This window comes from Alosa pseudoharengus, unplaced genomic scaffold, assembly GCF_046254945.1.
Source record: "Alosa pseudoharengus isolate Yale_2024_CS ecotype anadromous, Long Island Sound unplaced genomic scaffold, YU_APseudo_1.1 YU_APseudo_1.1_scf_7, whole genome shotgun sequence".
NCBI classification, from domain to species: Eukaryota; Metazoa; Chordata; class Actinopteri; order Clupeiformes; family Clupeidae; genus Alosa; species Alosa pseudoharengus.
In genome coordinates this window covers 20,539,105-20,645,360 of record NW_027468859.1, presented here as the reverse complement: position 1 = coordinate 20,645,360, position 106,256 = coordinate 20,539,105, and the positions used below count along the sequence as shown (strand labels likewise).

The 106,256-nt window shown below is 43.8% G+C and overlaps 5 protein-coding genes and 1 non-coding gene across 15 annotated transcripts in view; 3 read left to right on the top strand and 3 right to left on the bottom strand.

The window, feature by feature from the left end:
* Positions 1 to 6,491: 6,491 nt before the first annotated feature.
* LOC143109247 (uncharacterized) lies at positions 6,492 to 8,211 on the bottom strand. Its single transcript, XM_076271903.1, has 5 exons — positions 8,052 to 8,211; positions 7,813 to 7,934; positions 7,423 to 7,651; positions 7,065 to 7,208; positions 6,492 to 6,748 (listed from the first exon to the last, which is right to left on the bottom strand). Exons 1-5 carry the CDS (start codon positions 8,209 to 8,211, stop codon positions 6,492 to 6,494), a joined length of 912 nt encoding a protein of 303 aa, XP_076128018.1.
* Positions 8,212 to 26,971: 18,760 nt separating this feature from the next.
* LOC143109937 (cholesterol 24-hydroxylase-like) lies at positions 26,972 to 35,293 on the top strand. Its single transcript, XM_076272736.1, has 15 exons — positions 26,972 to 27,199; positions 27,325 to 27,405; positions 28,161 to 28,242; positions 28,315 to 28,388; positions 29,869 to 29,955; positions 30,201 to 30,339; positions 30,656 to 30,769; positions 31,683 to 31,839; positions 32,085 to 32,150; positions 32,245 to 32,317; positions 32,412 to 32,496; positions 33,092 to 33,202; positions 33,495 to 33,583; positions 33,678 to 33,744; positions 34,042 to 35,293. The coding sequence occupies exons 1-15, from the start codon at positions 27,051 to 27,053 to the stop codon at positions 34,186 to 34,188; spliced, it is 1,521 nt and encodes a 506-aa protein (XP_076128851.1). The 5' UTR covers positions 26,972 to 27,050; the 3' UTR covers positions 34,189 to 35,293.
* A 331-nt stretch (positions 35,294 to 35,624) lies between these two features.
* Positions 35,625 to 35,697, bottom strand: trnat-ugu (transfer RNA threonine (anticodon UGU)). Its single transcript has one exon. It is a non-coding gene; the product is annotated as a tRNA-Thr (tRNA).
* Positions 35,698 to 36,852: 1,155 nt separating this feature from the next.
* ccdc85cb (coiled-coil domain containing 85C, b) lies at positions 36,853 to 73,791 on the top strand. Of its 9 annotated transcripts, none has more exons than XM_076272738.1 (8): positions 36,857 to 38,415; positions 62,177 to 62,256; positions 63,794 to 63,832; positions 64,106 to 64,144; positions 67,596 to 67,700; positions 71,817 to 71,909; positions 72,126 to 72,224; positions 73,036 to 73,791. In XM_076272738.1, the coding sequence occupies exons 1-8, from the start codon at positions 37,707 to 37,709 to the stop codon at positions 73,123 to 73,125; spliced, it is 1,254 nt and encodes a 417-aa protein (XP_076128853.1). In that variant the 5' UTR covers positions 36,857 to 37,706; the 3' UTR covers positions 73,126 to 73,791. The 9 variants fall into 9 exon arrangements, with proteins under 9 accessions (XP_076128861.1, XP_076128853.1, XP_076128852.1 ...); XM_076272737.1 differs by having other exon boundaries at positions 67,593 to 67,700; XM_076272742.1 differs by lacking the exon at positions 63,794 to 63,832.
* Positions 73,792 to 76,175: 2,384 nt separating this feature from the next.
* ccnk (cyclin K) lies at positions 76,176 to 90,185 on the bottom strand. The gene is made up of 11 exons (XM_076272622.1): positions 90,103 to 90,185; positions 88,235 to 88,488; positions 87,938 to 88,019; positions 87,715 to 87,846; positions 86,874 to 86,979; positions 86,709 to 86,766; positions 86,012 to 86,181; positions 84,139 to 84,344; positions 83,074 to 83,104; positions 81,943 to 82,014; positions 76,176 to 77,691 (listed from the first exon to the last, which is right to left on the bottom strand). Exons 2-11 carry the CDS (start codon positions 88,426 to 88,428, stop codon positions 77,108 to 77,110), a joined length of 1,635 nt encoding a protein of 544 aa, XP_076128737.1. The 5' UTR covers positions 88,429 to 88,488; positions 90,103 to 90,185; the 3' UTR covers positions 76,176 to 77,107.
* Positions 90,186 to 98,712: 8,527 nt separating this feature from the next.
* bcl11bb (BCL11 transcription factor B b) overlaps positions 98,713 to 106,256 on the top strand; it is a 31,244-nt gene continuing 23,700 nt past the window's right edge. For both annotated transcript variants that reach the window (XM_076271747.1, XM_076271746.1), the window contains exon 1: positions 98,713 to 99,624. In XM_076271747.1, coding sequence (XP_076127862.1) covers positions 99,561 to 99,624 — 64 coding nt within the window. In that variant the 5' untranslated portion in view covers positions 98,713 to 99,560. The remainder of the gene's footprint in view (positions 99,625 to 106,256) is intronic.

Here is a 106,256-nt window from a genome sequence, read left to right as displayed (position 1 = left end):
CTTCCGCCGCTGATCCCATGGCCGACCCAGAAGAGCACGGGCGGCCTCCGAGGAAACACAGAGCCAAGGCCAGACACGTTGCCCCGGCGCCGCGTGGGAGGGCACCTGCCACTCAGCCCCCCGCCCCAACCACCCCTGCCCCGGTCGCTCCGGCCACACCTCAACCAATCCTGGATGCTGTTCTCTCCATCGCCGCATCGGTGAAGGCCATCGGTTCCAGGATTCGATCGCTGGAGAACCGGCGTCCGGCTCTTTCGTCTTCCCCGCCTCCCACGGCGCCTCCGGCTCTCGCCTCCCTCCTGGCCCCGAGCTGCAGCACGGCTATTCCACCAAAATTCCAAAAATAATTCTGTGGAAATGCATGGATTACAGTTTCTTCCAGTAGCAGCAACTGGAATCCATGCATTTCCACGGAATTATTTTTGGAATCTGATCCCTTATCATACCTGTTCATTCTTACTCGTCGCTCGACTTATCGTGACTAAATTCAAGATGGCTGCAAACGCTAAACTTCGTGAAGATACTATCTGTATAAATCGTCTTGTAAGTAAACTACCAGTGCTTTTTCAAAGTTCTCAATGTCTCGTTTTAAATGTCAGGGCCCTCGGAAGTCTACCAATGAAGTGTGGAGATACATTGAGCCTCGTAAATGGTGTAAAACAGTGATTTATTTGCATGGCTATGCCGATGCCGAGGCACCACCATTGACCGCCTTGTTGGTAGCATCGGCTAACTAGCGCCAGATTTCGGAGTGCAGGGGACAAGCCGAGATGGGCTTTGAGACATACGTTCACACTCGGTATCATGTTTCAAAACACTTTAGGTCAAAATCACACCGGAATTCTCCTTTAATAAAGGCTATATTCTCAGTAGTATATAGTAGTATAGTATACTCTTTTGATCCCGTGAGGGAAATTTGGTCTCTGCATTTATCCCAATCCGTGAATTAGTGAAACACACTCAGCACACAGTGAACACACAGGTGAGGTGAAGCACACACTAATCCCGGCGCAGTGAGCTGCCTGCATCAACAGCAGCGCTCGGAGCAGTGCGGGGTTAGGTGCCTTGCTCAAGGGCACTTCAGCCGCTTCCTACTTGTCGGGGTTCGAACCGGCAACCCTCCAGTTCCAAGTCCGAAGCGCTAACCAGTAGGCCACGGCTGCCCCTAACCCTAATCTGCCTCTCTCGAGCTGTTCACGGATGCTGCTCCATCTCTCGGTTTTGGGGGGTTGTATGAAGACGCGTGGTTCGCAGAAAAATGGTCTGATGAATTTCTGGCATTCGCCTCCAAGGCCGCTTCGTCCGCCCTCTTCGAACTGTATCCCACCGTGGTAGCCTGTGTACTCTGGGGTACTCATTGGTCAAGAAAGCGCATCATATTCTTCTGTGACAACGAGGCAGTAGTGGCCATTGTAAACAAAGGTCGCTCTCGCTGCCCTAAAATAATGTCCCTTTACAGGAGGCTCACCTGGCAGTCTGTTACTCACAATTTCATCGCAAATGCCATTCATGTCCCCGGATGTATTAATGTCCAAGCTGACGCCCTCTCTCGTCTCCGTTTGCAGGAATTCCACCGGCTCTGCCCTTCAGCCAGCAAAGTGTCTACTCCGTGCCCTCGTTTCGCCGAGCTGATCCTGGATTGAATCCTCTTTCCCTCAGTTCACTATTAGGGAAAGCCAAATCCTATATGTTAAAAGGCGTCGCTAAGTCCACCATCAAAGCTTACAATTCTGCCTGTTCCTGGTTCTCTATATTTTGTCAGCACCATCACACGCCCATCCTCCCAGTTCTCATTTCTACCGTCTGCGCTTTTCTGGTTTATTGCTTTGATCATCGCGGTCTCAAACTTGCGTCAATTCGCAAAACAGTCGCCGGCTTACAATTCCACGCTAGGCTCCATGACCCCGGTTTCCCTAGTCTGTTCTCGAACCCACAAATACGCCTCCTCCTCAAAGGCATCTAAAATTCTTGCCCGGGCTCCACTGACACTCGCCTCCCTATTACGGCGGATATTTTAAACCTCATGGTGGCTGTGCTTAAATGCGGCTACCACTCGGTGTACGTCGATAGCCTGCTGGAGGCTGTCTTCCTGTCGGCTTTCTATGGCTTCATGCGATGCGGAGAATTCCCTACTAATTCTCTGTACGACCCCACGCATAATCTCTCTCTTTCCTTCTATCCCACTTACTTCACCATTTTTCTTAAATATTCTAAAACTGATACTTCTGGTTGTGGTACTACTATTTCTATTGCAAAAATAAACAATGTATTGTGCCCGTTCGCTTCTATGGTTCATTACCTTAAATTACGGCCACACACTTCACCTGAGTTTCCCCTATTTATCACGCCAGACGGTCAGGCAATGACACGTCGCTGGTTCAGCAGCCATCTAGCTAACATGCTGCTTAAATGTAACCTCTCTCCAAAGAGGTTCACTTCAAACTCATTCCGCATTGGTGCAGCCACGACTGCCGCCCAAAAAGGGCTATCCATGACATCCATCAAAACGCTAGGAAGGTGGTCTTCTGATGCCTATACTTCATACATCAGACTAACTCCTCATGATGTTTTCGATGCACAGAAGTTGCTCTCCCATGTTGTTACAACCCTGTGGTCGTATATATGTATATAAAATATCTGTTCCTTGTGGCTCCCATGTTCATTCTTGTGTTGCAGATTGCCTCTTTGCCAGTTTGCTGATTGCCGGTGCAGCTTAATTGACCAATTGCAGTCGTTGGATGTTTCAGGCTGCTGGCCTTTTAAAAGTTCAGCAATGACGTCAGCAGGGGGCGCACTCTTCCGACTTTGAGACGCCTGCCACTCCACTTCTCACCACCTTTGGGCCCAGCCTCGGGCCAGAGTTGTTTTTTCGTATTGCCGCTTCAGCCACTCCTGGGGTGAGAGGCCGGGAAGTGAACTGCGGCCTGTTCAGGCCTACTTTGGAGGCCTGGTGATTTTTCCTGTGTTTGCCGTACTTTTTCGTTAACCTTAAAATTGAGCCTTAGTTTCCTAAGTTATGCTATTTTTGTTATTAATAATTATAATACATTTTATATCTTTTGTCTGCCCGTTATTGCTCTTTGTTATTTCCCTAAGCCCTAGACAAGGGACATAACACTCAGGTACCTCATTTTACCTTCACAAATCCTGGTGGCGGTGGTTAAATTCTGGCATTCGCATGCACTAATCGCTAAAATGTATCGAGGCCCAGCACGCTGGTAGCTCGTGGGGATTTAGTCTCAGCCATGGGCATGTTGCCCTTTTCACTGGTTGCCCAGCCCGTTCGACGCTCATGGTTCAGGTCACTCCTTGCCGGTTGCCCGGCTCGTGATGCTCGTCTAGGTTGCCATAGACACTGGTTGCCCAATTTGGTCCAGGTTGCCCTGGATGCCGGTCGCCCGGCCATCACATCGGTCTAGGTTGCCCCAGACGCTGGTTGCCCAGCTAATTGTCCAGGTTGCCGTGGACGCCGGTTGCCCGGCTCGTGACGCTCATCTAGGTTGCCCAGTTCGGTCCAGGTTGTCCTGGATGCCAGTCGCCATGGTTCAGGTCGCGCCGTACGCCGGTTGCCCGGCTCGTGACGCTCGTCTAGGTTGCCCTAGTCGCTGGTTGCCTAGTTCGGTCCAGGTTGTATCTAACTCATACATTCTTCTTCTAACATAGAATGTGACTGCACAAGCATACATTCTGTAACAGTGCCTCCTAGTGGTGGAATAATAAAGCTGTAAAGTATTACAGAACACAACAGACTACATGAAAAGGGTTTAATGAGCTTTATGAGATCTTTACTTGCATAGAAGTGGTAAAACAAGGTCTGGCTCATAAGCCAGGGTCCTGGGTCTCTCATTCACACACAGACACACACTCACACGCAGATGCAAATGTACACCTGGGATCAGGTTAGTTCAACTCCGGTTGCACACTATATATAGCTGTACTGTACATCATTCAGACCTGTCTTGGATCTGTTGTTCAGGAGTATGGGCTGTTCTTCTGCGGACAGTGTGGATTGTCGCATGACAACAACCCAGTGCTTGGGTTGTTGTGCTGCATTGTTGTCGGTTGTAAACAAAATCTCTCTCTCTCTGCTGACCAGGGGCGGAGTGGCAATCGGGACGATCGGGAGTTTTCCCGGTGGGCCGGCCGAGGAATGTGCGCGGTGCGGGACGGCCCATAGAGTCTCTGTCGCGGCCGTGTGGCGTACGCGGCCAGCGAAATGATAGATTCATTATGAATTTTTTACAACCCTAGGTTAAATGGTTAACACCTAGCCACTTTAAAATTCTGTCGGTGTCCTGGCACAACCTCATCACCCCTGCCCAGACATGCCGTTTAAAATCTTGCATGTATACTAATGTCTTTGCTCCTCTCAGAACCAGGTTACTGAATCACCGCCCTGGTGGGCATCACTCATCCTTTTGGGGGTAGGCTCTCCGCCCCTGTCTTCATCCATCGGCAGGAGACGAGATCCGCTCATCGTTGGACGGGTCCGAGACGGGGCCTACGCCAAAGACTGTTACCTATTCAGGACTCTTTATCTTGCTTGTATCCAAGCCGTTCCTTTACTAAGTAAATGGTTAAGTGATTCTATTCTGTCTACTGAGTCTTTCTGGTAGAATAGCAGTGCTGGGTTTCAAGAGATGCTGAACATATGTACTGACGGAGTATGGTGTCAAATTTGATGTTTGATGACACCAATAACCACTCGGTGAGTTGCACAGTTTTGAAACTGAACGTTAAAGGAGAATTCCGGTGTGAAATTGACCTTAGCTGTACTGAAATATGTTGCCGAGTACTTACATGTGTCCAATAGCCACCTTCGGTCACCCCCCTAGTATTCCGAATTGCGCCGTTTTTCGCCGAGCTTGCATTAGGTTTTCAGTTAGCTGTGGGGGCATTGCGTAGCCTATGCAGCTAAATCGCTATTTTTACACCATTAAAAATGTTCCAAGTAACTCCACACTGCATTGGTAGACTTCTGAGGGTCCTGACATTTAAAACGAGATACTGAGAACTTTGGAAGTGCACAGGAAGTTTGTTAAAAAAGACTGTTTATACAAGCAGTACCTTCAGAGAATCTCTCCGCTGGCCGCCATCTTGTAATGAAGTCGCGATCAGTCGATTGCCGAGCACGAACGAACAGGAAGGACAGGGGAACAGATTGCAAAAGTAATTACAAAATTACTAATTACTAATTACAAAAGTAAATAGGAAATATATAGTTACTGTCTACATGAGCATGATGAGTACACGGTATCAACGAAGCTCAAAAGGTTTTACATCAGTGATGGGAACCTCGAGTAATGTTGTTGACGGAAGACGTGCTGCACACGTGAAGGAAACAGCTGATCAGTTACTTGATTAGTTACATTACTTGTGGACTGGACTTGGAAGTTTGCAAATCTTGAGAAGATGGCAGAATACGAAGAAGACACAGAGTTAAACGAGGAATTTGACGACGACACATTTGAATTTGATGGGCGTCCTTATTTATTTGAGCCCGAATACACGGAAGAAGAGCTGCGGGAGCGCCGTGAAAGGAGAGAGAGAGAAAGACGGCTTGCTGAGGATGCCGCCGCCGCAGCCACCGACCAAGCCACACAGCCTCGACCCTCGGGGAATTGGTGGTGTACCTGTCAGTGCTGTGAGGCTATGCCTACCGATGTTGAGTGTTTTTGCTGCAAGGAGTGGGACCTCTTGCAAAATCGCACTCCGGACACACGCTGTGTGACATTAGATGAAGGGTTTACTTCTCTCCTACACCTGTGGGTACTGGAAGCTTTTTTCCATGTTCCAAAGGTGAACTGGACACGGAGACCCACACCGGAGGGACCAGATGGACATTTGTCTACTGAGTAAGTAGCCTGCACACTTACAACATTAGGTCTGGCTTTTAGTCGAACAAATATTTAGTGTGAGCCAGTTGTAGTTTGAGTTGACAGCTAACTTGTTTAACTGTGTTGATGACCATGGTAATGACGGACATTTTGTTTACCTTTCCCTGCGTCCCCCTCCCCCACAGACAATGCAGACTTGTGGCGTACCGAGTTTTCCTCGAGTGGGTGCTTCAAGGAGAAAAACTCGGACGTGGTGAAAGACGAGTGCTCCCAAGCTGTGTGGTATTGGCCATTAGGAAGAAATTCCCATCTCCTAGTGGTATATACCATGGGTTCCAGGAAGCAGAAAATGCTTCCAGGATCATTTAGTCTTCCAAAAATATTTACCTTTTTGAGTGTTTGTAATTATAATGTAAAGAATTGTACAGTAAGTTGATCATTTGCAAATTTTGTTCTTATATAAAATAAGAATATCAAACCAACACAGATCTGTCTGTTTTCATTCCAAACAACTATCAGCTTTATTTGCCAGACTGAGGGTCTGAAACAATAAACAAACAGAAGAAAGAAAGTAATAAAAAATATTTACAAATATTTACAATGTCAATAAATGACGAGACTATATACAAAAATGGTTTATTGCAGTATGTGATTTTAAAGTTGCTTGAAACGTGACAGTCTTTGGGCCACCAACTCGGATGGGTCCGGTCTTGGTACTGGTGCTATATTTGAAAGCAATCTCCTGGGACGAGGAGGAGGACGGGGCAAAGGTTCCAGACTTCTCTCCTCCCTCATCTTCAACACACCCTCCATAAGGTCGTGGCGAAATAGCTGGGAGGTGGCTTCATAAACTGGCTTGGCCACCCACTGTTGTGTGGTTTTGGTGTACATATATTTGTACTGAGGTTTACCTAAAAAAAATTATTATGTAGGCTACCATAAATACTTTATATTTTATGTTTAAATACATTAACATGAGTGTCATGGTGAAATAAGAGGTGGGCAAACTACACATTTTGTGGAGTTCAAAGATGTCCTAGGTAGATAAACAATACGCTATTTCAGAAGAGTTTAAATTGTGCTTTCTTGTGTTTAGCTTCCACTACAGCCTTGGATTTACTGAAATAAATATATATAGATATCTGAATCCAAAATTAAGCTCATAATTCTACTGACCATAGTACTGTTCTGAGCACACAGAATTTGGAGGCAAAGACCTGTCCTTACCTTCGAGTGTTTTATGTTGCCTGCCAACATTCACGTTGTAATCCATGATGGCCAACTCGGTGCGGGCTCTCATGGAATCGTACGTGAAGTGGAGTCTCTTTGGTGCATACTTCAAAGTCACATTGTGGAATGCTTCAAGAGATCCTGCAAAATAGGTCCAATAGAAACATATATCAATATGCGAAAGAGATGTAAATTGATAATAGTTTGTTTTTTTAAAGTCCTGTGCAGTTTGAACTTAGGAACAATGTCATGATATAACAAACTGCTGTATACTTCCTTTTTATATCTATATATTTTTAAATACTGAAGATAATAAAATACTAAGAAAAACAATTCAATAACTGTGAAGGCATACCTGTATGTTTGAAAAGCGCCATCTGCCTCAGATCACGCAGGAGAGTCTTTTCAAGCACCAACTCTTTCAAGGCACGGAAAGCAGCAGAGTCATGTTCGAGCCACCTTTTCTTTTCTTGATCCTCCTCTGTGAGGGGTGGATGAGCACATTTGTACTCTCGCCCATTGTCCTCCCATCGATGGATCCCACGAATATGGTGAAGAACAGATTTCCACCGCCGAACACACTCCTAAAAATGTTTTAAATATAAAAAGAATAATTTACCGTTACAAGTTGTAGAGATACTTTTGTGAAAGTGCATGTATAAATCATGTCTTAGGCTTGACATTCTGTGGATGTGAACTTCCAGATGTAGGTCATGAAACTAATGAAACATGGCTTCATAGTTACCTCTTCGTCACCATGGCTGGAACTGCACGACCAGTACAAGTGGTTGTTGATCGACCTCACCCATGGCAGCAGCTCTCGGTGATCTTTCTTTTTTGATACAGTTACCAGCTTCTTCTTGAGACCTAGACATTGAAAACATCAAACTCAGTACATCAACAACATGAGATAAGAAGCTTCCACTTCTCCAGACACTAACAGAGATATGTGTGGATATGTGTTCATCTGTTTATGATACATACTTTTATTCACATGCCATGGGTCGTACTCATGGCGGATGTTGGCATAGCTTTCCCTCATGAACTTTCGAATAGATGGAGATCTGTCGGTCACCATCACTCCAATATCCACTCCAAGATACAAAAGGTGATTCAAGCCTCTCTGGAAGCCCACTGCCTCCATTGCCACAGAACTTGATGCTTCTGTAACCTAGTAACATAGAAAGAGTATAATTATAGTTATTTTACAGATGATATATATATATATATATATATATATATATATATATATATATAAGTATATAAGTATATATACTTTTTTGATCCCGTGAGGGAAATTTGGTCTCTGCATTTAACCCAATCGGTGAATTAGTGAAACACAAACAGTACATGTACAGATGATGTACATGGTTCCAACTCCTTGACAGTAATAGTAGGCTTATATCACATGATAATGACATCCATCTATGCACAATTACCTGGACTAGTTCGAAATGAACTATTTCTTTAGTTGCATCATCTTGGAAGGAATATGTTGAGTACTTGCTGCTGTAGCCTTTTGGAGAAACATAAAATAAGTGTAAAAAACACAGCAAAACTCTAAGTTTCAAAGTCAACCAAACTCAGAGGAATAACAATCCTTACCAGGGCTATCACATCTCGCATCACCACACAGTTCCAGTTTAGTTCCGGCAGTGGAAAGTTGGGATATCCGATCCTGAATTTTTTGCTGTTGTCCCTTGTATGCGTGATTAACCACAGGGATCAAGTATTTGGTCTGGATGGCGTAAAACTGTGTTTTGTTTGGTACCTGCAAGTTAATCAGTTCCGCCCACTCTTTGATGTCGGTGAATGTGGCTCCCGTGAAGAATGTGGCGGCACATACCAGAAGGTTGTTGCAGGCCATCTGTCTTTGGTCTATGCACGATGACCATTCTCCAGTATGCCCTTTCAGACAGGTCCAGTGTAATCTTATCTGGCTGGCCCGAGTGGCTATTCTCTTCTCCTCAATGGCCACGCCACACTGAGAGCATGTTCTGAAAAGCTCCATCAGCTTCGCCTCGTCAACTATCCACTTTCTTCCTGCCCATCCATTGCCCCTGCCAGAGCCAGAGCCAGAGCCTGAACCAGAGCCAGATCCCGGGCTGGATGGAGTGGTGTCACTCAGTGGCACAAAATCGATGTCCGCGGGGTCCTCCAACTCTATCTCCCCAAAACTCATGTCTTGCACTGAAGTATCTGCAGCACCTGAAGCACCTGCAGTAATTGTCTCTACAGCTTCCTGTTGATTACATAACAGATGAATCATGTCATTGTGGAAAAGATTGTAGCATTTACCAGAGTGTAACATTTTTATCAAAACCCTATTTGAAATGCAAAATACAACTCACTGATGGTGTGACACCACTGGCTTCCCTCAAGGGAGTCCCCGATGAGAGTGATGTTTCACCCATTACCTTATAATTGGGGAAAAAAAAAAATAAAAATAAAAAAATAAAAATAAAAATATATATATATATATATATATATATATATATATATATATATATATATATATATATATATAATCACTGGTGTTGCAGACATTACAGTGAAATGTGAATGTTGGCTGAAAGTCAACACAATTTGTAGCTTACCTCTGTGGCTTGCCATGTTGCTGAACGTGCAAGGTACAATCCAGATGATGATGGCCTAGTTCGTGGCCTTACTGCAGGCTGTATGGGGCTTGACAGTGTAAACCTGAGGCCAGAGGACAGATCAGATCTCCTGTGTTGCTGTCGATGGCTCTTTTTCGGTGTGGACTGGGGGGCAGCAGCCATTCCTGTGGCACACATTGCCAAGTCTTCAGAGGTACTTGCCTAAAGAATCCATAAACACAAATACACCTAGTTATGAATTATCTTCAACATAAGCCAACAAACGCTGTGACAAAGTTATTATCACTCAAACTGCACTCCTGTTTTTGCCATCTTCCTAATAGGTGTCTAAGATAAAATTGTGTTGTAGTTAGCACACTTCTTTTTGTAAACACAATCACAAACCTATTGGGAAATAATGAAATCATCGGATCTGCAAAATATAAATCACTACGCTATTCAAAATTTCCGGATACTAGTGACTGGCTTGGACGCCATTCCCAATGAAATGGGTGCAACCATCCCCCACTCACCTCGGCGGACCCCAAATCACGTTCGGCCAGGTTAGGTTACCTGGAAAGCGTTTGGTCCCCCACGCATGCATCCATTCCATTTATCAAAATACACACTGAAACAACGCCCACCTTCCTCCCTCCCAAACTACATTTCTTTCTATTTCTGATGGTGGCTAGGAAAAGTAACGTTAGCATAAACTACTCTCCGGAATACAAAGCTAAGTGGCTTGTTAGCAAGCAAAGTTTGGTCATGTAACGTTACAAGATTCCAAAACGGTGTGATTTACATGCAAATAGTCAAACAATTTCATACATACCTCCGGAGCAATTACCGTCGCTTTCGGGATGGCATTTTTCTTCAGATGTACCCGTCTTGGGGGGTTTGATCCTCTTGTAGGGATAGCAAACTCGTCTGCATCAAAATGTCGACTACAGACACGGTAATCCTTCTGTTTCAGAATATTTACAGGTGTCTCGACATCAAGTTGCAAAACAACCAGCCACTGTTTCAAAGTGGGCTCCTGGAAAGGTAGCCTGTGAAACGTTTCTGGATTGTAGCTCCTCATTCTCTTGCCACAACCTGGTATTGCACATACGCGAACCATCCTTCCTGCTCTTCGCCTCTTCTTCCTCCGTAATGGTCAGGTAGACCTGTAGCCTGCACACATGCCGGCCGGTCACTCCTCCTCAGCTGTTTCCTTCACGTGTGCAGCACGTCTTCCGTCAACAACATTACTCGAGGTTCCCATCACTGATGTAAAACCTTTTGAGCTTCGTTGATACCGTGTACTCATCATGCTCATGTAGACAGTAACTATATATTTCCTATTTACTTTTGTAATTAGTAATTAGTAATTTTGTAATTACTTTTGCAATCTGTTCCCCTGTCCTTCCTGTTCGTTCATGCTCGGCAATCGACTGATCGCGACTTCATTACAAGATGGCGGCCAGCGGAGAGATTCTCTGAAGGTACTGCTTGTATAAACAGTCTTTTTTAACAAACTTCCTGTGCACTTCCAAAGTTCTCAGTATCTCGTTTTAAATGTCAGGACCCTCAGAAGTCTACCAATGCAGTGTGGAGTTACTTGGAACATTTTTAATGGTGTAAAAATAGCGATTTAGCTGCATAGGCTACGCAATGCCCCCACAGCTAACTGAAAACCTAATGCAAGCTCGGCGAAAAACGGCGCAATTCGGAATACTAGGGGGGTGACCGAAGGTGGCTATTGGACACATGTAAGTACTCGGCAACATATTTCAGTACAGCTAAGGTCAATTTCACACCGGAATTCTCCTTTAAGGGTTGTTTTAGGACATGTTCAAGCATGCCTGTAGGCAGCCACTCTGAGTAGTCAAAGGCGATTCAAAACAAGTCAGAAAATTCGAGACAGGACCAATCGTCAAAATGTCGGTGTCCACCACTCTAGTTCATTCAAAACAAACCAGAAAAGGGACTCAAAGTGTGAAATACCGGAATTTTCCTTTAACTTCAGTTCACTCAAAGCATGTAATACTTTCAACTGCTTGACCTTTAACTCATCAGCAACGCATACGGTGCCTGCATGCTTCTCTCTCGTTCACTCACGTTATAGCAGCTCAATAGAGGTTTCAAAATAAAAGTCTCTCTGTCTTACCAGATAAATCAACGTAAAAATTACAAGATAAAACCTAAACAAATTGTCTTACAAACCCAACATAATGGCAAGTTACAGTTGTGGAATGTTCCGGGGATGTTCACGGAACGTACTTTCAACCATGTTTAAAACTCGAGCAGAGAAAATTTGAAGCCTTCTTAGCGGACACTGAGTATGATTTGACTTAGGACATATCAGCTCACAATAGAACAGAGTTCAAGTGCATGTATCAAATCTGATAGTCATTCATTGATCATATACATTCATCATGCCTTCTGCGTGTAATCATTGGTACTTACCTCATGCCTGTGACAGCGATAGCTATATCCTCCTTCATGTCACTGCTAAGAATCGGCTGTAGCCTATATCTACTGTATACCGGGTTATACCTAGTACTTTCACGTTTACGGTGAAGGTTACACAAAACAATAGAGAACGTCTCCTCCTTTAGAGAACGTTCCCAGAATGTAATTTAGTTGCACAAAACTATACCTTTGATGAACGTTTTTACAGAATAAAAAAATGTATATCCAATCATAACTTACATCAGGGAACATTCCCAAAAGGTTCTCTGACAGTTGCACAAAACTATACCTTTAGGGAATGTTCCCTAATGGTTATATTGAGGATACATTTTTTATTCATTAAGGAATGTTCCCTAAAGGTAGTTTTGTGCAACTATTAGGGAACCTTTAGGGAACGTTCCCCTTGGGTCCCAAAAGTATGGGAACACCCTACCCCTACACGTGATTCTGCAAACAGATGGGAAGGGTGAAGTAGAATGGTCAGGGCCCAGGTCTGGAGTGCAGTAAGAACCTTAGGTGGCGGCTGCACAGTGTGGTGAATTTCTGGAGACGAATGTATGGCCAGGCAGGCACCAAGGGAGGATGTCATGCATGAGCCAAGACAGGAAACAGGCCTTCTGTATGTAATCTAATAGACTCGTCTGGTACCAAATAATTGGTGCACATTATTTTTATGGACAATACGGTAAACTTATCCACCAATATGAATAATTGGGTAAACACTGATTGGCTAAAGAGGTGTCTGCCATTTGCATATGGGGCAGACACCTGGTCAAGGATTGGCCAAAATTACTGAGAAGGTGGTGTTCTAACACCAGCTTTAGCAAGTATAAAAGTTGGCTCCCAAGGGAGTGAACTTCAGAATTTGCGCATCTTCTCACCTGAGGCCTGGTTCCTGGATTCCACCCATTCACATCTCCTGCCTGGCTGTACTTAGTCTCTGCGTGTTCGGAGCTGTATGCTGGAGGATTTGTGAATAAAGGCCTTTAGCGGCGACTTCTCATCTCAGACTGTTCTCCGTGGATTACATTGTTTCAGAGTGTTTTAATTGGAGGTTCTGGTAGAGGCTTTTTTCCACCACAACAGCAAGGGAGGCATCTTGTAGCAGAGAGGCCGCACAGGTGTTGTATCGGGTAAAGCAAGTTAGTTTCACTGCAGTTGAGGCGCCAGGTACAGCGAACTCAGGGGGTGGCCCCAGTGTTGCATCAGGGGAGACAAACACAGGGGGTGGCTTTCAGTGATGCCAGTAACGCCAGTTACTCTAACCTGACCACAACGAGTAAACGCAATGCCAGTTTTTGTAACAAAGCCTTACGGTACAGATCCACTAGCACTTCATTTTGTCACGTCGCATTCCACTCTAGTCCTATGGGTGACGTAAAGCGACTTTAACGCGCCCGCAAAGTATTCCGGGAAGGCAGCGCTGCATTTGAAAATATGTTGCACGTCAAAAAGCTGGGCGAAGCCCATCTTTATGCAATTGAATCCGTTGAACACGAGGCGACTCTCCAATGAAAGGATGAGGTTGTAGGTCCTTTGGTTTACCACAACGGTGTCTGTGAAACTTTGGTTCCGCTTACAAGACAAATAATGTTTTAACGATCTCTTCCACGACCACCTAGTAGTCCATAAAACAAACGAAACTAGGATTTGGATGAATATATTGACTGTTGGTGTTTCTGGTGAGGATTTGAGATTGCATTGAGTAGTTTAAATAAAACAAGATTTCGAAATGGCTTGTTTAGGCTATTAATGTGTTGTATACTGTTAAGTACATGCCTAAAATTGTGGTCCATTTGTGGAAAAACACTTAAGATATGTTAAAAAGAACTGAAAATTAGCTGGTAACTGACATTTTAAACGAAACGCCCACACACGACTGAACGAGGGGAGGCAGCGCGACCCCATGTGTATGTAGTGTCGTGCAAGTGGATCGGTACCGTTACACAGTATTTTACACAAACAAACGTCATAGCAACATATAGTGACAGATAGAGGTTGGACATTATTATTTCTACGACTGATTTAATGTGACATAAATCGGACAGAACTGCTAATAAACAGAGCATAATATCTAGCTCGCATTTACTGTTAATGGGTAGCCTGGGTGGCAGCCGAACTTAGCCCCGCCCACATGATTTGAGGTCGGGAAGTTCGGTCTGGACTTGTTCCGTTGTGGAGCAACTATGCCCGAACCAGAGCTGTTTAGACCAATCAAATTGGGCTTTTTACGATGATGGACAGATGAGCAACAGTGCCTCGTCTAACACGTCATTTGAGCACACTTCAGTTGATTTTGTTTGCAACACAAACCTGTGGCCAGAAGTTAGACAGATGGCTTCTAAGACCCCGTTTACACGTAGGAGAAAATGCATATATTTCCATGCAGTTTGGCCTTTCATTTACACAAAAACGGAGGTTGAATCACTGAAAACAATTAGTTCTGAAGACAAAGTGGATATGTGGGAAAACTTCGGTTTCACTTTCATCAAGGGAAAACAGTGTTTTTGCATTGTGACATGTTCAGGCAGCAGGCAGCTAGCGGATTGTGAGGTGATGTTTGTTGTATGTGACAAAAAATGGTTTAGCTTGAAACCGATTAACATTAGCCTAGAAATCTAGACGCACCCAGGGTAGTCTAGCAACTCTCCGTTGGCTTGCGAGCTGGAAAAATTAAACTTCAATAAGGCCAATCACATGGTGTATAGAGTCGGTAGGTGGTTCAGCGTGAATTCCCTGCTAGCTTTCTTGATAACAAAGAAGATGCCGTTGCTGTTGGCGAACAGCTTGACATGAGTTAAGCTTTTGTTAAGTTGGCAAAAGTTTGAACTAGCCAACTAGCTCCGCTGGTGGGAAAACGCATGGGACTCATGAGTTGTAGCGCTATCCTATTGCGTGGAGAGGGAATTTGAAAGACAACCTTATTTCAAATTCCCCAGACCCTATATCTTGGGCTACGTTTATACAAGGCCGGCTATTTTCATAAACGGACATTTCACCCTCTGCGTTTTCAAAAATAACATTGTGCACACCTGCCAGTTTTCAGAGAAGTTTCCCCGTGTATATATGTCGTCAAGATCATGCCAAACCTGTCAGTGACAGTGTAAGAAGCTCAATCCCACGAAAGCCAATCAGAATCCCGAAAACAGCAACAAATCACTTCCTATTTATCTTTTGAACTGTATTTGCAAAGGCAAAAAGGCCAAAAGCATTTGCACAAACGTAAAAATGAGTACCACCTAATAGCATCCATGATCAGTAGCCAAACAAACTGTAAACATATGGCGATCACATGACGTTAAGCATTTTCTGGCGCGTAATGTGACGTTTAAGAACCTAAAACCCTGTTTCTCCCAGTTGACACGACATCACATAACCGGCGTTATCAGTAATCCGGAGTTTTTAGAAATAATCGTTTTCTCTGATAAAAACAGTTTTCGTGTAAATGAGAGGCCAAACCGCAGGGAAATATCTGCGTCTTCCCTTCGTGTAAACGGGGCCTCGATGTGGGTCTGGCTCGTCAGGCTAACCTTCTGGTAGAAAAGTCTCAAAGTTAGCCTATTTATGAGCGGAGCTATGTAAGCTACAGCTTCAGAAAAGATGTTGGGTATGAAGAAGATAGGCTACATTTTTTGGGCGAGGAAAAAAGAAACACATGTAAGACAGCATATAGCGACATAAGTGGCAGTATAGCTTAGGTAGTGATAAGGTTAACGTTACTATGGAAACATTCACGGAAGGAACGTTTGGAACTATGATAAAGTCGTTATTAATCAGAATATGCTGCGTGAGATAAACAGGAATATGAACAGAATATTTGATTAACAACTCATGTAAACACTATATTCACAATATTGTCTTATTTTGAAAACGGTCAATGCTCTGCAAGTCCTGCACAAAACGCACCCAAGCATTGTATTGATTGAAAACCATGTCACCTAGCTGATCAATCATATCTGAGGAGAGTTCTTTGAAAAAACGTGTTTCCTGGGAATGGGAAAAATCCACTTCAGTGAGATAATGTATCTGGTCCACCAGTAGAAGGCACAATGAGGTCTTTCTTATTTGCCATAGTAACTGGGACAAGGATATGGACAAACCTTGCCACTACACCACATATAACATTTTCAAGATGAGGGCAAGGTGGCTTCTCAAAAAGTCGTGTATTCATGCAGTTTCCTATTTTGGCAGCCCATCTGAAGATAGTATGGTCTCTGGAGACCATCCAGTTTATGTAGGATAATGTCTCCATGAGGGATTCCATCTCTTTCGTGTTAAAGTAACAGTTGACTTAGCTCTTCTTGGAAACTTTCACACTGGAGATGGCCAGTCTTTTTACCACATGATCCACAAGATGCCAATTATGGGGTTGGAATATAAATTCAGTGTCTTCTGCTAGCTGCAGCAACACAAGTGCTACAATATGGACATTAGCAAGCATGAACAGTTTTAAGATGGATGGTGGTTCTGAAGACTGAGGCAGTTGCTGAAAAAGCTTGCCAACTTTCACTGACAGGTGTTCAGTGATGACAGCCATAAGAGTCTCATTCCTCGTGCTTAGGAAGTGCTTCAAGTCATCAAGAGTAATACACCACATCAGCATATCTAATCTATTTGTATATTACACATACACACACTCTTGCTTACCTGGCCTCAGATTCAAAAACACACACACCAGTCTTTTCTTGCGTGGTTTCTTAATACATAAAGCCTATTGTAACGTTTCAGCCACTCTTGGTTCAGACACACTTTAATAAGCAAGTTCGGGAGCAGACTGAGGTTTCAGGCCATCAGCTTACCGATCTTCGGCGTCCCTCCTCTGCTGCCTTGTCGCGGAGCTGTCCTCCGCTGCTCCTGGCTGCTCCACTCCGCCACGGTCGCGACGAAGGCTCGACCCCCTCCTTAGTTCTTGCTACCGGCTTCCAAACAACAAACTTATTTTTTTTTTTAGGGCACCGGCCAACCTGAACAGGCGCCCGCACATCATGGTGATGGGCAAGCTACTTGATATGTGTAGTGAGCTAAGCTACCAGCTACTCTACAATAAATTCAGCTTCACTACACAGAAGCTACCACCCATAAAAATGTAGCAAGCTAAGTTACAAACTGTCAAAAGTAGCTTGATAGGCTACATTAGTAGCTACTTTCATCTTACTGTTTTATCTAACTGTTTGAACTTCATCAATTATTCCATTCTCACACCTTTTTCCTACTTAATTCGTTTCATTAGCTGATTTAAGATTAATTTCATTCACTGACGTAAAATGGAAAAACGGTAGTTCAATGAAATTCAATCACCTGAACGTGTGTTCGTATGTTTGTGTTGGATGTCGTTGAAGTCGACAGGAACTTTTTCTTTGGATTGCACAGAAGGCATCTGAAAATATATTTTCGCTGGTCTCGACTAAAGTGACGTACTTTTGAAGGTATGGCCATGGTGTAACATGTTCATGCTCATCAACGGATCTTGGGCTCTCTGCCATTCTGTCTTTTCCCTCGTGTCTGTATGTGTGTGTCGCTTACTGTCTATGGTGTGTCGTCACCGTGAACATTAGTCTGTAGGCCTACGCATGCGCTTGTACCCGGCGTGTTGTCATCGACACAGAAACATCCTGTTTTCCTAATTTATGTGTTTGATGGCTGCAGGGAAATGCTGTAATGATGTTAGGACGCTACTGCGCTACTTGATCAATAAAAGAGCTTAGCTACTGAAAAGTTACTTGTTTTTGTAAATAGCGACTTTACTGCCAAGCTACTGACAAATGTAGTTAAGGTAGTAGCGCTACTGCCCATCACTGCCTCCCACACGCACCCAAAGGTCACAACAACAGTCATTCAGAGGACGCCCACCCTCTTCCCCACCCCGAAGTCCCCACACGCCACCGGGTCCCAGAGGGGGCGGAACTAAGCTCTTCTCCCCGAGCTGCCAGTCGGCAAAGCCGTCCTCAAGTCAAGAAAGGGCCCCGTCTCGGAGCCGCCACCAGCCTCGCTGATATCGCGACCCCACTGCTGCGCCTTGACATCGGCAGGGAGGCCCTCTGCCAGCAGCCGCGTGTACTCTCCTGGTGGGGGCAGGGGCTCTGGAACTTCCCTGCCCTGTAACAGCAACCCAGCCAGCGAGTCCTCTCCAGGGCCGGTCTTCTCCTCTTCGGTAAGGCCACTTCCGGGTCAGCTGCCACCCCGCCATCCTTCAAGTTGTCCTCTTCCATGGAGCCCTCCGCCGGAATGCAGTCTTCTCCCGGGCATTCCCTTGCGGTGCGGAGCCAAGCCCCAATGACGGCAGACCTCCAGCGGGGAGCGGACCTAGACAGCTTTTCAGTAGCCCTTACAAGAGCTCCCAAGCCCTCTTCCAGGGACAGACAGAGATCATAGCACACGCTAGGGAGGTCAAGAACACACGTAGATCACACACACACGGTGGGATGCAGCCACACCAACATGAAGGGTCACACACGAGGTAGAACTAAAAGGGGAATCACGCTTCACTAAAACACGTACATAAACAGTAAATAACGGCATAAACACACACAAAAACAAACCCAACAGTCCTCCCAGAATCCCCAGCGTGCAACATCGTGGGAGCAGTAGCACACAGTCTCTTACGCCGATGCTACACTATTTATCTGAAGCATATGAATAGTATTATCAAGGCATATACCAATCAGATGCGCACACACACACACATAACCAGTACACACACCTCAGCAATCACACACACACACACACACACAGGTGTCCTCTGTGATCTCGTTGTCATTGGAGTCTGAGGAGGAGATTATTATTTTGTATCGACGCTTAAGTTTGGCCTGGGGACACACGCGTGCCCGCACACACACACACACACACACACACACACACACACACACTTCAAAGGTGTCTGATAAATGTAATGGTTGATATCCACGGCCAGTTCTGTAAGATGCATGGAGGATGTACGGAGTACCACTGGGGTCTGTCTTCATGATGAACAGGAGTCTGGTGACAGTGTCTGCCACTACCTCTGACCGGGTGTACAGATGGGAGCACTGATAGTATTGTAGGCCAAGTTCAATGTCACTCAGGATTCTCTTCACAAGGGGAATCTGAGGTCATCTGAATGTCAGCAACTGCACTGCCTGGTGACTTTCTGTTAGGGAGGAAATAAATGGCTAAATGAATCATTATAAAGACACTATTTTTTGTCAAGATAAAAATGAACTAATATTAGGTTTTTAAAATTTCAAAATAAAATAAATACTGTACACACAACACTCACAACTTAACTGTACACACCGTACCCCAGCACACTTATTTTAAAGGTGCTCTAAGCAATTTTATGCGGTTTCCAAGCTAAAACATTTTTTGACACATACTGCAAACATCATCTCACCATCCGCTAGCTACTTGTGCCCTGTACACTGTAAAAACAAAATGTGGTCTCTGTGGACAGCCCAGGTTCCAAAAATGGCAACAAAAACAACTTGGTCCTACCGTGGTCATTTCTTGCTTTCCAACCGCGGTAAGAAAACATCCATACCGTCCCAGCCCTAATCAAAACTGCAGAGGAACAAACAAGTTATAGGACGGTCTCTATCTGCAGAAGTGAGTGTGGCATCTGGCTCAATATTCTGTACAAGGGACTGTTGTGGTAGGTGATATTTCACAGGGAAATAATGACTGGTCAACTTTGCAGAAAAGTTGCGGTGCTTGGACAAAAATTGCAAGGTCGCCCAGAATTTGCGGGGATTGGTTAAATTTGCGTTAATTGTTGCGATCGCAACACTGCAAATTCCTGGAAGGACTGGTGAATGTGTGGGTGGGTGTATGCATGCATGGATGTGATCATTTCAGAAAATAACAATTATAACAAATACTGTCCATGTGCTTCCTTGTTTTCTGGTGAACATTAGTGATGATCAGATTTTCATTTCCAGAATTCAGTTAATTTTACTTGACTTCCATGCATTTCAGGTTCATGTTTTCTCTTCATTCTGAAAGTGCAGTACCATGTCCATAGGGCAGCATGAAGCAGGCTATTACTGAATTTTAACATGTAAATCTATGAATACACGATAGATTGTACAAATGGAAATTGAGGTGAGAAGATGGAGCTGGTAGGCCATAGGGGTGCACTCTAAAAAATGTTGGGTTAAAAATAACCCAAATATAACCCAGCCGCTGGTTAACTATTGGACCAACACCACATTGAGTTATCCTAACCCAATGGTCTGGGTACATTATTAAACCCAGCACATTGGGTATGATTCTAACCCAAAACGCTGGGTTATATCCACACAACATTAGTTATATTGGCACAATAGACTGGGTAAAAGTAACCAATGTGCTGGGTTATAACTATATACATGTTGAGTAAAATTCACACACTATGTTTTTAAGAGTCTGTCTTTGTGTAGATTTAACATTAACATGAGCAGTAATTGTAAGTTAATGTTAGCTAACGTTAGCTGGCTTGAATGACACAATTCTTAACCTGCTTGAGGCAAAACGAAATTGGCAGGCAGAATATCGATTCATATCACGAAGGGTATCTCTGGGTGGACTTTTAAAATCCTTCTGAATAATAATAATTAAAAAAGTTAAAAGCAGATAGATACCTTCCGAAATCGCTTGATTTCCACTGCATGTTGACAGCTGCTGGACTGCATGGACGGTTGAAAGAATAACGATTTCCCCCGAACTCTCAAATAACTATGCTGTGTTAAAGTTACCCTGGTGCTGGGTAGCTGCTAGTGTACTCACGTCAGGTGGGGGAGAGGAGGGGCGCTGTCCTAAATTATCAACCTAACAAGCTGGGTTACAGAAAATAACCCAACATGAGTAAAAACAACCCCACACAACCCAGTGTTTGGGTTGAGAAAATAACCCAGCATTTTTTAGAGTGTGGGGTGTATGAAATGTTGAGGAGTTTGTACAACATCCTCTCAACCAAACTCCAGAGATCAAGAGAAATCTTTTTCTAAGAAGAGCCTGTCAACTTGATTGGAGCTACATCGATTTTAGAGCTATATCCCCAGGTGTCTTGCATAAGTCGCTGAGTGGAATGGTGACAGTAGTACAAGGTCAGTGTACATTACTGTAGGCTATTGTAGAATTCTGGGGTATTCTTACTGTATTCTGATGTGTTCATATGTTACTTCTATGTGTAGTATACAACGGGGAGAGGTCCATACTATTGTACATAACATAACTGTGCCTTAGGCCTGTGCACCAGCAGGAAGTTCAGACAGGCCGATGTTTGGGAACATCCAAGGAACATCAGACATAACATGGGCCATTCGGGCTGGTATCCATCCGGCCAGAGCCTGTGGGCATCTGCCACGTTGGCATGATTCGTTTGTATGTTTTAGTATAACAGGCTTTGTCTTAGGTTTTGACTCTGAGACGGATCGAGGAAGCGACCAAGGAGCATCTTCTGTCGGAAGGCTCAGCCGCCGCTTCTAATAACAACCACAACTGTTAGACTCTGCACAGTTTTACTGTTCGAGACTTAGCCTGTGTTCTGTTATTCATTATTGTACCATCTTCAATAAATCATCATCTAATCGCCGATCCTGATTCCGCCGTCAAGCTTTATTGACCATCTTCAATACAACCATTAGAACTAAAACACAACGCAACAACCAGAGAATCCTACACTATCCTGGCAGATACAAAATTAATGTTTTTTTTTTGTTGTTATTTATTTATGTATTTATTTATTTTTGCCTCTATCTACCGTCTTGCATCAATGAATACTAGTTTTATGTTCCACAGATGTAAATAGATAGACTAGTGAACATCAAAAAATGGAATTTAAGTCTTAAAGCAGCAGCCACAGGTTAATGATTAGTATTAGAATTATACTATTCACAAAAGAATGTCTGGCATAGCGCCCCCATCTGGCAATGGAAAGAATCGCTATTTCAGTGGTCATAGTTTCACGATTCCTAGATGTTTCATTAGATTCACTTCAAGCTTGATGTAGTTGAACCATAGACAGTAAAAGAAATGGACGAACAGACTCGGAGGGCACAGAGTCAAATAGAACGATTTTTCAGTTGGTCCCCCCCCCAGTACTGCGCAGACTCACACTTAACTTTGTCACGTTAGCCATCGAACTGAATCTTGTAACTCATATAATTGATACACAGAAATTCTTCTCACACTTCCTTCGCCTTCAAAGTCATCAAAGTTAAACATTTATTTATGTATTATTATTAATATCATCCTCACAAGTGATACCAAGTCGTGTTAATGTTGAAGCTACCACACATGATCATCTTCAAAAACAGTCATGCTAAAACAAAACAAAAAAGTTATAGCCTTGAAGCTAATCTTCTTTCCACTTTTCCGACCTATAGGTAAATCCATCGAAAACCTCTGAAATGATTATCGTTAGTGCCGTTTTTCATTAGGTTTACTTGCCTCTATGCAATGCTTTACTTTAACATACAATTCTATAGTCTACATAGCTTTGTTCATGAGTTTCCGTGCTGGCTGGACGTATGGAATACCAAGTCGTGTTAATGTTGAAGCTACCACACATGATCATCTTCAAAAACAGTCATGCTAAAACAAAACAAAAAAGTTATAGCCTTGAAGCTAATCTTCTTTCCACTTTTCCGACCTATAGGTCAATCCATCGAAAACCTCTGACATGATTATCGTTAGTGCCGTTTTTCATTAGGTTTACTTGCCTCTATGCAATGCTTTACTTTAACATACAATTCTATAGTCTATATAGCTTTGTTCATGAGTTTCCGTGCTGGCTGGACTGAGCTTCTTATCCAAACAATAGGGTTATCCCCCTACGGTGCGTTAGCTTCACTACAACCGGACATGCTAAACATTCTTCTTACGGGAACCTAACGTTACGTACGAGGTAGTCGAGTCTTGTTTTGCCTTTTATTGTTTATGTAGATTACACAGAAGCTACAATATCAGCACAGGATATATGTTATATGAAGTTATGGTATTTCAAAAAAATCGGGAATTCGCCTGCCCCCTTGAGTTGAATTCAAAGGGGACCTGATTTTATATGTAGTGTCTCTCTCTCTCTCTCTCTCTCTCTGTGTGTGTGTGTTTGTTGTAGGCCTGTCAAACTCGATTCCTTTTAAGGATCCGGGTTATTCTGAGTCACTCACTAAACTGATCCGGGTTGAACGAGTCACTTGAGTCACTTGAGTCAGTATTGCTAAATCGCAAAGAAATTCAGTCCTACGTTCAAGCAGTGCAGTGGGGTGCTTCATTTCGTTAAGTGCCTTCTCATGTTGGATGTGGATCCTCCATGATTTGAAACCAGGTTTTTGCAGTACTTGCATTTAGCATAAGAGTTTTGCTCTCCTGGTCAAAGTGCATCCACACATTGTTCATCTTTTTGGTGCTCATGTTCAGAAACTTTGATCTTATTGACAGAGAGGGTAGCCTATATTATAATAATTAATTATTTGTTGTTGTTTTGTTAACAATAGAAAATTTGCCTAGGTCTAATGCTACTCTGCTACAATGTTTATTACCACTACTATATACTAATAGTAGGCTACTAGGAATCTATTCTAATAGGTATTATATGCAGCTAATACTAGGCAACTAATATTATTAGCCTATTAATCATAGCTATATATATATATATATATCATGTTAGGTAGCCTAATATAATATCAAATAATATTATATAAAATAGCCTAATATAGCATCAAAACCTCCACCCACTCACGGGAAAGAAAGCAGTTTGAGCCAGACTGTTTATTTATTGTCTTAACCTAGCCTAAGCAATTGCCTTTCAATGTAGACATAGAAACAGGAACGTAGAAATGCCCTGCAGTGAATACATTATTATTATTGTTATTATTATTATTATTATTATTACTACTACTACTAGCCTACTATTCTCATTAGGCCTATATTATTATCACCTTGACATGAGTAGAAACTAGGCTACTTGCTCGTCTACAGATCCACTCATGACAATGTAGCCGGCTGATTCGACTGACTCGCACTCATAACAACATAATGCCAACTATTAGGCTAGCCTTCTCAAGCAACTCTATACAGAGCTTGCAATGTTTCGGACTGTCTTCGCGACCTAATTGCATTTTAAAGTAGGCTATGCGTGCAGAATATATGTTATTTCAGAAGTGAAAGCATGGCTTTTGTTGTGGATTTTCTTTTAACCTTGACGAGGAGTTACTCGCTCCTCTAAAGATCCACTCATGACAACGTAGCCGGCTGATTCGGCTGACTCGCACTCATAACAACAACGTAACCGGCCCGCTTGGCTGATCCGACTGGCTAGCCTACTCTCCATACAGAGCTTGCAATGTTTCGGACTGTCTTCGCGACCTAATTGCATTTTAAAGTAGGCTATGCATGCAGAACATATGTTATTTCAGAAGTGAAAGCATGGCTTTTGTTGTGGATTTGTTTTTCACCTTGACGAGGAGTTACTCTAAAGATCACTCATGACAACGTAGCCGGCTGATTCGGCTGACTCGCACTCATAACAACCTAACCGGCCCGCCCAGCTGATTAGACTGACCCGGGTAGATAGGCTACTCAAGCAGCTCCATGAGCGTGCAGTGCACGACCTAATTGCATTTTAATATACTACATCTATACACCAAATCGAATTATGTCTAGGCTACATGCAGAACATTGAATGTTATTTCAGAAGTGAAAGAAATGGCTTTTGTTGTGGAATTGCTTTTCACCTCGAGGAGGAGCTACTCGCTCTCGCAGATCCACTCATGACAACGTAGCCGGCTGATTCGACTGACTCGTACTCAACATAGCCTAACCGGCCGGCTGATCCGACTAACCCGGATTGCTACTCAGCCGCTCCAATCTGAGTCCCATGGTCTGTGAGTCTGCAATGTTTCCGGCTCTGCGGGAAGTTAACCAGTTATCTCGGACTGCCTGCTCACTCAGTTGCAGTTGATTTGTGGAGTTGCGGTTGCCTACGAAATTGTTACATTTTTGGCAGATGATGACTAGGGCTAGGAGGCTAGCTAATGTTGCAAGAGGTTTGTGTGGCCCTGTTTATCGTTTTAGATTGAATTGTAGTAGGACTCAACTGATCCGAGTTAATGATACTAGAGACTCGCGACTCATGGGTTAATTTAAAGACATGGGTGAAAGATCCGAGTGAGTCACGACTCGAACACCTTTAGTTTGTTGGGGGGTGGGGGCAGGGACTCCACAGCGCACCCTTATGTCATTGAGTCTTGTGCTGAGCAAGTAGTCAGTGTTGCCAACTCAGGGGCTTTGTCGCCATATCTAGCAAGATTTCAGACCCCCCCAGCGACTTTTTAAAAAGCGACTAGCGACAAATCTAGCTACTTTTTCTGGCGTTCTTGGAGACTTTGGAGACTCTGATGTGATGTACCGTCCCTTTTTACTCTTCTGAGTGAGCAGTGAGTTCGGCTGTGCTGTGAGTCTCATGCCTGTTTCGTTTGTGAATTGCATCGCGTTCGCCCAAAGCGTTGCCCCATGATTATAAAAGTAATGACTGGCCTATGTAGTAGCCTATCAGCCCATGTTATTACACGGAAGTAGATGTTCTATAGATCTAACAGCTCAGACAACGTTATTGGAAGGTGCAGCAACTTCGGGTGAGATTACAACCAGAGCCAACGAGACGAGAGCAATGACATGATTACAGGGAAAAAGGGGCACGCTTGCCAGTTGCCAGCATCGTTCAACAACCACATTGAACAAAGGAAATAGCCTAGGCTACAACTGCATTCACAAGCAAATCAGATAGTTCAAAATCGACAATACAAGTTAGAGAAACCTATAGCATTCGTTGATGTAGGCTCATTGTCAATGCAGGACAGACTGTCGGCTGAGGGGGAAAAACGATGTGATGACGTAATTTATATGCAAATTATTGCATGATGTCATCTAGCGACTTTTGGAGCTGGCTTTAGCTACTTTCCATTGGAAATAGTTGGCAACACTGCAAGTAGTTTCATTCACACAAGTTAGTAGGCATGTGGACAACGAATGGGTTGGGGGGTCATGTTCGTCTTCTCCTGGTCCCTAAAATGACGCCAGGATATTTCTAAAAGTTTGTGCTTTTGACCGTTCGTGCCCTGAAAGGCAAGTCTTTCACATTCATATTCGATTACATCTGCCAAGAATGATATAGAGCTGACACATTGAGTAACGAGTAAATGAGTAGCCTAATGAGTAAATTTGCTCTACCTTATTCCCTACCAAATAAAACCTTATAGTGGCGTGGACAGGGAATGACTGCTAATGTGTTGAATCTTCACCTAAATAAAGTAAGGGTTTAACAGTCAAAACAAATGTTTATCCGTGAAATTTGTTCACAATATGAAAGTGTAGACTGTATACTGTCGAATTATGCGAAAACATGAAATTCGACATTTTAAGCTGTACGTTTGTTTATTGTGGATTTTCTCAAAATAGCTACGTGCGCAAAACAACTGGTTTCGCCTTGCAGGGTCACATTATAAGTTAGATTCCGAAATGTCACGGGGTTGCGGAATCGCAGGTGCTCGGGCCCGCCATCGCCTCTTGCGGCTATATTAAAACTGTATTTCAAATAGCAACATTAACAGTTAGTCAACACAAACACCAGTAGGCTATTTTAATTTTGTTGGTTTTCCTAAAATGCACTACAGAACTTTCTGAAACTCCTACAATGTTAGTGCATTACTGTTTTTGTTTTGCTACATCAACTTAGTCGCTTATGAAGGTTTTTGTCTGATGCATAATTCACCTTTTTCATCTTTTTAATACTCTTTCACGTGGTTGTAGCCCTACATACGTGGAATTTCATTCACAGTCTTTGTCTAAGTAGGCCTACCTTTGGTATAGATATCTATCTGTTGTTACACAACTGACAGAATGGTTTTAGTCTACAGTATCTGTAGGCTATGACTGGTTGGCTCACTAGGGTAGAGGCTGCACTACACGTCAAGAGAAAATGACTCTTATTCTCAAACTTACCGGATGGGTTGGAAATGTGTTATTACTACTACTTGCAGTTCTTTTTATAGCATTTGTTTGCTACTTACTTTACATAAAACATGTTCATCGAAAGTACGATCATATCCCAGGACCACCAAGAGATAAGTAAGTGACGCATTTCACATTTAGCCTACAAAGAAGTAGAGCCTAATAGCCTAACATTACATCTATTTACGTGGAAGACCGCAGTTCTAGGTTCTTGTGTTGATATGTTTCTGATTTCTTTACAGCTTCCTACTTGGACATTTGCCAACTATATTGGCAGAGACCAGAACCCCTGGCCGTCATATCAATCAAAGATTTTTAGAATGGTAAGCGCAAATGTAATGGTCAAACTTGCACATTCGGCTTTTGTGTGTGTGTACGTCTTATTCTTTTTTTCTTGACGTGTTAACTGCTAAGCTACCCGCTTACAACATTTCGTCAGACTTTGGCATTGTTTTAAAGTGCAATGAGGACAGTTCCGACGCTGGTATCTATTGCCTACTGCAGGTCTACAACGTTGTAGGCTAAATGTCAAACGTTGTAGGCCTACTGTCAAACGTTTAGACCTATAGTTGTGCACTATTTCAACCTTTTTGCCCCTAACACCTTCCTGTGTCCAAGGAAATATCCCAAGGTGACGTAATAATCTGTCTGCATGTCATCATGTGCCATGTAACCTAACTCTCATGTCCAGTGCAATTAGTCAAGCTCTATAAGATCTCTTAAAAACACATCATTTCCATTTCTGCATTCCCTTACATCCATAGACAGTCCAATGGGCATAGTCGTTCAATGTGAACCTAATTGTATTAGGCAATGCACGCTACTTGACCAATTATTCAGGGTATTGTGACATTCTGTAAGCATTCAACCATTCTGGAATGAGTCTCATTTATTAATACTTCTGTTTATAACAGAGTTTGAAAACTGAAAGGTGCCACAATTCCTTAAAATTATTGTCAAATATTGCCTAACTCATTAATTCTAAATAGACATGTGGGTAGTCTGAACGGAATCTGAATGGAAATGGCATCTAGCTGTCTAACCCTAATCATGTGTTCTACTTATCTTAATGTTGTAGGACTGACAAGTATGGCCCTGTTTGCAGAGTGAACAGCCTGCATAGTGTATTTTTCATTGTTTCTTGTCCTGAGGCAACCAAGGTAACAAACATTTTCTCATAGCACATGTCTCCAGAAAACAGACTTTAACTGTTAAACTTTCTATGCTCACAGGAATTCTTAATGTCACCGAAGTATCCCAAAGACCCTTTTGTGTACAAACGCCTTTTCTCCTTATTTGGTAGAAGGTAATGTATTGAAAAGTCTCATCATACTGTGCATATTCAAATACAGCCTGAAAAGCTAGTTCTTCACCTAAGGCCTGCCCACCTCACATTAGCCAGCTTCAGACCGTCGAGTCAGGCCAGGCTGACACAGGCTAAGGTCATTTGAAGGCCACCTGGGGGGTATTCCAAGTACGTGGTTTGGTGACAAACCTTGGTAAGTGAACTCAGAGTAAGTGGTTAACCTCCTAATAGAAGAGCTGTATGGCATTCTCCTAACAAAACAATGCCATAGGGCTCTTGTTATAGGAGGTTTACCACTACTCTGAGTTAACTTACCCAGGTTTGTCACTAAACCACGTACTTGAAATACCCCCTGGTCTACAAGCCTCATATCCCTGAGACCATTGCGTTCAGACAGTCAGGCTATTACACCTCAACACATCCCCGCTTTTGGTCGCCAATACCGCCCATTTTCAAACAGGATAAGCACATTAGCAGAAAGTCGCCTATCCCATGCATAGTTCTCAAAAGTATTCCACACTATTGATATAGCAGTTGACATCATAAAGCACACTGGCAGGAATAATTTAGCGGGACGCTTGCCTATGTTAGTTAGCTCATACTGTAAGTTCACTTTTTACTGCTACATGGCGACCTCTGGACATCTTTAACACGGACGTAACCGTTACCGCTATCCCTAAAAACTCCACACACAAGTTTTGTTTGACTCCCTAAACTACATTGACAATCCTCACCCACATTCACCATAAAGACTATTCACAGCCCATTGTTTTCAGTTCACGGCTTGCTCAAATGATATGCCACCACCATCTACGATTAACCATGTTAACACATGAGATTGATTTAATTAGGGCCTTATTTTAAACCTTTGGCTTGTTTAGTAGACTCTGACTCATACCGAAGGAAAAGGTTGTCATTTTTATTCAACCGTGTGGCCGTGGGTAGGCCCGCGAAAGGGCAGGCAGCGATGTAATCACTTAAACTACCTACGCATTTCTCTGCTTGACAAACCAATTGAGGCTATTTTCACATGGAGAGAGGAATCGACTTAGCCCAGCAACATACATAGCGAGATTGAACTCCACTGATATAACTCGATTTCAAGGCCAACTGCAGCAGAGTTCATTATACTCTAACAGTGTGGTGTAAACATGGGCAATGAGTTCATGCTATTTATTTGCATTACTCTATATATCTGCATAACTGACTGTCAGTACTCTCTTTCTGTGTCAATCTTGTTTAGTGTCATCCTCTGTTTGATGAAATGAAACAGTAAGATGTGTAGGAGACATTTCGGGCCTGTTTTCCAGAAGCCTAGTACAGACTAGAGGCTCTTTTTCAGTGGAGATCTTCAATGGAGTTCTCTTTTAGTTTTGGACTATTCCTAATCCATGTCTAGGAAACCATCCTTTACAGTTATTTCAACTGCTGTGGACCCTTTAGAATGCAATGGTAAACAATCTTAACTGCTCTCTGTTAGATTCCTTGGAAATGGCCTGGTGACCGCCATGAACCATGATATGTGGTACAAGCAGCGCAGAATCATGGATCCTGCATTTAGTAGTGTGTAAGTAGTACAATGTGAATCATTCACCCACTCGTTTAAAACAAATATCTACTGCAACTTGTGGTACAGCTAGTTCTGACAAATATTATGCCTATTGCTTGGGTATTGAACCCATCATGTTGATGACCATGGTGTCTAACAAGTTATTTTTCCAATCGACTGCATTGTAAGATTGCTTTATTTAGTGTAAATGATTCTGAACGGTTTGTTGAGCACTCTAAAATCTATGATGCCATGATATTTAGATACTTACGGGGTCTGATGTCTACGTTCAACGAGAGAGCGGAGCGCCTGATGACCAAACTGGATGAGTATGCTGAGAGCCAGCAGGCTGCACACATGCACAAGCTTGTCAACTCCTTCACCCTGGATGTGATCACAAAGGTCACTTACTGCCTCTTTTAGCCCTATGTGGAAAAAAATCTGTCCGACAGTTTGATATTTGATTAGTTAATATTTTACCTCTTGATTTAGTCCAATATCTTGATGTCAAGGAGTTTGAAATGATGGAGCACATTTACTCCAAACTAGTGTGCAGAATATCATCCAAAAATAACAGTGTTATTTACTAAATTAACAGTAAATTTACAAAATCTTACTTTGCTAACCTTCTTAGGTATGTAAACTAGATCAGGGTCTTTCACAGATTTTTCAGTACCATGTTTCAAACGTGTTATTGATTGTCATGATATCCATGAAGGTCGCTTTTGGAGTTGACTTAGACTTGCTCAACGTCATGGACTCCAAATTCCCCCAAGCCATCGAGTTATGTCTGAAGGGCATGGTGTATTACATCCGAGATCCAATCTTTCAGGTAAGATATCACAGTTGCATGGGAGAAACCAAGCAAGTAATATTTCCTGGCATTGCACAGCAAATTACATAGCTGTTGAAGACTTATGAAATTGCATTGTCACAAATAAATAAGTAAAGCAAATTCTGGACTATCGTTCTGGACCACCTGTACACGTGTTAGTAGGGACATGAAGAGCCCTTGGTAAAGGGAATTACAATAATCTGTGATGTAATAAAGGTGTGAATAACTTCCAAAATACATATCTTGTTATGGCAGAAAATCAAGCCCCGAGAGGCTGTAGGTTACACTGATTTTAGAACAGCTAGGGGGCATTGTGAGGCACAACGTGTTAGAGGTGATATTAATTTCAACAACATAAGACATTTGTTTGTCAAGGCAAAGCTCAGAATCAAGTATAACACCCAGGTATCTTCGCATGTGGCTTAATATAAGGGCTGAGGAGACCTAAAGTGTCTGCAAAAGACATTCTGGATTTGGAGGAAACAGTGGATAGATTGGTTTTTGTCATCTTTATTACAGCATCAAAGTAACAGTATTCAGTGTGGATCACTGTCTAGACCAGGGTTATTATAGTAAATGAAAACTAAGTATATAAGTATATATACTCCTCTTTTGATCCTGTGAAATTTGGTCTCTACATTTATCCCAATCCATGAATTAGTGAAACGCACTCAGCACACAGTGAACACACAGGGAGGTGAAGCACACTCTAATCTCGGCGCAGTGAGCTGTCTGCAACAACAGCGGCGCTCAGGGAGCAGTGAGGGGTTAGATGCCTTGCACAAGGGCACTTCAGCCGTTCCTACTGGTCGGGGCTCGAACCGCCAACCCTCCGGTTTCAAGTCTGAAGCACTAACCAGTAGGCCACGGCTGCCCCTAAAACTAAAACTTCTTTCAAATCTTCTTTCAGTATTGGTACAAGAACAGGCAGGTGGTGCGGGAGATCAGGGAAGCTGCACAGCTTCTCCGTGATACAGGAGCTGCCTGGATAAACGAGAGAAGAAGGGCTATACAGGCTGGAGACGATGTGCCTATGGACATTCTAACACAGATTCTCAAATCCGCAGGTAATTACAATTTGTGTACGTGTCACTATTAATATACTTTGTGTACGTGTCAGTATTAATATACTTTGTGTACATGTCAGTATTAATATACTTTGTGTACATATCAGTGTTCATATACTGAGTATGCTGCAACTTCAACTGGCCCAGCACATTCGTATTAGTGTGTGAGAATTTAAAAAGATAAAATGTTGTTTTTAAGGGCTGGCTATGCAACAACCTGTCTTAACTTTGTTTTATTTTCACAGAGGAAAACAAAGATGATGATGATGAAGAAATCATGCTCGACAACTTTGTCACATTTTTCATAGCAGGTGACTATCGTGTTACATTGAAAATAAATTTAATTGAGCAATATAATCACCCATGTTTCTATGCATCAATCAGCTGATTATTGTGTATATTAAGGCCAAGAAACAACGGCTAATCAGCTGTCATTTGCCATCATGGAACTTGGAAGACATCCTGAGATATTACAGAGGTATGAAGGTGTTATAAGTAAGCTCATACATAATACAAAGGTAACTAATGGTTTTAAAAGTGTTAAAGACACTAATAAATGTGCTCCCCACCAGGCTGAAGGAGGAAGTGGATGAAGTCCTTGGGATGAAACAGGAAATCAGCTATGAGGACCTAGGAAATCTCACCTATTTAACCCAGGTCATTTACACTATACCTGTTGGGATGACATAATACATTATATTTTAGCTGGGATGACAGTATACAGATTCCAAGAAACAGTTGTCAACTAAGAATTAAATAGGTCTATCTAACATGACCACAAATGTGTAATTGCACAAAATTATATAAAATCATGATTTGTTGCAAAATATTAATATTATTTTAAAAGAGTATTCTGTTAATTCTATTTAGTGTGTTAAATTTATTGCTATTTCTTACATTTTTAAGTAATTTGCCTTCACTATAAACTGTTAATTTTAATGCTTAATATAATGTTTATTGATATCATTGTATTACACTTTGGACGAAAGCGTATGTTAGAACCAGAAACATAAACATAATTATCATAAATTATTATTCATAGATTATTATTTGAGTCTGGATTATCATGAACTTGGACCTTGTTGGCTAGCTGCTAAATTCTCAACTCTTTTGTCTAATCACACTGTTTTAATTCACTCTACTTCTTGGTCTACTGATCATAATACTGCTAAGACTCTTGCCACCTTTTGTCATTTTTGCTTGGAGATGTCTAAATGATAAGTTCTGAAGATATGTCTGTAAATGTCCATAGGTCCTGAAAGAGACTCTGAGGTTATACCCAACTGCTCCTGGCACCTCTCGCTGGCTGGTAGAGGACACGGTCATTAATGGCATTAAGGTCCCAGCAGGATGTAGTGTTATAGTGAGTGTCAAGTTCTTATTGCCATCTTGAAACATTCTTTGGCATGGATTCAGCTTCAGTCTTAGACTGAGAGACCATTGAAAGTTTCATTGAAAGTCACAAATTAGAAATTCATTGAATGCCTCGATGGAAACCTCTTTGAAAATTCTCACAAAGGTTTTATTGAAAGTCTTAAATGGAAGTCTCAGTGAAAGTCAGAGTTGATAGTCCAATTACACCATCCTGAATGATTTTATATGACAGACTTGTTTTGTAACCGATGTTTTGTAACATTTTCATCTTGTTTTTGTAGTTAAGTTCGTATGTGAGTTCAAGGTTGGACAAATTCTTCAAAGATCCAGAGAGATTCGATCCAGAGAGATTTAACTTGAATGCTCCCAAGTAAGAACTCGGTGTAGTTTATAATTGAATACACAATAAACTTTGAAGCAAACTTTAGAAACTAAACAAATTATTTTGTACTTTATTCTCCAAGGCCTTATTTTTGCTACTATCCCTTTGCTTTGGGTCCACGGTCCTGCCTCGGGCAAAATTTTTCCCAGGTGAAACACACACACACTTCAAAGTCACGTTACATAATAAATATCAACAGTCAATCAGTGTACACAGTTGTATACAAGTGTATACTACTGTCTACAATGCACTATATATCCTGTCCTGTCTGTGCACCACCTGTCTATACTTTGTATATCACATCACACTTTTCTGATTTTTTGCACTTCTGGTTAGACACAAACTGCATGTTGTTGTCTTTGTACTTGTACTCTGCACAATGACAATAAAGGTACCGGTGGTAACCTAATATAATCTAATCTAATAAATTCCATGTTTGTGTACAGATGGAGGCAAAGGTCGCATTGGCTAAACTGCTGCAGAGATTTGACTTCAGCCTGGTGCCCGGGCAGTCTTTTGCCATTCTGGACACTGGGACACTGCGACCGGAGGGCGGGGTGATATGCACCATCAAACACTGCGGCAGTGCATGACCCTCCAAGCCTGGACAAACACTGTCTTGACAGACTGGCAGGCTGTTGTGGAATTATTATATATATATAGATAGATAGATAGATACTTTATTAATAGATAGATAGATAGATAGATAGATAGATAGATAGATAGATAGATACTTTATTAATCCCCAAGGGGAAATTCAAGATACATATAATTTTATATGTATTCAAGATATATATAATTTTTAATAGATTGACACATACAATGATATATTTAATTATTGAAATATTTATTAACCAATAAATTGACACATAATATGAAAGCTAGATTGATGATATGTGTAATTAAAGATGTAGAAATGTAATATACAATGTAAAATAAATGTAGGCCTAATTAAAGATGGCTATGTCACAAACTCCTCCATATGTGATACACTAACACTTCTGAATATAACTCTTATTAATCAACCATCTTTCTATGCATTTTTATGTGGGGGGTACTTTTATCTAGTTTAGAGATTTTTTTTAATGGCATTTGATCATTGAGAGTTGATTTGATTATTGATCATTAAGAGTTACCAGCCAAGTCTTCATGTTTTCATTTCCTGTATTGGGCACTTAGTTCTTGAATGTTTTATGCCTGAATTAATTTATGAGACTGAACAATTTAACTGAATTACCCAATTAAACTTAAAAGTACACTATGCAAGATTTTCACCTTTATGAAGCCAATTTGATGGTTAACAAACGTGTAATAGGCGAATCGTTCACCTAGCATAGCTATACAGCATAGAGGTAGCGATTCGCTACCGAGAAAACCAGTCATGCAACTTCAAGAAAGGCAGCCCGACAAATCTCGTGAGAATCTTGAAACATTACCTTGTCAGTAGATAGCTCTTTGGAGATCTGCTCTGTTGGTAATCCTTCACCTCCACAGCAAAAGCATTTTCATTGTGTACAGGGGGGATAAGTCACAAGAAGTTTGCTTTTTACAACAGCAGAGTAAAATATAAATATATACAGACTCTAGAGGGAGCTCTACAGTCGCCAAAAATACCTAAACCTGCATAGTGTACCTTTAATAATATGTCTACAGTATGTCTATATTTAAAATCGTAATAAAATATATTTACAAAAAACATTTCAGATTGATTTTCTTGTTTTCGTATAGCTGTATTCTTAACTGTGTTCCTATTACAGCTGTGATTGTCTTTGGATATATAATAGACAATGTCAAATCCACAAGTGAATGGGCCTAACACTGAAACTTCACCAGTGTCATTATGTTTCAAATCAGATAAGGCGAGCAACAGCGATTCATATCCTCCCTGCTCCTTGCCCTGATGTCAGTTTGCCTATGGGTTACCAGCTAGCCACTATCTGAAATCAGTCTGTCGCTGCTGCACATTCACTGTGCAGTCATACCACTGTAAGTTTATAGTTCAATTTTCACTAGTGAAAAAGCTGTAAACAGGCCCCAGCGAGGATCGAACTCGCGACCCCTGGTTTACAAGACCAGTGCTCTAACCACTGAGCTATGGAGCCAGTCAGTCCGCCCTAGTGGTATGTTTTGGAATTAAAACTGTAACTAATACTGCTAATTTATGACATTCTTACGAGTCTTAGTTTCATTTTCAAGTGTGTATAAATTACTATTAGTAAAATGCAATGATAAATCGGGATGTTTAAATTTCTGATCGAGATTGTGAAAATCCGTAGCCTAATGTAAAAAGAACTGTCAGCTGTTTCAGAAGACCGATTCAACAACAATGTAAATCTCACCAATGCCCACTAGATGGGGGTGTTCTCAAGGGGTTTTTAATTTCATCAACACCTCGAAATAGGCCTACAGCAAAAAAACAAAAACAAATTGAGAGTTTGTTGATATCTTCATACCTAAGGATAAATTCATGCAGAGTTTACTGAATTTAGCTTTTAACCAGCAAAATGTTGTATGATATATATATTTAGGATATTCTTAACTGACGAGTCGTGGGGGGAACTTACGTGGTGGACATAGTTAAGCCCATCATTATTTATGCTAAATTTGGGCTTGACCAAGAAAAAACAGAAATACATTTTCTTTTTTTATTATTTATATCTTGAATTGTCTTTTGTCTCATGCATATGCCAATTTGGCATGGCTAATAATAATATTGGCTGAACTGTACCATATCGTAGACTTTTATACATGGAAGTCATTAATTGCATTATCGTTATGTCTTGATGAAATGTTCCAGTTAGGATTTCATAGTTTTAATGTTTTTTTCTTCTAGTTACCAGGTTAGTTTGTAGGCCTACATGGAAACAAATTTCAGTTCAGTGAATGTATACTGTGAATCTTCCCTCAGTTGGCTTTATCATTAAAACACCTAAGATCTACTTCTTAAGCCAGCCGTCCACAGTTTTCATGGAACACCATGCCTATATCTCCAAATTCTAAGATCACTACAATCTCTCAGAAGAGGAAGGAAAGGATTCAGTTGTCAGTGCATACTACCTAATCCACATATAGGCTATATCCCAGTAAAGATTAAACATGGTTATATACTGTTCTATAAAGATAACTGTTAAGACATAACCTACCTGTTGGAACACATTATTATATTCATTACTTCTGCACTAATTGGTTAGAGAGCAGGTGTACTTTTCAGTCACTTTTTGCCTACTGGCCCTTTAAGAAAGCAGCGCCAAGCGAAGGATAGGCTTGACCATACTTTTCATCTGAGTACCTGCTCAGACTCTTTTCCCTTCGTCTTGATTGGCCGTCTTGGCCAAAATCCTCTTGAATGATTTCAAACCAATCCTTTGGAAGCGGGGGAGGACTGCGCTAATTCCTAACCGGGAAAGGATTCAATCCCCCTACGTTTACCCCTCACGGAGGAGAAGCCTGAAGGCTGCTTGAGCGTGTATCGTCTTCGGAGCGTTCCCTTCTTGCCTGGAATGAACATGGCATTTTCAAAAGTGCAATCACATTGCGCCTTCGTGATTTAACGTTTACAGTGGGATACTCCAACGTGGATTTTACAAAAAAATATTTGCTGATTTCATGTCTGGTAAGCCTAGATATTTTAGAGCTACTGGCATCCTAGAATTATCTGCACATGCTACAGAGAATATCTCCACCACACAGTGACATTTGCTAACGTTGACGTTAGGGCTCTTACAATGATGGAGCCAACGTTATGACTCGAAAACCCTTATTTTTACGTTAAGATCTCGAGCGTTTTAACTAGTTATTGTTTTATGATATAATCATAAAATATCGCAATATAGACCAACAAACTGTAGAGTGTTTTAAATTAGTTAACACAAGCAACATTCGACACGGCTGGCTGGACGTGGGTGGGAGGGAACGGTTGATACGGGTGAAAGTCGTCAATCAAGATCATAGATTCCGTGGAGTTGTAACTTGGTTAGTGTGATCTGATGATTTTGAGTGAAACTGTGCAACAGATTAGCATGTATTTGCATTCCATTACAATGACTCAGTTGAGGCTCGGATAACTGTTCTAACGCGGACCGTGGAAATAAATATTAGCCTACCCGAGGATATGGCGAAAAATTGCACTGACGGACTGAGGGATGACCTTAGTAAGGTTTCAGACGAGGAACTATTAAGATGCAGCAAGGAGGATCTGGTCAAAAGACTGAGAAAGGTGGACAGCGAGAAAATGAACTTAATGATAGAACACGGCAACATGATGAAAGATGTCAATCGTCGGCTGCAGGTGCATTTGCACGAGATTCGAAATCTGAAAGAGATCAACCAGAAACTTCAGGATGACAACCACGAGCTCCGGGAGCTCTGCTGTTTCTTGGACGATGACAGGCAGAAGGGCAAGAAACTGTCACGGGAGTGGCAGCGCTTTGGCAGGTACACGGCGAGCGCCATGTGGAAAGAGGTGGGCCTGTACCAGCAAAAGCTCAAGGAGCTCGAGGTCAGCCAAGAGAGCATGGTGCGTGAGAATTCGGACTTGAAAGAAATCATCCTCATGCTGGACGAGGAGAGGAATGGAGCGGGGTCACGAAGCTCCATCGACAGCCAGTCGAGCTTGACCAACCTGAATGGGGGGACGAACAACGTTCGAGACGTGGGAGACGGGAGCAGCACCTCCAGCACGGGAAGTGCAGGCAGTCCGGACCACCACCACAATCACGCACACAAAACTGGGGAGACCAAAGTGGGGACGACCATAAGGAGGTCTATGGATGACCTCTCGGCTCCACATCACCACAGAAGTATTCCTAATGGTCTCAATGGTAAGTAACACACCAAATCACTCTCATTGCCTTCTCCTCAAACTTGTAAGCATCTTGAGGTCACTGATGCCAAACAATGTTACTCACGTTAACAAGTGGTATTATCTGGCCTACCTTCTTGAAACGCCCCCTCACCGAAACCTACATTTTAGCTGGTTCCTAGGCCATCCGGTTTTGCCCTTCCCATAAAGTTGGTCTCTTTAGCTTTTGGTTTACATCCATGCAATTCCTTCAGGTCAGAGTCTTTGTCAGCGTTCTAACCACATTTCTGAATTTATAATTTATCAGTTGTGCCATTAGAAATGTGATGGTGTAAAAATGCCCACCAAGATTTTCTCCATTTTCATCATGTGCACCATGCAGAGATAAAAGCAGAATGTGAGCAAACGGGTTCAATCGACCCGGCCTCCTGCTGTTCTAAGAACACTAGTTCAGTAGTGCCGTCTTGCAGACAAATGTAGTGCACTTTACTCTAACTATAAACCCAGTAGGCTATTGTTCTCCTAATTTGGTTGTTAATATTGGCTGTTTCATTGTCTATGAGGTGTCCCATGAGACAGCTTGTGTTTAAGTTCAATTAGTTACAATTCAGCTGTCTTCTTATTAGGATTACAGATTACACCAAACGTGCATACATTTCAGTGACACATAAAACCTATACAGGCCGACGCATGGATTTAGGTCACTTAGTATCATGCAACATTAAAGAGGGGCTTATCTTAATTGTATTTGGAGGGGATTGTGCAAATTGTTTTTTTTTGTTGCGCTGATGCTCATTGCAGTGCACCCTCTATCCATGTAGTGGTTTAGATGGTGATGGCCTGTTTGAGGACCACAGTATGGTCCGTCTGGGCAGAGAGTTTGCTAAAACTTTGTAATGAAATGGAGGGATGCTAAGCCCGGCTTTAGGTTCTCTCTGGACTGCAATCACACTGCTGTCCATCCACGATGGATAAAAAAGAAATCTCTTTTTCTCGTGCAGCCTGCTCCCAAAAATCCCCCTTTTTTCCGGGAATGTGGCATGTACATCCAAGAGAGGAGATAAGTGAAGGCAACCCTGGTATGATTGTGTGTGTGTGTGTGTGTGTGTGTGTGTGGGTGGACTATGGAGGCAGCCCTTTGTCTCACATCTGTCATTAGCCGAGATTCCAAGAATCTTTGACATCTTAAACCCTTTCCCACCCTGTCCTTTTCCACCTCAGACAGATCTTATTATGTCATAGCACCACCAGCAGCTAAAAACTTCTGTGCCTGCACTGGCAGCAGCGCACTCACGCTCCCCCCCCCCCCCCCCCCCCCCCGGCCGGCCGGCCTGCCTCTTAGGAGGGGATTGTGGGTCACCCAGGCCCATCCTCGGCCATCTTAGAGCCGCTTTGATTCCTTTTGTTTTTTCCCTCTCGGTCTGGGCTCGCGTGTCTCTTCAGAAGCTCTACACACTGGCCTGGAAACCCACTTTCCACGATGGGTGGGAGACCAGCCCCCAGCTAGACCAATCAATGAGAGAGAGAGAGAGAGAGAGAGAGAGAGACTAATGGATAAGCCCAAGAGGGATACGATAGGTGTGTGTGTGTGTGGCCAGGGTCTGATGTGTGGTCTGTGTGTGGAGCCGGTTAACATTTTTACGGTCAGCGCGTGCAGATGTGGGGGCAGCTGGGTCGGGCAGCGGACGACCAGTCTCCCCTCAGCAGATACATGGGAAGAGCAACACTGCGGCGCTAAGTGCGTAGAGGCAGCCTGACACCAGTTTGGTGAATCGATGCTGTGTTGGATGGAAGACTCACAAGCTGTTGGTGTGTGGTTTAGAGAGAGAGAGAGAGAGAGAGATAAGAGAGAGAGAGAGAGAGAGAGATAAAGTAGTATGGTGTGGTGGGAAGCGAGGAAAAATAACTTGCAGACGCTCATCAGGTCCTCTGTTGGACCCCATAGCTAGAGTATGCAAGTCAGCTAAAATACACAGCTGTTCTCTTAGTATCCAGATGGTGTGCTTGTAATTACCACAAAGAGAGCATATTCCATCACTGGTTTAGCATCGCAGATATGTAAAAAAAAATAATAATATGAATATCTGATATGCATTTATTAATAATGTATTATATTATTTCTGATATTGCAGGGTCTTATCGGTGTTGCTGATATGACAACTTTAATCAACTGTCTCATTGCTTAAATGAAAAGGCCCTAAATGGACTCTTGGCAGCCAACCTCTGAAATGTCTAGCTTATGTTTTCTTCCTTTGCTGTCTGTATTTTTTGACTAACAGCTCATAAATGTTTACTGGGCAACGGAGCATATAAATTAAGCTTATGTAAGTTCACTGAAAATCCTGTCCGTCACTGTGAAAACTGCAGTCATATATTCCAGAGGCGCATCAGCCAAGTTGGGTTTTAATGTTTTGACCAGGCTGCATAATAACACGCACAGCATGTGTGCACTTGGGCCAGGGCTGATAATCATGCATGGGTTCAGACACACAGACAGTGGAGTGCCCCTCCACCCTCATCTTACCCCCTTACATCACCCACCAACTGCCCCCCCCCCCCCCCCCCCCCCCCCTTCAAGACATATACACACACACACACACACACACGTACAAACACACTCACACGCACCCCACTCCTTGCATAACCCCATTGTACAAGTTCCCAGCAATAAAGGGAGGTGAATCAGGGACCCAAACAAAAGAGCTGAAAGGGGGTCTGTTGGCTGGGGTTGAGTTTCCAGGCCATGGGGGGTGGAGTGGGATGGAGGGGAACTGGGGTGGAGGAGGGTGGGGGTGCAGGGGGACTGGGGTGCAGCGTTACGGGTGGGGGTTTTGATTGCTGGAGCCCTGATGCGGCCTGCTGGTGGGGTAATTGGATTTCTTTGAGTGGGGATGTGGGAGTCCGGTGCAGAGTCATCACTGAGGGATAATACTGGGTGAGTGGACTGGGGAAGGCTGACCGGCTTCTTCTGTCATGAGAAGAGTCCAGCAATGGTGAGGAGAGGGGGGAGTTGCAGGAGATGGGGGTGGGGGGGAAGGGGGGTGCGGGTGCTCGTGTTGGTTTTATTCCAGAGGATCTGCTCTCAGCGCCTGTGTTCACTTACGGTTTGTTCGGGAGTCCGATTTCATGGCAGCGTCTTGCTTTAATGTAACACAGTCCCGGCCGCTCGCTCCCAACCCTGCAGAGAATCACTTCAACCGAATGTGAGGCCTGCAGTTTTGAACTGCACATGTGTGGACCTCATACCAGAGACAAAGGGAGTGTCTTTTTTTCCTCCTTTCCTTTGACCAGACATAGTGCTTTTGAACCTAACCCGCTCCCCAAATTAAACAAACTCCCTGACCTTATGTAGGATCCCCCCCCCCCCCCTTCATCTCTCACTCATTTACATGCTGATCATGGCCATGATGAATGAACGAGACCATCTCCTTCCCCTTTTTTTTGCCTGGAATATTGATTACATTATCCTTTCATCCCAGTTCACAGGCACAGGCCTATGCCTTCCCCAAAGTAAACATTTGCCTTTTAGCGCGGGGGCCCTATCTGTTCCTGCTGCCGCCGTGCTCAGAATGGGTCATTATGCTTAAGCTGGCCACAGATATGCTAATTGGAGGTGGTGCTGCTCTCTTGGCAGCTGGGTGACCCTGGGAGGGTTAATCCTACTCGCAGGGGTGAGAGACGGACTGACCTCTGTGACGGACGGTGTTTTGGAATGGGAGGAGGAGGAGGAGAAGGAGGAGGGGGGGCCTCATCATGGCTGTTGTGGTGTGGAGGATGATATGATACAGCGGGTGGAATCTGAGGTGTGTGTGCGTGTGTGTATGTGTGTGTAGGTTACACGTGAGAATGGTGGGTTGCAATGCAGTTGCTGGAAGATGTGGGGAGTTGTTTCAGAGTTGCCGGTAGGAGGAGCACATTTCTGGACAGGCAAGAACGTGTGAGCAATAAACTGCTTAGGAGGCCTATAGTGTAAAGTGTATGTGTGTGTGTAGTCTGTGGCCATCCATCTCAGTCCTTATTTCTCCCCTTGAAGAGAGACATTGACCAGTCTGGCAGGTCAATGAGACGGTCCAACCTGCTCTTCTGGTCCAACTGAGTGTCCTCAATGACTCACACGTTGTGAGCCGATGATTGATGTACATTCCAGAGACTAGGCCAAGTGTCAGTCACTGTTCTACCCCCTTAGCCTTAGTGAAGTTGCATACTTACATACAGACTTACTAACCCTTCCTCCATGGCCTCACCTTCTCCTCTGTTAGTGGGTTAACAGGGATGCACAACTGATACTGATATGCCTTCAGGGCACTAAGAACAACAACTATAATGGCAAAAAATATTGCTCCAGCTAATATGAATGATTGTTGTTATAGTTACAGTTTAGTTACACTTTATTGTTCCTGGTGTGAACAGATCTTTCCCCTTATTCTGTTCTGTTGAATCTCTGTGTGTGTGTGTGTGTGTGTGTGTGTGTGTGTGTGTGTGTGTGTGTCTGTGTGTGTGTGTGTGTGTGTGTGTGTGTGTGTGTGTGTGTGTGTGAGAGAGAGAGAGTTCCATCAGGGGGACTACTTTAGTGAGCGGGCATCCTCCCTAGGGAGCTTGGGATCTGATAACCGGTTTGTGACTCTGTGTAGCCAAGAGGAAAGCTCTGTGTTACCTATCAAGGCATTAGGATTCCCCAGGGCCCCCCAACCCTCCTCTTTCCCTTCCACTTGTTTTCAGTAGTGAATTCAATAATACTAGCATTCATCAATATATTACAAATGATTGTATTGATTTAAAACCATAGAGGTTAAACCTTCAACAATAATGAAAAAATATAAAAAGAATGAAAATAATGGTTATACATTAAAGTTCTCCATTCTATATAGTGAAATTGATATTCATATCATTCCCATGGTGGCCTATTAGATTGAATACCGACTGCAGACAAATGATTGAATGATTTTATTCAGTAGTATAAGTTTGATTTTCAGCATCAGAGGCAATTTGATACAGTAGTTTCCTACAAAATCATGACACTTGACTAAATCATGACACTTGACTAAAATCACTGATTTTCATCACAAATCCCTGATTTGTTTCTTGTGTATTGTTTGTCAGAAAGCCGGCAGGTCAGGAATTCCCACATTCCAGAACAGACTGGAGGAAGTGGAACTCATTGCGTATGAATAGGTGCTGAGGGAGAGAAAGAGAAAGAAAGGCGATGGGGGTGGGGCAGTTTTGACGGGAGTTTTCTGTCACTTTGAAACCTGCGGTTGGATCCTGTGCCCAGAGCCATCAGAGGCGCGTCTCCGACAGAATGAGGTTAAAGTCCCCATCAGCTGTGGGAGACGCAGTGGAGAGCGCAGTATGACACACAACCCAGCCCAACCTTAGACACAACATAGCTGACGGGGCTGCTCACAAGTGATGTGAAGCACAGCCTTTGTGTGAGTGTGTCTGTGTGTGTATGCATGTATGTGTGTGTGTATATGAGTGTGTGAAGTCCTTGGTCTCTGTGTAGGATATAAAGCGTCACATTGGTTCATTTGGCAGCAAAGTGTAGTGTTCTTTGAACACTCCTATTCAGCTTCTTATTGCCCCTACGCAATAAAAACTAAATCTGAGAAGAAGGAACTCTTGGAATGGCGATAATCTGCAGTGAATGAGGGTTAGGTTTGGAGAGAGAGAGAGAGAGATGTGGCGAAGTTTGGGGTGTCACGCTGGTCGCCACGGTAACAGCAGTGATGAGCCCTGGCAGTCTGGACTGCCCACTGGCTCCCCGGCTGGCTTGGGGAGCGTAGAGAGAGGTGGGGTCAGGCGGAGGGTGGAACTATGGGGAAAGGGAGTGTATGGTGGGGGTGGGGGTTGGCGTTACCCACCGAGCATGACATCACGTTAAAAGGGGTCACCAGTTTGCCTGTGACAGTTTCTGCTCGGACCACATGCTGGGAGCAGTGGAGTGGAGGGGAGGGAGGGAGACCCACCACCCCCACCCCACCCCCACTTTAGTGCTCGCGACCTCCGCTCTGTGACTTCCAGGACCAAGGGGAGTTTGAGCTGAATGGGTGTGGCTGCAGCCCTGCTGCTACAGCAACATTGTCCACTGATGCACTTTATCATGGCAACTCTCGAGAGCACTTTCTCATCTCATGCATGATGTCTTTATAAATGTGTAACTACAGCAGTGTAGTATTGTCAAGTGCTATTTCTTGACATATTCATTTGTTGTGCATGTGCTGTATACGAGGTAGAACTTCCAATGGAGTTAAAATGGTCTCTTGAAATCAGGGACATTTTATTTATGTATCTTTGGCTTAGTAAGACAAAAAAGTCAGATCGAGTCATATCCGTGCCATAATCCAGGGCTTGTTTGGCTATTATACTAATTTGATGAGCTGCACGGAACATTCTGGTAAAGCAGCATCGATTGTTGCAGTTCAATGCAACGCGGCATGCTGGAGCTTTTTGATGAGGTGGCCAAGGTGATGGTGGTACCCTGGCAGGGGTCTGGCCACGCGAGCATACCACCCTGTCAGCAATCCAATTCTGTTTACGCAAACTGTAGCCTGGGTCACCTTCAGGAAGCCCCAAAAAACACACACACAGCCAAAAGTCAAATGCGCTGTGTGTGCCCTTGATGCCCTCCCTGGCCAATAAAGATGTGACTCTGTGCCTGTCAGCTTTTTTCTCCTACTTCTCGCTTGCCGTCTTAAGCTGAAGTGCAAACGCTTCATTTTCTCCCATGGGGCTTGAGGCAACTTATCTCCATCAGGGCTTGTTCTCCCATCTCACGTCAGTGGATCCCTGCATTTGCTCTGTCCCCATCCATTCTACATGATACACTGGGTTGGCGGCTATGTGGGTAAACTATGCATGTAAGTATGTATGTAAAATATGTACCGGTACATGAAATATTAAAGGCATAATCTAGAGCTCTGGCGAAGAGGTTTGCGATCAACAGAACCATATGACGTGCTCCTTTTCATGCTCCTGACGTAATGTGTTGGTTGGCTGGGACAGCATTGTATGGCGCAGTCTGAGCCTCTTGGTGTTCCATTTCATTCAAGTTAAAGTTGGCTGATATTTATCAGATGCTTTATTCCAAAGCGACATGGACTTGCAGCAGCGGGACTCAAACCCGGGTCAGCTGACTGCCAGTCTGTGGCCTCCACCACACCGATGTTTACAGGGCTGCCACGGCACACACTCCGCACAAACAGTTTTCTAGGGGGCCTGACATGGGGTTTGACAAGGTCTGACCCAGCTTAAAGGGATGTCAGGAAAATGTTGCTGAATTTGACGAAAAGCTGTCTATAATGGATGTTAATCAAAGTCTGCGCCTTTTAAGCAAATGTTGCCAATGTCGTGCTGTGCTGTGCTTTTTAAAAATTTCTTTCAGCTGGATTCACAGGGAGAGCTGAATTGGGCATATTTGGGCACATTTCCAGCTAAGTGCTGTTCTCTCTTGCGTGCCAGGGCCCCCTGTTTGGAGCTCTGCATGACACCTGGTACCTCAGATGGGAACGGGCCACACTAGTGTCATCAGGTTCAGGCTCAGTGAGACACGAAATGTAGCTGTTTGTTGCGGAAAAAAAAACATCCAGCGTTCCGCTCCAAAAACCGCTGTCGCACGGAAAAAAGTGAAACATTTTCGAAACAAATCTAAGTGGGTCAGTTGAGGCAGTCATCTGGCATTGATTGTCCGTAACTTAAAAAGTGTTGCCTCACATTCAGGAAATGTTTTATTTTATTTATTTATTTTAGTTTCGTGTTCGGGTGGTTCGGTCACCTTAACTGGAATTTCCTCTCTCGCTCGCTCTCTCTCTCTCTCTTCTTTCCCCTCTGGGTGTGTTTTAGTTTGGCCTCACTTTTTGGGTGGTGTCAGGAAAGAGCTCGGCTCTCCGTTATTGATAACACATTTGCTGGGAGTTTGCTCTGGTCTTCACTTCTCCCATCTAGTGCTCTGTAAAGTGAGATTTCCTTGGCTGGAGTCCCTCTCTCTTTCTTCCTTTTTCTCTCTCTCTCATCCCCTCTTTCACTCTCACATACCCACAGTCTCTTTTCCTCTCTCTTAAATGTACACCATCTCCCCCTCTCTCTCTCTTTCTCTCTTTCACCCCCCCCCCCCCAGCCTGTCTGTGGGACAAGTTGGGGTGGAGGCCGTGCTCAGCCAGTGAACAGCAGACCATCTGTCCGACGCCATTGTTCCCAGGGACAAAGCTAAGGAGGGCTCTTTTTAAAAAAAAAAAAGCCAACCAGAAAATGCTCTGAAAGAAGCCTTCATTGGCCCTCAATACCAGGCCCCCCAATCTCAACCAGCCAACCAAGCCCGGGAAACTGTGCACTGGTCACTGAAATAAGCACGAGTGAAGACCACAGGGGTGAAAGAACATTTAAAAAGGGTTGTTGTTGGGGTCGCATGCTGGGGGGGGCGGGGGTGTTCTCTGCCATCTCACACTCACAACAGGAGACTGCTCTGCTGCCGGGCAGGGCTCGAGAGAAGATTAGGGGATGACTAGCAGTGGCCTCCCCACCGCTCAAACGGCCTGACCTCCGATATATCAATCCGCTATCTCTTTATCCCCCCCGCTTTACAGTTTTACAGGACATTTGGACCGGAGTGGGAGAGCACTATGAGCTCCAGTAAGTCATAAAACACAAATGAGAGCCATGGAAATGTCGGATCAAAGCGATAATCTCTGTGCATGGGACTGTCTGTGTGTGTGTGTGTGTGTGTGTGTGTGTGTTTTTGTGTTTGTGTGTGTGAGCGTCTTTGTGTATCCAGTCAAATTATATCTCTATCTTCTCAGCGAACAAACAACCATTGTGCCAATGGGGGAGTTCCCCTATAGCGCTCCTGTGTGCCATGCTAGTTGGCTGATAGTGCTTTTGTGTATGTTTAAATCAACCACCTTACACCATAAAGTGAAGCATGTTTTGTGGCTTCCATCATATACAATAGACCAGGGGTGGGCAACTACTTTCCCCAAGGGGCCACATGACAAACTGGGACTGTTGAGGAGGGCCGGACCCAAAATACCAAACTCAAGTCTGAACTCAATTCTGTTTAATTCTATTCTGTTCTTGTATAACATTAAGTAAATCATATGGTTTTGTTTACTAGTCGTAAGAACAGATGAATATGTGAGGGAGACAAAGGAAAAACAGCAATATTTAATCTATGTCCAGTATTTAATCCTCATTCTCGAAAAAGATTTTTTGACGTTGACATTTTTTTCAGTTTTCAAAGACTGATATAAAAAAAGTACTACAATATCTATATAATTAGGCTAGGTCATGAAAATGTGAAGGAGTCGGTACAACCGATAGGCCTGTGCCACCATTTCATCAACACTCAGCAATATTTCATCATTAAATCATTACCATCATTAAATTAACTCTATGCAGAATTAGACTATGAAAATGTGGAGCAGACAATAGTCATTAGTTAATCAACATGCACAAAGAAAACTATTTAAAAAATGTAGGCTATGTTTTTGCTTTAACTTTATGCACATAACTGTGATTGGTCAACTCCAGGCTTGGAATTTCACCATTCTGGGGGCAAGGCCACTTGGCCTTCAGTTGGGCATATTTGGTGGGGGGCAAAAGCCACATGTCAGGGCACCAAGGCCAAAGTTAACTATACAGTAGTAGGCTATAAAAATGATCAAAGTTGTATTTCGCCTATTCACTGCAGTAGACCTGCATCACTGTATGAAACATTACAAAAACATGAAACATGACACATTACATAGAACTGTAAATCATCTGATCATCTATTTACAGATCTAGGCTATATATAACATTTATTTTATATTTGGCCTGTTATGAAATCATGTATTGAACAATTTAAGCACAGCTCAACTTTAAGAAACTCAAATAGCCTAGATGCATGCTTAGCATTTTGTGATCATTAAGGCTACTTTCACAAACTCTTAGTCAGCTGTCCTCTGATTTACCAATATCTAGGCGATATCTGTAACATTTATTTTGTATTTGGCCCGTTATGAATTCATGTGGAATAATTTAAACACATTGTAAAACTGAAAGCCCAAATTTGGAGACATCCATGTATGTCGAACTTTACTGCAAATTCGAAACTGGATTACTCTGGAAGGCTAACTGTACAGGGGACTGCTTTACACCTTTGTGTTCGGTAAGGTCTCCTGTTTATTCTGATATATGGTTTGTCATGTGTTAAAAGAAGGGTTCGTAAAGTATTCCACCGAGATGAATGGGTAGGGAGATCATGGGACGCAAAACCTTCATTAGAATGTATGATTAAGTTGAATTATATTATTTACTTTTCTCGCGAACCGTTCAACACAGCAATTATCGGCTAACATCGTTTAAAAGCTGAGAAAAAGCTCTTTCATGTGATATTTGTGATGTCTGTGTGATGAATAGGCTACTTCGTGAGTAGTTCAACTGAGAATGGGTGAATTTGGACGCACTTTCTTTCTTGCGCGGTCACTTTCTCCACTGCGTAAAAGACTAAATTAATTTGCGCTGTGAATGCTAAGATTATTTTGACAGGCCACAGGCTAAATAAAAATCGCTATTAGTAGGACGCAAAGCAGAATATTGAAAAAAGGGGGCACCAAGGCCACCGTGGCCTGTAAACCTCTGATTTTCAAAGGGGCCTCACGGCCAACGCAAGGGGCTACGACGGCCATGGCCGTCGTGGCCGCCGTGAAATTCCTACCCTGGTCAACTCGCTCTGTGTGTTGAGCCGGCTGCTTCAAGCAACCTGTGGGTAGTAGCATCATACTAGTTCGCTAACATAAGCTTTGCAAATAAACTCAGACATATTTTGGTTACAATTACGGGCTTATCCGATTGTAAACTGTCTATCTGCCAGTAACGTTTTGAAATGAACACTTCGTATCGCCAACGAGCAGCAGTAGGAGTTCGTTCTAACAACCTTTGCGGTGGTGAGCGACGCAGACATAAGAGACACAAAACTTTGAAAGGTTTACGCCGACGTAAAGGCAACTGCATTGTGTCGACGCAGAAGCATAAATTCTATTCACCAGCACATCAGTGAGGGTGTTTACGTCGTATGCATCCACGCACAAATGTATGGGCGTACAAATAGCAGTCGCTTTCAAAATAAAAACAACGATATTGATTCGCATGCATTATCTCTATGCTAAGCTCTTGACTATTGTTCTTTCACGGACCTTACCGGTCAGGGAAGCCCACGGGCCGGATGTGGTCCGCGGGCCGTATGTTGCCCATGTATGCAATAGACCATCACTGCTTTGCCACTGTGCTGTCAAGTTACAAGCTTTAAAGCTATGAAAGTTCTGCTGGTAATAAAAAAAGAGAAAGAGAGAGAGAGAACCTTGGCTGTCTCTCCAGAAGGGAGCCTGTTGAGTGTTCATTGCAAATAAAGTGGTTTTAGTCTGTCATAGATGTTTACTGCAAAACCAGTTTGCCACACATTCACCTATTATAAATTGGTCAATTGATTCATTAATTTATTTATTTTGTGTTTTAGTTTTGTTTTTTAACCACAGATTAGTGATTTTAGAATTTCATAATGTAGATGTAGAAAGGCCGTTAAAAAATCCCCACCCACGCCTGCATGTCCCATGTCCCCCACCCTATCTCATTCTTAGAATTTTAGTCTCCATGAACATCATAAAGAGCTTTATCTAAAAGCCTGTGATAATACAAAATGCAGGACTCGTGCAGAGGGGGGGGGGGGGGGGCGGAAGGCAGTTCTGAATGATTACTGCTCTAATCTAGCTTATACAGGTGAGTTATCCTCTCACAGAGAGCTCCACAGCTATGGCTCACTGATGCATTTGCCTCACCAACTGTTGCATGACACAGTTGTCTGCCAGTTATGTCAAATCAGTTATGGAGGTTGGGTCGGGTGGGGGAGCGGATAATGTAATGGTAAAATTGACATACAACATAAACCGGTCTGCAAATCACCTCATTGATCCAGCTAGTTTCAGATCCTCTTTTGTCCGAAGAGATTCATCAGAGGTCTTTATTAAAAGTGCACATCATATATCATATATCCAAGGTTCTGCGATTTGTGTGCAACACATATTTGCGTGTGATTAGATCAAATCAGAATGTTCCCGGGTTAAGTTGGCCAGCCTACAAAATTCACTCAGTCAGCCATGGAGAGATAAAAGAGCAGTCCAAAATGCACTGGCTCTGCTTAAGAGAACGAGACAAACCAGCTACTATTGCATATGTCTTGGTCATTCTCTTCATATTGCTATTTTTAGTATTGCGATATATTTTTTTTTGTTGCTCCAGGCATGTCAGTGTGGACATACCTTATCTACCACCTTATTATTTGCTTATTATAGAGTTCCTGTTTTGTAGTGCCTCCATTTTGTTTCATCTCTTTCATCCATTTCATTAAGTCTGCGAATGGTGGCTCTGAAGATGGCTTTTGGCTTTAAGCCATTAAGGCCCCGTTTTATACAGCACTCCAACACATAGCATGCATGCTGGTCTATATCTATGTGTTTGTTTCTGGTGTGTACCTGTTTGCTTTTCAAGTGAACCTGTGACAAAGCATCCCAGCCTTTGGAATCAATGTCTTTATTTTCCTCCAGTTTCTTTTCCTGTCTGCTCTATATCCCTTCTGTGCTGATGTTTTTCATAGATATAACAACATGGGACTGATGAGCCATGAAAAAGATCAACCACTTCTTCTAAGTTGCCCTCCTGAGTTAGGTTGCTTAAGCATCCATTCAGACCAGCTGTTTAGTTGAATTGGTCTTTCCCGGCGACTAGGATTTCCTCGCAAAATCCATCCATCGGGTTTTATCTTCTTTGTCCTCAAGTGGAAAGGCCCCACACTCGTGGTTGTGATGTTTCAAACCGAACAGAGAGAAAAAAAAAAGAAAGAGGGGAAAAAAAACATGCACAACCCACACAGAAATGCATTTGGGCAGCATTCGTTAAGTAGCTTACAGATAACGAAAGGAGATTATAAGTGTAATATTCTAGCCTTTTTTTCCCAAATGATGTGGAACGTGGCTTTTTTGCTCTCAGGGAGCATGATTAGAATTTAGACCCTCTTGTCTTCTCCCTCCCTCTCTCTGATTTAAGCTGCTCCAGGAGATAGGCCAGCTGGGGGTGAGTAGGAATGTGAAAATGTGCCATCAAAATATATGCGTTAAGGGAATGGTCCTACAGGGGGCAGCGTCTCCAGCGATGGCATGGCGGGGCTGTGGAGAAAGGTAAGATGAAAGTGGCCCTCGAGGGCTAAGAGTGCTCTTGGCAGGGGGCTCAAGGTTCAGAGTCTTAGAATGTGGATGTTGTGGCAGAAGAAGGCTCTTCAGCCGCTTGTTGCTAGGATACCCTCTCTCTTTTTTGTGCAACGTTGAGTAGTGTGCACTGCCTCCTCCACCCCCCCCACCACCACCAAAGTATGTTCTTCCTGTCACTTTCCTACTGTATTTGTTTAACTTCAAAGCAAGTTCAGACTTGTGTATGGGGGGAAATGCTAGCATACTCATTTGGTGTAATGTGTGCTAGCAAACACAGTTGTTTTTGAAACGTCCCTTTTGAACGTTTTTTTGTTTTGTTTTTAATAGCGGAGACCTATTTGGGCTTTACTGGCATATTATTTTCATTACTTCTTAACCACTCAAATTGAAATAAAGTGGCATCAGACAGTCCAGTGGAAAATAAAGTTTTGCAAAGCTGTCCATTTACCAGGCTTTTATATCTTCCTCTTGAAAGCATTCTTTTTTTATGGGCTTTTTTCCCCTCCCATGTCCTCACAAAGTGGGCAATGCAGTTGTGAGTGAGAAAAAGAGAAAAAAGTAGGGGGAAGGGATTATGTAACGCACCCTCATCTGGACCTGGAAGAGAAAGTTGTGGGGAGCCGATGTGAGGCTCAGGTCATTTCTCACCACACAGCTGCGTCAGAGAGAGGGAGAGAGAGAGAGAGGAAGAAAAAGGACAGAGGGAGTAAAAATGAGTGTGAGGGGAAAAAAAGAGCAGAAAAGTAATGAAGAGTTTGAAAACCAGCGTGTAGTTTTCTATGTGCGGTGACAAGGAAACAGGACCCCATCATCATCGAGTGTGCCTGGGGTCCCAGCCCTGCAGTCCCGGCAGAGAAGAAATCTGTCCAATCATAGCAAAGCTCCCAGGGCGTGCGTTGTGGGGTGTGGGTGGTGAAAGCTCACCGCTGTCCTGTCACAGCTAACCCGAGACAGTGGCCTCGGTCGAGCCTTTACGAGTCCCTTTTTCTACCCTTCAATGGGTGCCATGCATTCCTGAGCTGAATGGGTATAGAAGGCCACCGAGGGAGCACTACAGCAGGCCTAGGCAGCCAGACCTTCCCCTTGAGGGTCATCGATATGAAAAGCTAGCGTAGCGTAAGGAATGGACAGAGAGGTGCCCAGCCATGTGTGAAACATCTCCCTTCACATCCAGCATTTCATGGAGAGACACATGCATGCACACACACATATACACACACACACACACACACACACATTGATACACACTCATGCTGCAACTGGGTAGAGCTGACAGGCTTATAACTATAGACAAACACACACCAAACAGCAAGGCTACATGCAGAGACATGCATGCAGTCACAGATCATTACCCAGTGACAGAAAGATGTCTGAGCTAGCTCTCCCATATACAGTGCAACAGTTTAAGCCTCCATGGAAAGTGCTTTTGTGCACAAAGAGGGAATGACATGCCTGTGGTCTTGGAATACTTCTTTTTCTTGCCCTCCCCCCAACCTCAACCCCCTTGTCAGTGTTACATAATAGGATGCTGGGATAATGATGTGACCTGATCAAAATGTGAAGGCGTTTGGATGACCGCTTTGGTCAAAAAGACCTCAAGAAGCAAACAGGCAATTTAGATGAAATGGGGAAAACACACAAGTCTTTGGTTGTGTTTTTGATGGAGCGGAGCGGAGTGGAATGTGCCCTGACTAATAAAGGGTTAGGCCTGAACTGGGGATCACCCAGGCTCCTCAGGGTCCTGAACACGCTGACAGAAACTTGAACCGAGGTGCTACAAATGTCATGACACATGCCGATTTAGCCTACAGTATGTAGGAATCATTCATGAGTGAAATCATTTTGATTTCAGCACCTGCGGTTAAACGGTCTGCTTTAAGAACAGGGGGAAGAGTCTTAACATTCTGAAGAACGTTCTGTGACCAGATGCAACAGTGTGAGTGACGGCACACTGCAAAGCAGTAGTTGCCGACATCTCTGTTAACAGTCTAGTTAGCGTCATCACACTCACACACACACACACACACATTGTATAAAGGAGAGAGAGATTGACTGCTGAATTTGGAAAAAGAACATATGCCCCCCTTTAGGTAATCTACAGATTTCAGCTGTAAGATGATTACGGCTTGGATGGGTTGTATTAAAAAACAGAGGCAGATAAAATGGCTTAAGCTTATTGCAAGCCAGTTACTATCAACCTATTGGTCAAATACCATGGCCTAAATGTTTTGTCTGTGAACAGATTTGTTGTGGTAAGAGTTCAGATGAAAGTCATTACTGGGTAGAACGTATGCTATTAATCATCTTTGTTTGAAATTATTTTGGTTAAATGGCCTCTTGGACACAAAATGGTCATGCAGCATTCCAACCAATATTTCATGTCGATTCCACTTTCCAGTAGTTTGATACACTCATTTTCAGACATTAGGATGAAATGGGGAATCTGCATGTATTCGATCCAGATAGTTAGGCGCCAGGCAGTTTTCCTTCACTTTGTTTCTTCACACTCTTGATACACAATGCATAATAATGTCCAACTCCTGGAATGCCTGGGCTGCAGTGATGGGCCAGAACATGCATCACAGAATGTTTGCCTGCTCCGTGTGATCCAGAGTCATCCGTCTTGGCTGCTGAAAGGTGGGATCGCTCTCCGTGCTCTCCAATGGATGAGAGTTTGGGGGTGTGAATTAGGCATTCTGTAATGAGTAGGGGGATTGATAGGGCTTCATTAAGTTTTATGGGGCCCTTGGGTAGCATGGAGTGGGTCTATGTCAGATTGATATGGCCAAGGTTAACCATCTGGCCATAAAGCTCTCATCTCTGTCACTAATGGAATTTGTCCACCGATCTCCTCTGTCCAAGGCCCGCTAATATGTTTAATGGCCTTCCGACGCGGAAGTTGAAGGTGTCCACTTTATAAATGCCGCATTCGTAGACCATTTGTGAAATGACAGTGCAAAGGGATGGTCTGACTTACTGAGTCACGTGTCGCGGAGTAGGACGTGGAAGGACATTCTGTACCGCATAACAGTGGCGGTAGGCTACTGTGCCATGTGTGTGTTGAGCATTTGTTACACTCTACACGAGATTAAAGGACATTAGTCTTGCATTTGTGTCAGGGCTCTTTGTGTTGCAAGTGCATTGAGAGACACAGTTTCAGCCCAGCTTTAGCTCGATAAGAAGAGCGGCCTCTGTTTGTTTGTGTGGGATTGTGTGTGTGTGTGTGTGCGCGTGTGTGTGTGTGTATAGCCTCTAGCTACATGACCTACAAATCCATCCAACACTCAGCCAACCTATTAAACTCACTAGGAAAAGAGTCAATAGCTCCAGCCACTCCAGTGATAAAGTCACAGCTAACATGGGTCGACACCCAGTCATCGTAGGGCTTCCAAACAGTTTTCGGTTTTACATGGAAAACAGCAACCCTTGCACTAATGTCAAAACTGCAACTCTCTCGCTCCGAAAAAACCTGTGCTGTTAGTTGAGCTGTTAAACAGCATGGGGCAGCTAGATGTGACTCAGCATGCTAAATTTGTATGAATGAGAAACGCCCCCTAAGGACTGAGGCTGTCAGCCTCTGTAAGTGGCAGTCAGATGGCTTGATGTGCAGCGCCTATTTTGGCGAGTTGTTTTGGTTACATTGCGCTGCACACTTGCTTGTTTATTTATATATTTTGTACGTCTTTGCAATGTTTTCTGCAAGACAGCAACTTGAGAGTTGACGGAGGCTTTTTCTCTCGGTGAGACATCTTCTCTGTTGTCGGTACTTGCGGTGTAGGCGTCTGCCAGAGCCAGAGAAATGAATGGAGAAAAAGAGTGTCACCACTTTAGAAGGCTTGAAATCAGCGTGCCGTCTGCTCCTACAAGGAGATCTCATGTCTGTTCTGAAATAGATTAGGTGTAGCTCTCAGCAGGTCCCTCCTTTCTCTTGACTTCAAACAAGCAGGTGGGAGGGAAGCAACTCCCTGAACTCCCTCCCTCCACTCGCTACCTTTCATCATGTGGAATACTCTGGGCCAGGGAGAGCGCTCCCCACCAGCAAACATCTCACGCACTCTTCTGCCCTATCAGTGCATCAGTTGACCATTCAGGGAGTGGAACCGGGCTAGTATTGTTAGACAATCTCTAGCCCAGCCCTTTACAACAGTGCTCTCTCAGCTTGGTGTTTGTTTTCAGGTTATTAAGATTGGATAGACTGGTAATGTTCACCTAGTTTTTTTTTTTGTGGTGGTTCTGTGGCACCCTCTCAAGAATTGACTTGATTGAAAATGGCCCTATGCCAAAACTACTCTGGACCAGAACGCAGCCATTTTGAATTCACCATGGAGATGTTGCCTCTATCCACATCATGGAGGATGAAGCAACGTCTCCTCCACAAAGCTGTTGTGTCAAACATACTTTAGATTGGTTCGCCAGACCGAACTGAAAGCGTGGCGAGTTGCGAGTTTATTTTGAGGTTACTTTCTTTTCACAGAGAGCAGAAGAGCTCTTACATCCCCTCTTTCGAGCTGCATTTTTTTGCGTTCACTCTCCAGAGCTTGAGCTTTGTGGGTTTTTAATGGAAGCCAAAGTTGTACATGTCCTCAGAATGCCATACATATTTAGCGTTTACTGCTTCCAGATAAACACATTTAGGTTCAGGGTTATATAAGCACAACACTCAGCCAATTGAGAGACAGACTCCCTTGCTCCTAGTGTGCTGATTTATTCAAATGAAATTGCCCCGAGAGGCTTGCATTGCATTGCATGGCTTAGACGTCTGAATGTGTTTTGCCCTGGCACAGAGGCGACTGTGCCCATGATGAGGCCCCAGTCACAGCACGCCCGACCATTGTCAACCAACCCATCCCTCTTGCTCTCTGAATGGCTTGATGACATGTTCAAGGGGAAAAGGATCGGCACCTCAGGGTGTTGCTCAGTGAGTGGCTCGCCCCAAATATCAGGTTTGGTTAGGGAGTGGTTTCTGTTGCAGCAAGAGTTGGACTTGCATAGGGAAGGTACAGATCAAATCCACTAGTTTGTGTCTAGATGTTGAGACTGATCACTTGAGTTAGACTGCGAGTCATATGCCAAGAACTCGCACAATGCCAATGCCAACAAAGACTGTTTAGCTCCTGTTATAGATGCCTACAGAGATTAGCCTAGAAATGTTTACTGAGTCTGAGCTCTATTCAAAAATTCCTGTCCACATACTTGAGAGCCTGCCACTAGACAGTGAGTCTAGATTATCCCTGGTATCAAGGTGTGGCGGTGGCTCTTTAAAGAGACTGAGGGTGGGGGTGGGGTGGTGGCACGCTCACCGCTAGTTGACTTCAGTGGCACATCCGTGCTGAGAGAGGGATGATGCCAAGGTGACACGTCTTGGCACGTAGGTACCACCTACTCACGTACAGTGAGTCAGTGACGCACAGGGGAAACTGTTGTGTGTGTATTTGCACTTGGAGTGGGCAAGTGCTCAGAGAGCTGGTGTGTTTAACTTGTTTAATCGGAGTTATTTCCCTTTGTTCGTCACAACGGTTGAAGAGTCCCATGTGCATTTCAATGTTGCCTTCAAAAAAGTGTCTTTACTCTTTTTGGAAGTAAGAAAATAGATTCACAGCGATGTGGGAGAATTCCTCCTCTGAGGAGGATTCATTCCTGAAAGATAACGTTTCTTTTTCAAGCTTTTTTGTTTGTGAAGTTGTTTTTGGTTTTCCTTATTGCTGTCCTCTCAAAAGCACAAAAACTCTTGTAGTGTTTGTTTTGGAGAGGAAAAGAAGAGATTGCAGCATGGCCCTTATACTCCCAGTGAATGGGAGCTTTAAGAGCTTTGCACATACCACCCCCCCCCCCCCTCCCCCAGAGACTAAGTCCTGATACACCTGTTCAAGTTAGATGGACCACTCTCCTTTCACTGACACTACAGGGTCAATAGAAACAGCCTTAGACCAGCGAGGTCGAGGAGGTTAGTTAAGTTTTGACCTGAGCTCTGTTATGTATGTGTAAACCTGGCCACGATCCCCAAGTCCAAGGTCCAATTTGGTGGCCCTCGCATTTGTAAAGCAAGTCAATGATTAAAAGCCTGAATGAGTGAAGGAAGTGTGTGAGTGGGTTGTGTAAGAGTGAGTTCTACCAGGCAATCACCCGCACACACACACACACACACACACACAGACACACACAGACTGACACTGAGTGTATCAGACTTTCACCAGTTCCTTTGTGACTAATGAGCAGCATGTTGAAAAGGTGGCGACAGGAAAGTGGAGGGGCCTGGCTCACTCCTCCGCGTGCCTCCTGATCAATAGAAGTGGCCGGTGCTCACTCCTCCGCGTGCCTCCTGATCAATAGAAGTGGCAGGCGCTCACTCCTCCGCGTGCCTCCTGATCAATAGAAGTGGCAGGCGTCCAGGGCTACTGCTGACGTCCAGGGCAATCACACCCACATTGATTGTGGAAGTATCACCTTTAATTTACCTGCGTGCCTATTGCAGCTTCAGACAGACAGTCGATACAGGCACATCAACTCTGTGTGTGTGTGTGCGTTTGTCTGTCTGTATGCCTTTATGCCACTGTGCTGAAAGGAGAGGCACTTACCTGTGTGTGTGTGTGTTAATGCTTACAAGTTTCACTTTAAATTTATTAAAGTGAAAGTGATTGATAATGACTGACTGACTATTATTGTGTTACATGCTTCAAATGTAAAGCACTTTGAGCTGCATTCTGTGTATGAAAGGTGCTATACAAATAAAGCTTATTATTATATTATATTATTATATGTGTGTGCACGGGTGCACCCCTGCATTAAAAGGAGAGGCCCTCACCCTCTTGACTGAGCGCATTCACATCCTGGCCTTTCCCACAGTGCCAGCCCAGTCACATCGTGTTAGCTTGATGCCCCCAAGAATGCCAGTCGTGCCTTTGATGGCACGTTGATGATGCCAGAGCCCGCTGTTATTTAGCCCCCGTGCCAAGTCCGTCTCACTAATGTTTCGTTAATGCCCGGTTTGCCCATTTCCCAGGAAGTTTTGGCTATGGCTGGTCCCATTGACCGTTCCCCGTACACTTGAGGGCATTTCAGATGCCACTGAAAAATCCCGTCCTGTGCTGCTGTCAGATGCACCGCTGAGTTCTAGCCTGCCCTGTGCCAACATGCAAAACAACAGCCACCCCTGTTGTCTTTGGAGGCCTCCCTCTTCTCTCCTTTTGTCTGTCTCTCACATACACACACACACACACACACACACTCTTTCCCACAAATGACACACAAACATACACACTCATCCGCTTACTTATGAACTTAAAGTCAGAACAGTCCTTTCCCTCTCTCTGGGTTTGTGTTGGCAGTTACAGTCAGTCTAAGACGGTATTATTCCCATTCTTATCAACAAGGAACTGATATTCTAGATTTTTTGTTTGCACGTTATCTGCCTCACTTTGGTCTGACCTTGAGTTTACATTTTCAACATGTTTGTCCACCGGAATGTTCTCGTTCGCTCTTCTTTGCTTTCTTCTTTCCCCCTGTAATGAAGTGCTCCTTGTCTGATGGATGATATTTTTTTTAAAAGAATGAGGTCAGAGTGGATGGAATTTAATTATGCGGAGACTGTAGTTTCTTCGCTTTCTTCCACATCTTGCAGTAATTGACGCAGCCCCCGTCTTGACTCACACATACAGAGAGGCAAGTACACACACACACACACACAAACACACACACACACTCCACCCACTTGTACAGCCTACAGGATTACTCAAACACACACACACACACACACACACACACACCCTCACATGCACACCATATGCATATACATAGCATCATATTTCTTCACAGCCCTCAGTAAAGCTGAGCTGAACGCATACAGTATTGCAAAACTCCCAGACAGTTCAAATAACAGGCAGACAAAACCCTAGAGAAAGGGCCTGGCAGGCAGAAAAAGTCTGGATAATCCCATTTTAAAAGACACACAGACACAGAGGAGAAACTACGCCTAGTGGCAGAAGTATGACCAGTTGTAGTTTGATTTTACTCCACCAACCCCCACCCGTGAGGGCATACCTCTTGTGCCATAGTGTATGTGGGGAGGAGGTGGGGGGGGGGGGGGGGTTGCTGGGGGGGCTTGCCTGACTCTGAGCTTAGTTCCTCTGAGCCCATCTGGCCCCTTCTCAAGGCTGTGGCAGTCGGCAGTGCTGGTGACCCTGGTGGTGGTGGTGGATGTGGTGGTTGTGGTGGTGACTGTGGAGGAAGCCCCAGCCGCCCCTGGAAGTGGGTCACGGCGCCGCTGACGGGATTGAAAGCGACAAACCGAGAGAGGGACAGACTCGTGGACTCGTGCACTGCCTCAGTTGCACTCCCACAACCCCCAGCCCAACCCCCACCCCACTCCCACCCAGCGCCTCCACCCCCTCTCCCTCTGACACCAAACCACAACCAACCACGGCTTGCGGCAGCCCATGTGAAGCCTCGCACGAGCCCAATGAAAACTCACTCATTGTGGGGTGGGGGGGTTAGACGTCCAGCACACACATGTAAACATTACATCCATCTCACTTCAAGGTGACAAAGTTCATTTCACAGCAGGCCTTCACAATGAGAGCAAGCTAAGGTTAGCTACAGGTTAGCTTCATGCCACTTTAATGAAATAAGTCCCAACATTACCCATGTAATCAGCCAGACTGACTCTCGTTCTTTAACTGTTATCCCCGCATCTCGCTTGGTGAACATTTAATGGATCATTGTTAAGCTCCGTACTCGACAGACCTTCGAGCTTCTTTGGTGATTGTTTTGAATGTGCTGCGTGGCGCCGCGTGCAATCCTAAACTTGGCTGTTTGCCGCTGTAAGGCACTGAGAAGAGAAGAGCTGGGTCACTGTTAGCAGCGTGCCGCAAGCCACACCACGCAGGTTCTTGCTTCCACTCCAGCAGTATTAATGTGAAGAGGCCTTCCCCTGTGACTCCCAAGTCTACAGCCTCAAGCTCTGTCTACTGCTCAACACGCTTGGTGTGTATATGCCAGTGTGTGTGTGTGTGTGTTTATGGATATTTTTTAATTTCTGCCAGAGTGGCACCTTGTTCGAAAGGTGGGTGGGAGGGGCTGGGGTGGGTGTTCAGTTAGGAGTAACGTTGTGTCTGTTTGGGTTTTGGGACCTTCCCCAGAATCTTGTTTTGGGAGCATCTTGAGAATGTTGGTTTGTTTGATTCTAGGCGTGTCTGAATGTGAGGTTGGTTTGATGGTGTGGCGTGCCTGTGTTGATATTTTGTTATTATTTTGGGGGGTGGGTTATGGTGGTGTGGGGTCCTGCTGGACCTGACCCGGCTGCAGAACCTGGTCCCTAATCGGCTTGAGCCACTGGCCACAGGTCAGCCGACCAGATGAAGTTAGATTAGAGGGTCACAAGGGAGCCAAAGAGGATTATCAGCACGCTAACGTTGCCTCCCTCTCTTTCTCCCTCTCTCTCTCTTTCCCCCCTCTACCTCCACCTACAAAGTTTCCTCTGCTGTTGACAGACTGTTGTTTGTTCAGACCTGAACCTGTATAACCAATGTTGCCATTATAGCACCTCCAATAAAAACATCAAGTAATTCAGTCATCTCTTATAATCTGTAAAAACAACCATTTCAGTCCCTACTCCACAGGGCAGCACCACCTGGTGGTAGCAGTGGGTGGTTCAGCTTTAGTCACATTCTGTTGGCTGTGTTTTGATCTGGAAAGGGGCCACAAATAGAGCATGTATGTTTGGACCGTTTAGTGATGCACATCAGAGTGACTCATACCTGCATGCGATGAAAGGCCCAGGGGGGTACCCTGTCACCTCCCTTGCCCTGACCTCTAAATCCTCTTTCAGTGGCCTATTTCAGTGCCCCCACCACCACCAATTTCCCTCCAATCCTCTGACCTCCATCTCAGCACGGACGAGAAGAGATTGCATCCATTAAGAGGAACTTCTCCATAGCATCAAAAGGAATGTTCTGAATCCAGGGATATTCTCCTATAGGGTGTGTCTTGGCCCGTGGTGGTTAGCCTAAGGATTTCTGATGAGGTGACGGGGAGGCCTCAGCTTCCAAGGGCTTTCCCTTTTGATGTCTTTTTTTCATGTCACAGTTAAAAATAAGAGTGTGAGAAAGTCCTGGTGTCCTCGATATGAACCCGAGTAAAACTGTCAGGGAAAAAAGTAGCGGATTTAAGAGGCGTAGAGAACGTTGACAGGTGTGTTGTATGCTGGGTAATGGTGTGGAGTGAGTCATCTGTGGTTCTGCAAACAAAGGCTAATTTTAGACGGAAGGCACAGAAAGGCAGCAAATCACTACGGGGAAAAAATTAATGATCCATGGAAGCAAGAGTGAGGGTACCTTCAAAACAGGAACATGAACAGGAATATTTTTATGACACCTGGGTTGTATCCGTCATGACTTAATGGTTAGGACCACTGTAATAACTGCTCTATACTGTTCAACTATAATCACTGTCCATGTTTTTTTTTTATTATTATTATTTGTATGAATGAGTTCTGCACTATGTATGAAATGATACCTAAGTCCTGATTTCCTGTTCTTCTTTGTGTCACCACAGAGTCATCTTCAAATTACATCCGACAACTGGAGACCAAGGTGCGCATTCTCGAGGACGACAAGAACAAGCTCCTCTCTCAGGTACAGTTGCCCTGTAAAATGCTCATCTTAAGTTCTTCCTGTTTTACTTTTAAGAAGAAAGGGAAAAAATACAGTAGGGTGCCATTCAGTAGGGTATTCCGTTTGATGTTTACCATGCCCCCTTTAATAGTAGGCCCAGAGTATGCATTCCACTGATGTTTAATTGATTCTGGAGAAATCAAAGCCTGATACACTGGCATGCTTCTCTCCCAGAGGGATCCCTAAGCGGCACAGCACTGCTCGAGACAGTGACAACGTTGGCGTCCTTTTGTTCCGCTGACCACGACTTCACATCCACTAGCCTAGCGCCCCCGCCACCCGCCGGGGGGTTGTTATGTACAGCCTTCGGGCAAAATCTTCCCCCAGTTCAGCGAGAGTTCACTGGTTACCTGCCAGATCGAGTGGGAGGGGATCCCTATGACAATCTCAGAAACATGGCAAACCCCACTCAGATTCCCTGAGCTTCTTTTTTCTCAAGGCTGATACGGCAGAGCGCATGCAGATTTAGCATTTAGCATTTAGCTATAGATACAATATATAGTTCAACGGGTTTAAAATTTAATTAACCCATCGTTTCATTGCCCACTGGTAATTTACCTAAGCCTCTTCTGCTGTACCATAGTCTGCAATGAAGCCTTTATTATCAGATCATGATCCTAAAAGTGAGATATAATTAGAGCCTTGCTCAGGGGTGAAAAGCCACCCAGTATTACATTTACTCAAACACTCTTAGTTATTAAGGCGCCTGAAGAAGAGAAAAGGCCAATTGTTAGCTAGAGACGTGTTAGGTGCCAGATGAGAACGGGCAAAGCCTGTGTAAAATGAAGTATTAATCGCCCATTGTGGTTGGTGAGACTGACGGAGACAGTGTGAGGAGCGTTGGCGAGGCTATTGCTATGAAAGACACCTCGTAGGATCAGCACAATGATTCTCCCCAAACACAACCCCATTGTGTTCATCAAGGCTGTTGGGCCTTTTTAACGCAGAGGCGCGTGGGCGAATAGTCTTCATCAGACCAACACGCCTCTGTGCCAAGCGAGCTATTGAATATACATTCCTTTCCCAAGAGCAGGCCTCAAATTGGGGATTTGTCTTTGTCTCCAGAATATTCGGCTGCTGTGCTGTCATATTCATATCCATATTCATATCCATAGGCGACTTCTGTGGTGGTGACTCCTTTGTTGCCACACATGGTGAACAACACGTGGGCCTTATTCTCTATTGCAATGCTGGACCCACGCATCTTGGAAAAACAACTCTCCTCACAGAAAAATAAAACTCCTCCTCATATGACGGACTCGGATGAGAAGTCGATCCATCTGAAGCGGCATCCAGAGAGTATTAGATTGGCTCCACTGAGCTTTGCTTAGATGCCTTTGTCCGTATGTCTATGCTATAGGCTCTCAGAAGCAACTCCTGTTTTATATGCTTGCCCACTCAACCAAGCATATGTATGGTACATGTGGCCTGCTATATGTGTGTCACATGTTGTCTTCCCTATATCCTGATCTCCGGTGTGTGTGTTTTGTCCCTTCAGCCCGGAGGCCGATATAGCTTGTCAAAGATACAAACCAAGGTAACGAAACCCAACATTTTCAGCCCGAACTATTTTTGCTGGGATAAGCTGGTTTTAGAGGCAGCTTGAAATCTCTTCTTTCCTATCGCCACCCTCTTTCTCTCTCTGAATGTGGACATACACCCAAACTCCCAACCGACGAAGCTCATCCGATGTTTTATATGCTTACCTTCTCAACCAAGCATATGTATGGTACATGTGGCCTGCTATATGTGTGTCACATGTTGTCTTCCCTATATCCTGATCTCCGGTGTGTGTGTTTTGTCCCTTCAGCCCGGAGGCCGATATAGCTTGTCAAAGATACAAACAAAGGTAACCATTTTCAGCCCGAACTGTTTTTGCTGGGATAAGCTGGTTTAGAGGCAGCTTGAAATCTCTTCTTTCCTATCGCCACCCTCTTTCTCTCCCTGGTGGTGGTGCTCATGCTCTCTTGCGTGTTTCGGCTGCTTGACTTTCTAATAAACTCTTCGCACTTCCTGGCTGCGTTTTGGGCATTGCCCAGCATCCCATCTGCTTTTCAGGAACAGCATGCTAGGCTACGCTGAACGTGTGTGCATGTGTGTACCACCACCCTCCCAATTGGCAGAGCAGTGGCTTCAGCGAACAGGCCTTGGGGGTGGGTGGGTGGGGGGGGTTGTTATTGTGAGAGAGATGAGAGAGATGCGATGTACTGCGAAGGGGGGTTGTCGCAGCACGACATGGATGCATGAGCCAAGATGTTTGTCCCCCTCTCTCGCAGGGGCGCCTGGACGCGCTGAATAATTGAGCAGCCCCAACGCAGGTGGATGAGAGGCTTCCATAATGCATGGGTCTTGTAAATTGATGTGTGTAAGGAAGAAAATGAATTCTTGTGAATTTTTCATGACCTGTGTCTTGCTTGTTGCGGTTGTCTCGGCATCCGTCTTGTCCATATGCAGACGTTTGGGGAGAAAAAGTTCAGTCTTTATAAATTGATGATGTGGCTACTATCGTCTGTTTTACTGCAGATTTTAGAGACCACTCCGTATGGCAATACTTAGGCTACACATGAATTTGAGTGGCACATCACAGTAGTCATAATAACTAGTAATCCCACAAGGAGGCCTGCACTGGTGCAGCAAGTTTTCAAAGGGTCAGATTGTAATCTCACTTAATAGTGCACAAGGACCTGACATTTCTTCCTTTCAACAAAGGTATTGCCCAACCTACAGACAAAGCCTTACTAAACAGAGGGTTTCATTCAAAAAAAGTGTAACTACAATAACCTCCCCCTTTGTTCTGTGGAAACAATATGACCAAAGGAATGGAATGTTGACCCTCCAAACTGGTTAGGTAAGAGCTGAACCTGAGCCCGTCAGAAAGACTGGACACTTGTGCTTAGAATGAGAAATGGGCGTGAGAAAAATGGCGTGGGCTTGTTTACATAGTCTGAAACCCGCTGCCCTGTCTATACCAAGGGGACCTTTATCAACATTGTCAACTTCAAATCTACTTTGACAAAGTTTGATGTTGTCATTATGGTCAGTCAGAGGTAAAGACTGATTGATTGATTGATTTAATTTAATGACCACACAGCCAGGCTGGTGGAATTTGTTTTCAGTACAGCTCTTTGGTACCGGTTCCAACATTACATTAAACATTAAACATATAGTATAACATACATATGTACAGACAGACACATGAAGATATGATTCATAAGGGTCATAATTAATGCACAATCCTCAGCATTCAGAGTTCAGAATGTTTATTGCCATGGGAATGAGACTGTTTTTGAAGCGGGGTGTTCTGGAGGTGATTGTCCTGTAACGCCTCCCAGAGGGCAGTAGCTGGAAGGTGTAGTGTGCAGGGTGGGCAGAGATTACCTGTGGGCTCTGCGTATTGTTTGTTTGTGGTAGAGGGATGGTAGGGGTGACCAATGACTTTGGATGCTCTATTGATGCTGCACTGTAGTTTCTTCCGTGAGAGTGTGTCATTTGAGCAAGCTTCTCAGTTTAGTACCAGAAAATAGTTTTTAGTCTAAGCATCTTGGTATTGATAAATTAAAATTATACTAAATCCTCTTAATTTCCAGTGAAAATGAAAGGAAATATTGAAAGTTAGAATCGTATTACAGGCTTAAGATGAAATGGCAGCCTAGCTGCTGTGGGGTGTTTCTGGTCAGTGTCCACAGTCTGTCCAAATGACAAAACGGTGCCTCCAGAGGAGTCAAATTGATGTAGGGGGAAAAGTGCTTACCTCGCGGCCTGACAGTCTGGCCTGATTTGCTCCTGGGAGGAGGTTAGGCAGGTAAGTTTTTTTCTTCTCCTTGTTTTCATCCCAAGAAGAGTGGCCTCACTGTAGCAAGGACGAGCCCTCTGGCCCCAGTCCGCTGCTCCAGACAGGAGATGAGGTGCGACGGCTGCAGGCCACTGTCACCCTCCGGGAACATTGTGATGAATAAGGCCGAGCCGCTCAGGCCTGCGCGCACACGTCTGGAGCCCAGGCCAAAAATGAAGAGAAATGGACTGCCGCGTCAGACCAAACTGGACGCTTGCGGCCATTTTGAGGACCATTAATGCAGGCAAAGAATGCACATGTCAACAGAAAATGTCTAAAGAAGGTCCTCGGGTTATGCATGTCCAGCATTCATAAGCTCATTAAGTACAACTAACTTAGGCCATCTACATGGCCTGTGTTGGCAGTGCCACTCAATATGCTCCCAAAATGGATTGATCTCCGTTTCTAAAAGAGGCTAAATGTCATTAGAGACCTAAGAAATGTGCTGTTTAGGTGTCCATAAAGGCCTATATGGATATGGTCAGGCTGTCTCTGTGACCCTGCCATCTGTAGCAATGTGTTCAGTCGCCCTCAGCGCAGGTTATGAAACAATGTATTTCTGTCTCCGCCGAGTGAGCGAAAATGGGACGTGTCTTGACGCAGCTACAGGATGCTGACGGTATTAAAGAGCGAGCGAGTTAGCCTCCCTGGAGCGCTCGAAAGCACAGGAACCGCGCTAGGATGCGCGAGACGACGACCTGGCTATTTTTATCCTTCTCTCTCTCTCTCGCTCGCTCTCTCGCTCGCTCTCTCGCTCTCTCAGTCTCCCAGCAATCACGCGCTCTGCTCTGCCCATTGAAAAGAACACGAGTGCATGACATTGGAAATGTCATTAGGAGAAGACTCACAGATCCCTGGGTTGCTACGGTACAGTCACTTCTGCCTTTGGGAAGTGCTGTTCTCTCATAGAGGGACTGAAGGTTGTTGGGCATATTCTCATAAGAGGAAAGGTGTGTGTGTGTGTGTGTGTGTGTGTGTGTGTGTGTGTGTGTGTGTGTGTGTGTGTGTGTGTGTGTGTGTGTGTGTGTGTGTGTGTGTGTGTGGAGGACAAGAGGACATCACAGAGTATCTAGTGCACTTGTGACTTCCTGGAGGATCGGGAGAGCCCAGGGGCCCTGTGAGAATCACACTGTTACACCAGAGGATTCTCCCTCTACACTAGTGTCTCTACAGCACAGATGGGTGAAAAGCACTGCACATTTAGTCCCAGATTAACTAAATCACAGGAACACAATGACTCCATTCTCAGGGATCCAATGACTCCATGCAAGAGTACTCCATATTCTACTGGTGACCGCTTGGAGGGTATGATAGGTTGCCATGGTGATTTGAAGATGATGGTGATGATTTTTTTTACTTCCACTCTCTCACTCTCACTCTTATGGTGATTGTAGCTTGCCATGGTAATGCCATGTCATGATGATGATGATGATGATGATGGTTCTTCCTCCTTTGTGTTGCTCAGCAGCAAAGTAACCTTGGAGATCTGCGCGCCCTGAGGAAGGGCATGACCCTGTACCACTCTGAGTCGCAGCTGTCCTCACTGCCCCAGCGCCAGGAGGCCATGCTCAACGTGAGTGGACCTGCAGCCGAGCGGCCAGCTAACTGGCGTAACACACACACACACACACACACACACACACACACACACACACACACACACACACACACAGTCTGCTCTCCTGCACTGCCGACATTCAGATACTCGGCCTTGTTATGCTCGGTCGCATGCATATATGTGACTGTCCCTTAGGAAATTCTCCCATCACACACACACACACACACACACACACACACACACACACACACACACACACACACACACACACACACACACACACACACACACACACACACACACACACACACACCAACCCTTCAAGATGTGTCCCATTGTCCTTGTGGTGTAGGATGTGTTTGGAATTAGACTATAATGAAATGTGTAACCAGATTATCAGCCACCTCAAGGCATTCAAGTGGTCAGAGAGTTCCCCGCTGTACACTGAGACATTACATTACACATAATATTATTCAGACTTATTGCTGTGTATACATGGTCTCCAGCATTGTAGATAGGAAGACAAGATATACAGTCCACTTGTATGACTTGATCCACAATTACATTCCCTAAGAGTATCAAATGTCATTTTAATTGGTTAGCTGCACATCTGCTATGTAAAATGACCACAGCGCACACTTAAAACAGCTCAAACGTTTGGTCAGTCTTGTCCAGTGTACTTGTAGCATGTAAGAGAAGCCATTGTTCCACCAAAATTAAAACCATATGAAGTGTTATTAAATTCATCACACAGTAGGTTTTTAAACTCCACGTTTTCTGATGTATTGATTCATAAAACAGCAGTGCCTCCAATGAAACCCAAAATGATCTGTTAATGATTTGAGTCAGCTTCCCTTGCAACATGGCACACTGCCAAAAAAAGCCACCGCCCACTAACTTAAACTGTAATCCTACGTTTTGTTTGCGAGTGCATTTTCATCAAACGTTAATTAGCTCCCGAAGATCGATCAGACTTTTCACCTCCCTGTGGTGCTGTTAAAGAGAAAAAAAGAGCTGTAATTGTTTTTGTTTTTTTTCCGCTTCTGTCACCCTGCCAAAGGTACTTGTTCTGCTCCTCCTAAAAGGGTTCCGCTGAAAAAAATCAATATAGAACCTAATATGAAGGCGTTCTGTCTGACTCACTCACTCCCTTAGGAACTTAGAGTTGTGGGGGGGGGGGGTCACGAGTTTGCTGACACACCACATCCCTCTCTTCTCCCCTCTGCTCCTGTGACCTTGTAACTTTTCCTTCTGAAGGCACGCATTAATGTTTCAGGCAGCCGGGGAGGCAGCTGTCTGTCCCAGCGGATCTGCACGGCCTGATTTATTCATGTTCCTCCAAGCCTTTTTGCATAGGGCTCCTGTGCAATTTATACCTTGTCAGCCCAGCTGCGACGTTGGCGTGAACAGTTGAACTGTCGTAGACGCGACATACCCCCAAGGTCAAACGTACTCACCCGACGGATCGCCTCAGGCAAAAGTCACACGACTTTGTCAGCTGGTGACGTTTAGCGTAATTGGCTAAGTAAATGGTCTCAGGGGAGCACCAGGTTTACCAATAGAACAACAGAAGTGTATTAGAATGTCCTCTGACAGTCTACATGACCTGCAATGACAAGAAAGGTGCTCGTAAATCATTATTGTCTTTCATGAAGGCCTGAGAAGGATAAGTGATTACTTCAGCTCTTGATTCACACTAGCTTCATTCCTCTCAATACCATACCTCCTTAGACTTTAAGAATCAAACTCCAAAAGTGTCTCGACCTTTTAATTGATATGAAGTGACTGAGGGAATAAATATGTTTTATATGTGTGGAACTAGCAGAAACATCATTAGTACACCATGTTGTGTGTGAAGGAAGTAATTGCAGTGAATCAGGCTATACATATAGATGGTGGGAGAGAGAGAATATTTTAACATTTTGAACAAACAACTACAACAGACAGATCTCTAACCATCCAAGTAAAGAAAATGTCATTTGTCACAGAGCAGCATCTCAGCACCATGTATCCTTGAAGACATAATAATTTATAAAAATGAAAATCAATGACAATTCTTGATTTAACTTATTTTTCCTGCAGATGTAAACTGCAAATTTGGCCTGACCAATGATGAAATTAATGAATTGACCTTTTGATTTCTGTCTCTGATTGAGGAGAGCCCACATGTAAAGCAGTGTTTGAGTGCCTCAGTTTTATAAGAGTTCCATGCCTATCTTTCGGCATTCCTCAACAGTGCCAAGAGATGATAGATAGATAGATACTTTATTGATCCCCAGGGGAAATTCAAGATAGAACAATCACGTATGAATCACGTTCATATGCGAGGCCGATTTAACATGTTCTTGATCAGTAATATCACCGATCGTCAAACTACATTCCTCTACACTTTGCACAGTGTTGCACTCAACTCTAACAGCATGACGCCTAGTCAGCTTTTCATAATCCATTGTCCCTGCAACAGTCATGTTTCCAGCAGATTCTGCTTGCTGACTCCACAGAGAAACAGTTTACAATGTACACGGCAAACTTAAAGCAATCTACAGACCTACAGAGCTAAATTTACTGCTCAAAAATGATCAATCCAAAAACATAAGACAAACAACAAGACTACAATAAAACACGCAAAAGGAGTTTTAGCCCAGGCCAGAAAACCACTTCACTCACACTCGCATTGCATTCACTCAGACCCTCATTCCACACATGCGCTCAGAGAGAGAGAAAGAGAGAGCGAGGATGATTCATAATAATGTCATTTATGGTTGCAGAGAGGAAGGGGTAATTGTGTTACATCATCAAATTACCCACTGATTGGACGTAAAGATGAGCTCTCTTGGTAGTTCTTGCTTCTCGGCAGTGCTCGCCTCTATTAGGCCGATTATGCCGCGCTTCACTCTCTACATCTGCTCCGGGCCCGTCGTCATGGCGTTGCCATGGCAACATCCTCATTAGGCTGGGGAGGGGTAGGGGGAAATATGTGGTGCCATGCAGATTGATTGATTGATTGTGCTTTGATGAGACTCAGCGTACCCATGCATGAGTGAGATGGAGAGGACGAAGAGGAACTAGAACATGAAGTAGAACTAGAACATGAAGTAGACAGATGTACCATCAGGGTTTTGATGAAACTTCACTAGTGCACACACACACACACTACACACACACACACACTACACAAGACTTTATTTGCATAAGGTCCCACCTTTGAAGGTTTTAGAATATCTTATTAGCATAGATTTTAAGAAACATATTTGTTTCTCTAACACACAATGCTCTGGCCATTAAATAGCCTTAATTGCGGAAATGGCCTTAAATGAAACAAACAAACAAACTTTATTTGCATTACTTTTCTTTCATCGTTTTTACCTCTCAACTCTTATCATTCAAATCTTCCCCCTTATTTTAGTCGACTTGTCCACCGACACCAGAAGCTGCTGCTCACAGGCCCTTTGATTCAGCTCCACTTGCAAAAGTACAAGTGCAGGGCTGCATAGACAAGCCCATAGCTGGAGCCCGATACTCTCTGACAGTGTGTCTCAATGGTTCTCCCGAGCGTTTAACAAGCTTGATTCGCGTGCACTGAGCCAACTCTACCTCGTGCCCACTGGATGAATAGTAAGCATGGCTCGGGGCTACTTGTTTTAACTCCGCCATCCGCTGCTATTTGAGGCTTTGGAGCACACTGTCAAAATCCACAAAAATCAGACCTAGAACTCCTGTGAGATTTACTCCCACCCCCAGATTTCTTGCTTAAATAAATATATTGATTCTTCAAAGAGGATGTCAGGGTGGACTCGCATAGGCATACACCAAAAAGGAGAGTTGGTGCTGTGTAACCCTAGCTCCATGCTTTAATGAGGCTCTTTTTAATTAGGCCTGATTAATCATGCTGGAGGACAATAGGGATCGGTCCAGCCAAGGGCATCGGTCGACAGATCCATCAGTTGTGGCATGCTGGGTGTCAGTGCCCCTGGTTACTCCGTACTGACCGTGTTTGATTCCCCTGCAGTAGGCAAACAGTTGATGAGCTCTTTGTGTTCTCTCTCTTTCTCTATGTCTCTCTCTCTTTCTCTCTCTCTCTTTCTCTATGTCTATCTCTCTCTTTCTTTCTCTCTCTCTCTGTCTCTGCAGGGCACCAGGGGTCTGCCCACCAGCGAGTCCTCCCCTTCGGCTGGCTTCCTGAGCTCTGCGCAGAAGCCAGAGGCCGTGGTGCACGCTATGAAGGTACATGCACCAGGAGTGTCCAAAAAATAACATGCATTCAAATCATCCACTTGAGTCCATCCTACAACGTTTTTGAGTTTGTTAATTTTTAAAAAGCATTTTGGTTCTTAAAACCACGTGGAATAACTTAATGTATGTATCATTGTGTGTAGGTTGTTTTGTAAAGCAAGTGAACTGTCCCATACGATCTCTAATTCCAACTGCATGGCCCTCCAGGTCCTTGAGGTTCATGAAAATCTGGACAAGCAGCTTCCTGAGGACTACGAGGAGGACCTCAGCGAGAAGGAAAAAGCTATCGTGCGGGAGATGTGCAACGTAAGTCAACACAACACAACACAAGACTACACAACACAACACAAGACAAGACAACACAAGACAACACAAGACTACACAACACAAGACAACACGCAGCCCACTGTCCCCATTTCACTCTCTCCCTCTCCTCTGTTTCTCTTTTTTGATGTCCTTTTCCTCTCTCTCTCTCTCTCTCTCTCTGTGTGTCTGTGCATGTTGTTGTTTGGCGCAGCACAGACAGTGATTCTCTGTGGCTAGCTTGCTCTCTCAGTGGCACTCTAATTGGGGAGCCTTAATAAGACACTCGCATCTCAGCTGTCAGAGCAATTAAAGGAGAGCAGTGGGAGAGAGAGAGAGAGAGACTCTCACTCACTTTTTCCTAGCCTTCCCCTCACCTCCCTCTATCCTTGCTACTCTCTCTCTACTCCTCTGCCCGGCCCTGCCGTCCTCAGTGCTGTAATGATGACTGCTGATGAGAGACAGGGGCAGGGCTGTGAGGGGCCCCACTGTGTGGTATGCAGCAGGATTGTTGGGGGGGCTCCTGTGTACTACTGGGGAACCGTAACCCCGTCTCACCTGTAGTTCTCCACAGTGGATGGAGTCAGGAGGAGAGATAGGACAGGGGAGTAGGGAGGGAGGCTGGTTAGAGGAAGCCACATGAGGACACAGAGTGCTTTTGCACTTTTTGCCTTTTTGAAACATCCCTTTCTTCCTTTGTTTCACATTTCCGATTGATGTATTGAAGATACAGAATGTAACTCTCTCTCTGTCTCCCTGTGTGTATGTGTGTGTGTGTGTGTGTGTGTCTGTATCTGTGTGTCTGTCTGTCCAGGTGGTATGGCGCAAGCTGGGTGATGCTGCCGGATCAAAGCCGTCCATCCGACAACACCTCTCTGGGAATCAGTTCAAAGGGCCGCTGTAGCTGCCTCACCCGCTCTCTCTCTCCCCCGCTGTCTCTGTGGCACCCAGGGGAACATGCTCACCCTGAATCACCTACCCATAAACCACTGCAGCGTTGGGACACAGCAGCAGCGCACCCCAAAGTGCTCCCCATGTAGACAACAGAACACTGTCCTCAACCATCTCTCCTAGTCGCTTTTATAAACACACACACACACACAACGAACTTCCTGCATAAAACTTGCCACGCAGCTCCCACTTCCATTCTGCCCCGCAAGCCTGCTCATGGGGCGTTTAATGACAGGCAGCTTGTTCCACCAACACACGAATCTCTGGCTCTTTCTCGATGTTTACTTAGTATTTCAATAAGTGATGAACAGACACCTCCCTTGTGTGTGTTACGTGCTGAACACCTTTCTCCACAGAGGGGACAGCTGCAGGCGAGCGTCGACTTCACCCTCAACAACACAAACGTTTTTCTGCACTTCTGTAGTTTTTGACTCAGCTACACTTATGGGTGTTTGCCACTAGTGAACCCACACGTGAAAAAACAACCTCCAGGTGTGTGTGTGTGTGCGTGTGTGGGTGACCAGTGCCCTCTTCCTCCCTCCAGACCGAAGTGTACTGTCGATAGAAATACTTCTCAGTATGTGTAAAATAATGTACAATTAAAGCAAACTTAGCACTACTTTTGTCGTCATCTTTGTCTTGTTGTGCTTTTTGTTTCTATTTCTTTTAGTAGCCTTGTGCAGGCTACAATTTGTGTTTAAAAAATGCGCCGAACATTACAGAAGTGTGTTTTTTTATTCAATACACTTCAATGTCATTTTTTCTTCCTTTTGCTGGAAAATAGGTTGTGCAGCTTTTCAGTCTGAAAATACATGGACATTTTCCTCATTGGTTTGCCCATACTGGTAAAGTCAACAGAATTTGTACTGTTTGTCGTACAATTTGTGAAAATGAAAATTACAGTAGTGTGCTGTGCATGCTTGACAATCATTTTCTCAGGTTTGGGATTTGAAATAAAAAAAAGACTGCTTTAAACATGCTTGCATGGGAAGGGGGGAAGCTGTTTCAACCTCTGGGTCGCCCACCTTTAGAACCACGGTTCCCCACTTGGTTGAGAAACTGCTTGACAAACTATACTGTGCAGATCTTTTACATTCACTTGACCGCACTGGCCATCCACTCATTGTGATTACTGTGATATTGGAGGACTGTGGAGATCCCTTATATCTATCTCTTTTGTCTGGCGTTGTCACCAAAACCACTCCAGGGGACTCAAGGGGTGTTTAGACGTAATGGCTGACTTTGAACCCTTGGTAGCAAGTGTGAGAACTATGGAAGATGCATTTCAGCAGTTTCATTGCATGTTTGTGGCAGAAGAGCTTTTAAGTTGGAATGTGAGAAAGAAGTCTTCCCTTGGTGGTATATCTGATGTCCTCTTTTTCTCTCTCCCTAGTCAATGTTGACGTCTTCAACTAAGCAACTCAGTGTATATTAAAACAAATAGGTTATTTATTGGTGTTTGCTAGTATGGAGAGTGAGCGTTAAAGCAATGGCTGAAAAGTATCTCATGTTTAATGTGCAGGGTTCCTACACATTTTCCATTTCAAAATTCCATACTTTTTCCATACTCAAATTTTCAAACTTCTCGGTAGATTTTTCTGACCATATTCTAGACATCTATCTTGATGTGGACTGACAGTTAAGCTACACAATACTTAGTTCCTACTCAATAGGAATGGTTCGTTATGACCTGAGAGAAGTGATTAGTACTGTAGATGCAATAGTCTGGAAACACAAATATTTCTCCATACCCTTGTTTCTTTTTTCCATACTTATCCAGACCTGGAAATTACTAAAGTCAAATTCCATACTTTTCCAGGTTTTCCATACTGCGTAGGAACCCTGAATGTGGTTGATTTGAAACCAGCAGAAAGCCTTTTATTGTCACTGGAAAATATCTTCATGGCTAGTTTGAGTGGCAGAGCCCTTGTTAAAAGGTACTTTGTCACTTATATTACTGTTCCAAATAAGAACATGACTGACTATGCCCTAATAAGGTTGGTCTTTGTTGTTCTTTCATGCAAATGCATTTTCAAAAACTATAATCTAAGTGTGGATTACAAAAAGTGTCCTTTTTAGGAATTGAATTGAATATAAAGCCATGATTTGATTTTTGAAATTGTTTTCTTGATGTGGCATTTGGAAAGTCCCACCTCTCTTTTGCATGGGTTTTGATTTGGGAACCTGTTTTATGATTATGTTGTATTTTACTCTGTAACATGAGACAATATCAAAACTGGATCCTAGAGTCTACAGTGTTAAAGCCAATCCTATAGTTGCTAGCATGACAAATGTAACATTTTGGTTTTATTTTCTATTTTATTTTTTTTAAAAGCCAAACTTGAGTTGTATATTGGATGTTTTTAGATGAAAGATTAAGGAGAAATTGTACTATATGGAATAGCCCACTTTTAGATGATTTTAAATATTAAAGAAAGATGTTCCTTTCAAAATGTCTCTCTCATTTACTATGCATGTTTTTGGGGGTGAAAAAGCTTTCAGGTAAAGAAATGTGCACCCACTGCAGGTGTTCTTGTTCCTCTCCACTTTCCTTGGTCCCTTCAAAGCATCATCACAAATCTGAAAATGGATGAACAGATTTTTAAAAAAACCAAATGAAGTGAATATATGCTGGTATATTCCACTAGCGAAGTTACTATAGATGCCCATGCAAATTCCATCCCATATGACTAAAGATGCCCATGCAAATTCCATCCCATATGACTAATTGCATAACGGCAGAACACGAAGCCCTTACTGTTTACTATATTAGAAGGCAACCCCACGTGTTTTCACTTTTCTGCATACGTGCCCTACGTGTTTGTGGCCTTGTGGAGAACAAGCTAAGCTGCTTGTTGCGTCTGGAAACGCCTGAACTTTCCCACACCTTTCCAATGAGATTACCTGGCTGTGGCCCGGCAGACACAACAACAGCGGCACATAAGAGAAACAGGTAAACACCAAAACAACTATCACACCACAAACCAGACATAACAAAAGGAGGAAAACAAAAAATCGTCATTTTTAATTATCCCAAGTGCCACAGAAATCACATAAGCAGGACATCCTGTGTGCAGGGGAGGATCAGAGGGGTTCTGCAGGCTGCCTACCTATGCCATTACATCCTATTCCTAAGGCACGTATGGAAAATACCACTAGCTAATAAAAAGGATGACTCGTCTGATTTTCAGAGATCATATTTACAAAAGAGACGGAGAAAAAAAAGTACATGCCTCAGTGTTTTACAGTGTTTCAACTGTTAATGAAAATGTGAGACGACCAAAAGGACTTCCGAATACATACAGTACATACAGTACATCTGCGCTTCCGTACCCTGGACGCATGAGCAAGAACAGAGAAGCAAAGAGATGGTGAAATATTTAGGGGGGAAAGGGGTGATATGGTACTTAATGAAGCACGTACATAAAAGTTCTAAGGTAGCAAACTAAGATCAGAAAAGGTAAAGCATTTTACACATGGAGCCAACATACTTCCAATAGATTTTTTTTTTCTCCACACGTTTCTAAAACATGGAATGACAATAAAGCGTCAATGGACATGACGGCAACGTTCCATGGTCAAAACAAAAAAAGAAAGAAAGAAAGACGGTCATCCATGACGCTCTATGGTGTGTTCTGACCCGGAGCAGGCTTGCCGTGTGTGTGTGTGTGTGTGTGTGTGTGTGTGTGTGTGTGTGTGAGTGTGTGCGATCCCAGTGTTCACTGTTGGGCTTGGTTCTAGAAAGTTCACTTTTGCCCTGTTGTGTGGTTAAAGTTCATGTTTGTGGTCTGTTGATCCTGTGCAACTGTCTTTGAACAAAACAGTATTTCCACTGGTGGGTGCAGGCTGGTTGCTCGACTGGTGGCCAACCTCACCTGCTCCCTTTGAGCTGCTCAGCTCTCTTCTCTTCTCTTCTATCCTCTTCCCCCTTCATCTCATCTCATCCATGCCCCACGAGTCATCCCGGGCACCGGGGGCATGCCAGGGGGCGGCAGAGGCACCTGGGACTGGGGCACCGGCGGGGGTGGGTACCCAGTCGGAGGAAGGCCCATGCCTGGCGGGGGCCCCGCATGACTGGGCGGCATCCGGGGTGGCGGCGGAGGGTAGCTGTGGTTGTACCCGGGCGGGGGGTAGGCAGGGGAGGGCGGGGGCAAGTTAGGCGGAGGGTAGGATGTAGGTGGTGGTGGCCCCGGTGGGGGCTGATTGGGGGGTGGGTAGGCGTGCGGGTGGTAGGGCATGGGCGGTGCGTAGTTAGGGGGCATGGGGGCGTACGAGGGCCCCTCGGTTTTCATCATGGACTGCAGGCTCTGGAAGCCCTCGCCCGACATGTAAGAGCTGGAGGTGGACATGCCCATGATGTAGGTGTTGGAGGGGGGTGGGGGCGGGGGGCGGTGCGGCAGGGGCGGAGGAGCCACGTGGGGGGGGGGAGGCGGCCCTTTGGGCAGGTCCGCGCAGTCGCTCGAGGCCGCCGGCTCGGCCTCCACTGGGGGCGCTGGGGCTGCAGGTGGGGCCTTACGCTCTGCAAACACACACACACAATCACACACACACACACAAACCACACACACACACACACACACACAAACACAAACACACAGAATGCAAGAGATTAATTACAGCATGTGGTCTTTCTGCTGAGTGCATTTACATGCAGTGTTACCCATACATTGACTTAATTTTGGCGGCCCACCACAATATCAACATTGACCACCACACAATGATTTTCCGGGTTGTACTAAATTGTGCTTAAATCTGGTTAGCATCATAACCACGATGTGCTAATTTGTTAAAAACTGTTGCATTCAAGTTAATTCTGCAAACCAACCACCACAAATGGAATTCAGTTCTCTGGGAAACACTTACATGGAAGATGTCAGTTTGTTACAATTGAGAATTTCATTGCTGCTCATGCTGTTCAGGTTGAATAGTGATCTTTCACAACAGTCTGGTTAGGTTTGTTATGACTGCTTGTCTGCTCTGTACAATACAAATACACCACAGAAAAGACCACAAAGGCCATTTTTGTAGTATAGTCCATGAATAAACTGAAATAAAATAACTAACTTATTTTTTCAAAATCTGTGCACAAATTCAAATTCAGATCTGTAGCATGTATGTCTCCCATTGTATGCACGCCAAGTCCTTAGCTTTCAGAGCTTCTTATTTACAGTAGCTCACAAAATTATTGTGTTGCATTCATTTTAGCTCTAAATACCACTGTTCTACTGTAACTTTAAGATCACATGTAGAGACACTTTGACTTTCCAACAATACAGGCAGCACCCTGCAGCCTTTACAATAATTATTAAGATACTACAAGTCACCCTCAAAATAGGAGAACCCTGTCGTGTTGCTACCATAGCTTGTGTAAGCTCACAGGTGATGTTGACTATAGACAGGATTAGTTTTAAATTTAGCCTCAAAAGAGTGTCTGAATACACAAGGCTGGGCTAACAATCATCTGAGAAAATCCACCCCTCACGTGGAAACACACTTCTGTTAAAATGACAAGCATGCTACTAGTCTGACGCCATTGGCAAGTACTGATTGCTCACGCATAGAAACTTGATATGGAAGGTCTACCGACAACTACTACTTTTTTATTACATTCATTACACTGTGAGTCAGAGCAGTGAAACTCACCAGCAAGCACACGGCCACGCCCTGGTTTGCTTTCTCACATAAGTGATAAGTTGTCCAGCCAGGCACCGGCAGGTTCAATCATCATGGCTACTACATTAATCAGATTGCTGACAGCTAGTCACTAGATTGGGCCTATTCTGCAGTTATGAAAGATCCTTCATGGCAACGGCTCCTCAGATGCTGGATACCTATCCACCCTTGGAAGATGTAACATCTTCAGAAAACCGAGGTTATGTTCATAACCATACATTCTCTTTCGGTCGAGTTCACTAGAGGTTAATCAATGGGAACACATATACCACAGCTCTCATTGTGACAGTGCCCTCGTAATTCAGATTGTGAGGACGCACTAGAAAATTAGCCTCATCTGGCCTCTAGGGGGTGCTGCAATAAGTAGGGAATGCAATAAGTAGGGAATGAATTTTTGCAAATACCTATTGATTTGTTTGTATTGAAAATAAAATTCTACATCCTGGTTATATCTTGGGAGGTCCCAAAGATGACACATGGTTAGCATCAGAGCAACGGCAGTCATAATGGATTTCATCAAAAAGTTCACAGGCGGCAGGCCACAACAATTTGGCACAGCCATGGCCTACTGGTTAGTGCTTCGGACTTGTAACCGGAAGGGTTGCCGGTTCGAACCCCGACCAGTAGGCACAGCTGAAGTGCTCTTGAGCAAGGCACCTAACCCCTCACTGCTCCCTGAGTGCCGCTGTTGTTGCAGGCAGCTCACTACGTCGGGATTAGTGTGTGCTTCACCTCACTGTGTGCCGAGTGTGTTTCACTAATTCACGGATTGGGATAAATGCAGAAACCAAATTTCCCTCACGGGATCAAATGAGTATATATACTTATACTTATACTAGATGATCTTCAGACCAAGCCTCACTAAAGTTACTTATTGTCATTTTGATTTATGCAGGCGTTCACTCAAAATAACCCAATCAAACTTGATGGCTTAGCCGCCAAACAGAATGTGAGGGCAGCCAATAGGCCTTCAGGCGACACCGAAGCGTAAAGGAGGGGTAGCCGCTCTGCATCTGGTAGCCACAGGTGCCAGCATAGGACTGCGTCCCAGATTGTGGCCCTGAGGCATCGCAGACCATTTTGTTGCCCGAATCAAGAGGCCCAGCACCATCCACAGTTCGGTGAGCTCAGAGAAGGTCACTGTGGTGTCCGAGCGACGGAGGATCTCTGGCAGAGACCCGGAGGAGCATTGCGTTGTTCAGCGCCCGGCACGACTGGATGACTGGAACTGGAGGAGGATTTGCTCCATCGCAGCACAGTGCAGACAGAAGAGCAGAGAGCAGCCCGGACTTGTCCAGTGCCCCGGCATGCCACACAGCAATCATGCCCATCCATTGCAGTGATAGCGTGCCCGCATGACGGAGGGCAGTGACGGAACTCTTCTGCCATAATCAGAGTCTTCATATTCTGAATATTATGCCACTTTGATACAGGCTTTTTCATTGAGCCATGGAAGCTTGACGGGTGAATCTTGCTGGTGAGGCTCGTGAAAGGGACTTGCAGCGCAGCATTCTGTGAGCTTGATCTCTCTGGCAGATTGGATGATGTTTCTTCTCGGTTTCAGATGCTCACTATCGCTAAAAAGAGGACTAGTTTATTGCAGAGCGCCCTTATCTAGTGTTGATCCTGATCAAGGTCCTATAGGGATGGTTCCTGCACACAGGCTGTGAGGGTTTTTTCCTGGGTGAAAATTAGGCTGAGGCAGTGATGAACTGGGGGGTGGGTGTGGAAATAACATACACAACCAGTGACAGTGTTGACAATATGACAAAACACTTGCTCTTATTGGGGATATTATTGGTGCATTTATTTCTTTCCCATGTGCGTACTGGATGTCCATGAGGATTTGCATGCTCCCTGCGTAGCCCCCTAAAGTGAGGAGCTGCAGTCTGTATTTACTGGACTGTCACAACAGGTGGGAGAATTCGAACCAGATTTTTATACTATGTTAGCCTACCACGTTTCACGGTTAAGGTGTCTACTTCACAGAGAACTTTTACTGAAAGTTACCTGCTTGTTGTTTTTAGGCTACACTCGCCTTGACTCGTCTTTCACACTTTGAACCTCTGAACGCGCTCAGATTCTTTCCACTTGTGGCTGTGAACTAGACCTGGGCAATTCTCTATGCAGGAAAAACCCTGGTTCTGCTCAATTCTGTGGTGGAAAAACTCCTATAATACAGTCTGCGGATAGATGAAACACATGATTTTCCCAGAGCATAAAACGTCCTATTCTTAGAAACAGGGTGCACCTGCAGAAACACTTTTACTGCAGATATGTCTGTACTATTTCAGTGATACACCTGCATGAAAGAATGCATATTTCCTTTGAATGTGGCATTGCTGTGCAAAAATTAGAGAGCCCATTTGTAAAAACAAAATAAAAGAGGTCCACCTCCCAAAAACCTGACCTTAACTTAAATAGAAAACAGCCTGGTTCAAGTTCAGAAACAAGCCTATATAAGACAAACTGCTTTGCCTGTAAAACATCCAAGAAGAGAGCATTTTCCATATATTAATATTATTTCTAAAACATAATTTGATTAAATGTAGACCTACATTTATAGGTTTTCTTTCTCACTTCTAAAGTTGTCAATGGTACCTGATATTCAAGTTTGTCAACTCACTCAACTGTTTCAGCCTCATCATAAGCCACTTGCTGTGACAGGCGCCCTCTACTGGCTGAATAGATTATTTTTGAAACCCATTAAGTGTGTCTGGAGGAGTAGAACCCACAGATCTATCCCTCACCCCTAGTAAGACATGTTTTTAGTGCAATGCAGTTACTTCTATTCTGGAAGTTGCAGAGGTTGGCAAGAGAATCTAAGCTAGGGCAAGAACAAACTCTAGCCACTTCAACACAATCAAACCACCAAAACAGATAAAAGGACTGTCTGAGCAGCATTTGGCTAACATCCAATGGAATTGAATAGAAGAGAATGGCACTCAACCAGATAAGGCATGAGTGAAAAACTGAATAATGTGAGCACAACAACGACTGATCCAATGAAATACAGGTGAGGAGCAGTGGACCAGCCTGATGCTCTAGATCCATTTCCAATGTCAGGGGTTCCAAAGCTGCTAAAATAGGTACTCACCAGGTGGGGGCTGAGTGGTCGGCAGGGGCGGCATGGGACTCTCAAGACGTGGAATTTTGCTGCCAACTTGCTCTGCAGGTTTAAAAGATGACATATTACACACCATTAGCGACTTCAGCTTCTTGTTAATAAACACACCCACATTGTAGAAAAAGGAGCAAAGTAATAGATTATCATTATGACAATCAGAGTTAAGCGGATGAAACATAACTCTACATTTTCCAATCAGAGTTATGCGGATGAAACATAACTCTACATTTCCCAATCACCCCATGAGTTAAGCACCCATCAACAGGCTCAGGGAATTGACCAAATGTATTAGCTTGTTGATGATGTCTCTTAATTTCCTACAACTACCGGTAAACAAAGATATGAAAGAAAGATATAACTGAGGTGTTGCCAGAGCAAAACCCAGAGAGCCTAAGAGAGTACCAGCTTTAAATCCTTCACATTAAATGCCAAGCCCCTTGCAAAAAACCTTGGTGTTCTCCTGGAGCCAGATTTGAACCTAGAATCACATATCTGCTCCGTCATTAAATATGCCTTTTATCACCTCCAAAACATTGCAAAAGTACAGCAACTTCTTTCACATGCAGATGCAGAAAAGTGCTTTTAGCATCAGCAGGCTCTTCTTTCTGGTCTACCAAGAAAACTATTAATAGGCTTCAGATCATACAAAATGCTGCAGCATGGTTTTAAACAAGACCAGCGAGAGCTCACATAACACCTGTCGTCCCTTTACAACACTTTCAGTACATCCATTTATACTTCAGACATGCCTTTCTAGCCTAGCTTTGCGCTGATCTTTTATACTTCAGACATGCCTTTCTAGCCTAGCTTTGCGCTGATCTTTTATTTTCTGTTATCCATTTCATCCATTTAAAACTTCATTTTTTATTATTCTATCTATGTTGTCCATTTGCCATGTCTTGATCGTTCACTCTCAAAATAATTTTCAGAAATTTTGTTCTTGTTTTTGGCTCTCATGATGTCTTGATGTCTGTTGATGCTTAAGTGTTCAGCACTTTGCAGCGCAATTTTGCACAAAAGGTGCACTATAAATAAAGATTGCTTGATAGATGATTTTGTGATAGCACATAATCAGTGGTTAAAGGGGTAAAAAGTGTTCACCTGCAGTTTTTGATTCTTCTTTAGGGGATATCTGTGAAAAGACAAAGTGGACATCGTTATGACTAACTGATTGAAGAAGTCTGCAACATCCATCGATCATACTGCCATGTAATATGTAATATCCTGGCAAATAAATTTGTCATTTTGCAACAAAAAAAAAAGAGGGAGGGGGAAAGAGAGTGAAAGAGAAAGAGAATAACGAGCACAAAAATACTAACAGAAGGTTTGGTGTGCCATAAGAGAGACAGGCGGCCCTAATGAAAACAACACGCAAAGGCAGGCAACGAGCAACGCATCTTGTGCATGAAGTGCATCATGTGGTGTGTAGTAGTATGGAGGAGCTGCTCATTTTGCTCATGGAATTAAATTTGCAAAATAGCTCTGCACTTCGCCCCTTTAAATTAGGGCTCTCAGAGACATGAGAGAAAGAGAGTATGAGAGAGTATGAGAGAGAAAGAGAGTATGAGAGAGAAAGAGAGTATGAGAGAGAAAGAGAGTATGAGAGAGTATGAGAGAGTATGAGAGAGTATGAGAGTATAAGAGTATGAGAGAGTATGAGAGAGTATGAGAGTATAAGAGTATGAGAGAGTATGAGAGAGAAAGAGAGTATGAGAGAGAAAGAGAGTATGAGAGAGTATGAGAGAGTATGAGAGAGTACGAGAGAGTACGAGAGAGTATGAGAGAGTATGAGAGAGAAGGAGAGTATGAGAGAGAAGGAGAGTATGAGAGAGAAGGAGAGTATGAGAGAGAAAGAGAGTATGAGAGAGAAAGAGAGTATGAGAGAGTATGAGAGAGTATGAGAGAGTATGAGAGAGTATGAGAGAGAAGGAGAGTATGAGAGAGAAAGAGAGTATGAGAGAGAAAGAGAGTATGAGAGAGTATGAGAGAGTATGAGAGAGAAGGAGAGTATGAAAGAGAAAAAGAGTATGAGAGAGTATGAGAGAGTATGAGAGAGAAGGAGAGTATGAGAGAGAAAAAGAGTATGAGAGAGACTAGATGGATGAGACACACAGCGGCAGGCTGTGGGAGAGCGGAGGGCAGCAGGCGGTACTGTACCGTATTCACGTGTGGCCGTTTGAGCTGGCGCGGCGGGCTGGCCTGGGGAGAGGCCTTCTTGGGCGGGGGTGGCGCGGGTGGGAGGGTGGGTGGCGCTTGGATAGGTGGGGCGCCCGGGGACGGTGCGGAGGCCTTCCCCTTCTCCGGGTCTGGGGGCTGCTGGGGGATGGGCTGCTTGCCCTGTGAGTACAGATCCAGGATCTGGTGGCAGATATCTGGTGGAGAAGGGAGAAGGGAATCACAGGTGATCTACAAGAAATAATTCAGGACACCAGTGTTAGGCCAGACAGTGTTCAGCCAGAGAACTAGGGCTGCAGCAATCGATTCTTTTTGGAATCGAGTATTCTATCAATTATTTCATTGATTAATCGAGTAATCGAATTTTTATTAATATGCACAACAAATGTCATGCTGTAAACTAGCCCTACTCACTTCAAAGTAAATTAATATATTTGTTTTATGTAGATTTGTGCATCTGCAGCATTTACCATTACTACCAAATAACTTATAATAAGTATCTCTGAGGTAGGCCTATTTGGTGAGATAACCTAACACCGGGAGTGTGTGTGTGTGCGCACGGGCGAGAGGGGGAGAGACAGAGAGACGAGATGAGTGTGTGATATGATTGGTGTATTGCACACTTGCAATTTAACATGAATTAATTTACTACTTGGTTCCACAACTTAACATATTGACTCACAACATTAGACTACAGCCACTACAAATACTGTACATTCTAGCTACATTAAATCATAACATCAATGTTCACGATGCCTTGTATCTGCTACGCTTGGTGAGCTGGTGTTAACAACTGGATGCTTTCAGCTCACACCGTGTCCGAATAGGATCCAAGTAAGTGTCTTGTATGTCTGTCTATACTGAACCCGTTATATGCCCTTCTATTGCAACATATTTCTTATTCAAAACAGCAGAGCAACCCAAAACGTTGTACATTCTTCGCCTTTTACGCACGGTTTCTTAGCTCTCATTCTTGTCTTAACAACTTCATTCTGAAAATGGTGTGCACGTCAGTAATAACAGTCCGTGTGAAACAATGGTCCCTGAGCTGAGCAGGCCATATAACCCAAGTGATAGGTTTTAAACGAAGCCTCGAGGCAGAGAATTTGACTCATTTGACGTAATAGAATTATTCGAGTTACTCAAGTAATCGTTTCAGCCCCACAGAGAACTCTTCTTCAGTGTGCCATCATTACTGAAATCAAATCTCTATACCTTGTCAGTTTGTTTTCATGTAGATGTCATTTGTAGATGTAAACAAAGCACAAAAAAATTGTTGCGAAGCTTTCAAATCCGTGTCAGTTATGTTACTATGTTGCTATGCTCTGAACATCTGTCAGATCGCTCATTTGTAACTCTGTTGCATAACAGCTCATTTAAACTTTGGCGAATTAATATACAAGCATAATGCGGCAAACAAAGTCACGAAAAGCAATGTGACACACGTAGCGAGACTTGCGCCCGGATATATATCCGTCCGTCACAATTAGCATTTTCTCAAAAATGCACTCTAGTTAAAAATAAGACTTCTGGACATGTCAAACTCCACATGAACAACTCCATCCAACCAAGACCAACAAACAGACTGATGGTGCACACTGACCCAGCTGTTGGGTTCTGCTAAATGTTTGTTGCCGTAAGTTTGGCGCAGTGTGTGAGCGAGCGAGCGCCTTTAGTAAAAATGTTCTCCCTGCCACAGCTATAGACCCTTTCAACAATAAAAACAAAAACAATGCTTGAACGTTCTATTTGGGCCCCAATCTACTTCCTCTGCATTAAGATATAATATATGGAATGTTAAAAAGGAAGCCTTGTGGGGCCAACTATGATGCTGATAATGGAACTCTCTTGAAAGGGTCTATACCTTCCAACAGCTCCACAGGCACGTCCTGGACAAACTGCTCCCACCAGCGCCGAGAGGACTGCTTGGACGTCCACTCCTGGATGTCAAACTTGCACAGGCGGCCTGCCAGATACATGACGGCTACCGCAATGATCTCCGGTTCCCACTGGAGGGACAGCATGGTGCACAGGCTGGAGGATCGGGAGAAGGGGGGGGTGGCAACAGAGCCAGGTTACAAAAGCAACAAAGTACAAACTTTATATGTGAGCTAACTAGCTGCCTAGACTGTCCACACCATGATGCTGTGAAGTTGTGTGCATGGTAGCTAATGTTAGCTTCTTATAGGAAAGTACATTTGAAATGAAGTCTCTAATTTGTCTATTCTAGTTTTCCAAAACATTAAGCTTAATTTCAACATAATTTTGGCATTTTCTTGTTAATTTGAACTCCTGAGAAATAGCTCTCCTCTTGTCTCAGCCCAAGTCAAGTTTAAATTTGATTTTGTCTTCTCAATCTTACTCTCATTACTCCTTATTTCTCCTAAGGGGAGATCTCAATAAGGGCTCGTTTATCTCTAGAAAGGATATCTACCATGTTATATCTACCATGTTGGTTAACATTAACTTTTTATCTACCAATTAGAAGTTGGTAGATAAACATTCATCATCCACAACCATTGTATACGTGAGAACAAGTGGGTACAAGACAGTCATCTCACCTATCATTTACAAATGTCCACGCCATCTGAACCAACTTCTGTACTTTATTTTTGTCTCCTAATAAAGAAAGAAAAGCAAGTGAGTTATAACTACACAGTGGTCTTGTTATTAGCAAATGAACAAGTTCAGTGTCATAAATCACACAAGCACAACACTGGTCATACCTTTAAGTTGTTTGGCATAGCGAAGGAGAAACTGGTAGGGATGCTCCACTTGCAAGTCAAACTTAATTGTCTGCAGCAATATCCTCTCCAACACCATCACTTCTTCCTGTTAGTGAAACAGCAGTTAAAAATCATAGAAATATCTCACACAAAACATGCTTAGGTTAAGTTTTTTGCATATGCGTATGTCCTTATACTACCACTAGAAGAGCACAAATCAATATAGTCCCGAAGTGTGACGTAGCGTTTCCATGACGGCAGAATCACTGGATCTAAACAAACTTTCGAAGTGGCATAAATAGCACTGAATGTAGACATGTGGCATCATTTCTAGCTAATAAAAATAAATATATCCATTTAAACGTGTTTTACCTGCTAGGCAGGAGCTTAGCCACATAACACGGATTCCCTGGCAGGTGTAATAGAAAGAAACAAAATTCCAGTGGATATTTCACGTCTTCTCAAAGACTGGCGGCTGTTAAGAGCAACGTTTTTTGCCAAAAAAATAAAGTCAAAACACATCCGTGAATTTAAGGATTTTAACCGCATGCTGTGAAGTTACATGCAGGTCTCTTTTACGGAGGAAACCCATGCTAAAATAAAACTCTGCAGTCATGAATTTGATCGTGTTGGTATGAATATATGTTGTAGTATGTGATTCCTACAGTGTAAAAAAAATATACTAACGTCTTAGAAACGTTGTAAAATTATTGAAATAGATTAAGAAAGCCACCGCTATGGTGATTTCTAATGGTAGATTGATTTGTTTAGATCCAGTGAAATTGCTGCCTTGGCAACGCTACGTCATGGCTTCGGTACGCTATTGAAATTCACTGTTCACCTTTGGATCATCTCCGAACTGAGCAAACTGCACGTCATTGAGCAGACTGCGAGCCGTTTTGATGATGTCTTTGCACTTCTTTGGGGTCTCCTCCACCTTACCGGCTAAGAAGAGGCAACAAGCACCGGTCACCTACAGAGATCCAAGAAAAAGGTTTTGTTATTACTCATCAATACATTTGAGAGTAATATGCTTGTGTGGAAGCATTTAGAACATCACTTACATATCTGGGAAACTGCTTGAAAGAGTGAAACATGTAGAAGCGATGGAAGTATATGATGCCTGTTGCCAGGGTATCATAGTGTCTGGCAAGATGTTAAGGACTAAAACACATTTCTGACATTTCCATGGATCATTAAAATAGCTAGTTTTACTAAGAGATATTTGCACAAATAGCATGATAAAGAGAAATGCTAAAGCATAAGCTACGCTCCCATTTAAAACAAGGCTAAAACACTGCTGAGAAAAGCCAAACAGCTCAAAAAATTAACTAAACACATTTTACAACATGACAGGATACAAGCCAAGCCGAGTGCCCACGTCGAAAATAAACCTAGCCCCTTCTCTCCGATACCGGGCCTCTGTGGCCGGGTCGAGGCCCTCTGACTGGGACGGGGTGTGGGCCAGGTCCTTTTTGTCCCAGTACCAGCATGGCTTTATGTGGTCCAGGCTTGCAAAACTCCCAAGAGAAGAGTTCTCTTTGTTGTCCTTCATTTGGTGACAAGCAGTCACCGTGGGCGACTCAGGATGACAGAGATTCTGTGAAAGTAGAGTCTGCGGAGGGGAAAAAACACAAAAAATGTGTATAATTTAACATTCAATAAAGACAAAAGACAAAGATGATATGCAACTGTTAAGGCCTACACAATGTAAATTATTTTTGTGTTGTTTTTTTGCAACACTCCTAATGAAGGGAAGTGTTGCTGACAAACGTCTCATGCAAATAATTACAGCAACACCTAGTCAAAACAAAATAATAAGGGCCAATCAAAACACATCTGGCAGTGGTTTCCTGGCACCAGGCTTGGAATTTCACCATTCTGGGGGCAAGGCCACTTGGCCTTCAGTTGGGCATATTTGGTGGGGGGCACAAAGGCCACATGTCAGGGCACCAAGGCCAAAGTTAACTATACAGTAGTAGGCTATAAAAATGATCAAAGTTGTATTTAGCCTATTCACTGCAGTAGACCTGCATCACTGTATGAAACATTACAAAAACATGAAACATGACATATTACATAGAACTGTAAATCATCTGATCATCTAATATTTGCAGATATCTAAGCTATATATAACATTTATTTTATATTTGGCCTGTTATGAAATCATGTATTGAACAATTTAAGCACAGTTCAGCTTTAAGAAACTCAAATAGCCTAGATGCATGCTTAGCATTTTGTGATCATTAAGGCTACTTTCACAAACTCTTAGTCAGCTGTCCTATGATTTACCAATACAGGCGATATTTGTAACATTTATTTTGTATTTGGCCCGTTATGAAATCATGTGGAACGATTTAAACACACTGTAAAACGTAAAGCCCAAATTTGGAGACATCCATGCATGTCGAAATTTACTGCAAATTCAAAACTGGATTACTCTGGAACGGCTAACTGTACAGGGGACTGCTTTACACTTTTGTGTTCGGTAAGGTCTGCTGTTTATTCTGATATATGGTTTGTCATGTGTTAAAAGAGGGGTTCGTGAAGTATTCCACCGAGATGAATGGGTAGGGAGATCATGGGACGCAAAACCTTCAGTAGAATGTATGATTAAATTGAATTATATTATTTACTTTTCTCGCGAACCGTTCAACACAGCAATTATCGGCTAACATCGTTTAAAAGCTGAGAAAAAGCTCTTTTTTACGTGATACTTGTGATGTCTGTGTGATGAATAGGCTACTTCGCGAGTAGTTCAACTGAGAAGAATGGGTGAATTTGGACGCACTTTCTTGCGCTGTCACTTTCTCCACTGTGTAAAAGACTAAATTAATTTGCGCTGTGAATGCTAAGATTATTTTGACAGGCCACAGGCTAAATAAAAATCGCTATTAGTAGGACGCAAAGCAGAATATTGAAAGAACGGGGCACCAAGGCCACCATGGCCTGTAAACCTCTGATTTTCAAAGGGGCCTCACGGCCAATGCAAGGGGCTACGACGGCCATGGCCGTCGTGGCCGCCGTGAAATTCCTACCCTGCCTGGCACTATTCGATTTTCTTCTTAAAAGTTTTTAGACTACCATGTTTAAAAATGCGATATTAAGTAGCCCTAGATGTAGGCTTACAGTTCACATGTTCCACCAAAGTGGATACTGTTTACGTAAATTCAAATCTCTACCTGCGCCTATTGAAATGATGAGCTCGAAGATGCTGTGCATAACTTACCAGTGACAGAAAAACACTATGCCTGAGAAGACATTTTCTGCCCCCGCCACAAAAGCCTATCTCGCAATATTTTCCAAAGTGAGACTATTTTTTGCCGGTTGGGGAGAAGGGGGTCGTGAGACTTGGCCTGTGTTTGTTGAGGGGTTGCAAGACAAAAACGTTAAGAGCAACTAAAGCTAAGGTACTTATTACCCTGACACTAAACAACCTAACAATCACTATTGACTATTAGCAAGAAACCGCTATGGGTCATAGACCACTTTATTACGACAGAGCAACAAATCATTTTCAATTTTCAATTCAAGTGCAATTGCCCAACCCAAGGAGACAAACTTTACTAGAAGTTAACTTGATGATTTCAAAAAACTATTGTCAGATTGCAAACGAACCTCTCTCTGTCTAAGCTTAATCATCCTGCAGTATTACAAAGCTGTAGGTTACAATATCTATGGGAAACGAATATATGATTACGATAAAAAGCCGTTACATTCATGACATAACCTTCGTGAGCTAACTAAATTGCTGCCTAGACAGCACACACCAAGTTGTGAGATTAGCATGGTAGCTAACATTAGCTATCTACCATGTTGATTAACGTTAACTTATTATCAATATGAAGTCAAATGTCATCTGGACTAAACATACGTCTTTCCCCCAACGAACATCAACAAACAACAAATGTGAAAGTACACCGCATCTTAGGATATCCATGACGGCATATATATATATATATATGCTAATATAGCTAATACCTGGCTAGCTACCCGGCTGGCTAGCGAAGCTGCGGAGGAAAATTACAGTCTAACGAGCCATTACTAAGCTTATCTAAAATGAGATGAACACGGACCAAAACAATAATGTATTAAAGTACTCACGTCAAAGAATTCTGGATTTACAGGATAGTTATGACTGCTTTCAAAACTATTCTAATCTTGATATCAGAGTGAATCATCTATTCATCCACATCGGTCCCCGTCGAAACAAGGAGGCCGCCATGTTACATTTACGTCACTACAGACAGACGTCCTGCGTGGGAGCACATTTCAGTGACCATTTCAAGTAGACCATTTATCATAAGCCCACAGCAGAGGGCGACATATTACCATACAATAAGGGGTGAAACGTTAATGCCAAGTTTTCAACTGCGTTTGTGTGTGTGTGTGTGTGTGTGTGTGTGTGTGTGTGTCACAAAGTTTTCATAATTTCCTAGCCTAGCAATTGAGACCAATCTCCATGCATTTGCATGGCCATTTAAAATGAATATTGCAAAAGCATTCTCTTCCCTATAGGGCCTCTAAGGCATATGTTAACATTGAGCATTGAAAATAAGGGAGGTTTCCCAGGTTTCTCACCCAAAATACTGGAAAATGTCAACATTCGTCCCCCAACGTTGGAAGGGTGCAGTATTCGTTCGTTTTGCAATTGCAAGTTTGTGCATTGGTCAGCTAATAATGTAGCCAACAAAGTAGTGTTGGCTACATTACTACAGTACATTACTACATCACTACAGTAAACTTTGTACAGCCCTAAAAAGGCTAAAGTTCTATCATCTTTGCCCCCGTGTCCTGTCATTCTCTCCTGCGCAAACAAAATGTGTGCGTTCCAAGTACCCTAGACCCAAGTGCGTAATTCTGCTTCATAAAGTCGAACAAATTGCATTTGGCTATTTTAGAGAAAAAATATAAATAGCCTGTCATGCAGTTTATGGACTGCAGTGCAGAGTTGGGAAGTTATGGTAGGCCAATTTGGAGTGAATATACAAACAGGGGAAATTATTTCTCTACTCGTAACTGAGTAGCCTGATGGTAGACCGCTGGTACGCAGGGGCGGACCTGGACACTTTGAGGCCCAAGGCAAAAGATCCCGAGGCCCCCCCCCCCCAAACACACACACACACACACTAAAACCCTAAAACTAAAACACACTTTTTTCTGTAATAATGGGACGCCGAGGCATACTTAAATACAACAAATATTATTTATTGCCATAGATCAGTGTTTTTCAACCACTGTGCCGGGGCACACTAGTGTGCCGTGAGAGATCATCAGGTGTGCCGCAGAAAATTACCTAAATGTCACTCACTGGTCCAGAAACGCAACTGTTGCATCAAAGAATTTATAACCACATGCTGTCATTGATTGTATGATTGGACTATTTGTGGTATGCAGGCATTGTACAATGGGGGCCCCATATCCAGTACTCACAGAATCATCACATATCCAGTTCATAACAACAATTAAATTAGATATAGTCACCTACAAATGAAACAGAGGGCGCTTGTTTTATTGAGCAGGTCTTGCATAAGCCATAATAAGGCCATATCTGTGTATTATTTGAAATTTTAGGCTATGGTATGTTTATTTTTTCTTCACACAGGATGTTAGTGTGCCGTGGGACATTTTAAGTATTAAAAGTGTGCCGTGGCACAAAAAAGGTTGAAAAACACTGCCATAGATGACAATCAAAAAACATTAGTGAAAACCTTTGAAAGTATTACAATTATGAATGGTCTGTGTGTGTGTGTGTGTGTGTGTGTGTGTGTGAGAGAGAGAGAGAGAGAGAGAGATGAGAGAGAGTAGGCTAGGGGTTTGAGGTCTCTGTGTGTGGATATAGCCTACTCTTTGTAGCTATGTATGAGAGTCTGTCTGTGTAGGCTATGTGTAAAAGAGAGAGTGAGAGTGAGTCTGTGCGTGCGAACTGAGGTGTTCGATCTTGCAAAAAGCCGACATCCAAAACAATAAACAGCGTCTGCACTAACCGAATAAACTAGCCATTTCTGTTTATTTTTTCTCCATTTTTCATGGTCATGTAATAATGTTCAACCGTGAATCTTCTGGGTGGTTTATCTGCATTTTTGGGGAATTCAAAGTTCTTAATTTGCACAGGGCCTTTTTTTTCCCAACGATTTCAACTCGCTCTGCATTTCTAAGGCTACGGTGTCTGGCCATAACGCAGGGTTGTACTGTAACTGTAGCCTAGTGCTAAGTATTGTGTTAGGGCTACTCACATACTGGTTTCGTTTGCACCCAAAGCTTCTGCTACTGAAATGGTGTCCGTAGCATCACCAACAGCACCAGTGCGGACTTCGGCAGTGACAGTGATCCCTCATGACCGTTTCACTTAGATCAACATCATGATCATCATCATCATCAGTAGAAGAATAGCCTATAGTAGTACAAGAGCTATCCAAAATAGCCTACTTTCTTCCGTGGAAAAATTCTTCGACTGGAAGAAGTTGGTTAATTTAGGCAATTTCTTTCTAAATTCTTCCTCCTCGCTTTTTCTTTTTCTTTTATCACTTCCACTCTGGAAACGTTTCATGGCTGCTGTCAATCGCTCAACTCCACTCAAGACCTCGTTCAAAGCTAGTTGCTGCTATGGTGACAGAAAGCGGACCTGCAGTCATTTGATTTTATGATGAGTTTATCAGCAATCAAAATATTTTTTCAATCTTTATTATGGATTAGAATATATTGTTTGGATGCGGTGATCATTTATATATAAAAAAAAAAAAAAACGAAATACGATACGGGGATGACGAGGCCCCCTGGTGGCCGAGGCCCCAGACAATTGCCTGACCATGCCTAATGGCAGGTCCGCCCCTGCTGGTACGCACAGTACGGCCATATAGGCCTACACTATGCAGGCGCCACTGAATCGTGCTCTCACGACAACCATGCTGTTAGGCTATCTGTTAACATCACTATAAGGTCGCCTTCAAGCAAGCAAAACGATGCTTTGAAAACATCTGTTACACTGGAAGGGCAAATGGGTAACAACAGAACAAAAGTACAGAGACTGTCCGATGGTAGGGCCAATGTTATGAGATTATTAAAATATGGATATTTAGGGAAAATATTAAAACGGGAAGACAGCGGAGGGAAAAGTTAAAATACGTGAGAAACCCGGAAAAAACGAGAGGGTTGACAGGTATGCCACAAGGAGACACCGTTTCTAATAGGCCAGAAGGTGTGTGCAGTGCACAGTTAACTTTCTGGTGATCAGAATTTCATGAGGAAATTCTAGTGCCCACGAGAAACTAGCCTATCTGGTGCACACCAGAAACGTTACAAAATATTTTTGCTCGTGTCTCTTTATGGGGCTCAGAGACAGCAGAATGAAATTGTACCTCAACACACCAGCTTTCAATTTAAACTCAGTCCTTATCTGAAAAACTAGCAAACATAGAAAGTTATGCATTTCTACAGCGCAATCTGAACCTCTCCATCAGGCAGTGCAAATAATAAACAAACAATGGCAGTCATTTCAGCAGTTTAATGCATATGGGAATATGAACTGTATTTAAAAGAAAGGATGTTTCAATAAAGGACATTTTTGCTGATTGCCTCCAAATAGGCATTGTGATAAAGCGTGGGATAAAATTAGTACCGGTAAATGTGAACGATTTTCATTGGTATGAAGCCTACAAGCTTGATTGATCTATGACCCTGCCAGCGTCTCACATTATGATGATGGCCTACCACAGCCACACGCTCCCGCTCTCTGGGGAAACGTGTGATGATTATACATAGCCTAAGCCTAGGCATATAGTCCGGTGGACAGCCCATAGAGCCCCATTGTGGACCCGGAAATGTTGAGTACACCAAAGTTTTCTGATGGAAATATATAGTATGGGTTCCCAGCATGCAGAAACTGCCGGATGCTAATTTGCATATGTTGGGCAATTTGTGTAATTGAGCTAATTAGCATAGATTAGCATAATCGCCTATATTGATCATATAATAAGCGCTGCTTGGCCAAAATGGTCAATGATAGTATGTTTTTAGGGGTTACTGGAGATGCTGAGTCCATATCTGACTAAATCACTATTTAAACATGGTTTGGTCACGTTCTTACTCTCATTAACCTGATTTTGCAAAACATTTTTGGTCCAATTTAGACAGATTTTTGGAGGATAGGGCTGTAGCGATATACAGTAGGGCTGTAACGATACACCAACCTAACAATTCGATTCGTATCACAATTTTTGACCCACGGTTTGACACGAACCTCGATTTTTTTGGAGGGGTCAGGCTAGACATTTCAATAGCCTATCTTAGAACACCAGAGGATTACAATATAATATATCTGTATTATTTTATATCCTGATATTAAAAGAGAGAATACTGAATGTCTGATATTTATGACAGCACACTTTTTGCAGATTAGCCTATAGCTTAGGCCTACTATTTCTATTACAACTCTACCACATTCAGCTTCTCTGGTTGAAGCCTGGAAATATTGTACACAAAGAAACATAGTTGGCTAGCTTATCATAGTCTACTGATTGGACTGTTAAGTTTCCTCATGTGTGTTTAAGGTAATACTCTTCTCGTAGGGACAAGCCCTTTTGGGAAACATTGGTATTGAGATGATCACTCAACTTGAATGCAAGAGCTTTAACAAATATGTGCAGCATGCTAATGATGCTAAACAGATTTAATAGTGTAATGATTGATAAGACAGCGTTGTCTAATCAAAAGCTTTTTTAAAGGTCGGGAGCAGGGACATCGGCACAGAACATAGCACACGCCAGGGAAGTCAAGAACACTCGCACCTTACACACATAGGGTTGGACGCAGCCGCACCATACAGGCACAAGCACACATAATAACAACCCCAAAGTTCTCCCAGAATCCCCAGTGCGAAACATCGTGGGAATCTCAAGCACAGTCCAGCATGCTGACGTTACACAGCTCCCCCAACAAGCCATTGCCGTCCTCGGCACATTCAGTCCAGCAAAGTCTTTGGCACTGCCACACAGCAGGTGGGGTGCACACACCGCAAGAGCCCTACTCACCCAGGGGAACCACAACCACCAGTGGCCCAATGCGGGCGTGCTGGCAGTCACCTGGCATGTCTCCGCTCGTCCCCAGCTCCCTTCAGAGAACGCCCTCAGGTCGCACTTTCACAGTGTGCACCACCACAACGTTCCTCCAACACCTGGCGGGGCCTAGCCTCCACTGGCACAGACTCCCCACCACTGAACACCGTAACTGGCACCGCACCTCCAATGCTCTGCTCCGTCGTCTCGCCAGTCGAGGCAGCAGACTCCAGCTCCATCGTAGCCGGGCCACGCTGCGCAATCGGGCTACAGCTACCGACGTTGGCGTCCCTCCTCTGCTGCCTCGTCGCATAGCGGTCCTCCGCTGCTCCCGGCCGCTCCACTCCGCCACAGTCGCGCCAAGACGTAGACCTTCTCTCTGGCTCGTGCCATCGGATTTCACACAACAAACTTTTTTTCCCCTTATTTTTCTAAAGAGCGCCGGCAGACAGACCAACAAGAACAGGCACCCGCATAGCATGGTGCCTCCCACACGCACCCAAAGGCTTAGAGTTCCGTTTTTCAGAGGGCCCTTCCACCGGAGCTGCCCAACCGTCGTGCCTCAAACGGCTCCGCCAACCGTCCATCCTCAAGGCACCACCTCCTTGCCGCTCCACCTCTGGAGACAGGGCCACCGCCAACTCCAACCTAAGGCTGCCTGGCGGGGCCAGGGGCTCAAGGTCTTCTCACGGTGAAGCAGGTCGGCGTCACCACCTCATCTTTCCAAGGTCGCGTGAAGCCCTTCTCCGCCGTGTCCACTGCATCGAGATCCTCTTCAGGCTAGCACTCCTTCCGTAGCCAGGCCCAGGCGACGGCTGGTCTCCTCCCGCGGCTTCTACTGAAGGCCTCTGTAAGCTTCTTAGTACCCCTTACAAGGGCTCTCTTCGGATCCTTTTGCTTGGGCCTCCACCTAGTGGTGAGCATGGACGGATTAGGAACTTTCGGGCCCCTGGGCCCAGATGTATTAAGGGCCCCCCATTAATTGTCGCATGTGGAAGGAGGGTTTGGGGGTCCTTCCTCAGAAATTTTTTAATTTGTTTGATGTGATTTCCTGTATACTGGTGCATTTTGGGGATGGACTAAATTCAATCAGATTCATACACCATACTGTACATCCTGATGTGTTGATATTGAGGCAATGCAGTAATCCATCCCTGGCGGTGAGGCCTCCCATTCCCGGCTCCTCCAGCACTGAAGACACTGTCTCCTACAGAACGCAACTTACTCCTCCATGGAAAACGTGCCCATCTACAGGTGCTGCTTTGGAAAGCAGCAGACCGCCCTGATCCACCGGCTGTGGATATCACCGCGTTTGGATGGAGTAAGAAGACAGGTATGAAGAAAGGAGAGGAACTCGCCCACCCTCGATTCAAGTCCTGTTGCTCCTGCTGATTTGTTAGATGTTATCAGCAGTAACTGCAAAGCTGGGTTAAAACTGTGTATACATGTATCTGGAAAGTGCAGCTGTGCAGCTGCAGGCTTGGCCTGTACTAATTATTGTTTCTGCAAAGGCAGTGATGTTACATGTTGCAATATATATATATATATATATATATATATACACAGCTAAAAGAGCAGAAGGACAGGGATGAAGAGTCTGGAGAAGATGGCGACAGGACAACGGATGAGGACAGGAGGAGTAGTAGAGGCTAGTTCTTCCCTTTGTTACTCAATTGTGAGTCACAGGAGAGGGCCAGTGAATAGCTATTTCCAAAATTATTGTGGAATTCAGAAATAACTTGAAATTATTCCTGAACACTGAACATTTTTATCCTCCAAAAATCCGTCTAAATCGCCCCCAACAACTCAGCAAAATCAGCTTAATGAGAGTAAGAACGTGACCAAACCATGTTTAAATAGTGATTTTGAGTCTTGAAAATGTCAGATATGGACTCAGCTTTTTCAGTAACCCCTAAAACATACTAACATTGTCCATTTTGGCCAAGCAGCTCCTATAATATGATCAATATAGGCAATTATGCTAATTTATGCGAATTAGCTCAATTACACAAATTGCCCAACATATGCAAATTAGCATCCGGCAGTTTCTGCATGCTGGGGACCCATACTATATATTTCTATCATAAAACTTTGGTGTACTCAACATTTCCGGGTTCACCTTTCTGTCAACTAGACTAATAGGCTACATACACCAACAGAGGGTGCTCGTGGCTTTCAATAAACGTGGTTAGACAAGCGAAACATTACCAGAGTACCAGTTTGGCTGTCAACCTCCACAAAGGTAGCCTACTGTTAAGAACCGGTGTCCTTAATTAACATCTCCCGAAGAGCCCGTCGTAAATTGTGCCAGCAAAAGTATCATCTAGGCCACATAGGCTAAATGTAACAACCCGATTACTTTTTAAGCAGAAGTCTATACTGTATCAATAGGGTGGCAGTTCTGAATAGCATGGGGGTTAATTTACTGCTATGAACTTGGTGTCACAGAAGTCGATCATAAATTAGGCTAGATCGACACGAAATTTGATAATTCTCTAAAGGAAACCTGTTCAACTATTATTTAGCGATGACAGTGATTCAAATTGCCTAACTGGACTGGATAAAAATAGTCTATTAGTGAGAGATTTTGAATACAAATGTAGCCTAAGCCCAGGCTAGAGGCTTGTAATGACTGAATATCTGCGCTCCTTGTTTCGACGTGTCCATGCGGTCACGCCTTCTGTGATACAATTCAGGTGATCCAATGGCTGCGCGAACCACCGCTAGTCGCCCCCAGCGCTGCGGTAGTCCTTCACCGCGCTGTGATGTCTCTCTCATCGCCGACCCAACGTCACGTCCGCACTTGAACTTAAATTTCATCCCATTCTTCAGAGGCAACCCCTGCCACACACGCACGGGGTACTTCCACAGAGACAGGACTCGTCACGCCTAATGCGAAGAACTAAAGAAATAGTGGACCTTGACAGAGTTGGAGAGGAGGTGGTGTCTTAATTGTCGCCGGCCTCTTGTCTGAGTCTGCATGAGCGAAGAGTTGCAAGTCTGCGCACTGATGCCAGAGCACATGGAGATCGGTGCCAACGGTTCCATCACTTGGCATTCCAAATGTGCAGAGGAATTTGGAATTTAGAATCATTTTAATACAGACTTTAAAAGCAAGACTGTACGGCATCTATGCAAAAACCAACTGGAAGATAAATAGTTGTAGTCTACATGGTTTTGTAAGGATTGTTCTGAGAATAGTGTAAATTAAGCGCACTTCGTTCGTCACTTTTCCGTGGAGAAAAGAGGTTGCAAATCAATTTGGGACATAACTGTCACGTTATTTCGCTTCCACTTTGCCTAAACAACGTTCCAGGAACATATCGCTCTCACCAGACTTTTACGCACCGTGATTTCATTTCAGGTGCTCATGTTGTTGGTCAACAGACGGTTTTGTGAGACCGCGTACGCGTCAAACCACGAGACTTACTTGGTGGACTCAAGTGGACAGGTCTTTTTTTCATTGAACTGATTGACTATAATAGTACCAATAGGGAAAAACAACCTCTCCCCACGAAGAAAAGAAAAACATTTGGAGCATTTCGGAAAAGTTACTGGAAATCACAGGGGAGGAAACGGGAGCAGCTGACTCAAGTGCAGGTCTCCGGGCGATGCGAGTGTAAATGCCAGGGCAATGTCCCGTCGTAAGCAGGGGAACCCACAGCACTTATCCTTGTCGCAGAGGGAGACAATACGACGTGAGTATCATGCATATATATCATCAACCACAACTAACAAATCAGAGATGTGTGCTGGAGAGACAGGAAGAGAGATGTTTCGCATAAAATAACATATAGGCTTGCCTATCTCTTTTTACCTCTCAAATGGCAGTAGTTCTGGGTAGTTTTTACGCATCGATCAAAGTTTTATTTTCTGTCTCATACGACAGTGCCTGTTAATTTAGGTAACGAAATAAGTTAAACTAAATGACAATTTAGGAGCTACCAGATAAACCTTTCTTAACAGATATGTGTGGAGTAAAGATGAGGTAGAAGCATATAGCATTTAAAAGATGTGTAAATAGTATCACATAAAAGGTCAAAGGAAATGGCTGTTTTGACACACATGTCAGTAGTCAACCTAGGCCTTGTTCCTCAATTACAAAGATCAAATCATAATAACTAATCATAGTGTGAATTCAGATTAGTAAGCGTTACAGCTAGGAGAAATACTTTATACTTCATACTAAGACGTACAAATAATACTGTAATATCACGGGCCATTGTAGCCTACAACGACCTTGCGTTTATAAGAAATTGACATATGAATCAATTGCAAACAAAGAGTACAGGCCCTTAGTGTTTTGAAAACAATTCACGTGTGCATCAACATTTGACTGGGCACGTGTTTATAACCCTAATTTCTAGATTGGCAGATTCTCAAAATAATGCAAAGGATTACTGGAACATTTACAAAATGTGGTAAGCATGTTTAAAAAAAACTGTAAGCACAACTGTGCAAAGACAATGCGTAGGCCAGAGTCCTATAACACACACACACACACACACTCACACAGAGAGAGAGAGAGAGAGAGAGAGAGAGAGATACCGCTAATACGCATGCTGTGTAAGATAGGCTACATGTTTATGCACGTTTTAAATATAGTATTTTCTAGATATTTCCATTAGCTTTAAAACTTTTGTTTTACTTTGGTTTAATCGGAAAGGGTTTTGTTCTAGCCTCATTCACCTACTTTTGAGGAATATAGGTTAATTCTCGCAAGTGACTCTAAATCAACAGAGCACGAATCAAGAGGTGTTGAATTGTGGTTCAGCTGAATTGGGGCTCCTTTCCATCATAAACATGAATATCAATTTTAGGGGGATACCAGTCACTGACTTGTTATGACCAAACGAAATGGTATACAGGTAGCCTGAATTGTTTTGCTGGACAGATGTTTTGATTGACAGCAAATAGCCTAATATATAGCTAGAACGCAAACATTGTTTTGCTATTTTAATGTTTTCCATAGTTAGTAATGTCGTCACTCAATTATCATATAGGCTTTTATTCGTTGCAATTATGCAATGTGTCACCGTTTTGGTTAATGGAGCCTATTTGGGCACGTTTGTTTTGTTTAGAGGCCCCGAAACTTCGAATTCAAAATCAATAAGGGTGCATCAACTTCAGTACGTTCCCAGCAATCTCTCGTGCTTAAATTCAATTTCATAGTCGTGTAATCCATCTAATTCATAACAGAACCATGATGTAATCCCTATCCAATCTGTTTCATGTTGAGCAGGGTTAAGAACATTTTATATTGGCCACGCTACCATCACTGAACATGCAATGCAATCATTTACGCGGTGTGGCTTTTAATAGTTTACCCTGAACTGTTTTTTTTGTGTGTGTTTTTCACTCCAGCGTTATGATGAAACATCTTTAAGTTAAACAATATGACACAACCTCCTCGGCATATTATTACGGCCATCTAAACGATTTCCATGTCATTTTGACTTGTACATTTTAATTAGTCAAAGGAATTGCAACTTGCAAATGCCAATGTCTTACCGAAAAAAATATAATCCATCATCCAAGTCAAGATATTTGTTCACATCTAAATTGTTAGGGCCTTCACCATAATTGTCCACCTAGCCGGTATAGGCCTATAACAATGCCTACTTTCTAAGTCGGACCTGAAGTCAACGTCTCAGTTCATTTATATTTCAGTAGTAATAGACGCAATAATAGACGCAAATGAACTGGGAACTTATACGTATAATTAAACCACGCGGTCACCATAAAACGCGGTACACCTAGGCTACATTTTACAATGTGAGCCCACTAGGTTTGATCATCTATGTAGCTGGGATGGGTGGTCGTGTTATCACTAAACATATCGGTGGTTTGACGATACTGAAACTGTTTTTATGTTGCCCTTTCATATGCAACATGCCTCTGTGGTCAAGACCTCACACTGACAGGGCAATCAAAAGTACACTCATGTTCGTGTGTGAGTTGAGACGTCTGTGTTATAGGCTACACGTTGCACTTTTGCATTATTGTTTGAATTAATTGACTTGTTTATTTGTGTGTGTATGTGTGTGTGTGGAAGGGATCATTTTAAGCATTATCTCTCTCTCTCTCTCTGTTGTTTGGTGTGTGTGTGTGTGTGTGTGTGTGTGTGCATGCATCCGCCCTCCGCCTACGTGTGTGTTTGCATGAATGCATAGGTGTGAGTGTACTTCTGACTGTGTGTCTGAGTAAGTGTGCTTATGCACTTCACTCTGGTCTTTGTGTGTGTGTGTGTGTGTGTGTGTGTGTGTGTGTGTGTGTGTGTGTGTGTGTGTGTGTGTGTGTGTGTGTGTGTGTGTGTGTGTGTGTGTGTGTGTGTGTGTGTGTGTGTGTGTGCGCGATACCCAGTACAAACGTACATTTGATAGAACCATCTAGAAGTCTTGCACAAGCCCCCAGGTAAGCCTTGGAGGCAGTTCTCATAACTTTACATGATATATTAAACCACACACAGGGATGTGAGGTCCACAGGGAAACCCCACACAGCCCTCATTTGCTTATTAATTTTCTTTCCTCCTTTTATTTTTTTGGGGGCAGAGCATGTCTGTTAGCAGGCCTGCTCACTTGACAGTGACTCTTTTTTCTCACCTGCGGTTGTGGGACCTATAGGTCATGCTTTGTGAGTGCCGTGGAGAGAGAACTTTGTGAGTGCCGTGGAGAGAGAACAGGAATATCTGCATATTTCATGGCTTACCATAAATGTGGGACATGCCATGCTGTCAGTTCACACGCAAACTCACAGGTGTGTAGGTTCGTCCAAATACCTTGCGGCAGAGCTGCCAGCTGAACATGTCCAGTCAAATAGTGTACACCGGTTCGCCTGTGTCATCACCCTTTCTTTCAAAGATTATTGGGGAAATTATGGAATGTAAATAAAAAAAAAACATGCCTGCTGTGAAGGATCTCTGCAAAATGCATGAATGTATGAGCGTATGCTATGAAGGATCTGTTTGCAAAATGCAAGTGTGTGTGTGTGTGCGTGTGTGTGTGTGTGCATGTGTGTGTGTGTGTGTGTGTGTGTGTGTGTGTGTGTGTGTGTGTGTGTGTGTGTGTGTGAGTGTGAGTGTATGGCAGAGGAATGCTTTTGTATCATTTCTCATTGCCGCTTTAAATTTAATCATGTTGGATTATTTTGTGGTGCCTTACGCGCAGGCACACACACACACATACACACACACACGTGTTTAAAAAATCCCCTCTAATTAGTGTTGAATCTGTGTGTCAAACATGTCACTTTTGCACAGATTTCCAAGGCACTTATGTTGGAATGTGCACAGGACAACCTGCCACAAATACTCCAACTTAAATAGTCCATGGCAAATGGAGCCATTGCCTATAAAGCCTATTTTTTATATTATAATCTCCCATATATTTAAAAAATAATAATGTCCATATTTATACAATTTGACCCAAAGACTGTAAGATTGATACATGCTCCACATCTTTTACCTTAATGTTCTTTTATCTTAACCAACATGATTTGTTTTATTTTTTTTAATAAGAGTTGAATGTAGTGAATACATATAGAAGCGCATTTGATATTTGAAGAGTCTCTCTCTGCTGACCACATGGCACAGACTAGGTGGTGAATCATACTATAATAATAATGGAAGTAAATGAGAGGCCTCTTCATAGCTCCATAGTTTTTTTTTTCCATCTGGTCAGACCAGCACCTTCCTGACCTTCCTCAAACATCCCACCCCACCTGTCCCTGGAGCTGCTGGGCTTACACCTCGGCCTCAGTTCACACACGCAGAGCTGAAACAGAAGCTGGCGTCTTCTCCACCTGCCTTCTGAAATGAAGCTGTGAAGCCGTCTTTTGTTTGGCCTCGCTTTGTTAAACGCTCCCATTCGCTCTGCCTCCCTGTACTGGGAAGAAGGTGCCTCGCGCTAGCTGATAGGGGGTGCTATTAGTCTTTGAGACTTGCCTGCATGCCTGCATGGCAGAGTGCTGCCAACCATTGCCTTTGAAGGTACATATATGGGGTGTCTGTGAGTGTGTGCGCACAAGTGTGTGTGAGTGAGTGAGTGTATGTATATGTGCATGTGTTTGTTTATGTGTGTACTTGTATAAGAGGGAGAGCGTGTGGGAGCAAGACAGAGGGCAGGAAAGAGGGGGAGAGAGAGTGAGAGGGAGAGAGAGAGTGAGAGAGAGACTGTTGAGAGGGCCCTCAGGTGTTTTTGACACTCTCACCATCAACATTTGATACGGGGATTAGCACAAACCTGGCGCGTCTCGGAGCCATCTCTGACCTCCATTTTGTCTTTTCCCCGCACCTTGATGCGGCGTAATCCTCTTACGCCGAGCGTGTTTGGTGCTGCGACAGAAAGACAGACATCGGTTGATGCGATGCGATGGCCAAGCTTTGTCATCTAGTCTCAAGGCCTCTCACCGCAATGAGGATGAATATGCGAGATGCATGCCGTACCACGCTGTGCCCCGCCATGCCAGGCCTGAAAGAACACTCTTAGCAACACACTTAAGCAACAAGGTGAAACTGGGCAGACAGATGGTCAGATGGGTTTTGGATTCGGTTGTTTATGTTCTGGAAGGAAGTGCGTCTTGCTTGATGCATAAATGTGAGATGAAAAACATGAGACATTACCAAAATTGCATATATGCACACATTGGGGGTGGGTTGGGGTGCAGGTTCCATGTAGTTTGCATGAAGGGCTTTGCAGGAGTGTATAGTGCGTCACAATGCTTAGGAACACCCGTATCAAGACAAAACATAAACACTCAACATTACCTCACTAGAAGACATCTGTGACAATTTGCGAGTAATCTGAATAGTCATCTATCTTTTTTCAGTAAACGTAAGGCATTTTTTTTGGTTCTTCTTCTTGGGGTAGTCTCCTGGGAGTGTTTAGAAAACCTGGGGGGCGGGGGGGTTGAAAGGGTCTAATAAGCTGCTCGGAGCTGACATTCCTGTGGCATTGAGACGAAGCCAAACGCCAGGTTATTTATGTTGCTCCTCTGGCGACGTTACTCAAGCCTCGTGTGAACAAACACGCTTATTCCTCTGTCACCAGCAAGCGAAAGTGAACTTTGGATGGCCAGGTGTCTGTCGACGGCCTCGGCCTTGTGTGTTGATGCACAGGCATTGCTGCATGTCCCAGGAATCTGGGATGATTTCAAATAATGCCTCCTCATAAGGGGTTGTGTGTGTGTGTGTGTGTGTGTGTGTGTGTGTGTGTGTGTGTGTGTAGCTATCAGTAAGGCTCTGTTGAACTCCAGCCAGGCAGTTTTATTGGCATATTGTATGAATTCGGAGCGTGTGTGGCAATCGCTCCGCTCTGTCTCCCTGTGTCTGTCAAAGGCTGTCTCTTCAACCCATGATGGAGAGTCATATAAAATATTTTGATTTAGGATCTGGACGAAAGAAAGAAAAAAAGAAGACGCAAACGAGGCAGTCAGTGCATTTCTGCAGGCGGCCCGTGTGGAAACCAGCAAGAAAATATACAGTTTGGCACAATGGCGGTTGACAGAAGCACATTTTATATGGAGGGGACACATGAGGAAAAGATGTTCTGGTGTTCTCAGGGGCTCAGTCGTGCTCATTCTGAGTGTTCGTGGGGTTGACCGGGTCAGAGGCGAGTTGTTGTTGCTCTGTAAGAACGAAAGCAGGGCCGTCGACCAAAACAGGCAAAACAGCATGGTTCAGCACAGCATCACAGGCTGAGGGGAGGGAGCTCTATGACAGTTGCGGTGGACGAGGGTGTTTTTTTTTTTTTTTTGCGAGTGCTCCAGGAAATGGTTACAAATATCATGCGTGAAATGTGTTTTGTTTTCTGGATCGACCCATGGTGCACCTGTGCACCGTTTTTTTTTTTTTTTTGCAAGACATCGGGGCCGGGCCGAACGTCTGCAGTTTTCAGGAGACCGTTTGATGGGAGGTGAGCCTCTGCGGTCTTGGCTAACGCTCAACAGGAGGTGTCGAGAGCTCGACACCAACACGCTGCAACCCGAGCGATGTTAGCGAAGCTACGCGCTGGCACGCCCGCCCGCCCGACCGGTGCACGGTGCAGAGAACTAGACCGGAAACGCAGATACCACAGCCAGATAGCCTTGCACCCTCTGCGCCCTCCATGACCCAAAACCTGCAGGCAACGTTGCACTCAGGTGTCTAGTTGTGGTCTGTGCCAGAGAGAGTGAAACAGGTGTGAGAAGGAGTGTGGCAACACTCAATCCAAACTATTATTATATCTAGGGACATTTGTACAGAGGGACATATTCCCATATTTCAGAGTCTATAATAAAAGCCATTTTATGAAAAAATTAGACTAAAATTATTTTTGGACAATGTGCATCATT

Coding starts and splice junctions, on each gene's coding strand:
- LOC143109247 (XM_076271903.1), bottom strand. CDS start 8,211: ATGGAGGCAGTGGGCTTCCAGAGAGGCTTGAATCACCTTTTGTATCTT. Junction 7,935..8,051: donor CCCATGGCATGTGAATAAAA/GTATGTATCATA, acceptor TTCAATGTCTAG/GTCTCAAGAAGAAGCTGGTA. Junction 7,209..7,422: donor GGCGCTTTTCAAACATACAG/GTATGCCTTCAC, acceptor CCTATTTTGCAG/GATCTCTTGAAGCATTCCAC.
- LOC143109937 (XM_076272736.1), top strand. CDS start 27,051: ATGACTCTTATTCTCAAACTTACCGGATGGGTTGGAAATGTGTTATTA. Junction 33,203..33,494: donor CAGCAGGATGTAGTGTTATA/GTGAGTGTCAAG, acceptor TTGTTTTTGTAG/TTAAGTTCGTATGTGAGTTC. Junction 33,584..33,677: donor TTTAACTTGAATGCTCCCAA/GTAAGAACTCGG, acceptor TTATTCTCCAAG/GCCTTATTTTTGCTACTATC.
- ccdc85cb (XM_076272737.1), top strand. CDS start 37,707: ATGGCGAAAAATTGCACTGACGGACTGAGGGATGACCTTAGTAAGGTT. Junction 63,833..64,105: donor TGTCAAAGATACAAACCAAG/GTAACGAAACCC, acceptor TTGTCCCTTCAG/CCCGGAGGCCGATATAGCTT. Junction 72,225..73,035: donor TCGTGCGGGAGATGTGCAAC/GTAAGTCAACAC, acceptor CTGTCTGTCCAG/GTGGTATGGCGCAAGCTGGG.
- ccnk (XM_076272622.1), bottom strand. CDS start 88,428: ATGAAGGACAACAAAGAGAACTCTTCTCTTGGGAGTTTTGCAAGCCTG. Junction 87,847..87,937: donor TCAAGCAGTTTCCCAGATAT/GTAAGTGATGTT, acceptor GGATCTCTGTAG/GTGACCGGTGCTTGTTGCCT. Junction 86,767..86,873: donor CTATGCCAAACAACTTAAAG/GTATGACCAGTG, acceptor TTTCTTTATTAG/GAGACAAAAATAAAGTACAG.